Here is a 144179-nt window from a genome sequence, read left to right as displayed (position 1 = left end):
AAGTCAAGATGCAAGCAGAAAACGGGAGCAAGGAAATGAAAGAAAAAAGCAGGATGTTGGAGGAATAGAATCAGATCCACATATTCCTGTTTTTGGCTTATTGAAGCATTACACCCACAGGCAGTAGTTTCCCCAATCACTCATCCTACTGCTGCAGAAAGCTCATGGGGAAGTCAAGTCTTTCCTACTACCGTCTCCACAGACTGTGTGAAGAGAGGCTGTCAGTCAGATGGGATAAAGTCAGTGTTCAAAGCAGGAGAGATTAGGATAAAGCAGTGTGCGTCTGTGCATGTGCTCTTTTATTAGGAGAGGAGAGAATGTCGTTATTCAACAGACTCCAGCTGAGTGTGTAAGCAATATGACGAAGCAAAGCAAAAAGGAAAAAAGGAAACGGAGAGAAAAGATTGTCCCTCGGGCTCTTTTTGCCAGCTGACTCCATATTTTCTTCAGCCAGAGAGGGTCTGTCACAGTGTATTCCACTGAGAACGCCCTGCATGTCTATTCCACAGGGTATCACGCAATGCACCACGCACAAAGACAGTGTGTGCTAAGAAACACGGTAAGACAAGTAGCGTGACCGTTGTTCGTCTATACTGTGATGTAGAGGTCAGGGGAAATTACCTTTTATGCATTAGACATGCTCCTTCTAACTATACCAAGGGAGATTTGGACACACACACACACACATCTCCAGCAGTTTATTCAGTCCATAATTCACCAGTCACTCTTCAGAGATAAATTGTTATGTGACATTTTAATTGGTAAAATGCAATATCAGTATTGGATATAAAGACAGAGAGTTACGTTCTTGCGGGGGAAAAAATGCTACTTGATTATATTCTCGTATTCAACATTTGTCGGACATTATTTCATGTCAAGCTTAATTCCTATCATCACTCATATTATTCATTAAGGTATTAGTTTTCCCATCTTTATTAAACACGAGTTAGTCTGGATTTTCTTGCTGTCTCATTGCATTAAACGTTTTAGCTAAAGTTTAGAAAACTGAACTTCTACGTCAATTTATCAATTTTCATTCCATTGTACATTTGTAACACTACCTGTAAAAACACATGAGCTTTAAGTGGTAATCATCGTTTTTCTAGGTGTTAACTCTAATCAATAACTCTGAACTCTAAGCCACCTGTAAGCAGGGCAGTGAAGTGACAGTCAGCTCAACTTTATTTACAAGTCACTACAACCACCGGGTCATATTGAGAAAAGAGATGATGTTGGATCACTGGATGGATCGATGTCTCCATCTGGTGGTTTGATGTTGTAGTAGCAGGGGTTTTGTCAGTGTGATGTTTCAGCAGCAACGGTTTTACAAGTTCAAAGAATCTAGTCCGATGATTTGTTTGCGCAGGCTGAAGGTTTATCTCGACCAATGTGGAATACGAATCTTATCCACACTAATAGAAGTGGTGACACTAAAACATACAGATACAAAGCTGTGTGTGTTTGATGTTGGCCTATTCAGCATCAATCCGGGGACAAATGGATTGCTTTTACATTTAGATGGTGCCTTAATATAAACATTTAAAAAACATGGATGCCTAACTCCCTGATCTACTTTGAGCTACAGTGCCTGTCCAGATATTTAGTTAACTAAGCTTCTACAATGTCACAACATTTATTTCCGTCCAGAGTTGCATTAAATTTCCACCAAGATCTTGTATTGATGATGGGAGAGATGCACTAGGCATGATGGGTGCATCACTTCATCAGACCACATGACCTTCTTCTTGCTCCAGAGTCCAATCTTTATGCTCCCTAGCCTCACTGATCAGTGGTCTTCTTATGGCTACACAGCTGTTTAGTCCCAATCCCTTGAGTTCCCTTCGCATTGTACGTGTGGAAATATTCATACGTTCACTATTAAACATAGCCGTGAGTTCTACTGTTGATTTCTTACGATATGATTCCATCAAACGTTTAAGTGTTCTCCCATCACGATCGAGTTTTTTCCGACCACGTTTCTTCCTCCAATTATCCAATGGAAGCTCTTACCGATTTGCTTAGTTAAATCCAGGTGGTGACTTTTTTTGGACGGGCAGTGTATTTAAAAAAAAAAAAGGGACAACAAAAAACTAAATCTGAAGACAGAATAAGTACAGAAAATGTTCAGGAGGCAGTGGGTCCACCATCTGTAGCTAGCTGAATCTAGAAATGAACTACAAACTACAAATTAAGTGAAATAATACGTTTGTTAAGATTTATCTGTAAGTGCACAAAACCATTCAGATTTGTCAAAGGTCGGCTAAAGGGTTGGGACTTCATGACCACCAGTGTTTCTATGTGTTCGTTAAGCCCCCAAGGAGCGCAGCAGTGCCCCAGTGAAGACTGCTAGCAAGTAAACATGGCTGTATAGTATCAAAATGTTCAAACAAACAAAAAAGATCAGCTTTGCAAATGCTTTACGAGGAAAGTAAAATACATTCAACACGTTTGTTAGGCCTCATGAATTTTGAAAGCACTTTAAGGGAACAACTGTACCAGCAGAGGGGGACTCTTTCCCTCTTTATAGGCCACATTTCCAAGCCCATCCAGCTCAGTATCAGGAAACACTTCCACTTCATGCCACTCCCCCTCAACACATGCACAGCGTCAGAGATGTTGTCGCCATGAAGAAAGCATTTCATACATCACTTTGGCTGCGTACTGCACAACAAGCTTTTTGAATACTGTTCACAGTGTGTCTGGTCTGCAGCCACGTCCAAACACCGGAGAATCAGGTCTTCGCTCTGACTGTGGGCAGAATAGCTTAGTAAAAACTGTTCTCTTCAATCACACCATCGGCTCAGCTCCCCCTCTCTCATGCTTCCATATATAATACAGCTCTATTATTCAGAATAACCACGCGTCTGCCTGGATCAATTGTGGTTAGTGTGTTGGCTGACAGACAGTCAGTAATGATAGGCTGATGGTTTAATGGTTTAGCCCAGGGTAATAAAAACAAGAACTCCACATGCTTCTGTTTTATGAAACCAGTTTCTGTGTGAGCACTGCTCTGGTACATATCCCATGTGCCATCATGTGTAGGTCCTGAATGTCTCATTTGTGGTAAACATTTAAAAAGTTAAAGTGTGGTGCTCTGCGACGTTTTGAATCCAGAGAAATATCCATGACAGTAAATGTATGTATGCATCAGCTCATTTTGAAGAACAGTGTTTCCTCTGTTTAACGCTTTCATCCTGGCTAAGAATAGAGTTCATTCTGAATTCCTCATTTAAAGAATTAAACATTTACCACTGCCATGTTGGTTTAGTCATGCATAAGACATAAAACAAGGGCAGGATGGCTCCAATGAGGGAACAGATAACCGAGCTGAATAAAGCATTTCACCCTCTCCACGCCTCAGAGATGGGAGAAATCTACAGTGCATCTGAAATGTAGATTATTACTACTACGGTCTGTTTCACTGACCTAGAAATATCCTCCTGACTCAGTGAACTCAGATCCAAAGTGAAGCGTACTCCATATCTGTCGGAAAGGACTTGTGGTTTGGTGTTCATTCTGGGGAATCTGCTCACGCTTTGAAAAGAAAACCTTTCCACAGTCATAGTGAAGATGCTAGTGGAGAGGTCCAGTACATGGGACATGTTCACTCTGTGGCCCACATATGACTGCATGGTGTGAGAACATCTGAGCGGCTCTGTGCTGCTGTCAGAACTCCTTACTCTGTGCACAATGTGCAAAGAGATACGGTGAGAGCGAGGTGTCGCTTTTTCACCTTTGCTCCTAATAAATAAATAAAAAATGATATTTCTCAGGTTTAAATTATTCATCATGAGAAGGAGCAATCTAAATTCTACAAATTCAGCGACGCGTTAATGTCATTTTTGTGAAGTTCTGCATGTCAAAGAAATTCAACCGCTTCGCAAAGTAGAATTTTAATTCAGTTTTCTAGTCATACATCACGCATTAATTAAATAGCATGGCTCAACAAGTCAGCCAATGATCATTTCCCATGGCAGCGCTGCTTGGTAAACATTGACTCACAGCAAGGACTGAGGTTTGATTTCTAGTAGATTGGAAGACTTCAACTAAAGTTAGATGTAAATGGGCGTAGGAGAGAATGTTTACACGAATGCTGCTTATTGATGTATTCTTTAATGTAACAAGTTGAGAGAAAACTAGGAAGTTTTGCAAATCTGGGATCATTGTCTCACTGACTTTTCCCCTGCCAGCTAAAGAAACAGAAATTCTACATTGGTCCCACAGCGGGGACATTTCCAGTGTTGCAGATGAAAGACAAAATAAGTAGGCTAACATATTAAATAAAAGAGGTAAACACACATATAATAAAGTTAAGCTAAGTAGGCTAACACGTGTCATAATATAAAAATAAGTAGAAATAAGTAGCAGCATAATAAAGTAAGTGAACTAGCAGGTTGTAATAACAATAATAAATATAAAGTGAATATTGTACAAGCGCAGGGGGATTTCACAATGGTAGTATTGCAAGTGACTGATAATAGGTTTTCTTTTAGGCAAACATGTTGCCACATCTCCACAGCTCTGTGTGTACTTAATATTAAACTGGAAAGAAATAGATTACTGGTGACTTGAAGTTATTCATTGTGTGAATCTACAACGACTTGTGTTTCGGCGTTAGCTCTGTGATGGACTGACCCATCGAGAATGTTTCCTGCCTTTGTGCCCAATGCATATATGCAAGGCTAGACTGCAGGCTCCAGTGACTGAGAAGAATCACAGGCAGGGAAAATGCTTTTCCTGGGAAACATGTTTCTCCATTTTTTTACAGAATGTGGTGAAGCATTAGATAAGAGGCATGAATAGTTCATTATCCTACAGATAGTGCACGACTCCGTATCTTAGGCGATTGATACAAGAAATTGCAATTATATATAGCCTACTGTAGAGACAGCCGCTATAAAACGCCGGTTGACTAGTGCACTCCTGGTATAATTATATATTTAATATTCCTTGGGCTATTCAGCCATCACTTTTCTTTCCATCATCAGGATCATGACACATATCCCAGCATGCACTGGAAAAAGCCACATAAATACAGGTCACCAGTTCAATGCAGCGCTCAAATAAGTCAGTTAAGTGTAAACATGTTCTAAACATACAGCAGTCAACCAACCTCTTGCCTTATATTTCTTTCATTCACTCTTGGATTGTCGTTGTATTAGCAAAGCCTTTCCACTATAATTTGTAGCTGTGATATGCCAAACAATAGGGGACCCTAGGGGGAGACGTGCTATGGGACTTCAACACAACGTGAAAAGATTCATATGTGGCCTTGTGCTTTATTGAAGTCCACATTGCATTTCACATCCCCCTATGGGCAGCAGTGTTGGCAGCTGTCATAGTCACCAGGAAGTGTGCCAATTTGGACCTGAGCCAACACAACATGTCAGACAGACAGGCCCAACGCAGCAGTTGCTGTCCCTCTCTGCAAACACAAGGTGACCAATTTCTCATGTATGTACATCGGCAAGACATCTGAAATAGAGACTGACTTACCTAGGACTTGATAATTGATTGTTCATGGGTAAATCATTTCTCTATCCGGCTTTATAATACCTTTGCTTTGAGTGAATAATCAAGAATGTCAGGCTTCTCCCAACAGAGCTGGTAATGCTGCAACTGAATTGGGCTTTACTTTAACTTTGTCGTTTAAAACAAAGAAAAAGATAGTGGAGCTCTTTCTTTGGGCACACAAATAAGGTATTTTGTTATTTGACTGCTGCCATGAATGCTTCATGGAGATTGGCAGCAGTACTTATAGTAATAGTAAACGTTGGGCATCTATCCAGCATTTGTTTCATTTCATTATTATAATTGTCAATACTTTTTATTACTGGACAGTGTTCAGCACGGTGAAGCAGTCCTATTCCTTAAACTTTTTCATTTACATAAAAAAATCAAATGCAGATTAGAATCCTGTTTCCTGTCAATTTCCATTAATTTTATGGAAATTGAAATTATTTTTTTAATTTTCATATTCCTCAGGAAATAAAGCCGTTATTTTTGTATAATGCTAAAAAGATGACACACTGTAACAAAATACGTGGTCAGAGGATGCTGCAGACAAACTGCTACCCATCTCTCTGTTAAGATATAACCATTTAGTGCTGGGTCCTACCAGCATTTGGACTGAAATGAATCCATGTCGATGGATTTGCTTGTTTAGGAAAGTGTTGTTGTACAGAGTTAAACTTGTGACTTTTGACAAATGCACACCGTAAACCTTTAGGAAAGGTAAAGAAGTAAATAGTCCAAAATGGAGGAAGCATTCATGTAAAGCTGTGTTGTACCGTATAATTGAATGGATACAATATATTTACATTAATTGTGTAAGCTTGTTGTCCGCTAAACAAACAAGACTTCACACATCTTTAAAAATGATTTATCCCTGCTTTTTGTTGTTTGTTCTTACAATTCTGTCTTGCAGTGCTTCAATCAAAATACGATTGTTGTTGTTTTGACCAACCCGATTAAAAACATAAAACAAGGCGTGTAAGCGTAACGAAATTATGTTAATGCTTATTAGTGATGGATATAAAACACGTCTTACAGGAGTGTGGAGGCTATGTGCTGCCTCGATCACCCATTTGTAATTCCTGCTGCATTTCTCACTGATGCTCATCCAGTGATGAATATTTCTCCCTCTCTGTGTCCTAAGGCAAGATGGCGTAGAAAGCAATGCATGAGGTTTAATGTGTATCACCGCTTGTCAGCTTTAAACTATACTTGTCTGACCATTTTTTCTATGCTCATCAGCCAGCGTTAGAGAACTCTTATCCTAATTTGATTCTGCGCACCAAAGATCTTTGAGGAAGGGCGTAGACAACAAAGCGAGGACTGACAGCAGACTTGAGAAGTACTTAGGGCATGTGAAAAGAGGCGAGAGGGGGGTGATGGATAAAATGGGTGAGATATGACAGTGATGTATTGTTTGGCTGCAGGGCAGAGGTTCTTATCATAGATTTCTGCACGTGTCTTTGCACTTTACCCAGTGTCAAGGCAGTGCTTATGCAGAGGTGTGCACATCTCCGGATGCTGCCGCTGGAACGGCAAGTGAGGATTCTGCTTCGGTTTGAGAGCTGTGACTGAAAGGTCTCAGGTTTTAATGTGACATGATCGCGTCCTTGGGCAACACACTGACCTGTTACCTGCTGTACTCACACACTGAACCAACAGCGTCAGGGAAGTGACTAAAAAATGTGTGTGTGAAATTTGAAAGTTTCTTGATTCGACAAGAGTGTGACTTTTGTTTTTTGTGATGTCTCGTCAACTATGTTAACTGTATTCATGTTTAGGTCAGGCTTTTGTTTAGTTTCATGTTAGTCTGTGGTTGTCATGTGTTCTTTGTGTAGTTAGATTCACTCATGTCTCGTCTCGTTGTGCACTTCTTGTTTTATTTGATACTTTCCTCTTGTTCCTCTTTCCAGATCCCTTTACTTCCTTCCTTGGTGTGATTGTCTGCCCCGCCCCTGATTGTTTCCACCTGTGCCCTCTCACCTCATGTTTAAATAGTAGTAGTAGTACTAGTAGTAGTAGTAGTCGTCGTCGTCTCAGCAACACTGCTGTTGTCCCTAGATTTTAGAAATGAGCTATTGTGGCAGTGATTATTTTTGTTCCACATTTCAAACCACTATTCCAGCTTTAACTAATGTGCTTCTATGGCTTTCTGTTCATCAATAAACCTCTTTTGAAAAGCAGTTTAAAGGGATTTCTGTCTGGAGATGGCATGAGATAATACTAGTGCAAGAACAGCCACCAACACAAAGGGCAGTCTCTTGCTCAAGCGATCAGTTTAGGTATATAGGTCACATGTGTAAAATCGGGATATAGAAACGCACATGCTCTGTTTAGCAGGATTTAACAAATATTAGAGACTATGGCTGAGCCCCAGATTGTTGCATAAGTCAGTGATGACATGGAAGTTGTCAATGTTTCAGTGATAGCACTTCATGTAAGTGGAGGAACTACACATTGATTGTACTCGTATAAGCGGAATAGTCACGTATCAACATTAATTACTATGCCGGTGACCAATATTTTTCTAAAGTGTGCTATGTTAAAAACCTAATGTTGGATCTTTTTTTTCAAGCCAAAGACCACACTAACATATGAGCCACTGTTTTTAGATTGGTTAGTGTTAAATGTTGAACAATACATCGGGATAGGCATTGGTGTATTGCAGCAGGTGTAGCACAGAACACATCAGATCTTAAAACTCCCTGTTCTCCTCGTCATCTGTCTGAGACGTGACAGCTCTGCGGGGTAAAGAAGCAATTAACAAGGAAAATTATCATTCTGATTGAAGCAGAGAGGAAGAGCACGTCAGAGTGGAAGAGATAGCGGGGAGAAAAACTTGTGACAACGACTTTGTGACACACACACACACACACACTAGTGACTGATTTCCCCCAGAGCCTCCGGGACTGGAGCATGGCTGCCTTTAGAGATAAACCACCCTGGTATCTCTTGGGGATTTCACTTTCTTACAAGTTCCACGAAAGCTGCTGCATGTGTTTTTGAAGTCAGCATAAAAGTGAGCTTTACTTTTGCTTGGATGTTTAAATCTATCTTTGTAGTTCACGGAGTTCACTGTTACCTTCTCTGACAACCAGATTGCTGCATTTCGAAAGAGGTTTTTAGCAAAGCTTTCCAATTACCGTGCATGTGTAGGTTTCAAATGTATTGTATGTGGACAAAAGTATGTAGGGAAAACGACTAAATATAGATTGATTGGCCTTCCTCTTTCATTTCTCAGCCTTGTACAGAGCGCTGCTTAGCTGACAGTATCCAACCTGGTGGTGTGACAGCCCATTTATTCTGGTGGCACACAGGTATTTTTCAGATAGTGAAGGTATACTACACATTTTCTACTGCACACCTGGGTAAGGGAACATGTTTCCTAATAGACCGCATCAGCAAGAAAGTGTTTGTGCCGTTTGTGTAATTGTGTGTGTAGTTGTGTGTGTGTGTGTGTGTGTGTGTGTGTGTGTGTGTATAAATGATATTGCAGCCACATTTATCACTCACATACACGGATATTGCTGTGGAATGTGCTGTAACTGGAAATAAAAGTTACGATTGCATTGGTGGACCTTCACAGGTGGTAATGTGGTGACAGTGCTAAACAGAATGATAAAATATGACATTTAACCTGAGTTTAACTTTAATAAAGTCACTTAAATGTAATATTGTAGGCATCAAACCAAGCGTATGAGTGTATTTGTAGGTGTTTTGGGCATTAATAATCCTGTTTTTCTCACCTTGGCAACCAATTGTGTTGCGTATGAATCGTATATGTTGACCATATATTGTTCTAGCTTTTTACTTAAAGTTATTAAGTAATACATTAAGTGTATAATTGTTTAAATGAATACAAGTTGTTTTATTTATTTTAATGTATCATCCACCCAGTGCATTGTTTACAGGATGGTCACCCTATGTTGAAGTGAAACATCACAACACATTTGGTATCATAAAACTTAAAACTGAAAGATGTTCCCCTCTTGGTGATGCTACAATGAATCCTATGTGGACAGCCTCATTTTGGGATGTACATACTGTAAAGTGCAGGTTAGACCTACTTGTCTAGTCACGTCTGGTTCTCTGAAGAGCACACCTCTGTCCTGATTACGTCCAACAGGCCATTTGGCCCCATCTGGTCTGTTTTCTCTCACTTGAGGACATCCACATGGTCCATGACTCCAGCCCTTCTCTGCCATTTGATCCTTGGGGTCCTAATAATAAAGACGAAGGCATTACACAACTCTGCCTTATAATAATATCCACCCCGTCTTGCATTTCAAAGGAACACTCATGTTTCTCCTTACATAGTCAGATGAAACGTGATTTTATTGCTTGTAAAACAGAATTAATTAGAATTGTTATTACATAAAGTGTTATTGGATGAAATGGTACAGAACATAATTTTATGAGCTCCCTATTTCATTGTTATGTTGCTTTTATGGTTGTGTTGTGTATTAAATCTGCAAAGAGATGGACCAGGAATCCCTTGGGTTAAATATCAAGTCATTTATTCAATTCAATTCAAAGGTGCAGCAAAATACAAAGTTACATTCATGAGGACCATTGACTGTCACCAAGGTAGTTAGCTGTGTCACGGTTTCATAGAAGGGCCCCGCATGAGCTTTCACATACAGTATATACACACTAGCAAAATATGAGTGTCCCTTCTTCTTATTGGTCGGTGTAGGCCACCATCCAATGGCCTTTGTTTGCGGTAGGCGTGTCCACACCTCTAGGCACAGTTTCATTGTTGGTGTCCTTATTTGGTATCTGTTTACATTTGATGCTAGACAGTAGATGTCTAGTCAGTGTCTGGTCCTGGCACAGGGTGTTACAATTTTACCACAACATCTTCTCATGCCCTGGGTTACTATCGTTCAGAAAACACCTGCTATGATAGCGGAACGGGCATCTTTTTCTCACGCCTACCTTATCTGGTCACATTCTAAACAAAGCTAACTCCCTGCACCCAGTGAGCCACAGTTTGAAACTCTCTGTGTGTGAGTACTCTTTTCAACATATACATGCATACAGTTCTGATTCAAAAGTATAAGAATACAACATCATACATAATAATGCGTATGGTACATTAATCAAGGTATAAAAGTACAAGAACATACATAGTGATACGTACAGTACATAAATCAAGGTATAAAAGTGCAGTGTAAATCTAAGATTAAGCAAGTGATACTAAGTTTGGTGATAAATTCATGATTTCCACAAATCCCTCCTTACACACCTTTTAAAGTGTGTAACCTTCGAAATCATGCATATGGCCTAGGCTACATTGGAGTGTCACTCCACCACCCCTTCTCTCTTATGGTGTGTAATTATACACACCATAAGTACACCATACACACCATTAATACCTAGTGGAAAATAAGGCACAGTGGCAGTATAACAGTGAACATATGCATAAAAATTAACCATTAACAATATATACAAAAATATAAACAGTAGAGACAATGTACGAATTGATATAGCTATTAATTCCTTTCCCAACTGACTCTGCTTGGAGATTGCAGTCTTCTTGTTTTCTACCTTTATCCTAAATGTCCTTGTGGACCTGCTCCTAAAACCTCAGCTGCTAAAACAAACAGTCCCTGATCTCTGGGATGCGGTGAAATGATGGTGAGGAATAATGGATTACAATCATTTATTCCTTTTGTTCCTTTGAGTAAAGTAATTCTGCTTGTTAAATTTAAATTCATAAAACCTGATGTGTCTTGTACAGTATTGCCTCATCCGTCTTTGGGTGTTGACTTACTCCAGCTTCCACTCCAGGGGGAACTGAGTGTCCTCCTCTCCGTGTAGCAGATGTGCTCATCTGCCAACCTGATCTGTTTTGCATATTGTTAGAGAGGGACAGGTTATTACGTCACAGAAATCAAATTAGAATGTGATTGTGCAGTCTCTGCTGACTGATGTTCTTTGTCTTTAAAGTTCTTCAGGTGTTTCTGATCAGATAAGTGGGAACACCATCGCAACATGATCTAAATATGTTGGCTGGTGCGGGTTGTTCTTAGTCTCTGGTGTAGGGCTATACTCACCCTCCTGTGGTTAGTCTGACCTCCTTTTCACAGTCCCCTTCTAACACTTCGGGTGTGTTGTTTCTTCACTGGGGTTGAGACAAGTGTCCCCTATGGGTAACACCTCCATTTGTAGCCAGACTTCACCACGAAGAGGTCCCGTTTCTGCTTCTATGGAGAGTCAGTATCTTTCACAGGTGTAGGTGGTATATTTACCCTTTTACAGTGTGTCAGGTGTATCCAGATGTTCTCTCTTTAACTCAGGACTGCTGTGAGTGTAGTCAACAGCACTTGAAACGGTCAATATTTATTTCCTTCACATTTATTTAATTCAATAAAATCCATGCAGATGCGCTGAAACGGATATTCTGGAGCATTTGGCCTCTTTGGGGATGAAAGTTCTCCTATGGATTGTTCCTTGAACATATTGTACATGCTAAGCAAATACATATATGTCATTTGTAAAGCCAAATGCTATAAATATACTGTCTATTAATATAATCATTGCTATTGATGGCATTCAGCTTGGATGCAAGAATCTCCCTCGGGCAGTGCATGTAACAGACTTTGAACTATGCACTGTTTGCCGAGCTATGCGAAATGGGTACAGTGGGGCAGATGTGAACGTGTCTAAACAAGCCCCGGAAGAATTCAATAGGGATGGAGGCGCACACGAGCAAGCGAGAGCACAGAGAGACAAGTAAAGACATGATGAATGCTGGAAACCTATAGACCTATAGACCTATATGAGCATCTTGTATAGAACAAGCAGGGTTAAGATGAATATGTCAGCAGGTCAGAACTACATTGACGTTGTGATTCTCGCACAGATGATCTAACCTCCTGTATGATCAGTTAGCCCTAAGGCAGTAAAGACATCCTGAGAACTCTTGAAACTCCAAATAAGCAGGCAATTAAGGTCTTATTTTGCCTTCTAAGATGGCAAACTTTATTTAATAGGGGAAAATTGATAAGATGTACCATGTCTCATTTTTCAAATCTTTCATGGATGTCTTGTGTTCTGCTCAAATTCATTCATTAAAGTGAGACTGTGTAACTTTCATTGAAAGAACAACATTAGCAGGTGAATTTATAAGCAGTTCAACACAGTGTTGAATAAAATGTTTGACAGGACATTTACTAAATAGAGGATGAGATATTAATAATTTATATTCTTTTGGAATTTTGTATGTATTTCTGGAAAAATCATGTTTTTTTTCTTCTGTCTAACTAACTTGCACTAAAAAAGGTGCATAGACTACACTTGAAACAGAGAAGAAATAACTGAATAACCTAAGGCCTGTAAACATTTACCAGCCAGTTTGTTAGTTAGACAGACACAACTATTGTACGTAAGAAGAAACATGATTCTTCCAGAAATACATACAAAACTCCAAAAGAACATATATTGTTAATATCTCATCCTCTATTTAGTAAATGTCCTGTCTCAAACTATATATTATTTTATTTATTCTTATTTATTGCTACAGCTACTTCTGTGGCTATTACATGCAAATGTGCAGGTTACGTGTGCACAGGTTTACAGGTGTAAATGTTTATTAATGAAATAATAACTGCTACAGTGCTAACAAAAGGTTTACATTTGTGCATGCTTGCTAATGTATTTCTACTCCGACATGTGTAAGATCAAAGTGTAACAACGGCTGATCACTAGCACTTCTTGTGAACTTGGAAACCTTATTGAGGCACTTATAAGAGAACTGTGGCTCCTGCCTGATAGTAAACTCTGTAAATGATCCCCTAAGCACCAGCGTCTCAGTGTCATACAAAAAGGCTTTCTATACTAACCAGAATTGAATGTCATCACTTGTCAAACTGAACGATAAAATACGATTCCTTCAGGGATTTCTTTTACCCTTAAATTAAGAATGGCTGACTGTGCACGGTTTCCAGTATATAAAGAAATACTACACTATTTCAAAAAGGAGATAAACATTTCTCATCTTCAGGAAAATCTAAATGTACTCAGAATTCAAATCATTCAGACTGTACAATTTCCCTCTACACCAGGGGTGGGCAATTCATTTTAGCAGAGGGCCTCATGAGAAACTGGGACTGTTGTGGAGGGCCGAACCAACAGGCTGATCTACCTGTATTAATTATGCCACCATAATTATGTAATGAAAATCTGATATATTGACAGCCCCGATATAAATGTTATATATATATATAAAATAACATATTAATTTAAATATATATATTATGTTTAAAAAAAAAATTAATCAAGGCAGCACCCGCTGCTCGTTGAGGACAGTAACTGCAGAACAATAAGTCAGTCTCCAAAACACCAGAAAAGTCTCCAAAAGTCTCCAAAAGACCAGAAAAGTCTCCAATAACACCAGGAAAAGATTTGTCACTAGTAGCTTTTGACAAAAAAAAAGTCGCCAAGAGGCATACCTGTCAACATTGGAGTTTCAAAATAAGGGAAATGTTTTGCCGGACTCCGCCCATATTTTAACAGCTCTCAGCCACCAATGTAAATGTAAACACATAAGGGACGGGTATACATTCAGGAAATACATGTTTATTTAAAGTATGTATTACTACCTACAGACACGTTTATAAGATTTATGTATTTTATTTGATGAGTTATTATCATCAATTTATTTGATGATTGATGAGTTGTGTGGCTTTTGTTTTCCCCGACGAGTCGGGAAACATGTCCAACGACACTGCGACTGAAATCATCGCAGAAGCTGAAGGCTACATTATTTTTGGCACAAAGCATCGACATCTTTCCCTCAGCTCTGGTCACTTGGTCTGCCTCCGAAACAGTTCTTATCACAAATGAAGTCATTGACAGTGGATGTTTTTGTGCTTCTTGGCGTGCTTGTGCTTGGACTTTTTCTTGCTGGCAAACATCACTTATTCGGCCGTGTGCGATGCTAACATCTGAATGGCACACTTTACAAAAAGCACGAGTTTGCCCGACTCTCCATCCATCCATCCATCGTCTACCGCTTATCCGGGATCGGGTCGCGGGGGCAGCAGCTCCAGTAAGGAACCCCAATCTTCCCTTCTCCGGGCTACATCCTCTAGCTCCGACTGGGGGATCCTGAGGCGTTCCCAGGCCAGTGAGGAGATATAATCTCTCCACCGAGTCCTGGGTCTTCCCCGGGGTCTCCTCCCAGCTGGACGTGCCTGGAACACCTCCCTAGGGAGGCGCCCAGGTGGCATCCTTACTAGATGCCCGAACCACCTCAACTGGCTCCTTTCAACGTAAAGGAGCAGCGGCTCTACTCCGAGTCTCTCACGGATGGCTGAGCTTCTCACCCTATCTCTAAGGGAGACGCCAGTAGTCGAACCTCTGATTGAAGAGGAACAATGCGGATTCCGTCCTGGTCGTGGAACAACGGACCAACTCTTCACTCTCGCAAGGATCCTGGAGGGGGCCTGGGAGTACGCCCATCCGGTCTATATGTGTTTTGTGGATCTGGAGAAGGCGTATGACCGGGTCCCCCGGGTGATACTGTGGGAGGTGCTGCGGGAGTATGGGGTGAGGGGGTCACTTTTGAGGGCTATCCAATCCCTGTATGCCCAAAGCGAGAGTTGTGTCCGGATACTTGGCAGTAAGTCGGACTCGTTTCCCGTGAATGTTGGCCTCCGCCAGGGCTGCGCTTTATCACCAATCCTGTTCGTGATTTTCATGGATAGGATATCGAGGCGTAGTCGTGGAGGAGAGGGGTTGCAGTTCGGTGACCTGAGGATCTCATCGCTGCTCTTTGCAGATGATGTGGTCCTTATGGCATCATCGGTCTGTGACCTTCAACAGTCACTGGATCGGTTCGCAGTCGAGTGTGAAGCGGTTGGGATGAGGATCAGCACCTCCAAATCTGAGGCCATGGCTCTCAGCAGGAAACCGGTGGATTGCCTACTCCGGGTAGGGAATGAGCCATTACCCCAAGTGAAGGAGTTCAAGTACCTCGGGGTCTTGTTCGCGAGTGAGGGGACAATGGAGCGAGAGATTGGCCAGAGAATCGGAGCAGCGGGGGCAGTATTACAGTCACTTTACCGCACCGTTGTGACGAAAAGAGAGCTGAGCCAGAAGGCAAAGCTCTCAATCTACCGGTCGATCTTCGTTCCTACCCTCACCTATGGTCATGAAGGCTGGGTCATGACCGAAAGAACGAGATCACGGGTACAAGCGGCCGAAATGGGTTTTCTCAGACGGGTGGCTGGCGTTTGCCCGACTCTGCTTTTAATAAATAAGGGAAGGTCTCCTCTCATTTGGCTAGTTACTTGCATAAAGTTTTAACTTGTTTGGCAGGTACAACCGCGTCTCCATCTATCTCCCGCTCACTGTGACTCATCCATATGTTTCGTCTTCTGTGTTATTGTTCCTGTTTTCTTCTTCTTCTGTGTGTTTACTGGCGCATAACGTTTTTCAGCTAAAGTTAAACATAATACTGCCACCTGCTCTACCGGAGGACACTTTACACTTTTTTTAATACGGATGGAAGTGAAAATACGGGATAATCCCGGGAAAAACGGGAGGGTTGACAGGTATGCCAAGAGGGTTTGGAAAGTCGCTAGATTTAGCGAGAAAGTTGGCAAGTTGGCAACACTGAATGCGTGTGGTGCATGGGATGCTTGGCACGGATTCTATTTAGTTCCCTCCTCTCCTTTCCTCCGCTCTGTCTCGGACTGTAAGTGTATGCGCAGTGTGTGTGTGTGTGTGTGTGTGTGTGTGTGTGTGTGTGTGTGTGTGTGTGTGTGTGTGTGTGTGTCGGGAGCATAGCCTCGTCCTTTGCAAAACATACAATAGTTTTAAAGTATATTGCCTCATATGGAATTCTATGGACACAATTCCATCCCAGAATAGTAACTGAATTCTTCTTCAGTGTATCATTGCTGACGAGCTGATGTGCACCATGTATCGTGTCTGTGTGACTTTTGTGTGGCTCTGTGTAGCTCTGTGTGGCTCTGTGTGACTGTGGGACTTCTGTGTGACTTTTGTGTGGCTCTGTGGGACTTCTGTGGGACTTCTGTGGGACTTCTGTGTGACTTTTGTGTGGCTCTGTGGGACTTCTGTGGGACTTCTGTGTGACTTTTGTGTGGCTCTGTGGGACTTCTGTGGGACTTCTGTGGGACTTCTGTGTGACTTTTGTGTGGCTCTGTGGGACTTCTGTGGGACTTCTGTGTGACTTTTGTGTGGCTCTGTGGGACTTCTGTGGGACTTCTGTGGGACTTCTGTGTGACTTTTGTGTGGCTCTGTGGGACTTCTGTGGGACTTTTGTGTGACTCTGTGTGGCTCTGTGCGGCTATGTGTGACTGAGTGTGACAGGGTGTGACTGAGTTTGACAGAATCTGGCAGAGTGTGACCAGAGTATGGCAGGGTGTGACTGAGTGTGACAGAATCTGGCAGTGTGACAGGGTGTGAATGAGTGTGACAGACTCTGGCAGGGTGTGACAGGGTGTGAATGAGTTTGACAGAGTATGGCAGAGTGTGACAGGGTGTGAATGAGTTTGACAGAGTATGGCAGAGTGTGACAGGGTGTGAATGAGTTTGACAGAGTATGGCAGGGTGTGACTGAGTGTGCCAGAGTATGGCAGAGTGTGACAGGGTGTGACTGAGTGTGACAGAAAAGACGACCAGTTTGCACTTTTATTGTTTACTTCTGATCCTTTGCACTGTTCAATAAAGTCCATCATTGTCTGCAGTCATCAGTTCAGTCATTTCAGTCCACAAGAATTAGCATTAAACACATTTTTGGGATCCGAATAAATGAGTGTAACTTTGAATGCTGTTGTCTCGTCACACAGTTTCTAACTTCTTTTATCTTTTCTATTTGAGTTTGCCAGCAGATAACTTTACCAACTAGTTACTTTGTGATAAGTCACCCCTAATGAATGGTTTATAAGAATAATTTAATATCTTATAAATGCTCATGTGTCTCTTTCTAGTAAGTTCAAAATGTTAGTAAGTTATTAATAAAGGGTCTTGAGTTTTTCCATTTCTAATAAGACATCAGAAAAAGCTTGTCAATTATAAATAAATCATTAATAAAGGATTCTTATAGTAATCCATTGTTACAGTTGTACATTTTTTATTTCTATTAATTCATATATTATGAATCAGAATCAGAAATCCTTTAATTGTCCCACGACTGGGAAATTTACATTGTTACAGCAAAGAGAGTACACAATTAAATAGAATAAAAATACAGTAACAGTAATATAATATAAGTACAGTCGCACATGACAGTGTAATTGCAAAAGTTATAAAAGAGAATATTGCAAAAAAAGTGAATAAAAAAAAGTGAATAAAAAGTGAATATTGCACAGGCATTGATAATTGCACACAGTGTTGGAATAGACTTTTCTTGGTGTGGTGGTCTACCAGGGGCCGTGGTGATTGTACAGTATGTTGGATATCAATAACAAGTGGAGGTTCCCACTAAAAGCTAGTGAAGACAATCCTCTACCAAACGATGCGTTACACCAGGGCTGTTCAGCCAAACAGGAAAATCAATGGCGGTTTGTGGGTCACACAATACGTTGTCAATGATTCACTACAAATGACTCTTACTTACAGTAGTGTTAATAGTTACTAATACATGAAATGAACTAGTCACATGCATCCTTTTTTTTCACTTTAATTGTATCACCATAATTAATTTCAGAAAGCAACCAGTCCATACACAAAAGTAGGAAAGCTATGGTCACAAGGCACAAAAGTGCAAAATGTTGCATCTTTAAAACCAAGGAGACAAGAGTTTTTTTTCTCCAACAGGTCCATGTACACTAATGTAGAAAAAAAGATGAATATAGTAAAACAGTATTCATCACATTAACAGTAAGTAGCCCTGTTATAACATACATACGGTGCTTTGAAAACAAGTCCATATCCATAGAATTAAATACTAAATTCAAATAGAACATAGTAAAACAGTAGCATCAGACTCACAATAACAAACATATCTTGGATACATTTTGGAACGTACAACTCACTTTTCACATTGAACAAGTGCTCTTTTATTAAATGATATTTATCTAGCTTATGTGCACGTTTCAGTGTTTACTGCGTTGCTTTGCGCATTCACATTCTCTCCTCTGCTGTTTCGCGATGGGCAGGGCTACACCCCCGACACACACACACACACACGTGCGCACACACCAACAGTCAGTCAGACACAGAGCGGAGGAAAGGAGAGGAGATAAAAGCAGGGATGCTATCGTGGCTCTCTCTCTCTCTCTCTCTCTCTCTCTCTCTCTCTCTCTCTCTCTCTCTCTCTCTCTCTCTCTCTCTCTCTCTCTCTCTCTCTCTCTCTCTCTCTCTCTCTCTCTCAGTCCATTAGCTCTGGAATTGACGATTTTCAGAATCAACTTTACGTTTCTTTGGCTTGGAGAGAGACATCTTGAAGTGTGTTGTTAGCTTGCCTAGCTAAAGTCAGTGTTGTCAACTCCTCAGTAAGGAAAGTAGCTATTGGCTGTCCTAAAAGTCGCTAAATTACGCCATCGCCTAATTTGCATAATGTTCCATTTGCATCATGTAATTGTAAAGGACGCTGTAGGAGAGAGGCATAGCGTCGTCGGGGAGACAAAAAGACAAAAAGTGACTAAAACACCCTAAATATGTTGAGAACTACAAATTCATTTTTTATATACTTTTAAATGTAAGTATTGGGTTTCAATCAGCTCGAATAGCTAAAGATACAAATGTTATAAAATGAAAGGACCTTAAAACATAACATTTTTGCTAAAATTATAGGTTAAGTTACAGGACGTTAGCGGCGATGCTAGATGCTAGTTAAGCTAGCTGTTTTGAGCTGCTGTACGATACAGCTTGGCTGCCACCATGAAATAAAATATATAAATAAATAATATATATATATAATGATGAATATACTGTGTATTTAATTTACATGAACTATAAATGAAAATGAATGAAAAAGAAGAATTTATTTAGTACATATGATTTATTAATTTAGGGATTAAAAAGGGATTATTTAAATAGAAAATGATCTATCAATGAATGGAAATTAATGCTTGAATTATTATAAACAGAAAAATATTATAAAACAATATAACATTTACAGTATATACAGATAAGGTTTGCTGCTGGACTTGGATGGGCTTCCACAATAAAGCCCCTGGTGTCTCCTGATGCATCATCTGGGGGGGTCTCCAGAATGTGTATGAGATGCCCCTCCACGTCTAAAATACATTATGCGCCGGTGATAAAGCATATCTTCAATCAAGATTGGAAATAAAAAATAAAATATTATCTCTGGGAAGAAATGGTAACCGGTGGTTGAGGACCACTGTGTTAAAGTGTTTGGGGAGCTTTTCCTCGCCCGCTTGAGGAGGGGGCCTTTTAAACATGGTTTTTGTGTGATTTAAATAAATAGTTAAATTAGCTCTGATTTAGGGAACAATTAATCTGAATTGCTGTCGGAGCTCCGTGCTCCGTGCTGTGCTGCAGTGGCGGTTCTAGACCAATATCACTCGGGGGGCCTGGCGCCAAGTGTTTTGTCAGAGGGGCACATTCAACCCGGGACAAAAGAGGAAGCAATGTTCAAGCCTTCAATATTTTTAGTTAAGTATAAATAATAGCGCACAACAAAAACAATACCATGATTGGTATGTTCCTGACTGATTACAGCATCTCTCCAGTGATCAATCATGGCATGCATGTTTTTATTTAGGTTCCCATGGTAACGAGTCAGACCGTTCACACTAGTGATGGGAGTTAATATAGGAAACGTGTGTGTTTGTTGTTTGGTGCTAAGCAGGTAGTGTACAATGGGTTGCCTGACTTTTAACTCTGCTGGATACAGGAACTAGATATCAACAATGACAAAGCGAGATGACATAAGCAAAAATGGAACTTTAAAAGTTATACATTTTTAGATCTAATGAAAAAGTACATTTTGGTCTTATAACGGTTTTGACCAACCATTCAAGTAGACAGGTTTTAAGCAAGTTCCATTTAACCATTCTGAAAATTAAAAGGGTCTTTGTCATCTAGGTCATGGGATATATTGCCACTCATCTTAAAAGGTTTCATTAGCTCTGATGAAAAAAGTAACATCAAGCCTCACAGATGAAGAGAAATTCAATTCCTAACTACACAGCAAATCCAGTTGCTTCGGAATTACTGGATTTTACAGGGGAAGTTGGGGGAAGGGCATTATTAAAAGGGAACTATTAGTGGAAATGAGACATGCCCATCCCTCTCAGCAGCATGTCCAGTATGGCTTTGATGCACATAATCCCCAGCTGAAGCTTTCTCCAAAATTGTGAGTGAAGCTCAGGTAATGAGTGCAGATCGGTAGCGTTATATAACCAATACTGTGCATCTTTTAAGTACTATATGGAAAGCAGAAAAACAAATACTGCACTGGCGCTGCAACGATTAGTTGACTATTCAACTCATCGAGTAGTTGACTATCTAACTACTCGATTAGTCGTTACACAGAAAAATAACTAGAAAAATGGAAGGATGAAATTGCAGTTTTTAGAATCAAATATAGAAATGTATTTTCTCTGTTGTATATCATATTCATATATCATATAAGATTATCTTTGGGTTTTGGATGGACAAAAAAAAAGACATTTAAAGACATCACCTTGAACTTTGAGAAACTGGGATGGACCTTTTTTTTGTTATTTTCTGACACTTTATGGACCAAAAAATGAATAATTTAATTGAGAAAATAATCGGCAGATTTAATAAGATAATAATAATTTTAAAAAATAATACATTTTATTTATAGAGTACTTTTAAAAAGGTACTCAAAGACGCTTTACGTATAAGATTAGAAATGACATTAAGAAAAACAGGACATCAACATTTAAAATACATAGAAGTTTTGATTTGAGATTTGAACATGGTGAGATCGGTACAGTCACGGATGTGTTTGGAGAGTGAGTTCCAGAGGGAGGGGGCAGCGATGGAGAAGGCTCTGTCACCCCAGGTCCGGTGCTTGGTCCTTTGTGGCAGGGACAGGAGGTTGGCGTCGGAGGAACGGAGGGGGCGAGAGGGTACATAATGTCTGTAATGCCTGTGTGCAGTCTACACTACTATCATGGTGTCACAGGAGAGTGTATGTGTGTTGTGTGTTGCTGACAACAGGCATCAATATTGAGGAGTCTCATGATAGTAATCAGTTACACTCAACCAGCCCTGTGCTGTAGCATAACGCCACCTTGGTATTCCATGCACATGAATGCAGCAGACTATGAATGCACAAGGAATAACACATCTCATAACAATCCCAAATAGCCAGCGATGTCACCTGAATACTTTTGGCCATCTGTAAAGCCTGTTGGTGAGAGTGTGTACGTGTGCGTGTCCAGAGCTGACTAATCTTGGCCGGCATTGTAAATGCCCTGCTGGAATCATCCATCACACTTTCTTTGTCCTCCACAAACAGACATAAACACACACACACACACACACACACACACACTAACGCAAACACTCACAACCACCCACACACACCAACGCAAACACACCCACACACAACACACCACGCAAACACACACACACACAAACACACACACACACACACACACACACACACACACACACACACACACACACAAATCCAATTCATCGTCCTGAGTCAAGCTTTCAACTTGCCAAGTGTCCCCTTTGCCCCTCTGTGGTATTTTACTTCTGCAAGCTCACACCTGAGGCTGAGTCCCATCTGCATGCGCACGCACGCAATACATCTATTATACATAAAGGAAGCAAAGTGAGCTGCGATGAAGGGGATTAACTTCCCTTTACTTACACTTCTTCTTGGTTAAAAATGTATACACCGGTGCAAACAGGGAATTATCTGCCAAATGCGTACCTTGCTTAATCTATATGAACCTGCGGGAAACAAACGTGCATGGGATGACAGGACTTCTATTACACAAGTTAAAACATGTGCATACATGAATGATTCATCGATTGCTCTCGACAACCCCTTACCTATGATTGTCAGTGAAAATACTTTTTCACCATAAGATTTATCTTTATATCTTTATATTGTCTATATACCAAACCCAGTTTACCCAGTTTACATTGGCTGGTAAAAAGGGAAAACAGCCTGAGCAATAACTCATCCATCACTGTTCTTACACATATACACTCGCATTCACACGGTGTGCGATATATACACAAGTCTCCACTCGGTCTGACTTGCACGTCTGGGAGGAAACTACAACAAATCCATATGAAGACAAACTCCATGTAAAAACAACTGCAGCTGGGAATTGAACTTGGCACTTATTGGCTGTGAGCAAAACATCACCACCTCAATAAACTGTAATCCCAACACATTCATTTGAAGTGAGTGAAAAAGGGGACAGAGATCTTCATTTCTCATTCTACATTCCTAAAGTTAGGATTTCAGCTGAGGCCTGGACAAATATTTACATTATGTAAGACTGCTTTTCCTACCTACATTAAGACTTGGGTCATTAAATGATCTAAGAGAGGGTATGAAGTGTGTCTAAATGCATTTGTAAAGCAGTAGTGGGCTTACATTCTTTCTGAAAAGCATGAAATCTAATAGAATATTACTAAAAGGCCAAGTAGATAAAGCAATTACTGTCTGGCCAGCCGCCTAAGACCTCAAAATTACATGGAGTCATATTTGTCCTTCGGCGACTGAACGCGTGTCCTCTGCTGGGATTTGCAGCCCATCACCACATTATGTAACTATCTTTGGGGACGGTTCCTTCCAGCACAATTTACAAACACTCTTGTATACTGAGAGTATGAACAGGGAAAGAGGAACATGCCGTTCTATGCTTTGCCCATCTCTTATAGACAAATGAGGAACGCTTTCACTCTTGCAGTCTTGATGATTGCCAGGGTATGATGGTGTCATTACAATCTTCTGAGTGCTTCCTGCCAGTGGAGGTCAGGCTGTTGATAGTTTCTGGAGCCAAAGACAAAGTCATGCAAGACTTTATGTTCAAAGGTAAAACTGGAAAGAAACAGATGGTGAGTGCTGACTTGACACTGTAAAAACGTCCTTTCTGCTTATAGACAGGAGACCTTACATTGTAAAGCAAACACCTGTTAGATGGTGAAATCATTATCCCGCTTTTGCACCAATTTCCCTTGTAAAGATCATCATAACTTGTTTTAAAATGAATCCAACTCTCCAAACTGTTGTGTAATCCTAATTCACATAACTGGTTAATTATTAAGAATGTAAAATATATGCATCTTTGACTTTTGCAGCTCTGCCAAATCAAAAAGGAATAACACTTTTATTAAAAAAGGAAATCTAATTTCATTACCTTTTTCATCTCGGCTGCTGTCCAACACAATTTCCTACACTAAGAAGATGAGATAATTTTAAGTTGTTAAATGTTTAGGAGCTTGGACAGCTTGTTGCCGTTGCAGAACATTAAAACTAAGCTCAAAGCCCTCAAAGCTAAGAGTTTCTTCCTACATTTTTGGAATGGCTCAAATGCAGATGGATTTCTCCACAGGGATTATGTATCACTTAAACTGTATATAACTTAAAGTTAATTGCCTAATTACAATGGATCTAGTGAAGCTTATGAGAAAAATATTGCCTGAATGACGTCATACATGAAATGCATAAATCGCCTTAAGTCGTTAAACTAATCTTAAGAAGTCATACTTACTTATTAGTCGTTCAGTTGCTCTTTTTTCTCTCATTTCAATACTCTATAATGATTCAGGAATCAGGAGTCACACATTCAGTATTTAATCATAATTTGCCCAAGAAGAATCGAGTTATTGGACACTCGCTACAAGACTGTGTCATCGTCAGTGGTACATGCATCATTTGCCTAATGAGGCGGTCATTAGGGATGATGGGTTGCCAGTTTTGTGGCTTTAGGGATGAAACTCCTGGCTCACAACAGATGAGACTTATTTCCTTCCTTTTTCTCTTTTTTCTTCTCCACATATGGACACACTGCCTTTACAGACACTTCTTCATTCTCTCCTCCCACATGTTGATATGGGCCAGATATACAGTTTGAATATGCACACAAAAAAAAAAATGCATGCACTACTAAAATAAATAACCTGAAACAATATTGTTCATACCCTCCCACCTCCTTCCATTCTCCCCTTCCCATTTCCCCAGCACTCCTCATTACAGTGACGATGGTATCTGGCACTGGCAGTCAACCAGTCTCTATGCCTCCACACCTCAATGCAAACATGCTCCATTTTACAATAATCAGTCACATGGCTGAGAATATAGAAACATTTAGTTGCATGTGTTTTGTTTTCCTTTGCATTTTGTAGCCTACAGCCAGCTAAGAATTTGTATACAGAAGTAGAAACGAGAACATGAATGATAGTGAGACTGCCACCGTATAAGACTGTTCAAGACAACAATACATAAACGTACAGAAAGCAGAGCCTTTAAAACATGTATTGCATTGCGTGATGTCTTTACACTCATCGATAGTGGTATAATCAAATGTAATACTACTGCTTAAGGAGCTACACACTGTACACATGCTGTACGTGTCCATGTTCATAACTTTGCCAAAGCTCAGCTGTGTTATGTAATAAGTGGTTAAGCATGTGCATGCATGTTGAAAATAGGTTACAGCTATGCATAGAAACACTGAGGGTTGCTCCGGTTTGCAAAAGCAGCAATATTAATAGCAGTCGTAGTGTAAAATCATAATTATGCAGCCACACAGTCAAATTGCATGTAATGGCTTCAAAAGGTGCCTAACAGCCTGACTGTCAGAATTTGAGGAAATTACATTATTTCCATGTCTTTTGTCTCATAATGTTGTAACGAAAGGCTGTTAGATTTGGGCTTTGATAAAAATCCTTCTCATAATTATCTTCAGCTGAGAGACTGTTAAAGCACTTTGGAAATGTAGTTACTCTGACAGACATGAACCACATTTAAATAACTCCAATCATGCCCTTACTCACACAACCCATATCCGCAAGATATTAAACATGCCGTCTGAGATTTTTTAAAACACAAATCACCAAATGAACTAAAACAAGTCAGTGGAATTTAATAAAGACTGTTGGCACACACTGACCACGGAATTTAAATTTGGTCTGAGGCTGTAATCTGTGTTGAATATATTTGGTATCTGTATGAAAACACATTGCTTTTCTGTTATTGTCTCGATACACAATGATTATAAATCCTATTTTGCTGTAAAATTCAAACTGTAATTGTACAACATGAGAAACAAAATCAATGTTCCAAATTCTCCTCACATAATTTCTTTGAGGGGAATTTGAGAATGATCTGGCAACGAGGAGTGTCCAACATACATTTCACCTGAATATGTTATAATATAAATTAGAATAAAAATAAATAAAACCATTATCACAAAAAAGCTTTTATTCATAAATACATGACATATTCTATTAGGTCTTCCTCAGCTCCCACACATGGAACCATGTATAAAATGTTCTCTGAGAAAAACGGAAAGGCGGAAAAATAAACATTAACTCCAACTGTGCTGCGTTTCTGAAAATAGCATTTCTAATTAGTTAGCAACAGTCACAGAATTTGTATCAGCACACAGCGGTTTACACAGTCATCATGCAAAACCAATCATACGGATAATTCATTGAAATCTAGGTCACTTCGAATCAGCAGTCACACAAACTAAGATTAGATGATTCTAATACCCAATTTACCGATGGTTGAAATAACCAGTCTAACTTGATGGGTGAATAATATAAAGACTACCCGATCAAAAGGCAACCAGATCTCTAACTTAATAAATCAATCAATCAACTTTTTTGGCTTTGACATAGCCAGACTCCCTCTGCCAGCTCCTTAGTTCTCTCTGACAGCTTCCACTCTGCCCGGTAACGTAAATTATCTCTTTCATCGCCTGAATCTACCAGCTCAATCCTCAGGAACATTTCTTTCTCCAAGATCAATGAAGCTATCACAGAGTCCGTAGCTTGTCTGGCTCTTGGCATTCTGGGGGAGGAACGAGAAACCCCGCGACAAGGGGGTGGACCGCATTTAACCCCTCTGCTCCTGACTTCCTCTTCCTCGTGTTTTACCAATATCACTTCTCGTTCATCTGAGGTAGATGTACTTGAAGAGCTCTCATTGGTTGATTCCGAGCTGACGGACGACTGTGTGTCCTCTGATTGGTCAAGGTCCACTTGGTAGGCTACTTTCCTGTTACTTTGTCGGTTGATGGACAGACAAGGAGGCCATCGGAGGGAGAGACAACTTCTCATTGCCAGCCATAATTCCTGAGGCCTGAATAAACCTGACCTCTGAGGTTGATTTGTGTCATAAGCAGCATCCCGTTTCTCCAACAGCATGCATTTTGCTGCCAATTCTGCCTCCACCAGCTCTGTTACTCTGTTAGAGTTCGTTGGCAAAAGTTCTTCTTCTCGGTCTTCAATCTTTGACTGTAGCTGATGATCTTCTCCAAAGCTGAAAGAGCTGCTGAACCTCTGGCTCCTCTTCATCGCTCTTTCTGCCTCCACATCTAAATCTGAAGGTGAATCTTCATCTGATGAGCATCCATGTGGTAACGACGGATCTCTACACTCTGTTGACCGTGGCCGTTGATTCTCTTCGGACTCAGTGAAGCTGCTCGCCCCCTGGCCTTTCCTCATATTTGGGCAAACAAGTCCCTCGTTTTGCCTAATATGCCAGCTGACTTTTGCTGCTCTTCTTTCGGCTAACGAGAGATAGATTGAACGGAATAGAAAAAAATGGAATCAAGGCTATCACAACAACAACAACAACAGCCGCAGCAGCTCTGCTAGCATGGCACTTTCTGACATAATCTCTGCTTCAAGAGGCACAGCTTTGGCTATGGAGATGGGCAGTGATGACGCTGTGGTGTCATGTGCCCACGTGCACACACACACAGACACACAGAAACCCCTGCATGGCTATGTGTTCACGCTCCATTCGACTGAGCGGTGACTTGCCTCAGAGGGAAGTGATGTCAAATTGCATGATGTCATACCTAGCCGCGAACCAGGAGTCTGCAAATGGTCTGTGTTTGTGCGAGAGCCCAGATGGTAAAAAAAGACGCACCACCCACAAAATTGACCTAGATGTGCATAAGGGCAGTCTTAATAGATAAATGTTGTTTCTCCCACTCTAGTTCTTCTTGTAGTCATTATTGCCTTGGTATTCAATTACAAATAATCTTTTTTTAATTGTTATTTTTGTTATTTCTATTTAATCTCTATGTCTTAAAGTATAATAGTGTACCAAGGTAAATATACAGATATCTAAATTGGTAAGATCAAGATGTGAGTATTTAGAAACAGCACTGTTAGTGTACACAGCCAGATAAATATAGACGGTAGTATAGCAGGTAATGTATAAATATAGCGAAATATAGCAACCACTAAATAAGTTATCCACAACAGATGTTTTTCATTGCATCCAAGATAATAATTAATGTATGTATTTAATTATCTACTTTTACATGCAAGGTCCTGTATTTTGGGCTGTGGGACAGAGAGAGGCGAAGTGAGAGAAAGTCACCAGCAGGTAAAACAGCTGTATGTACCTGCTGGTGCTCTATGTGTAGTAGTAGTAGAGTACATGAGTGTACTTGTGTATGGCTGTATGTGTGGGTGTCTGGCTGTATGTGTGGGTGTCTGCCTGCCTGCTCAGTAAGTACGTCCTGTCCCACGTCGACAGTAGGTGATAGGTCACTCGCTTTCTTCCTTGCTTTTCCATTTATGGTTAGTGACGGCTGCTCAGACTGCACGTCCCTCCGTTTGTTCATCGTACACATTCTTGCATCACCTCGGGGCAGAAGGGCACCAGCCACTGCAAACTCATCGCACACAGAAAGACATGATACAGCTGATAGTCCATTTTTGGTGTGTAGGGGGCTGCATATCATTGAGTGTCACTGGAATATTCCCAGATCAGTAGCACGTGGTAGAATACCTTCCTGGACAGTTACATTTCACATATAAATGTTAGTGGTGATCAACAATATCAGTTAATAATAATACATTTCATTTGTATAGAACCTGGCTTTTATATTTATATTTTTATTCAATGCTCATTTTCAAGTACCAGCTAAGCATTATGCTCTCCTTCGTCTCCGACAGCGCGTTGACTCACACTGCTTTTTATCGTTTCATGAAAATAATGATAATAATGATAATAAAGATGGTATTAAATATCGATATTTTTCAGCGTATTGTATCAAAGTTAGAAATTCCAGTATCATGACAACACTTGGTATTGAGGTCAAAGTCAAGTAGCTGGTGCTCATTGGATTGGAAAGACTTGATTAATTAATAACAGCCAGGTCAAAATCAAAACACTGATATTTTGAGAATGTTATGTCCTAAATGAATAAATGCAGGATCATTCAAGATGCAATCAAAGTTACTTAAACTCTCACATAGGTAGCATTTAAGAACCTGACAAATCTGAATAAACACCAACATATTACAGACAACAACAATAGTGCCTGTAAATTACTTCATTTGATTCAAAGTGCAGTCAGTCAGTTGTAAATCAGCATTTAGCAGAATATTTTCTGGACCAGTTGAAAGAAACATCTAAATAAAGAGACACTGCATCCTCTCATTTACACATTTAAATCTCATCTCACACCAAGTAAATTCTTTAATACTGTAACTGAACGAGGAAGTGATTGTCTCTGGGTCCTGTATCTGAATCACTCATGCTACATCAGTAATGCAGTGGTGGGAGAGCAGAGAAATATGGAGAGGCACGCTGCCTCTACCCTAAAATGTCCCCTGGCAGACAAACACAGGGCTTGGCTGAACACTTTACCATTGCCTCCCTAGTGTAAGCATGAGTCAGTGTGTGCCTGCAGTTTTCTGCAGTGTATTCTGGCCTAGTCTGTCTCCCACTGTGGAAATTACAACACTGTTGATGAATAATTTATCATAAAGGAGTTAGTATTGTGGAAGATATGTTGCTGAGTACACATTATTACATTACATGTCATTTAGCAGACGCTCTTATCCAGAGTGACTTACAGTGAACTAACTACAGGGACAGTCCCCTCGGAGCAAGTGCCTTGCTTACGGGCACAATGGTGGCAGCCCTGGTATTGAACTCACAACCTTCCAGTGTTGTATATTTTCTATTTGTAAGCTTAACCACTAGACCGCCACCACCTACTACATTTAGCCCTAATTATGAAATGGCTCTTTATAAATCAGTGAAGTAGTGAGTCACCTAAACAGAAAATAAACAACAAATAAGTAAAATGGGTGAATAAATTATTAAATAAAAGGTCAGAGGTTTAACAAACGTGTAGAGATGCCAAACAACCTTCATCACAATCCTATTATGATTTTATTACTCTTTATATCAGCACTGGAGACAAGGAAGTCACTTTTATATTAGCCCTTTGTTCAACACCTTCATAAAGTCTAACTTCAATTAAAAAAAGTATACACTTTCATTTTAGCAAACATGTCTTCAGTTCAAGGATAAAAAAGTGGGGTTACACAAGCAGGGACACACACAACCGGGACGCCATCATGAAAAATTCTTAAAAGCTTAGGACAGCTCTGCAGACTAGCAAGGCGGGTTATTTTCCCATTCTCACAGCTATTTCTGGACTCCATTCCTATACATTATTCACACAAACCGAGGGGGAAACCCATATACAAGCCATTAAACTCACCCCAAGGTTTGCTGAAGTTCGCTTAAATGTCTAATTCATTAGGGGCAGGTGTGTTGAAAGCCACTTTAGCTTCATGCAACAGGCGAGCCAGACGAGGGCGCAGTGCACTCCTCACACTTTCAGGCAAGCACGGGAGGTGAGCTCGAGCCAGAGCAGCGTGCGGTTGTAACACGACTTCCGATTGGTTTACCTCTTGCAGCGATTATGTCAAACGGACCACCATTGGACAGCAATACGTAGGCGGAGTCGTGCATGGCATTTCATTGATATAGCCTACAGCTGGTGGCTACAGATTCGCCACACGGAGTGGAAGGGCTATGAAAGTGACGAAGGTTTGATGTAGGGTTTTTGTTTTAAGAAGGCTCGAGAAGTGTTTTATTATTTTAAAGAGTGGCATACCAAAGATTTCCACAATACACAGCCAAAATGCTCTGCCACGTTACTCGTCCGGATTCGGTGGTGATGGAAGTGGAAGTTGATGCGAAGGCGAACGGTGAAGACTGTCTGAATAAGGTAGGCTGTGGTGGATTACACATCACGTTTTGTTATGTTGATACCTTTTTTAAAACACCGTGTCATGGTCAGGCAGGGCAGCAGTGCACTGGTTGTCTTTCGAAACTTTATATTTGCCTAAACTTGCGCTCGACCGCTTATTTATGACTCCAATATTCTGGTAAATAAGATTGAGGAATTGAACCCAGTTGCTGCACTACAAGAAATACTTTAACAAGATGTATTCACTGCCTGACATCATATTCACTATGAACTTTAATCTATAAACAACACTAAAGCTACATATGCGTCTTCGTTGCATATAGGGACGTCGGAAACAAAATGTTCTTCTCCGCGCAACGTGCAGAAAACATCTGTATGCAACAATGAAACCTTAAGATGTCGATTCCAAGTCAAAACGCATGACTTGAAATGCATGTAGGAAAGTTTTGACACATTGGGGTAAAACTGCCGTCTTCTACCTGCATGGCTTAGTCAGAGGCAGATGGCTTTGTCAAGGTTACTTGAGTTCATTCTTCTTCTGCCTCTTGTAGGCGCTCACCGCTCTGGCTCCACACAAACTGAAACTTAAATCTGAACTAAGTTTTTTTTTATTTTTTAGCTCTTTTCCCTCAAGTAGATATGAACAGGGTAGCATGCGAAATTGTTTCCTTTAATCAGCCTCAAGTTGTTTTTTCCGCTAATAAAATATAAAGCTACTTCAAATGCATGGCAATTTGCCGTGGGTGAGTTTTTTCTCAGCCTCCGGGCTCTCTGCAGACGTTCACCAGCAGTTATGTAATAACCCCGTGGCCGCCGCCGCCCTCTGGCGTGGGATTGTGGGCTTGATGAGCCCCTTTACCCCGGGAGAGCCTCCACGTTTACTTCCACCCTATCGTGAGCTTTAGAATATTGATGGGTTTTATATGTGTAAGAGTAGCACTGGGGGGGAGCAGACATCCTAATGAACAAAGTGATAAAAGCATCCTTATTTTCTCCTTCGCCTTCTAAATCTTGCAATAGTTTATTGATTACTGTTGGGGAATTCTGTTGATTCTTGCCACACTCCACTGGGAGATCAAAACTAATATGGATAGTCTTGTTCACGGACATTTTGGCCTGCTGACAACTCTCAACATGTTAGGTGACCTGTCTACTTGTGTACTATCCTGCTGAGATGATGTATTTGAACTATGCACTTTCATAGAAACTGTAAAGCTTCCTCTGCCTGATGTCCACAATACTCTACTCATAACAGCTATAGGATCCTTTTTTTTTAAATTATTATTTCTTTGTTCAAAATCCAATTTTATGACTCAATTTCTTTCATCTCTTTCCAGGTTTGCAGAAAGTTGGGCATAATTGAAGTGGACTACTTTGGGCTGCAGTTCACAGGCAGCAAAGGAGAGAACCTGTGGCTGAATCTGAGGAACCGCATCTGCCAGCAGATGGATAATGTGACGCCCTGTCGACTGAGGCTGCGAGTCAAATTCTTTGTGGAGCCCCATCTCATTCTGCAGGAACAGACGAGGTTTGTTTACCAACTCGTGTGCTGTCATAGAATCGTGTGACAATCTGCCACATGAAAGTCACGACATTTGTTTATAGGCATGTGAACAGACTATTGGCCACTTCCTTTTTATGCAACATTCTCCACAAAGCACTTGCAAATCAGCTTTTTTCTGAAAAAGTGCAGTAAAATTAAATCTGGTCTTTCCATTAACGCATACCTTTATGACCGCATATGACATGCAATGGTGAGCACAGAGCACAGAAAAAAACAAAGCCATCGTTAGTGAATTTCCAGAGCATAATCTGATCACTGTGTTTACAGTAGAATGCCCTGTAGTAACCTCTTCGCTGAGCCCTTCTGGGGTTACTAAAGGTCGCTTTTGGTGGAGCTCTGGGCAGGAAATGTGATCCAGCAGCCCTGGGGTTATGTGTTGCTCTGCGTCTGCCTCCAGGGACCCTCTGTGTGACAGCCAGGACCTCTTGTCACTGCCCCCATTAAACTCAAAATAACTTTTGTTGTGCTTTTCTTTTTGTTTCAATTGTTTGTGGCCATTTTGTCTGCACAATAGCACACTCTTCCATTTGGGCTTTTTTGCAGATACTAGTTTGGAAACTCTGATAGGCCAATGTATGGTGTTTCGCTTCATAGGGTTTGTTTTCACAGACATGTGTCATCATGAGTCACTGTTGCATCTGTCTTCATAGGGATATTTGTAATAGTTTTTGAAAGCACCAGGATATACATTGCATGTGCACTTTGGTTTTATATATTAGATATTTTCATTTTACAAAAACAATAGCCAGAAAAAAAACTGCTACAGCAGATAACGCATTAGAGTCTCATCTCTCCTCCCGACTATCAGATTAGTTTAAGGGGGGGGGGGGAAGAACACTAAGAACAAAGTAACAAGCCTCGACAAGTGTAGATCCTGACCCGGTATTCCCCAGCCCAAGTTTCACATGTCTTGCTAGTTCATCCACTGCCTCACTTTCAGCTTTTTCCTCACTCCCTCTTTCTTCCTTTCTCTGTTCTCTAGCAAATATAATGGTATTAACTTGGTTCTCTTGCCATATTGCTGTCAGATATATATATAATGTCACCGCCCACATATCCTTCCTGTCCATCTCACTCCCCCTCCCCCCCTTCTCCTACACTGTGGCCTATATTTGGCTATCTTATTTGAAGAAGAAAAAAGTGAAAGGCACAGGGGGAAAGAGTGAGTGTGGAAGACGGTGGCTGCCTGCTCTCTGAACTCCACTAGATTAGCAGGGGTTATCAACAGATGGCTGGTGTCGGGTGGGGGTCATGGGGTTTGTTAAAAAAAAGTGAGATAAAGATGTTAGATGGCAGGCAAGTGTATGTGGGGTTTCTGCAAATAAATACTCACACATGGCACACACCAACATGCTGTCAAGTTGTGTGTTTAATTTTGGCAGAGTCTTCGTGCCATCCATCTGCTCAGATGTAATATCATTTAAGTGGTGGGGAAGCAAACCCGACACGGGGCAGGATGTTGATGGTACACAGCAGTGGCATTTTGGGGTCCAACACAGGTCTGGGATACGGCTATTACTGAATTTAATGAAGGGTAATCCTGTATGGCAATTATGGGGTGAATTTGTTTTAAACTTTAATTTGTTTTACTTGACTTGTAGGGATTATGTTCATAATTTGAGTAAATTAGCACTTTGAGGACCAGGTAAGGTCAATTCAAGTCCTTTCTTGTGCAGTCACCTTTGACCTACTTTAGGCTACCACTGCCTACACACAACTTGTACTGAGTGCAGGCAAGCAAGCAGGCAGACCTCCTCCATGGCAAACGCACTGCACATTTGTGTTAGTCGCATGCCTATTTAAAATGTGTCCAATTGTTAAGTTCCGTACAGAAATTGTAATGTGCCACACGGCACATTTGCTGCATTTACTTTTAAAAACTCGGTCAAAGACCATCAGTCCGTGAACAAGTTTTAGAAGTTGAAACCAAGCATGAGCATCTCGGCACACCTTGTTTCACAAGTGTATGTGAGCGGGAGTTAATGTTCTCAGCAGTGTACACGCAAAGCATAAGGGACTGTACGGTACCACGACTCTGAACTGTGGGTGTCTTCTTCGACACCCTTCTTATAGGCCTTATTGCATAACCTGTACTGGGTGTGCACAGAGCTGCTAACATAAGCTGCAGTGTATTCTGTTGCCACATAAAGCCTTGCAGGTCACTTGCATGTTCTTGCTCACATGCAGCTGAATATTTGGGTACTTTTGTGTAAAACGTTCCTCTTTTGTTGGGCCCACTTGAGGTGGAAAATGTACTATCCAGAATTAAACCCGCATGTTGTAGTATTTTAAACCAGATTCCTACCATAGGTAATACTTAATATAACCTTAAGTTAGTGGGGTTTTTTTTCCTTCTACTGCACCAAACCAAAGTACAGGCCGTATCTATTTGAGTTGAAAGGCTTAAGTTGAGCTTGATTCTGTGGCAGCCGTATCCCCTGCTTCTAAAACCCTTTTTTCCTAATCTCATTGCTTTAAGATTCTCCACTCACACATCTCTCCCTGGCTTGTTTTCTAAATCTAGTATTTCCCAGCTTTCGTTGCAAATAAGACACTTTTTGTCAATGCATACAATTAGCTTTTAGTGTGGCATTCTCTCCTCTCCCAGCCTTTTTTATATTGTGCAGCTGAAAGCGCCACATTGAACGAAGACTCTACGTCAAACCTTCCAGTGGTTTGATGTAGAGTTGCACTGAAACATGCTTCCAACCTTTTCTTAGCTTAATCGTTTAATTTCACGCCAGTGGAAAACAAAAGCAGTTCTCCAAAATATAGCTCAAAAACACCTAATTTTTCCTTCTGTATTTCCATGACTTATCAACTGAAAGAAATAACACTTCTCATTGGTTAAGGGATACTGGCCCAAGGGCCTCAACAGCACAGCCTGTGCTATCTGCATCATTAACCACCACTTGCTAGGGGGTGTTTGTGGTTAATGTATGTGAATGTTTTCCCTCCATTAGCACTTGTATTTAACATTCTGATCAGGCAAACATTGGATCTCCTGAAAGGGCAAAGCTATTAGTACAGGTTTTATTAGAGGTCTCGATTGTTAACCTGTTTACCGCATCAGGTCTTAAGCTTATGTTTAACTGGAATCCAAACCAGAAGCCAAATTAGTTTCAACCTGTAATCAGTCTTTTATACTAATTACTTCTCAACATATTTGCCTGCAAGTTTATTTGTGTTTCTTCACCATGAAGAGTTTCTTGTGTCGCGAATGAGCAGCTAGCTAGCAAGCTAATACTAGAAAGGCTAAAATACAAGACATTCATATCCTCAAAGGCAAACCTGTCCGATTGTGACTGTGATGCAGCACAGTACCAGAAATAATTCCACATCAAAACTATTTAAATCCAATGTTAAGGACTCTGCTCTATTGATGTCATCCTTCTTACTTCATCCCAGGCAGTTCAAAGACACGCTGGTCAGTGGCACTGGAGGCTCTGCAGAGGTGAATGTGTGTGTTAACCTTGCGACAGACTATCGATCTGTCCAGGGTGTTTCCTTGCCTTTCCCCCAGTGCATGGGGAAATATGTTCCAACCCCATGTAGCATTTGTAGACTGGATCAACCGGGAAATGATTCTACAATTAAAAAGCTTGACTTTTCACGGATGCCAACTTTTACCCATGAAAACTGAGACAAGGCCATTATCTCTACAGTGTCTCTTCAACTGAGCTTTCTTCACAAACTAATTGAGGTAATTTATTCAGGTCACACAAGTTAAAATGGTTAGCTCACTGTTGCAGGCTATGGAGACGATCAAGCCAAAGATCACACAAGATGCCTGTGGTTCTTCAAGCACCCAAAAACAACACTTTTTTTTTTTCTTTTTTTTTATCAACATCCTCCATCGTCTGTAATTGGTAGCTTTTACCAGCCCTAGGAATTCCTTTGCTCCCTCGTTTGTTGTGCACTCGAGTAACCCAGCCCTGATTTATTTTTTTTCTCTCTTTTTTTTTTTTCATCATAACATTAGCTCTTGCCAAAGAACGACAGAATTGTTTCATTTGTTTGGTGCCTAAACTTGGCTTGATGCTGAGCTTTAATCACTGTTTTACCATCCAGCACAGAGCGCCAGCCTGTAACACAAGGCATTTAGCATACAAACAGCTTCTTTGTTTTATTGCTGTATCGCTTTCAGTTCAACTCGACACAAAGCAAAGGCGCATGATATTTATTGCTGGAGAAATTATTGTTTCGCAACTTTTCGGGTTAATTACACGACTAAATCTTCAATAAGCATTTTAGTCTGACTTTTATTCAGCCAACCTTGGGAGAAGATGTTTAGTAGGGTTTACTATAGTTCATTGACCGCTAGTAACCTCACAGCACACAGCTTCTGGCAGTGTGTCATTTGACTCGCTTACAAACCACATTGTTGAGAGCCCAACCGATGAGGTCTGAAACTCTACTGGTGATTGGCTGGATGAGGTGCAGTCTCCAGGCAGAGGTGTTAGGTTTCAGTTTGTGGGGATGTTTTGTTCTTCTGTGAAATGAACAGGCTGACATTCTGCCTATTGGGGGGAATAGACACTGAGTTGAGGCAGAACACATTTAAAATCAGACAAAGGTTTTATAGATGGGCAGAACAGACTAGAGAGCGTTTAGTTGACTTGGTAATGAGTGTCCGGTTTCACTTGAAAAACTACGCCTGTGCCTCTTTTATTTTCTCTAGCACCAGAGTACATATGACAACTTGTAAAGATTTCTCAAATCTATGTATATAAAGTTCCAAATACACCATTTTGAGTTGCTTACAATGCACAAACACTACATTTTAGGATATTTTGGTGTACTACATTTAAATGGTTTAAAGACGGAGCAGAATAAATCAGCTGAAACACTTGAATTATCTCTTCAACATCCTTTTTTAGCACAGCTCTGTAGCCAGTGACCTATTTCTTTTCACAGGGTCCAGGCCTGTATTTGATTGACTTATTCCAGCCAGGCAATCAAGTATTCAAAAACTTCTGCAGCACCCAACACGACCCCTCCTTCTCCCACAACCACCGTTTTAAATAACATGTATTTCTCCTATGCTTTCCGCTTTCACCTGGGGTCTTATGACTGTAAATAAGTAAGCCCTTAAGACTTTGATTATGGGTTATCTTCCATGAAGGACAGTGTAATGCACTAAAAGTAGGAGAGCGCAGACTCCATGGTGTTCAATCTGTCTGGCCAATCTAAAGACGGAAGCAATGCTGCAAGGTTTACGGATGACTGTCATGATGTGTGTGCATGAGTCTAAATAGTAATGCGTGTTAGTCACTGACATGGTGAATCAAACGGGCTGAAGCACACAGAGGAGCGGTCTAACTGCTTCTCGAGTGAGTCTGATGCAGCATGTCCTCTTCACGTCCCAACAAGAGACATATTTAAGGTCCTGTGATTCTGTCAAGCCTAGTTACTATCACGAGTCAGTGGTTTAGATGCCTGTTTGGTTGAGTGGGGTGGTAATTTATCCCTTCTGTTGTCTCTAGTCACCTTGGTTATGGGCCTGTGTTTAACCTAATGGGGTTTGTAAAAGAATAAAATAATTTAAGTGTACTCAGAAAAAACCCAGTCACTTCACACTCATAAATGTTGTGCCCACTCGAGCATTAATCTGTTTTTGATTGTTTCCCCAAGTGTTTTGGGGTTCTGTATCAACCACTTGGCCTCAAACATCATGTTGCGAGACTGTGGATTCATGGACTTTTGTGTCTCCCCCGCCCTGAGTGAGGGACCCTGACCGATGCCGAGTCAGCATTACACCACCTGAGCAGACTGATCATGGCACAGCTGTCCGAGGAGAAGCTATATACTTTTTTATATAGAGGCCACAGAAGATGGGTCGGTAATGTGGACAAAACTGTTGCCCTTGTTATCACAAGAGTTATGCAGGGAGTTATCTTTGCTGCACACAGCTAGTATTAAGAGCAGATACAGTAGCAGTATAGATTCACAGGGGCCTCAGTGGGAAACTGGTTACCTTCTGCTTGTGAAGCATCTGTGTTTTGTAAATTTGTTTTTGTGGTGTTTGGCAGACTAGTGCATATCTGATGGCCTCAGGGAAGTCAGGCACGGCTATTGTTGAACTGTCTTGCCTCTGTTGCAGGGCCTGTTAACCTGTTCTACTATCTGCCTTATAATGGGTTTTCTTCCAAATGTTAATTAGAGTTTGGCTTGAAAAGCATGCACACACCTGTTTACACAACCCAGGAATACTGAGGTCGGATGTCTTGCTCAGCAGCCCAGTGGTCAAATTGTCACTGATGGTTGGTTAAGTGAAACGGCTGAGGTTTAAACTCATCATGTTACAGATTCCGTCTGTTACATCACCAAACTAACATGCCAGGTCTCGTGCGGAAGAAAGCTTTTTATGATATCAAATGCATTGCTCAGCGGCACAGTGACCGACATTAACCTTGTATCAATCCCTGCCTGAACTATAGTAACCTCCGCAGCTTGCCCTATAATAACCCTTTTTCCTCACCCTGTAGTAAACTCCAGGCAGCCCTATTGTTTGCATCAGGCAGGTAGCTAGCTAGCAGCGCTCCATCACATGATGCCTGCTGGGCCTGACACAATAGAGATCGGTGTTTGTGTGTGTGTGCGTTGGAGGGAATGGGATGTTTAACACCATATCAAAGCAATGTTTGTTATGCCTGAGGCTAGTCAGCTATGGTGCTTCGTTGTTATGGTCTGGCTTTATCATGGGTGGTGTAGACTGACTTTGTTTGTGTGCCTCACAGCTGCTTTCGCTACTGCTGTTACTCCTTGGAAGTGCCTTGGATGTGCGTTGGATGAGGTGTGCCTCTGTTATTGCATACTAAAGCCGTTGCAATACACGTGTGTGTGTTTGTCTGCCACTAGTTGTGCACTGCTCCCTCAAGAGGTCTGGTTATTAATCCCAAAAGATGACAGGAAATGTCACCTCCAGCTTGTTCCTCCGGGTTTATATTAACGTAATAAAAGTGCAATGGGCGCTACCTTCCCCCTTTACTTAAAATGTCCCTTTCTTAAATCTCCTCAAGTCACGGTGTGACCTGATTTGCACAAATGCAATACGTCTCTCTTCGCATCATGCTTCAAAGAGAACTGTAGCCCAAGGGATTTTGTTTGTTTGTTGGAAATAACAAGCAGTTTCTGGCGCAGTCTACCACATCAGGATGCGGTGGGCCAAAATGGTCACAACCATTTTACACATTAAAATCTTCTACTGCTGGAAATCTTGTCGGCACAGGCTAGTCATAATGTCTTGCATTGTCAAGTTGGTTCTGTATGAGGTCACTGCATGCATGTAATTGCTGAGAGATAATGACTGATGGCACAGTCAGGAAGTTGTGGGGAAATAACTGAAGTCACCAGCCAGTCAAAACATTGGCCGGGAACAAGTTGTCCGACTTGTTTGTGGCCACAGAAGCAGGTGACTTAAGACACGCTTCTTAAGGTTACTGTGTCGTAGGTAATCTCAAGGATCAGTTTAGGTTACTCTAGTTCAACGCTCTTCATGATGTAAGGATTGAGTCAGTCAGGGTGTTATTTCTTTTGACGTTTTGTCTCCTGCTGCTAGAAGGAAAGAATTCCTCACATCTTCTGGTCAAAACAATGGAAAGGACCTGCCGTGGCTTTATTTTTAAGAATTTAGCTGTTTTCCTTGGCCACATCAGAACTAAGTGTTCTTATTTAATTGTTCAGCCCAAACATTAACAATTGTTGTTTTTGACCACCATTAATCTTTGAACAATTTTTCCAACTGTCACACAAACTCACCTCACACGCCCCCTCGAGTCAGGCAAAACCAGACTATTGGAGGCTTGTCTTTAAAAGGGCATATTACATTAGTGTGGGGTTACATTTTCGACAACAAGCCACAGAGACACAGTAGGCATGCCGGACATTGTACCTCATTGCTATTTATTGTATTCAACATTCAGACTCATCAGTCGCGCATTGACCATGCAGATGTAGTTCAAGCACAGTTGCCTTGAGTCGCCAGGTTAAAAGTCCAAGCACTTCCTCCACTGGAGAAAACCACTCGATCACTTTTAACTGCGTTCCCACTTCCACTTTTAGCGTGAACTCACAGTTAAAGGAAGTTCTAACAGTGTGTTCTCAGGAAGAGATTGGGAAAGTGATTGATTGTGACCATTGAACAAATGTCAGTTTCCTTTCGTGTGTGTGTGGGTGGATGGGTGGGGAACAAAGAAAGTGGTCACTGTTTGTGATGGGCAGAGATGATCATTTGTCCTCTCTCTGGATAAACGTGAAGATATAACTTGTCTTAGTTTGTTAAATGTAATCACTGAAACTACATCACAATGGCAGTTGGAAGGTTTCCCATTTGACCTCCGTTCTGTTTTCTTCCCGTCCACCAGACACGTCTTCTTCACGCACGTGAAGGAGGACCTCCATAACGGTCATCTACGTATGGGCTCAGAACAAGCAGAGGAGCTGAGCTCACTCCTGGCACAGGCCGAGTTTGGTGACTACAACCAAAACACAGCGAAGTACTGGTACTCCGAGCTGTGTGGAGAGGAGCCCAGCACTGCCACTATGAACAGGTACGACACTCTTGCGGGGGGAAAAAAAAAGAAGAATGTTCTTAATTGTGTGAACACGTGGCATGCACTAGAAAGTAGTTGTTGCTTTTGTGACCCAGAATCCTTCTGTTCGCTCCACATCTTACTGTAATACACACCCTGACCTGTAACATCACTAATGATGTCGGGGGTTATAGGGTAGTTTACACAAGACGACTGGAATTTGGACATCATTTGAATAGCCTTATACATACTGTACACGTTAACAAGCTATGGCTAATCATTGAAACCTGTTCTGTTCTCTACTGAAGCTCTGACCCCTCACTATCTTTAAGGCAGATAGTCGATAAAGATATGATAAGCAAATAATGGGTCATGGATGGTATAATGTGGCAGCTGGTGTTCAAGGGTTCAAATAAGGATTTTTATATAAATTGCAGTGTCTTTTCAATGTATCCAAGGTGAAATACTTTAGATAAGAGTACATCCCACACAGTGTGTGTCCGTTGTTCTTTTCTTTTTTTAAAGCTAATACACACACGCACATGGATCAGCCAATCGGCAGCTGACAGGGGATCAAATGGCATGTGTTTGCAGAGTTTCACTGACAGAACCGTGCAATGCCTGTCCCACCTAAAACTGTTGGGAATGTATCCAAGAATTACAGCAGTGTCTCCATGTCCATGGTGCAGTTGCAGCCTTTTGTGCCTACTGGAACCATTTGTTGTCCACATGGCACAGTTCCTCACAAGCAGAGACTCTTAAATGATGCATTATCAAGCCTCATCTCCCAAACTGCTACATTAAACAGTTTATTCATGTGCTGTATTGCACCAGGAGGCACTGCTGTTCACTGCTACACCTCCAGCCTGTAGGTGCATGCATTTCCCAACAATTACCTTCTACAAATTTCATAGAATCATTTCCCTACTGTGGATTATTATGGTATACATATGCCATTAGCAGGGTTGGAAAAAGTATTAGAATAGTGTACTCGAATAAAAGTGCTGTTTTAAAGAAATTTCACATTGAGATAAAAAGAAATGTGAATATATAAATTACTGATATTTATAAATACTTTAAAAGTACCAACAGAAAAACAACCTTTGTTCCAGTAATGACCAGCTGGCCATTAGGCATTTTCTATCGCAGTCTAGAAATCAGCTGGCTTAAAGCGGCTGCCAAAGCATTGATCATTGACAAGTGTAGTTGTCTGAAAAGAACCAGTCTAGCATCAGAGCGTTCTGCCTGAGGCGTCTTCAACTTTGACAGCTCAAACACACTCTGGTGTTGCATTTATCGTGCTCGTGTAATACACCTGTCACAGTGGGTGTACCGAGATGTATAATGTTCTCTGCATGATGACGCTTGTGTCAGAGACTGTCATTTATAATCCAAGCTAAATAAACTTAAATGGTTTTCTTTCTTCCCTTCTCTCCCCCAACCATATCCCATCTGCAGCATTGTATCTAGACACAAGGCTCTGGAAGGTTTGATCCCCGGCTCAGTGGAGTATCAGGCCCTGCAGCTGGTCTCCTCTCTGGAGCATTACGGCGTGGAGTGGCACTGGGCGCGTGACGCAAATGGCCAACGGCTTGCCATCGGGGTCGGTCCCGAGGGTATCGCCATTTGCAGGGAGGACTTCAGCTTAGTCAACAGGTATGCTGCGCGTAGACATCCGCAAATAGCGCTGTGTATTCTTATAGTGATGGGTCTGATTGTACTCATTTAAGAATATTCAACATGTAACGGTTTCTTCTCTACTTGCCTCACCTTTTTAGAGTGAGCTATCCAATCATCCAGATTGCCACCCAGTCGGGGAAGAGTGTGTACTTGACAGTAACCAAGGACACAAATGACAGTGTGGTGCTTTTGTTCAAGCTGATCAGTAACCGGGCAGCCAGTGGTCTGTACCGGGCCATTACGGAGACCCACGCCTTCTACAGGTGAGAGCGCACACATGCACACATGCACACATGCACACATGCACACTGAGGTTATAGAGCTGTGCAGTCTGCATTTAATAGATCCACTGTTCCAGCACTGTTCCACAAAGTCAACACTGCCTTACTTAATTAGAGGCATGGTAGAGAAGTCGACTGTAGACATGCGGTGAGCCAAGGTTAGGTTTTGTATTTCTGCACGTCTAACAGCTGTAGCAAAGACTGAGTCACAAATCTGACCTGCATTCAAACAATCCTCCAACTCGCTGTAGCATGTTTTGATGATGTGGAGCAGTTAATTGTTGACTATCCTTCTAGTAAATTATAAAAGAGGTGGGGAGAAACCTGACCTGAGAGGTGCTGCGTAAACATTTGTACTGAGTATTGCTTCCTGAGTATTCATTCTCACATATTTGTAAACATTGACCAATTGTGCTCCTGTTAAAACGTTTTTTTTTTTTTAATGGTAACAATGCAAAGCGGGACATATATAAAACGTGTGATAACCCCAAATAGTTTGGATGGAAGTGCATATAGTGCAGGATGATCTTCAGTGGGTAGAGTCGGTCAGATTTTGTGTGTCTGAATTTTTGCAGGGACAATTCAAATGGCTGAGCTATGAAATTGTGAGTCACAAAGGTACACAACACAGCCCTGTCCTTTTGTTTCAGGGATGGGTTATTAGCTCAGAGTCTGCAGATTATTATTTTTGGCAGCCATGTCTTCGTCCTGCTTGCTCAGAAACAAGTGTGCAGTGTTTATCTCACAGTAGTGATGGGGCATCGGAACAGGATGAACATTAGGTTTTGCCTAAATAAACAGTGCAGAGGGGGGGGGATTGGAAAAACAAACATACCCTCCACAACAGTGAGGTGACGAATAGCTTTGAAGGCGTACTGAGTCGTACTGCAGATAATTTTGGGATTTTGCTGACTGTTGTAATCACGTTTTATCTTCTTTCCTTTCTAGGTGTGACACAGTTACTAATGCGGTGATGATGCAGTACAGCAGAGACTTTAAGGGCCACCTAGCGTCACTTTTTCTCAACGAAAACATCAACCTGGGCAAGAAGTACGTTTTCGACATCCGACGCACCTCCAAGGAAGTGTACGACCACGCCCGCCGCGCCCTCTACAACTCAGGCGTCGTGGACCTGGTGTCCGGCAGTGGCGAGAGCTCCTCTCCTTCACGCTCCCCGAGCAGAGACGACCAGCAGGACGAGGGGCTGGACTGCGGCAGCTGCCAGCAGAGCCGAGCCTTGCAGGAGCGGCTGCAGAAGCTCAGAGAGGCTCTGTTGTGCGTGATTTGCTGCGAGGAAGAGATCGATGCTGCGTTCTGCCCCTGCGGCCATATGGTGTGCTGCCAGACCTGCGCAAATCAGCTGCAGGTGAGACTCTTCTTCACCCACAAAATGTGTGTAGACATTTCTATGGAACACTGATTAGTTTATCATCACTGATCAGCCACATTGGGGGGGCTTTTCATTAGCGTGGTTAGCATCTCCTTGAGTCGTATACACTGAGGAATGACTACTGCTGGCTTTTGCTATACTGCAAAAGTAGATGTCAACACTACCTTAGAAGCAATACTTTATAAAAGTGAATTGGACAACAAGGAAAGAGCTGGAAAACCTTTTTTTTTCTGTTCCTTGACTCAATGTACCTCAGCCTACTTTGAGTTTCCCACAAGCTCTCTAATTATACTTAATTTCTAAATTCTCATCCCTTTTTTTTTTTTATGGTCCTTAAAGCAACATCTAAAGCTTTGCTTGCTCTCTGCTGACCTGAATTGCCCCCCCCCCCCCCCCCCCCCACTAAATCAGCTAAACGTCGCCCCTCTTTGTGGAAGCAGATGGTGTGTGTGTGTGTGTGTGCGTGTGCGTGTGTGTGTGAGTCTTATGCAGGGATTATAGCAGCCAGGCAAATCTTACTTCCATTAACTCGACTAAGAAACGTGACCCAGCTAATGAGTCAGTAGAAACGGTGAAGTTCCACTGCTTGGAAACCATTTTCATAGCAATCATTACACTTTTTCGCCCGTCACTGAACGATATTTGTCACAGTGTCCTTCAGTCATCATTAACATTGGTTTGATGGCATGGAGTGGTGACTCATTAGTTGCCTTGATGGCAGTCGACAGTACTAGTAGAGAGCAGGTTTCCGTGACACTGACTATGGTTACATGTGCTCTTCGACACCTCCTTGCGTAGTCACGTGTCTGCCGGGAATACGTGTGTTTTACCCCATTTTGCCTGGAAAAGACAGATTTGTTAACTTGTGTTTCCTCAGTTTGTTTTTCTATAAAGAAAATGAGATGTGGCATTGAAATGGGTGTGTGATGAGGTCTTGCTTTATAAGTTTCCCACCCAGGATCTCCTGGATAAGCAATGCCAAAATACACAACTTCACAACTTTGAATGTATTAGTTGAACCACTTGAGAGTTGGCTCAAAGCACAAGTGACCTCAATATTGAAAAACAAACAAATACTTTGTCTTTCCTTTCCCTCAGTTGTGTCCTGTGTGTCGGTCGGAAGTGGAGCACGTGCAGCACATCTACCTGCCCACCTGCACGAGCCTGCTGAACCTGACGCTGACCGACAACCACCAGCACCGCAGCAGCAGCGTGCCCGCGCCCATCCACAGAGAGCTGGCGTCTCCTCACAGCTGCTCCACAACAGAGTACGACCACAAGATGTACCATGCATAAAGACAACTCCACCAAACTCCATTATGAACACTTTTGACACAAAACCAGACTAAGATTAAGGTTTCATTAGGAATGAACATTTCTCGACAGGTCTGCGTTTCCTGCCTGGACTCCAAGAACTACCAAACGTATATAAGCTCCTGAACATATTCAAATCTCTACACACTGAAACCACTCCCTCAACTAGTGTGTATCTGGTGTGTTTTTATTATTTACCTTGGACTGTCAGTTTGTCTGGTTGGTTCTTAGTATTGTTGCTATTTGTTTGCGTGTCATTCTGTCCAAATCTTGTTTTGTTTTAAACATCCCCTGCCACAAGATGATTTTAGATTAGGCTCTTATTGTCCTTTTTTAATTATTGCATCAGTTGACCTGATGCGGAATAGAAACGTGTTTTTGTTTTTTAATTTGTGTGTCTGTCTGTTTTTTGTAGCTCCATATCAGACTCCTAGCCCCAGAACCCGAACTATATTATGAACGTATGTGTTTGAGAATAGCTAATAGCTAAACACTTTTAATTTTAATGCTTTGACATTTTAAAATTATATATTTTTTTGATTTGAGAAGGGAATTTTATGGAGAGTGAAATGCATTTTTTATTCTTTTTTTATTCTCTTCTTCCATGTTTTCCATGCCAATTAGGGGGAATTTGGAGGCTAAGCAGATCTGCTTCGGGTATATTATCGCATACTAATCAGGCGCTAAGGCCAGCCATGGGCCAGTTCTTTTGCTCTCTGGGTTAAATGGGGTTCTTTTTAGCCAACCAGAACTGTGACCTTGGCTGTGAAATGCAGTATCTTACTGCCACGACCTCCTCCACCTTGAAACGGGACTTGTTGATTTACTGCCACTTGTCCAAAACAACAAGCCCGGTTTCATAGACTGCACCTTTCTGTTTTTTTTTCTCTCCATGCCAACAGAAAGTTAGAAATTAGAAGCACCAAATGCTCTTCTACTAGACGCAGTACCACAAGGTTGTATACAAAGAAAAATGCGAATTTTGTCGAGCAGCAGTTGCTTCCTCTAAAAACCTTGGCTAGAAATGGCTTTCTTTCTCTGGGGTGTACTACTGAGTTCCTTTTTTTTTAATTTTTTTTTTTTAAGGGTACTAGGAGATCTGTCTGTGCAATACTTGTTTGCTTTTTGAAAAGCTTTTTCATTTTCAAGTTTTTTTTAAATTTAATTTCAAAGACTATTTAAAAGCAAAACAAAAAACATTGTCACTTTACCAAGGAAGCGTTCCACATGTCTGTAGGGGGTTTGGCCTTAATGTAGCAGCAACATCGTGTTTTTATTATACACTTTTCAGAGACCTTTTTTCTGGTTAAAAAAGGAAATCTTTTATTTCTTTGATGCTGACTCGATTAAGCTCAGTCACTACAGGGGAAGGACTTTTATTTTTCACATTGTACAAGTAGCAATTTGTTTCTGTTTTCTGAAGCAAAAGCCACAATTCTCTGTAAAATAACTCAGAATTAAATCCTTTTTTTATATATATATATATTCTGTTTTTAACAAAAGAAAGTATTAAACATTTTTAAGAACACTTTGTGGGACATGTGTTATATTTGTGTATGTCATCTGTAAGCACTTGTAAACCTGAACCTCACTGTGTAGAAGGGAACTGGAACTAGTTGTCTTACTTTCTTTAAATATGTTCCTTCTCTTGTAACATACTGCACATGTTCATCCCTTTTTGAATTTACTAAAAACCTTCAAATGGAACGTATCAGAAAAGAAAACGTAACTTTTTGTTTGGTTGCACTACTCACAAATAATGTCCACCAAGGCCATGACCTTTTGAGGAACATAATGTTGAACTACACTAACTAACACTCTGCTGACTAGTCATTTCCCTAATGGCACTTATTCATGTCAGGCCTCTGTTCCAATAAGCAGATTTACTAACGGATAGTAAAATTCCCTTAAAGCCAACGGTTGACTTCATTCTGTGCGTGGTGTTACCCTACAAAGTATCAAGATTAATCAGTAACCCTGCTGTCTTGAAACAATCCGGCCCTAGACGTTTCAGATGACGCTTGGTGAGAAGAGAAAGGGCACAAAGTATTTTCTTGTGACCTGTTGGGCTGTGTGGAGCGGATACCTGCCGTCACTTTAACCTTCACTTCTCCAGCACCCCCAGGGTAACTGTTCTCTGGAAGGTAAACGCCTCATTTGTCATTGTCAGACTAGGAAGAGGGAGTTGACGGTACACTAAGGAACTCTGTATGTTGATGAGAAATGACAAACTCCACTGAACTGTGATTAGAACATCTGCAAATAAGAGTTCAGTACAGCAGCTATTGATTAGTCAGACTTCACCCTTCCCTGAACCCCCGTCTATCTGTTCTTGATCCTGTGAATGAGAGTGCGTCTCTCTTTCTCTCCCCTTATCTCTTTTCTATATTTGCTCTCGTGGACTGCCATTAAACACACTCCGAGGACACTGACGACAGCAGGGAGGGAGAGACTTATGAGGAAGCGCTGCAGAACTTCAGTATCATTGCAGGTTATAGCATCAGATAGAATATAACTTGGCTTTAAAATTCAACTTTAACCTAAAATTACAAGCGAACACAATGAAACTTCTGAAAATGGGAGAGGCTGCAGAACAGCGACACGGACTGATCAATCCATAACTGACACAGATTGACATGCATGCACATGTAGCCACGAACTGGTCAGGTCATGGTCTCTGGCTGCAATGATGCTTTCCCCTGACCCAGTGACATGTAGTTCAAGCACAAACGGGAACATTACTAGTCATGTCAGGATACAGGTGGATAAGCTTATGGTATTATTTCTAAAGAATGCACGGGGGGGAACACTGCAGAGATGTGAAAACCGTTTTCAGTTGTCACACTAATCTGAAATGTATCCATAATACCACACAAAACTGCATTAATCTCTTGTTGAAAAAATGCCCAACCAAATATGGATTTTGCAGTGGGTGGTGACATGTAGCGCCAATGTCAGAGAAAAAGAAAACGGCTTAGTGGTTTCATTGAAGATTTTGGATTTTCCTAATCTGATTTTCCTAATCCCTGATATGTGGGACATTTACAGCCATTTTAAGATTTGAAACAATTAAATATCACCTTCGACATATCTTTAAATGTTCTGCGAAAAACATTTTCACAAACAATTATTCCTACTGTGTAAGGTATTAGTGGCTTTCTTTTGCAAATGTCCCTTTTCTAGTGTGCATGTAGCCCACAGCAATAATCAATCAAATGTGATAGATGTGGTTTGTGACCTGCTTTTATGTCTGACTAATACTATTGGGAGCTACTGTACATTTTGTTAATGCTGGATGAAAAGCTGCAGCAGGTTTAAAACTAACACTACTAGTAAGGCTGTGCTCTGTGTGGATATAAAAGATGCACACTGCATAAAGAAACTGCATAATTGAAAGCACAGACTGGAAAAACACAGGAAGGGGTTTCAGGTGATGATTTGTAGCTGGAAGGGGAATGTAGCGATGACGCAGGTACTTTCAGCCATTTCCTTTCCCTGTTGTTAATGTGTTAATTTATGAAATCCCAACCTATTCTTAATGTATATATCATATCTAACCATTTGCACTGCTGGCTCCCTGTGTGTTTATAAGTCTGAACCGAACGCTGCTGCCATTAGTGTGTGGATTTACTTCACAGATGCACGCTGAGGACCGAATGTCACTCGGTGTTCTCCTCTCACAGAAACATCTGCCAAATGTATGACAGATTAATGGGTGTTTACTCCACATAACCCAATAGCACGAATTGTAGCTTAATTTGGGAGTGCATCCTCAAAACCCCATTTTCCTTTCTACTAATTCAGATAGAACTGGCGGTATGTGGTGATGGACCTCAGGCTTGTGCCTTGACCCTCACTGACAGCATGGTGGTTAAGGTTAGAAGCTTGTTTATGACTTAAGAAAAATACTTTAGAATGAGAGACTCCAGTTATATAACAAGATGTAACTGTTATACTTATGAGGCACAAAGGAGAGGAGAGTATGTAGAAAGGGGTTACTTCATTTCTCTGCATATCAAACCGTGGCTCTGAAGATTTGCCATGTTTTCTTGTTAACACTTAATGTAGTTTGACCTACTTCTCTGCAGCTGGAGCTTTTTGTTCTTCTTCTTCTTATTATTATTATTATTATTATTATTATTATTATTATTATTATACACGCATTCCTTATTAAGTAGTGCAAGCAGAAGCCAGGGCCTACTGAGAAAGAGGAAGTGCTGCACATTTAGTTTTTTCCCCTGCATTCAAATTGTAGTTCATCACTTCAAACCTCACAACAACACACAGAGCATATTCCCTGATGGAGAAGATCCGTCTTCATCCTCCTTACCTGAGCCACTCAGGTAGTAAACAAATAGAATTTTTAAGTGCTTATCACTTCAACTCATGCCAGGAAAAAGAACATCAAGGATTCTCAACAACTTTACCCACCCACTACCATGTGGTTCTCACATCTGCTCGGCCCAATGACACACTGCCAAGGGAAACGCAGCTCCTCTGAATGTGTGTGAGACACATTTCCTCTGGGCAAACAGAGCCCACCTCTTGATGGCAGCGTCATCTGGTAACCGAGTACCGGGTATAGTCTCTGTGTGTGAGCATGTGCGTGCATGCTGTGAATTCCTCTCAGAGGTTTTAGACGGTTGTAAACAGCCAGCCAGTGCCAGGCTACACAATGTTCTCCATGCAGAGAATTTATGTGTAGTCATTAGCACATCCACTTTAGCATGCGATAGTGTAGTGCTCATATCGACTGCAAAAGGCCTTATGTTCTCTGTTTACCTTAACAATTCAAACATTCTGAAATGTAAAATCAAGAGACAATGTTGTTTTAATGACTTGTTTTAAGGATAGCACAAGGTAACGTGTTTCTTTATCAAAATAACAAACAATTTAGTCTCAAGTCTGTAGAAAACAAGCACAAATATTCATTTTAAATATTAGTTTTTGGCATTTTTCACATTCAAGCGTGCACCGAGCAAATAAAAAACAGCAAAAAAACATCTGCAATTCTAGATAGCATTTTTTTGTGTGTGATTCTGCCCAGTATCTATAAACCTGCATAATGGAGGAGTAGTGAACATGGTGAGGATTAGGATTCATCATCTGGGAACCAGAAATGTCTACGCAAAATTTGATTGCAATCCACCCTACAGTTGTTGAGATATTTCAGTGTAGTCTAAAAGAGTGGATGACTCACCGTCATCGCCATCCTAAGGGCCACTCTGATAGCACGAGTATACCTACTGAATGTCATATGATGACAAAAGTAACAACAAATGCTTTAATAACACAAGTTGTGGGACCCTGACTTGTATGTGGGGCAGTATCTAGACATCAGGTTAAATATCACAGGTATTGTATATTAGTTCAAACGGTGAGACTGACCCATGCCATACAAGCAGTAAAACCTGCACGTATGTACAGAGATAGCCGCACTTTCACCTACTTCCCAACTCTGCCTGCACTTCAGACGAACATCTGGGACTCCACTGCCACAAGCTGACCCAGGATGCATAGAGAGCACAGGGATGAGGACAGAATGTGACTTTCTTATCAATTTTATTGCCTCAACAGGTTTTAAAAGGGCGATCTTCTTATCAATGCAGTTCAGTATGTGGCGCACAAGGGCAGTGGGTTGTTAGATGGATTGTTGTGATATTATCAGATATATCATGAGGCATGAGATTAGACATCTGTAGATCCAGTGCCCATCCCGATTACAGTATTATAAAACAATCAAAATAAAAAGTTCTTTGTTTTTACAGTATGTTATAGGTAGTGCTGGCGAAGCTCCTTTGAAAGCAAAGTTTTGCAAGCTACCAATTATAAGTTCAACGGCAGCAAAGATACTTTAACATTAAGAGCAGTGAATCTACTTCCACTGAAGACATTATTTCACTTCAGTCAATTTGTTTCCAATTCAATTACAAATTACTTTTACTTCGCTTAATTATTTTATTCATATGGAAATGCAGACTTTACACTGAAAAATCCCCATTCACTTGAAGTCTTTGTTGCAGGCTTGCAGTTCTGGAAATGAGAGCATGTTTCGTGGAAAAAGTTCATTTTCACAATTGTCATGCTTTCAGGAATAACAGCTCCCTGCATGGACTGAATGCACAGAAACCCCAGTTAGAAATAATATCACATGTCTGTAAAGGCAGGGACAAAGACACACATACATATGACAAAGGCACGTGCTGTTGCTAGGACACACTTTGACAAGAGTTGTTTCCCTGCCTCTCACTTTGCTCTTTATTTTGCAGATGTTTTCTTCATCTCTACTGACATCTACTGGTCTCACTTTGTACTTACAGTTACAAAGGCAATCCATGCACATGCGCAGTACTATGGGGGAGTTCATTTAATCTGCTGCTATGAAAAAGATCAAATAAGATGGACCTACTTATATTATTGTTTAGTGATTTGGTCCAATACAGCTGAAAGTAATCTGCACAGGTTACAGTTGGTTCAGAACAGAGCAGCTTGCATTGCTCTGCACGGCCCACAGCAAACAGTACAATGAATATTCCTTTGGCTTGGTTAGGTGTAAAAATAAATCAAATCAAATGTATTTATATAGCCCAATATCACAAATTATACATTTGTCTGCATTTGCAGTTTGCATTTTTCTCTAGTCTGCTTTATTAAAACAATAATCATAACTCAAACCCCAGAAATACTTTATAGTAACGCATCACTTTTTTTCAAATGAGAACCACAGGAAGAGTAGCTACTGTTGCAATACAGCAGCCAACTGGGACGCAAATAAACAGATGGTACGTTCTAAACAAGACTGATCTCAGTTCATCACATGGTTAACTTCAATGCACCAACATATTTCAGACGTTATACAAAAACTGAACACAAGACGGATCAACCGCTGCATAAACAATTTCAAAGAGACATGCTTGATCAAGGAAAATACATCAACAACAAAGCATTATGTTCCCTATTGCACACTAGCCACCATGACTATTAAATGATCCATTTTTCTTCCTCTGTGTCATCACATCTCTTCCTCTCCCTTTTTTCACTGTCATCCTCCCTCTGTCTGTCTGTCTCCCCCTCCCTCTCTGTGCTGTCTGCCATTAGCTAAAGGAGCAATGCCCCAACTGGACAGCAGGTGTGCCCTTTAGCACTGCAGCACACAACCCACTGCAGTGCTACCATGTCTGTGTGTGTAAGAGTGTGTGTATGCGTCAGGCGCGCCTTCCACTGCTGCTCCTGCCACTCTGCTGAAGGAGAGAGGGGAGAGAGAGAGAGGACAGCTGGAGGAGTGGAGGGAGAAAGAGGGTGACAGAGAGACAGAGAGAGGAAGAGAGTGAGAGAGAGAAAGTCCAGGCCCAAATAAAGCCATGGGGGCCGGGGCTGGGCTGGGCACCCCTTTGCTATAAATACGCTGGCCGCCTGGAGGTTCGGGTTTGGTGGTTGGGGCTTAGGACTAGCGACCACCTCTGTTGCTGCAGTCTTCCTCAGGAGAGTCTCCTCCTTATACTCATCATCCTCATCAACCTCACTCTTGTCATCGTTCTTCTGGCCAGCCAAGATGCCTCGTGTGGACTCAGACCTCAAGCTGGACTTTAAGGATGTCCTCTTCAGACCCAAGAGGAGCAGCCTGAAGAGTCGCTCAGAGGTCGGTGCTGTTAATAATCTTTACTCTGATAATGTAATCCAAATATTAAAGCTACAATTAATTCATCAGACTTCATTTCTCAGGAGCAGTGTTGTCTGTATACTGCTGCGTTCAGGAAGTACACTTATGTCTGTATGGTGGGTGACGCAATAGCAATATGTTAACTATTTAAACATGGGGGAGGATGGGAGGGGGGCAGCATTTAGGGCCTTCTAACCCTGTTTGCTGCTCTCATGTAATCATTATTGAAGGGGAAAATGTATTTACAGAGCAGAAGCAATTACGTTAATTGTCTGAAGCTGAAAAGTGCACGCTCTCTGTAATTCTATACGTGTGTGCGCCTCTTTGTTGTCTTGCCTTGTGTGAGCCAGTAGGTGTACACACAGCTACCCTGAATGAGCATGTAACATGTAACGTAATTGACCTTCTTAAAGGTGACAGGAAACAAGACTAGCCCGCGCCAGACAGAGGCTATGAACAATAACTGTCTACAAGCAGAGAAGAACAACAGAAGAAAAAAGAGAAGAGTCCGAGATAATACTTTTTTTTTTTTTGATTAGAATGGATTTTTATCATAAGTCTTATAATAACTTTTTACGCCAGTATAGCAGGCCAAGATCACGATACCGGTGTAGTGGCACTTGATCTTGGGGTGGAAGGGGTAGGAGTTGGCATCTGAGGGATGGCAAACAACATGAGATACACTTCTCAGAAAACATGTTTAAAAATAGTACTGTGTGTTACAGTCAACCAGAGCACACTATATATGCCACAGAGGTATCCAGATAACATTATATATATATACACATACATACTGATGCAGATAACAGCACAGAGAATACAAAGCACTTGAGTGCGCACTGATATGTACAGTGTAAAAGACACTTTCTTACCTCATTCTTGATATTTTATCAAATCCTCTTTCCCTACAGTAACTAAATATAAAAAAGAAACCCCCCCCTAAGATGATTTCAGATGTCAAAAGTCTACACAAGAAGACATCCTTGGAGCATGTCAATACACTGCAGCCAAGTCTAATGGCCCATTGCACTCAGAAAGTATCCATCTGATTGTTCTCTTGTTTGAATTATTGCTGCATTTAGCAGGAGCAGAACTCCACCTGTCAAAGCTAAGCTGTTGTTTGGAGGACGGGAGGGTATATGGAAGATCATCATGGAAGATATGCGGCATCAATAACAAGAGACTACATGGTAACATGGTTGGTCATCGAGCACTGATGCACCACTATTGAGCAGAAACGTGTCCCTTAAATCTGTAATTAATCCAGTTTTATGCAGATGTCCATTTTCACTGCATCATTGGAGTTAATGAAAACACTGCGACACGGCAATACAAATAAGATGAGAGTTAATGTACTGTCATTAAGTCCTACAAATTGTAGGGCAGATATAGTTGTATTATTACCTTAGCAAGATGGGAAATTCTAACCCCCCAAACCTCTCTCTATAAAACATGATTCATTCGTGTGTTTCAATTTATTTTCATCGAGGGGGGTGTAGTGATCTAATGCAACATTTGCAAAGATTATACAGATTATATCTACAGTAGAAGACACTACTCTCTCTCTCTATTGAGATCTCTCTCGGAGAGAGAAAGCTGGCGAAAGAGAGAGGTCGCTCGAGAGAGAGACTCGAAAAAGCAGAGAGACCGAGACTCGTAGGAAATAGAGACTATCTCTCTCTCCCACAATCCTCTATTCTGATCTCTCTATCTACCGTCTCCTCTCCCTCTCCCTCACTCTCTCTCTGTCTCATCTCTCTCTCTCTCTATCTCTTCTCGTCTCTCTCTCTCTCTCTCTCTCTCTCTCTCTCTCTCTCTCTCTCTCCCTCACCATTATGAGTTCTAGCCTCACTTTTGCTGTGGCTCTGAGAATGATTCCACCGTGAAGGTTATGGCACACTTTGTACTGTTAGCTTATTTCCACAGCTGAAGTAGTTTTGCATAATAAATGTCTCGGCACTACTTAACAAAAACTTATAGCACTGTGAAACTGTTGGGTTTAAGTACATGGAAACAGTTTTGAAGGCTCATCGGTTTTAAATATATAACAAGCTTCACTCTTTATATAAAGTTATATAATCTTCCCTGAAGCGAATATGTGTTATACTGATTTTAAATATTGAGTTCCAAGCTTGTTAATACGATATTCTCTCTCTTAATGACTTCTACAACAAGTAGTGGACACTGTGGCTACGGGGGACATTTACAATATACTGGGAACTGTTGAAACGTAGTGTAACAGTAGCACAAGTAGATAAGAGAAAGTTTGAAAGTTTGCTAACATTAGCATTAGCATAAGTTAGTGGTCCTACTAGTCCAAGTAGCAGCAAAACCCCTGAACATATTAACGTGAGCGTATAAATTCAAATGTTCATTTGTAAGAAGAGAAATGTGTTACTTCTTCTTTGTGACTCACTTTGAAAAGAACATAGGTGTGAACTCCACTCGTGGTTCCCTCTCCGGAATAAGATTTCTTTATAGCAGATGTTTTTGAAAGGAAAGCTCTGCCTTGCATCATCAGTACAGATATACTTTCCTGTTCAGGCAGCAGCTAGTGTGACACAATGGGCCCTGCTTGTTTCATGTAGCTTATCACATTACAGCAGAGCTAACCATTGGATCTAAATGATTCAGTGCATCTTCATGAGGAACCGGAACATGAGCTACATTAGCTGCTCCTATTATCAAGAAATTCTGCAATGTAGAGAAAGAAAATGATTAAACTGTCACATTACAACACTTCCCTAGTAGGCTGAGATTAATGTTTATGAAACAAGTCTCCAGAATGACTCTTATCTCTTCCCCCACAGGTGGACCTTCAGAGGACCTTCACATTCCGCAACTCCAAACAGACCTACACCGGCATCCCCATCATCGCTGCCAACATGGATACCACAGGGACGTTTGAGATGGCACAGGTCCTCAGCAAAGTGAGTTTACACAACTGAATGAATGAAAAATAGATAATAGCATCACTGAGTTTGTCTTTGCGTGGGCCTGCCAAGATCCCTATGCGTTATTCCACCGAGATGTGTTTGTGTTTGACATAGAATAAGGAAACAAAAAAACAGGTTGTTGTGCGGAGCCACGGGAAAATATATGAATGAGCAACATTGTCCTAAAAACAGTTCGAGCTCTGCTTGTGATGAGTTCTCGCACAAATGAAGAGACAACAATGGGAATGGGATTTTTGAAGTTTGTTAAATCATTTCTGTTTTACCTCTCTCTTTCTTTCTTTCTCTTTTTTAGCACACCCTCTTCACAGCCGTTCATAAACACTACTCTGTAGAGGAGTGGAAAAATTTTGCTGCTACTCATCCAGAATGTGTTGAGGTAATATCACCAATGTTTTCCCTTTTGATTTTAAAGTAAGTTGTTCCTCATTAGCAAAAGGAAAATAATTACACACCATATTTATTCGTAATGATCTCCTTTTCTGCACAGCATGTTGCCGCCAGCTCAGGCAGTGGCGTTGCAGATCTGGAGAAGCTGTGTGCCATCTTGGAAGCCGTCCCCGCCCTCAAGTACATCTGTCTGGATGTGGCCAACGGCTACTCTGAGTACTTTGTGGAGTTTGTCAAGACGGTCAGAGAACGGTTCCCCAAGCACACCATCATGGTAAGAGAGATGGTTCACCACTTTGGCCGGCAGTTATGAGATGTAATGTAGTCGTATTGTGTGTTGGAGGCTAACGCTGTCTTGCTTTGCAGGCTGGTAACGTGGTTACGGGGGAGATGGTGGAGGAGCTCATCCTCTCCGGTGCTGACATCATCAAAGTGGGCATCGGACCAGGTGGGTGAGCGCAGCTGTCTGAGTGTGTCTGCATATAGTCTGTCTCTAAATCAACACAAAACTATACGGGACTCACATACAAACACACTTGACTTGTAGTGAGTTGTAAACAATCCAGTAGATCATCTGGTACTGTTTTCTGTATCCAGCCTGAAGAATAGCCGCCTGAACTGACAGCAACAGTGCAGAAAGACAACAGGTTCCTGTAGCTACAGCAGCAGCAGCCATTAAGCATAGACGGGATAGTTACAGATGGACTACTCTAATGTTTGCTTGTTAACTGTGTGTTGCAGGGTCCGTGTGCACGACTAGGATCAAGACAGGAGTGGGATACCCACAGCTCAGTGCTGTAATAGAGTGTGCAGACTCAGCCCACGGACTCAAAGGACACATCATCTCTGTAAGTCCAATTAAGAATCAAACAAATAACAGGGGGACAACCTGAGTTACTGACGTTTACAGCATAATTGGCAAAGCTACCTTCCTCTCTGTGGAGAGGAAGCAACACAGGGTTTGGTGGGACACACAAAAAAATGACAGTAGTTTGCATTTGATTATTTTGTGCTTCAAAGAGAACTTTTTTATTTCTTTATGTAGCTTTTGAATTTTCTGTCCAGCCTATCAACGTAGAGGATAGGGTCCAGAATCCAGAGTGTAGATCAACATGATTGACTGAGTAATAATAATAATAATAATAATAATAATAATAATAATAATAATAATAATAATAATAATAATAATAATTGCCGTTATTAGTGACTCAAAGAGGGTTTATTTGCTGAAGCACAATGACAAAAGTGGTTGCACTGAGTCCACAATATGCTGTTGCATAAAGGTTATAATAGTTTCTAATGTTGATGATGATACTGGGTTGCAGCCACTAGAGGGCAGCCTCAGTCTTCCAAGGCTGCTAGAATATTAAGAAACGTTTTGCCGTGTGATTCAGTGAAAGACATATGACTGAATGTTTTCTCTGTTCAGGACGGTGGCTGCAGTTGCCCAGGAGATGTAGCAAAAGCCTTTGGTAAGTATTCAACGCACAACCGTTGGTTCTTTTCACACATGACACACAGCACAGTCCAATAACAGTGAAAAGACTGTTCTGCAAATCTAACCCCATGACTTCTCTGCCTTTGCTCCCCAGGTGCAGGGGCTGACTTTGTGATGATGGGAGGAATGCTCGCAGGCCACGACCAGTGCACCGGAGAGGTCATTGAGAAGAACGGCAAGAAATACAAACTCTTCTACGGCATGAGCTCCGACACAGCCATGAAGAAATATGTGGGTGGAGTTGCTGAGTATAGGTGAGAGACTGAGATTCTCCTTTAAATTACTTTTCATACGTGTTCAGCTTATTAACTCAGATGTCCGTGATTTAAAAAGAATAATAATTCTGATTGAACTACAATTGTCCTCTCTCTGCTCTGCTCTCAGGGCGTCTGAGGGGAGGACAGTGGAGGTTCCCTACAGAGGAGATGTGGACAACACCATCCGTGACGTGTTGGGGGGCCTCCGCTCCACCTGCACCTATGTGGGCGCCGCCAAGCTCAAAGAGCTGAGCAGGAGAACCACCTTCATTCGTGTCACACAACAGTCCAGCCAAATGTTCATTTTGTAAGGCACACGTATACACAGGTTGCATAATAAGCAATGTATGCAGAGTTTAAATGTGCAATAGTAGAACAGTGGTGTAACACATCCAGGAGAACGCCGCAAACACACACCCACACTTCTACATTAACACCCCAACCTGTTTCTCTCAGGATATCTGCTCTCAGAAAGCTGTTAGTTTCCTGCAGGTTGTGATTAAAATGAACTCAATTAATTCTCAGAGAAGAAACACAGCACTCGAATCAACTTAATCCTACAGCCAGTGCGGTTACATGCTTAGAGAAACCATAGCATGCTATTGAATGTAACAGATTACATTTTTTTCAATCGGTCGCAAGAGAGCAGGACGACTGAAGCATGTGTACTTCAGTTCTGATGTTTCATATAAGCTCTTCTAACGTGTGTGTATGCAGTAGTCGAGATATTTCTTGATTAACAACAGCTCGGGAATGAACAAGAATGTGAGCTCTGTGAAACACATCACATGTCAACACACTGTGCAGGAGGAGGCTGATACTACGTGCTAAGATCATTTGAAGAAACTATTCTGCTCAACTGAACATTGAAATGAACGTGCAAATCAATATGCAAGACTCAAGAGACGTCACCCTTTAACTGTCACTGGAGAAATCATGCCGCAATAAAGTGCATGAAGAGTCCTGCAATTTACTCAGTGGTGTTCATTGTTTTTTTTAATCATATTCCCCGATGACCGACAACATAATTGTGTATCTCTCCCGAGGGTCTGTGTGCATGTATTTTGGGTGTGTCAGGAATATTGAGCCAGCCGAACACGATGACCTCTGGATTTATGCATCCCAAACATTTGACATACTTGATTTACGCTGCTGTGCATATAAAACAGTCACGTTTAAGTCCTCTTCCTTGGTTCCACTGTGCCTGACATTTTAAATCAAGGGCATCTTGTGGCTTCTACTACATTTGGAGGTTGTGCACTTTATGTAAGAAACTTCAGGGAAAGGTCATTGTAAGGAGAGCAAACAATTACACACGATTGAACGAAATTCAATGTTATTGCAGAGAAGATAGAAAAGTGTGGAAATAAACCCTCAGATCAGTGAGTCATCAGTTTTATTTTTGGACAAAGAAAATGCATATTTGCTTGGTTCAGAGGTTTTCTATTAAAAAAGGATTTTGAGACAATACAAGACACATTTTCTATCTGAGATAAGAACATAACTTTCCACACATGTTCGTGTTACCCAGCATTGATAACTGGGACTTCCTTTCAGTGAGAGGTGATGATTAGTATTTTTGAAAAAACATAATATAGGCATATTGAGAATGGATCAAACATTAAACACACTTGAGGGATGGATGGATGGGCAGGGATGGAAAGAGCACTAGAATATTATACTCAAGTGAAATACCTATTACTCTGAATACATTTCAACTTAAGTAAAAGTGTAAAAATGTACTTTGATAAAAGTAAAACGTAGACAGTTAAAATGTACTCTGAGTTAAAGGGGTATCAAAGTATATAGCCCTGACATCAAACCAACTATAACTTCCGTTTCTATAGACACAATTGCAGCCGATGCGTAGAAAACCATCCCCTGAAGTCTTACTGGAATTAACAACAAAACTTTACCAAAAAATGACCGAAAATAAATAAAAAGTCTGTTTCACGGCGGCAGCAACAAGCAATGTTAAGCCACATAAATTAAATATCCGGACACTTCTTATAGAATCAACAGCAGAACACATCACCGAGGCAGACGACACAGAGATGTGTAAATATACAGTGGTAGCAGACACACACACACACACACACACCGCGACATGCTGCGTTACTAGGCAACGCAGTTGGATGCTGAAGTTCTCATCTCGACGGTGGGTTCAGGGAGTTTGTTGTTGTACTCACCTGTCTGAACAGCTTCCTGTGAGTGTTGTGCAGCGCAAAGTCCTCCGCCATCTGCTCAAGTTTCAACTTCTCTGCTCGTTAAAAGCTTAATATAACCAGTCCACTCAGACTCTCTGTGTGCTCCTCAAAGTGTTCAAGAAGTTGGGGATTGTTGCCAAAATGAGCAGAAACGACACTTCACTGAAGATAGAAGTTACTCAGTGAACACAGAAGGATCCACCATGTGCATGTTAGCATTTTAGCATGTTAGCCAGGCCCAGCATGCACCTGTTTTGTGGGTATGTTTTTGTATTAGGGAATTCAGCGTGCATTAACTATTATGTTGTAACCTAACACGTCATTCTTTATTTATTGGATTGTTGTTGTGCATTGTTGTACTGTTTACGAGCACTACCATCTTACGTTCAGCCTGTGAACGTACACATTAACAACATACCTGGAGCTCTGCCCTCCACCACATACTGTACACCAGACACACCAGCAGCCTCTTCTCTACTGCAGCTGCTGATTCAGCACACAATACTTACAATAGAGTACACACAACAATGACCTTGTTACAGTAACAAGCGTAAATGTAATTCATTACTTCCACCCATACAAATAATGCTACTTAAGTAATGCATGACTCATGATTTAATAATAAATGAATTATTGCAGGATGTATCTTTAATTCCTGTTGCTCAACATTAACAAATAATGAAGTCATTATGATTTTTTTGTGATTACTTCACACTTAATATACCATCAATTAAGGAATGTTAATTCAGTTACTTCATACATTAATTGATATGCGACCAAATGAACAATATTGCGCTTACATAGATTTGCCTTGTAGTCGATCACAGACTGCGATGCCTTTTTATTCCTTCCTTTCTTTTCTTTTTTTATCAAACTATTCATTACATACACACATTGTTGCTGCATGAGCCATAGGTCATTTTGTTGTTATAAAAATGATATTTCCATTGTTGTTGAAAGAAGTGGAGAAGAGAAAGATGCATTAAAACCAAAATCATTTAGCAGGTGTCATTTGACAAATTAGTTTAAGCTCAACAGAAGCCTAACCAATACAAACGAAGTGTTCATTATTACTTCACTACTTAGTCATCAACAAGTCAAGGAGATGTATTTGTTTAACAAACATCTATTCTTCTGTATAATTCATTCTTAATCCCAAATTTGATTTTCTTTTGCGATTTAAGATTCCTTATTTGAAATATCCGAACGTCTTCATAATTGTACTACTCTGTTCTTTACAATAACAAAGGCTTTGGTAAAGTTAAGAGTATCCTCTGATTTTTCTGTTTTTTTTCATTTGCAACAGTAAAGCAAAACTGTCAAAGACAACCCGAACAGGAAACAGTCATGTGAGCTAACTGACCAGTGTCTTAATCATTGCAGGTAGTGGGGATGTCATGCAGCCCATTCTACACTAGAGGGGGTTATTTTCAGCACAATTCCAGGCAAACCAATGGAGGAAAAATATCATAGCTTATAAGATAAGGTTTTAAATACAGTGCTTGTATTGTGTAAGGGTTTACAGGGTGTGTTTATTAATGTTGGTATTCAAATAAAGACACAGGAAGCCCATTTATTCCAGATATGTCAAGGTTTCTTTTTCTTTTTCAAAGAGGTGCATTTGTACAGATGTCAAATACATACACCGACAGGGTTTCTCCATTGCTATAGAGGAAAGGGGTGGTGAGACACAGGGGCTTAGTGAGTACGATATAGTACAAACAAGTTGGCTGGGAACTGCCCCCCCTCCCCCCCCTCTGCAGGCCAAACTGTCCGAGCAGGTCTGTGCCGATGTCCAGTTCTCTGCTACCGTTTTATGGGCTAAAAAGTTTCAGTTCAGTACTTGGTGTCGCTGGTTAGCAGAGGAACATCTAGACAGACTGGTTGCTAGCCTCAGGGCTGAGTGTTCAGAACAGGGGGGAGGAATCAACTGAGCCACAGCTGACATATAAGCTCCACCCCCGCTCCGTGGCAGTGGGCAGGGTCAGAGGTCACAAACCGTACAGCCTGTCCCCTGCTGAAGTGTTTGTCGACTTGCACAGAGAGGCAGAACAAAGACGTTCAGTACACTGAAGAGTAATCCAAACCATCTCCAGCATAATACACATAATATCATAATAATAATTCATAGTTAACTGTCAATAACGACATTTGTTAATCATATCAAATTATATGTAATACATTTACATATCTTATAACCCATATGAACCAGCCCACTATGTAAATTGATTGGGGTCAAACTAAACTGTTAAGTGGGCCTCTACAAGTTTTTTTTTTTCTTTCTGCCTGAGTTGGTTATCCAGCGCTATGGACATTGACGAGACGTCATACAAAAAAAAGAAAAGAGAAAAAAAAAAGGAATCCTGATCGAATTCTGTTCACTTTTAAAACACAACAAAGTGCCAAAAACACATCCTTTTTGCAAAATGAAAGTACAAACATCAAGAAACAAAGAGCACACATGCCTTTTTTTCTGATCGAAAAGTCAAAGCTCACACACCAACATTCATTTTATTTGTAAAATTGTGCAAGAAGCCAATTAAAAAAAAAAGACATTAGCAGTGTTCCTCCAGTGAGGAAGCTTGTCATAAAACTCAACAATGACACATTCTCTACATAGTTTTAAGTCCCCTGACATTATATTGAGTGCTACAAGGAGACCAAAAACACAGAAAAAGCTCCTGCACCAAAGATAATGCAAACAATGCAAAGGTTTGTCTGCACCGTTTTCACACCGCACGACCAAACCGAGCTGCGCCCAACTCCTTACAAACGCCTCGGCTAAATTTGATCTGAAAATGTGAACAAAACCACATTTCATGACGAAGCCTGGTCGGCGTAGGGTGGAAAAGATTTCAAACAAACCCGAACACAACAAAAGCAGGGATGCATTCCATGTGAAAAAGGTTTTCCTAGTAGAAAAGAAAGGAACCACCTAACACCTCGGCCCGTTGGACCCAAGAACGCGCCGGGCGCCAAGCGAGATGGTGCACAGACAGATAAACACAAGGTTACGGCAAGGTGATGTGCAAAAACTTAAACTGAGCCATCTCTCTTTTTCATCCTTATTCACCCCCCCCCCCTCCTTTTTTTTTAGCATTCTCATTCTCTCTGTCTGTTTTGAATGAATGTTACCCCTAGGGGAGGTATCGGTCTGAGACAGAGGGGTTAGACCGAGCCCATCCTAGGATTAGAAAGTGCTGAAACATTATCAAGTCTTTTACATCTACTTACATGTGCATCTCTGTTGGTTGGTTGTTTTTATTTTTATTTTCCTTTTTCTTTCTTTTTTTTTTTACAAAAAGTGGTCCCCACTAAGCAATGAGGTTTCTTTTTTTTCCTGCGGTTCTCACCGTGAACCGCGAAGGGTCAGGGTTTATGATCTCACAGACAGTTAGAGGAGAAAACACTCCGTTACACACACACACACACATGTGTCACACACTCTAACGCGCTCATAACACATTTGAACACCAGGTGAACGTAAGCACACATACTACACACATGACACATGGTGCAGACACACACACACACACACACACACACACACACACACTCGCACACACACACACACAGGAGACATGACAGTTTCTCACACGTTCAAATTTAGAAAGGCCGCAAGGACAAAAGGGTTAGAGAGGTATGGACAAACTCTCCATTGGGTTTGTATCTCTTCACAAACATCCTGACTCTTGTTTTACAGATGTGACGCACACATCAACAGACAGTAAAATACACAAGCCATTAACAAGGATGATACACTGGAGTAGGACTATGCTACATACACTTGGCACAGCAAAGGGGGGGGGGGGGGGGGGGGACAAAATGTAAGTATTGCACATTGTGGTACATTTCAGGGGGATAAAAACTTGGGGTTATCTTAACAATGAAAACTACACCGAACCCTCAGAAATGGTTGAAACCTTGCTGTGATGTGCCGTTCCCTCTCCTGCATTCAGACTGTGTCTACATTTCAGATTGCTTTGTTTTATAGTCTATTATTAAGCATGCATTTTCACTGTAGTACAAACACAATGACTTTTATAAGCTAGTAGTGAAAAGGAGCGCGGATATCAAAAGATGACGTTAGGAGGGGAACAGGCAGCCCAGGCCAGCCCTGCTATGTCCCAGGCCACACTGAAAGGTAGCTAACGGTTGTTGAGGGTTAATCCATTGCTTTGCCTCAGGAGGAGGTGTGAGGCTGGCTGGCTATGATTGGGTACCTGAAACAAAGTTAACGAGGTCACTACGGGAGTCGTGGCAACGAGGCAGACCTTGGCGGGGTCAAAACGTCCGCTGGTTACTTCAGGTGCATGTTGAGTTTATGACTCTGACCAGCTGGGACATCAGAGGTTTTGGGGGTCAGTTACTGCATATATGAGACGCTTCCCTGAAAAAACTAGCAACTGTTGTTGCAACTGCAATTCCTTAAGATTTAAATGTACTTTATGATAAGGGGAATAGTGCTAACTGAAGCGTGTGGTGTTCAGGTTCAGGCTTCTAAAAGCTTTTTCCAGTATATGGCAAGATTGTATTGAGTTTTGGTTGCAATGCAAGACGATTATTATTACATGTTTATTGCAGAGAATTTGAGCGGAATAACTGTGTGTGTGTGTGTGTGTGTGTGTGTGTGTGTGTGTGTGTGTGTGTGTGTGTGTGTGTTTCACTCTTACACAAGTGAATATTTTCATACTATTGCTTTCTAAAGTAATCACACATCAGCATCACTTGGCTTTGGCTAAAGATGTTTTAACCTGACTGACAGTAAAGGTTGTGTTGGTCTAAGCTGACATGTTTGTTTATATGTTGTGGTTCTGCTTTTTCATTTGTTGGGAAGGGGGTTGGACAAAAAAAAAAGATGTATGTGTGTCTGACATGTACATACATTTACAAAAACACACAGACACACACAGATTGCAAAACATGCACGCGCACGCGCACGCACACGCACACACACACACACACACACACACCACACACGCACACAAAATACTATTTCTTCTCGTAATGATCATGATGATAGGAAAAGGAAGAAATTAAAATGTCCTACTGTGGTGGGGTTGATCTGAGAAACCCTGTTTTATTATAAAAAATAAAGCATTTTCAAATCTCACAAGGAGTCTACTCATTCACTCACCATCACCATCCATCTACCCATTTTCTCAACCATTCGTCATCCATCTGATCACACATCCATCCCGCCATCACCCTGGTAAACTCCCACCACCTGAAGTGTTGCCCCACACACTTACACTTACATTATCAGTGGGATTAAAATACGACTGATTTTTAGTTGGCAGACATTAGTTGCCAACTTTCCTCTGCCGTACAACACCTGAATACAGAGGCTGAGTAGAAAGCTCGACAGATATGCCTGCAGGACTCCACATGTTCTCCACCTCCCTAACAACACTATAGTGCATAATCTAACTACTGTCAATAATCATACTGTAGTGTTACATGCAGCATGAGAAACGTTTATTTTTAAAGGCACCTATCTGAATATATTAAATCCAAGACCTCGCTGATAGATTTAAAAACTGCCAATTCCATTTTGTTTTGATTATATTTCAAAATGGAAATATAAAGCACGCTGCATGTCAGTTACACTGATGTTAGGCATTTTTTAAAGACTAAACCCAGTTGCTTACAAAGCTCCAAATGGTCAACCGAGCAGGCATATCTGTTGAGGTCACTGCTGCATCTTCTGCTGAAAAATGGGGTTTCAGCTGGCCGTGTTCAAAACCCTAGTCCCCACACCCTGGTTTCAACAGCAGGAAAAGTGGACAACAAAAAGTCTAAATGTTCCTTCAAATACACTACAAATGGCATATCTTTAACTAGTCAGTAAATTCAGTAGGCAGGCACGTGTCAAAATTCGGTTTTACAGCTACGGTTATGTCAAATGTAATTTGACCTTAACTGCGTTATGCATATAATCTCTATAATGTGACATGTGCCTGTTGAGGAACAAAAACCCTGGGTCTCCTCCAGTGTGTCACGTGGTCTAGGGCTTGTTTCAGGACAGGTCGGTTCAAAATCTCCACCCTCCTCCCTCCTCCCTCCTCCTGATGTGCAAATTGCAAGATTCTATTAAGTACAACTCCAAGTAGAAACACTGGACACTTAGCATTGTATATATATCAAATAAGTATCACCTTTTCCAATAGACAGAATACATACTCATACACAAACTCACACACCTACACAAACACACCATAGAGCACTCTCTACAACTGTACTGTTAGCAGTGTGCACTAGTGTCTTTGTAGGGACCACAAAGCGTCTGCATTCATCTAAACACAGCACATAGGTATATAGGTCATTGATTTCCAGGGATGGTTTGTACTGTTTTGTGTTTGTGTAAGTGTGTGTAAGGACATACACAGACCAGCATCATCATGCACACTCTAGCACACACATTACAAATATATGACAACCTTAAAATTCTGTGGCATGAGCTTCTAATCGATGCTCTCAGTCTCAGAACATCATGGGGATATTTCAAAAGACTCTTCCTTGTTAATCCTCATGCCAGATCCCAAACTTTCAAAACACATTCAAATACTTCCCCCTAACTTTTGTATGGCTGGCTGGCTGTACAAGTGCACATGCTGAAAACCATCATATTTATAATTCCTTTTGTCACCATATTTCTTTTCTCTAACCGTCTACTTACTGGAATTGTTCTCCAATACCTGTTACAATCATCTCCTCTTTGTGATCACACAAATCAAATTGTGGCACATCCGCTCATACATCAACATAACACCCCTTCACTTTTCCAAAAGCTTCAACTTTCCAAAAGTGCTGTTGCTACTTTCTACCCTTGTCTAAATAATAAAAATAAATCTAAGTCTAAAAACATACAGTACTGCGTTAAATAAAAGAGACAACACATATTTGCCGGCTGTATGGTGAGTGTGACAGGTGTGTTAAGTGTTTTTGAAACATCCTGACCCTCTCAGAGCTGACATGCAGATTCTCTAGGCTCCTCACACAATCTTTCTCCATAAAAAACATAAAGTAATTAATCCAAAAATGAGGAAGATTGTATCCAGTCTTCCTCTTAACATTTTCTTGAAGTGAAGTTTGCCAACCCAGTGTGTATGCACTTCTATGTATTAGGTTAGGCTATCTCACATTTAAACATTAACCCACCTAGGTTCAAAATCTAGGACTAAATGACCCCTGATTAAGGTTTTTGACAATCATTGAAAACATCTGGTGAGATAGAGGACGAGGGGCTTTATGAAAGAAATAAAATAAAATGCTCAAGATGAAAGTAAAGAGTCCACTGTCGTTACACTGAACAGAGTAAGTGTTGTTCCCTCTCTTATGTGTGGCACACTGGCACCACCTGATTACATGACTGGTCAGGTCTGGCACACTCTGATGACACTGTGGATAACACATCGTTTTCTTATACCAGACAGGGAGAATTAGGTTTTTCCAACTCCCACTCAGATTTAGAAAATGTAAAAAATAAAATCATGATTTACCCACAAATCCTTCATGCTCAGGATCAGCTGACATTATGTGGTCCGGTGTAAAACCACAGAGGCGGTGAAGTGTTTTCGTCCAGCCAGACTCACTAGCAGTGCACAGAGAGTGAAATCACTGTCAAGAGACAAACTGTGAGCTAATTCGATTTTTAATTTACATAATGTGTTATGTGTAGCCAGCCAAGAAGAGCCATCAAGCATGGCAACCTGTGTGCCACACATCCACCGATAAACATTTAGCACGCCTCACAAACCCCTCACCATAAATCATCTTATGAAAACCACCAAAACGGCAACGATTGCTTGTGTGATATCAATTACATCTATAAATGTCTTATAGATGTAAATGTGTTATTAACTACATGGACCTATTGTAAGATGATACCATGTAGAGTAAATTTACCTCTACAGTACAGTATTCAAGATAGAAAATAAAAATGGAAAACAAAACTTTAAAACCAAGACAAATGAAACATTAATGTGGGCATTCATGTTTTTTTTTTATAGAATCCTTTTATGTTTTTTTTTTCCAAATCCCAATGGTTATTGAACAGTCCTGCAAGCCTTCACTTGCCAATATTTGACCTTCCCTCGATGCTGACTTTCACCTCATGAGTGATGAAGGAAGGTTTGGGCAGGGTCAAGGGCGGCTCCTCCTCTGATTTTTCTACTTTCCGACCTTCAGGGGCAGACCATCTCCGCTTCCTGCCTCCTGATGGCTTACTGGCGACAGCTCCTGCGTTGCTAGCAACCTGACCTTTAGAAACTGACCCTCTTTCCCCAAACATGACATCCCCGTTTTCCACATTCCCACTTCCACCCCTCCCTCGCTGGCTGATGCCATTTTCCCGCTCGCTGTGCCTGAAGCCTCCTCCAATGAAGCTCTGGGGAGCGTCTGAGACAGCTCTGGAGGGTTTGAGGTGCCCGTGGCTGGAGGCTGGGACAAACGCATGGGTGGCCAGCTCCAGGGGCTGAGTCTTCTTCAGGGATCCGTTCCTCAGGTTCTTGAGGGTGAGTGAAATACAAACGTCACCCACAGAGAGCTTGGTGCAAGGCAGCTCCAGAAGCTGGGTGGTCCGGTCTGGGCAGCATGAAGACCAGCCTTGGCCGAAGACAAAGAAGGGGTACTCCACCAAAACTTCCACACTAACCTGGAGGAGAGGAAATCAAGACAAATACACTTCAATACCAAAACCTTGTCTGTGCTTTAAAGCCTCTACAAACTTAGGAAACAATCAGATTTAAAATGAAGAAAACATTCAAAAACCTTCATCAGGATTCTGTGGATGTGATTCGATCAGATTTGGCTGTCAGCAACAATCCACCAACTATCATACCTTTTTTTATTTTTCAAGCAAGGATAGAGACATGGCTGCTTGTCAAAAACTACAAGGACTTTAGTTTTGTCTAAATTTAGCTGAATGAAAGAACTACAGGGACATGCTGTCCTTAAAATCAGCAAGATGATTATGTAATAACTGATTGGTTGGTTAGAGGCACAGCTGGATACTGTTGGCATGGTAGTAGAAAATAAATACAAACATTGAAGAAATGTCTTATTGACAAAAGGGGCAACATATTTCAAGAGTAAATGACCAATCAGAAAAATAAGCCTTTTGGTCCATTACACAAAATCAATGAAGAATATTGAACATATCTTTGTTTAAGAGATTAAAATTCTTCCGACAGAGTTCTGGTTTAAATTCTGAACCTTGGGGTCTGATTGGGGTCTGCATTATCATTTGTGTGTATGACAGAATGAATAAATGACAGATGGAGGTAGAGGAGGCTTTGAGACATGATGGGTAGAGCGAGGGAGAAAATAAACCCGAGGAGAAAGTAGATGGAGTGAAGATGATCTGAAATATAGTAGAGAGAATGAGCAGGTGGGAGTGGAGGAAGCTACTGAGATGGAGATGAAAAGGCGAGTTTACAGAGGGAGGGCGGGGTTGAACAAGAAGCGGAGTGAGGAAGTGAGTGTGAAAGAGAACAATGTCAAGAACGATACAAGTGTAAGATGTATCAAACAGCCTCTCAAAGCAAACGTCAGGCAATATGTTCCCTATCGTATTATATAATTTTAAAGTTTGGACTCAAAGCTGCTACCATCTCTCAGAAAAAAAAGTAAGGAGAGCCACTGATGGAGTACAAGAGAGAAAAATAAGTCTTTGAAAGATTGTCAGCTTTTGTGGGGTACAGTATCAAAGAGCAGCCGGGGGCGGGAGAGATGGTTAGAGATGTGCTGTGTGGGTGGACGAGTCATAGTGTGGACAGATGAAATAGATTAACTGGCTTTAACGCACACCCTCAAAGACAGTGAGAAGGGTGCATGTGTGTGTTTGAAGGAGTTGGGGGGAACCCGAGACAGAAAATATAAAGATAAATTGATGCTTAGTATTAGATGTTAAGAGATTACTGAAAGATTGTACTTATATAAGAGTTCTTTGTGACCTCTCAGAGTATTACATGTAGCAGTAAAAATACATTCATGTTCCTGGCTTTCCTGAATACTTCATGAGTAGACTTCTCTAAAGCTCATAATCACAACATGTTTGTTACATGACTGCCATCCTAGTACATTGAACTTAATTACAAAGGAAAGGAGTCCTGTGAGATTCACCGATGATAGACTCATTAACAAGGAAGCAGCTCACCGCTTGTCATTCAACATTAATAACAACAGCTAAGAGTATACATAAAAGCCATCTTAGAGATCTTGTTGAAAGATCCCTGACACAGAGACGACTATCGAGCTTAGCATAACAACAACAGTAAGGAGTTGTTTCACTGAGCATTTAACTTGACTTTCAGGTTTCAGCACAAGTCATAATGATGTCCTAAACCGTTATCATTTAAAATCACATAATGAACACGCATTAAAGGAATAGTTTCACTTTTTTTGCGTAGAATTAGACGAGAAGATTGATATCAATCTCATGTCTGTGCTTTAGCAATGGAGACAGCGCTGATATCTGATTAGCTTAGCTTAGCATAGAAGAAGCAGGGGGAAATAGCAAGGCTCCAAAGTTATGAAATATACTACTACTATCACCTCTAAAGCTTAATAATTAATACTTTGTACTAATATGTGCAAAAACAAAATGTAGTTCTTCAAGAATTTAATTTGTGTGGGCATTAAACAAACAAGATTTAACGTTGGTAATTAGTGAGCTTTAGAGGTGCAAATAGCTGTATTTCTCTCTCTAGAGGTAGAGCTAGTAGCTCTGCTGTTTATGCAAAGCTAAGCGACGCCTGGCTCTATCGCCATAGTTAATGCACAGATATGAGGGTGATATTAATTTGAACTCTCATATGAGAGTGGAAAACTGAATTTCCAAAAATGTCAAACTAATCCTTAAATAAAGGTTGTTCCCTGGCTCTCACCTGTGCACGGTGCTCACCAACAGAGAACTGAACCACAGCAAAGTTGGATGCGGAGATGCTCCCTTCAATTCGCTCCACTGTGGACGAGTCGATCTTCAGATCGCTGCTGATCTCAGCACTCTGGATGAAGTCCTCTGTCTTCAGGTCCTCCACACGTTTCAGCTCCCCATCGGCCAGCTGGATTATGGAGCCCTTGATAAAATAAGGGGGGAGCGAGGTGGGCACCACCGTACTGGATGAGGATGGAGGAGCAGAAGGAGCGACCAGCCCCGGCGGAGCGGGAACAATGGGGAGATGAAGCTGGGCTTGGACCACTGCACCTGACACAGCTTGGTGATACGAGCCGATAGGGGGGTCTAGAGTTTCTCCTTTGGGCGCATTGGCAGCAATGTATGTGTGTGGGAGTGTTGTAGGAAACGGTGCGGCTTGGGTACATGATGTCACATGGGAGGTTACAGGTTCCAATGTCGTGACCCCACTTCCACTCACAGGGATAATAACCGGTTGGGCGCCAGGAATGAGTAAGTGCTGTTGTAGGCTGGTGTGGTAGCTGATCGGGGTATGCTGGCTCCCACTGCCCCCTGCAATGTAACCAATGATCGGTGGCTGATGGTAGATACTGGTGGAGGGAAGCCCCATTGACAGGGACTCTGTGGCGCTGTGGGTGGTCTGGATGACGGTCTGGGGCGACAGTGTGCTGACAGCAGCTTTCAGGCTGTCGACACTTAATGGAGCTGGAAACGTGAAAGAAGAGGTGGCGTTGGAGGAGGAGGATATGCGATTAACAGGCTTGCCCAGGATGATGCCACCTTTCTCCAGGTGTGCGGGGGCAGAGGTTATCAGCTTCTCATTGCTGGCTCTGGGTGGTACCAGCTGATGGTCCCCATGGCTGTTGGGCATTAGCATGTAAGATGTTCTCAGCCCTGAGGGATCATGAGTAGCGTAGTCTGAATGCAGGACCAGCTGGCGGGCCTCGTAGGAGGTCAAAGACGAAGCGGCATCCCGTGATTTGCTCCCTGACTTAGAGAGGTTGGACTCGGGAGACGCTCCAAATCGCCGACCCCTCTCCAGCTCTCCATTGTGGTGCTCTCTGGATCTGGAGCCACCATCCTCTTTCCTTGTGGGTCCATCCGTATACTGCACCACAAGCTGGGACATCCCATGTCCCAAACTATGGTGGTGGTGCAGTGACTGGAGAGGAAGGTGAACGCCTCCTTGGTAATGAGGTGACGGCACAGTCCGTGTTGACGTTGACATTTGAACATAGTGAGGGGCGAGGTCTGTAGAAGGCGGAGGCATGGAGGTACGCGCCAAGGATGCTCTCTGCTGGTCATGTTTGGAGACGTGCGAAGGAGCAGACACTGTCTCTGTGTATGAGTGTCTCTGCGCAGCCAAAGACGAGGAGGTGAGGGGGGGAGGTGGAGGAGGAGGTGGAAGCAGTTGAGGGGAGATGTAGCCTGCGTATGGGGCAGCGTAGGGTGAGGCTATAAACTTGCAATTTGGGAGGCAGTTGGGCGTAATGGACAGTTCCTCCAACTGTGGACTGTGACAGGGGGGACGTATACACTGTAGGCAGAGATGAGACTAGCCTCAGTGAGGACGAGGTTGATGAGGAGTCTGATGTGGAGAAGAGGGATTTATACTGGAGGCCGTCAGACTGACTGGAGCTACGGTGTCCACCCACACCACTCTCATTCCCACCAGGCACACTGGCAAGCCAGGCCATGTTCTCTGTGCGCTGGTTGTCACTGACAGGTGGGATGATAGGTGAGCGATTGTCAGATAGTAATGTGCTTGAGGGGATCTCCCTCTTCTTTGGGGGCAGACATTCATTACTGCGTTCCTGGTTGGACTTCATGCTGACTTCGTCTTATGTCTCTCAACTGTACTTGCGTTATCGTTCCTTAACTTTTGGCCTTCGATACCTTTTTCTTTTCTTTTTCTCTCTGACTTTATATTTCACGTTCCTGTCTTTTTCTCACATTTGATGATCCGTCCCTTTTCTCGTTTTAATTAGCTGTGAATTAACTTTCCAAATCTGATCTCTCTTTCCTTCTCTATCCAGTTCACCCAAGGCCGATAATAATCAGGTCTTTTCTTGATAATAAAGAAAATCCAGGCCCTAACAAGCAGGTGAGGAGGGATTAAAGATGGAGATGAAGATATGAAGGGGTGGAGGGGAGGGGAGGGGTTGGGCGGTCTGTTTGGTCCAGAGGTCTTTAGCGGCTGAAGGGTGAGCTCAGTGTGGTAGGGGAGAGAGTCACGACGTCACACCTGCTGCTGCCGCCGAGGACGACGGGGGGCCGAGTGCGTCGCACTTCATGCGGAATCATTTCCTTGCAAAAGCAAGCCTGCCCACACCCAGCACAATCCTGTGAAAGAGAGAGATAAGAAGACCGTTAGAAAAAGGTGTCGATCTCAAAAAGATGAATAGGTATATACATACAAATTTGAAGACAGGCCAATCCTCCAAATTCCTACCGTCCAACACTGCACAAGTGCATCCGCTAATTGCTTTTCAATGAAAATGAAATGAGCTGGCACAGGGAAATGCACTGCATCATAAAGTAAGTATTCTCGGTCTTGGGTATGCCATAAAGGAGCTCTGCTGATACAGTCTCTGAAGCAAAGCAAACTAATTGAAAAAGTATGATTGCTTGAGGTTTATTCTTATTTAAGTCTCCAGTGTAAAAGTAAATCTATACGTTTGACTATTGGTTAAAGCCTGTTTCCTAATCACAATAAAGCAACTACACTAGATCATGTTTTGCAACCAGGTAAGTAAGGCTCTAAGAAGAAATCAACTAATGAAAATGGCACAGCAGTAGGCGAACAATAATAATAATGCAATCAGTTCTTAAGGGTTTCCAGAAGCTTCCACCGTTAATAATAATAATCGAAACAATTCCAAGAAGTTTGCAGCACCTGCTGTACTTGGATATCTGAAAACGAGCCTGTGCTGTACTCAATAAAGTATGTGTGTACCACATGTGTGCCTGTGTGTGCTATCTGTTAGCGAAGAACCCCTGCTGCAAAAGACGGAAAGCTTGGTGTGAATCTCATGAATAATGTAGAAGCATTTCTAACACACACACACACACACACACACACACACACACACACACACACACACACACACTCACACACACACACACACACCATCTTGCTTACTCACTGGCACCTGGGCATATTCAATTATGCTGACACATATTCTTTTCATGACACATGACACAGCTCAAGTTCACACACAGACACACTCTTTCACGCATAAAAGCCCATGTCAAACTTAAAGACCCATAACATTTGCGCATGCGATAGCAGGTCAGAGTATCAGTTGACTAACACATGACAAATTTGAACTAAAAGTGCACAGCTAGCATAGCTGTTGTTACGGCAACAACATCGATACAAGGTGTGTGTCAGTTAAGAGTTTGCAAAGTCAGTGAGTTTACATCGTCAGGGGATGAGTGTGTTTAATGCAAATAAACGTACAAAAATAAATAAGTATTCCCACAATAAGCCAATAAATAGAATGATTGTCTGAACCAAAAGGAAAGTGTGATTGTGTTGCATTACAGTAAGTGAATAGAGGAATAAAGGTCCACAACTTTCACTCTCAAATAAATAATCATATAATAATAATAATAAACACTTGGAAATGTCACATACAACATGTGAAATCTATCCTGTAGTTTAAATTGTAATTTACAGGCATTTCTAAGCATCATCCAAATACCACGAAGAAAAATGAATGACAGAAAAAAATAAAAAGATCTCTGTCCTGATACTTTATATGAGAATATTAGTTTTCTTATAAATGCAACTGTGCTTCCAAACTTATCTTCATACTGCATTTGAGTTATCTTGACATAACAGTGGATTGAAGCATTTATTATTGTGCATTTGGAAACACTGAGAATCTGCAGACAGTCATTTATGTAGCCGACATCGCAGAATATAAGACTACGATTGTTGTTAACTGTACTCACGTTAGACCACATAACACAGCCCTATCAGATCTCTGCAGCTGCCAAGCCACAAAAAGATTGAATCTATCAACCACAATGAATGGGTGAACACCTTCGAGGCTTCCTATGGCTTATTTGCTAGCTCCTGCAGAGTGATACCAATTGCACCTACTGTGAATGTGTGTGTGTGTGTGTGTGTGTGTGCGTGTGTAAGTGTGTATTCTGTAGGACGAAGGGAAATCTTGCATCTCAAGCAGATTCCTGTGATTTAAGAAGTATCGCATTGCTACTATAACCAAACTGCAAAGACGTGAGAGTAAGCACACATGCACATTTACATGATGCACATTTACATGATGCACATACAGTACAAGAAGACGCGCACATACGACTTTGTTTTATGGTAGTGATCACACACACACACACTTTCTCAAGCACGCACCATCTGTTCAATGAAGCAGACATGACTCAGACTGTGTTGAGAGTTGCTGTTGATCGGTGAGCTTTTAGCACAGAGATGCACTCTTCACTGCCTTCACTCTACCTCCTTTCAACTCCTCTTCTGCCTCAGCCTGCCCACCTCTTCTTCTACATCACTCCATTCTCAATTACCATTCTTCCATCTAATGCTTTTATGTTCTTAATCGTCTCTCAATGCCTTCGCTTCTTCTCTCTCGACATCCTTTCACATTAATCTTCCACTTGTCTCTCAACTGTACCGCACCTCATTGAATGTTGTGTCATAAAATTCAGTCTGTATAGAAAGTTTCAAAAAAACCAAAAGAGCCAGAGCTTGTATTCAACAAGTTGTTGCTCAAATTAAAACTTTGTGGTACGAGGAATATTATGTGTCTGAGAGCTCTGAGATCAGAGACATTTCGTAGCAGCCGTCACATCACTGACAGTGTCTGCACACACACAGCCGCAGATCTGCTCATCTGCTCCTGCTGCCATCTATGGTTGCTTTTATCTTCAGAGCGAGGCTCGTTGTTTCTGACAGTTCACCCTGGCATTAGAAAAAGGTTTGTGAGAATTCCAGGAGAAATATTATATGCATTGTGTAATGGAATATACTGTGCTGCTGTTACATACAGTGTGTGTAATAAGCATGGGGTTGCTAACAACAAGATTGTTATTGCAACAGAAGGGGTGTAAGCGACTGAACTACAAGAAAAGGGGTTTTACAAAAGGTACACAATGGGAACTTTAAATGATTCAATACAGGAAAATAGCAACTTAAACCTGCTTTAACCTATTTTTTGCCATGTGGGGGCAGCAAAAACCATATGAAGTTAATATGTCAAACTTGTTAGCAAACTATTTACACATCCAGCGGACATGGAGCATGGTCTCCACCGATTGCTGAGGGAAATATCCGGCTCTTTATCAGATAACTGCTCCAGCATGTTCACCACTAACTGAGTCTGTCTGCTGTTTGGCATTGGACAGGGAGCCACAGTGGGATTTTAGAACTTCTTTGCTGAAAACAGCTGCCTGCTGTGAACGGACATAACACAGAAAAGAGGCTTAAAAAGACAACGAGGTGAAAGATGCTAAAATGCTCTGTAGAGCAGAAGAGTTGGGTTCGTCTCTGTCATTTGATTCATTGGTGGTGTGAAAATATCGATTGGAGCAGTTTGAACTAAATCACTGCTGGAGCAGAGGGTCAAATGCAGACACACAAATACAGACACGATAATCCTGCTGGAAAACCTGAACTTTCAAGCTCTCCTGCCGTTTTAGTGAGAGAGTAAAAGAGAGAGAGAGAGAATAGAAGGAGGCTGTGCTGCGAGTGAGGGAGAAGAAGGAGTGAAAGTAGAGAGAAAGACTCATCCCTCCGTAATATTAACCCTTCCAGCATGCAGGGTGGGAAACAATTTAAACTACAGCAACAATTAATGAAGGAAGAGTCTGAGGAGGATTGACAAAGGGATTTAAGGGGGGGATGAAGTAGTGGGGAAAGGCTTGGGACGCATGGGAGACATGGAGAGAGAAAGAGAAGCAAGCTCAACTGACCTACATTGCAAAAAGAGAGAGTATTGCTTCACTGAAACTGATACTCAAACACACATTCACTGAAAAGCTATGTCACCTGAATCTTGCTGAGTTTGCAGCTGTGTGTGTGTGTGTGTGTGTGTGTGTGTGTGTGTGTGTGTGTGTGTGTGAGTGTGTGAGCGACTAAAGCACATGGAGGACAGACGGCTTGGGTTACAGGTCATCAACACACATTCACTCTCTCTCTCTCTCTCTCTCTCTCTCACACACACACACACACACACACACACACACACACACACACACACACCACACACACACACACACACACACACACACACACACACACACACACACACACGATGATCCACCTTGCCAACGTCTGAGTGTGCATGCGTGAGTTAGTAACCTAAATCGTTCACTCATGCACTATACTATTGTCCTTTTACGGTCAAAACAGTGGAGGTTCTCAAGTTTCTTTCCTTCACACTCAAACACACACACACGCACACACACACACCCTAAGTGTAAAGTACTCACACTGTCTGATGTTTGTGATTTGTACAAACTGTACAGAAAAGAAAGATCTAACTCATCCTTCATGTATCAGTTGTGACATTTTCAAAGTTATATGTTACAGAAACACGCATTAACTTATATGACAATCTATAATTTATAAAACCTTCATAGTTTGTAATGGGCTGCTTTTCGGTTATGGCGCCATGTGCTGCAACAGTATGGGCAACAATACTGTAACTATGGTCATTTACAACAATTACGAAATGTTTAGAGCAGCAACAGACATCTAAAGACAGGGTTTCACATTTCTACAGGATATACGATACATTTGGGGTTCAATATAAGAAGTTTCTCTGCACTAATTGTGTGCAATGACATAAGTACAGTACATACATTTAAAGAATGTATTCTATCTGCCCCAGAGGCCTCTTAGGAGCATATGCAATATTATTATATTACACTTTTAGTTCTGATTGAATCGCAAACAAACTATTACACTTTCAGTCAAGGGCTTTTGGGGTTTGCCAACTAAGTTGATTGCCATTGACACAATCCTAGAAGGTTTATTCTTAGATATAGATATAGTGTAGTAACAATAATACACTAGTTCTAAAATCTTCTGACTGCCACTAAGGCCACTAAGTTTCCTAAAACAGTTGCAGGGAGGGGACCTGTGAAATGCTTTTGTTAGTTGTTTTAGCTTTGTTGTTAGGAGGTCCACACCCACAACTGCAGGCTGAGCAAGAGTGAAACATCACAACATGCAAACCACTAAAGACATTAGGTTACAGAAGGTGTCGACACACTCACACACAGTGTCACACACTGACCATAAACACACAATGAATGTTCCCTTATTGAGGATTTAATTTCAGAATATAATAATTAGATAATTATAATTATACAAAAGTCTTACATTTGTTTTGCCATCAACTAAACAACACATCACTATTTTGTCTGCAAACACATTTAGATGAACGCTACAGTAATCTAAAATCTGGAGTGCATGGGCTACATATGTCTGCTGCATTTGAGTTTGTGTGTGTGCACGTGATTGCCCAGTCATAATCATAATCATGATCAAAAGGATAAGTCCAACGTGATGCGTTATCTCACTGCTAAATATACTTCAACTGGAAAGTACAGTGTTGCTGCAGGCTTACACTTCTATGCCTCTCTCTACTTCTCTATTTTTTCCTCTATGTCGTTCTCTAGCTTTTTGCCAATGTGGGTTTTCATTAGTGTGGGTGTGTGCTTGTGTGTGTGGGTGCATGTACATGCACAGTACAGGGACCCTTGCCAGACTGGAAACTCTGACAAGCTGCCACTTTTTTCCCAGTTACTTTGCACTAGTGATTACACACAAAAAACAACAACACACACACACACACACACACACACACACACACACACACACACACACACAAGTGTGGTCAGATAGTGAGAGAGTAATGGAGGATCTGCCATGACAGATGGAGACAGAGAGTTAGAGAAGCAGGGGAAGAGGCGAGGGAGGGGTGACGGAGTGAGGGAGAGGGTGGTTATGAGTTACACAAACAAAGAGAGACAGAGATGGAGAGAAACAAATGACTGTGAGAGTCTCTTTAGGAAAAACAAACACTTAGGCAGCGTTACATGACTTGCACTTTCTCACCCCTCAATAACCCTGAGGGTGGGCGGGTGGTTGGAGGGGTGGTGGGGGTGTAGACAGACCGAGCGAGAGCCTGAGAAAGAAAGCTAATGGAAAGAAAGGAATGAGAGAAATGTGAGAAGAGAAGAGAAGGGAAGAGAAGAGAAGAGAGGTAGGGAGGGGAAACACTTCAGAACGACGGGCGAATGGAAGAAACGAGCGACGACGATTGTAGGAAAAACTAGGGCAGACGCAATACGCACTTACAAATGACATACTGTGATACAACAAGACACGCTAACTCTCTCCCGCTCCCACACACACACTTCATTCAGAGCGAGCACAAAACTGTGTGAAGTGTACTTACCAGGGTAGCAGGAGTAGCCCACTTCTGCAGCATGCTCTCATTTCCCCTCTCATTCCTTTCCTCCCTTAACTCCTCTCTTCTTCTTCTCTGCCGTGTCCCTTGTAAAGCACCCTGAGTCTCTCTCCCTGAGTCCCTCTCTCTCTCCCTCAAGCGGAAAATCCAGAGCAGATTCAGTGTACTTGTGCTACAAACTGCTCTCGGCCTTTTCTCACCCCCCCCCAAACACACACACCGCTGACACACACACAGCCAACAGCCCTCTCCTAAATCTTGACAGCGAGGCAGGAAGCTCCCTCACTACCACCGATACACAGCACTCAGGTGATCACACATACACACACAAAATTGGTAGCACACACTTGCACACGCCCACAGGGAGGGAGTCCCGCATGCAGAGCTCCAACGTGTATTATGCAAGAGGCTGAATGCGAGCCAGAGCTCTCACACACACACACACACACACACACACACACACACACACACACACACACACACACACACACACACACACACTCACACACACACACACGGCCCCTCCCACGGTTCGCCCGGCCAACCTCATCAGGTATTCATTCAAAAAACACACACACGCCAGCTGGCTGCACGCCCAGAGACCGCTTACAAGCAGCAAAAGAGAACGAGAGAGGGGGAGAGGGAGAGGGTGGGAGGTTGTTACAGTGAGAAGGGCAGAGAGGGGGAGTGTGGGAGAAATAAAGAGGGAGGGAGAGAGTAAGCAGTAGAGATTAGAGAGAGAGAGAGAGAGAGAGAGAGAGAGAGAGAGAGAGAGAGAGAGAGAGAGAGAGAGACAGAGAGAGAGTGACACATGGACAACTTGTGTACACACACAGACATGCATGTATGTATCTGGGGCTAAAAGTTTAATGAATCTCTTGGTGTTTTTTCTCAATTAATTAATTAATTAATTAATTAATCATGACATATAAAATGTCAGACAATAGCGGAAAATGTCAATCACAATTAGAACACAAGGCGGTTTCTTTGTATGCAACCAACAGATCTTCAATTTATAGCTGAATATAATAGAGGAAAACAGCATATCCTCACATTTATGAAGCTGGAATCAGAATATTTGGCATTTTTTGTTGATAAATATTAACCAATTATTAAGTCAACTAACAATTTGGATCGTTTTAGGATTGCATGTATCATCGATACAGATATAGAGAAACTGACATACAGGTAAATCCACTGTCATGTATGCAAACACACTCCTATGTGTTTATACGCTCAAACACACATGCTTACAAAGAACACAGTGAGATCAAGGATAGAAACACGAGCAACTTCAGAACCACTATCCATTTCCCCCTTTTGCAGACACAGTAGGTGTTAAACTCAGATTTAACGAGGCTGCACTTCCTACTTTCGACCACTAGATGTCATGACTGATTGCCTCACTGACAGCGAACAGCAGTCTATTTCCGTTAGTTAACTGACCTAGTTAAAAGACCATTTGGAAGTAAATATAGATGAAATGTGCTCCTCAATGCTAAGAGTTGTAGCACGCACAGGGAATAAGTGAGCACTCGATCATAAGAAGTTAACACACACACATGCAGAATAGTAATGATTCCCACTGGACTTAAATGGATCTAAACATGCACTAAAAACACATCCTGTTTGTGTTGGGCGGTCTTCCTGTCAGCTTGATATCAATCCGGGTGTTTAACATTGAACATTCATGGAGCACGAGACATTTCAAAGTGTGCTTTTAATGTGGTGAAGAGAACTACAAGAACTAACAAAGTGTACCCCGAGAGGCTCGGCTGGATAAGTGGATTGTAAAGTGGTAATCTGAGAGCTCTTTGTGGTCTTTTTTTCTTGTATTATGGAAGGCATTTTTGGTGATGATAAGCACTCAGAGCGATGTTTTCCTTTCATTTTTCACATTGTTTGTTTGTTTGTTTCTCTTCTTGGACTTTGTGTTGGGGAAGTTTGACTTTCTGCAGATACTGTTCAATTGTTTGTTAGTTGTTGTTGCTCATATTGAAGATAAAGTTCTTGATTTGCAACACCATGAATCACAAAACGTCCTTCCTGTTTTGAAACTAAACCATGTCCTTTGTTTAAAAACATTTTTTTTTTACGAAATATGGGGGTTTTAGGTGCACTTCTGGAAGTAGGTGTGAATATTTTAACCAGTTTGTGTTGTATATTGCAGCAAAACCATGACACAATAGTATATAATATCACTTATTTTATCTAAGTTATAGCCTAAAAGTAGAGACAAGGATGTACAGAGAAAGTAAAGAAAAAGATATAGATAGAGACTCAATAAACACATAAGAAGAAGACACAGACAGAAAGCCAAATCGGAAGAGACAGAGAGAAAACTAGACGAGACTGTGCATTTGTTTTACAGTCGTTTCCGTTGCCTTGGCAGCTAATTGGAGCCTCTCTGCATTTAATCATAATTCATTGTGTGGGTTTGTTTACAATCTGCCGTCAAGTGAAAGCAGTTTGAGCGAGAGAAAGTGCAAGCGTGGGTAGACAACAGGCACAAAGAGATGAGGTGAGAGAGAATCAGTTATAAGAGAACTTTTTGAATGGTGATGTTCTGTAATGTCTTTGTTCAGCTGGTCTGTGTCTACATCTAAAACTCTCTCGGTCCAGTGAGGAGGCCACGTGCAACGCCCTTCTAGCATTTCTGAAAACCTCTGACCTCCAAACACAAACTCTAGAGCCACATAAATATCCAGTTTCTTCACATTTCCCTTCACTGTCTAACCATTTCCACCAGGGAACCTGTTTTGGTTTGGATGTTATTACCTGCACACCATCAGTAAATGTCGAGAATATCACCACTTGATCATAACTTGGTAATATCGAGTGTCACACCTTCTGCAAAATCCAGGTTTTATTGTCCCTGAGCTTAAACATCTCTTTATAAACCTGTCACCTCCTTATAATTTACATTTCTGCTTCACGACTGATGGATTTTATTTGTATTGCATGAAATTACTAAGGTCTCTTTTATACAGCTGGATCTTTAAAGCATCATGGGAAAATAGTTTTTAAATACAGATATCCCAACTTTGTTTTTCATAAGGAGATATTGAAATGATGTACTTGTGCTAAACATAAGACATTATGCTGATAGCCATAACTGAGGAAAATATGTTGTCATTTGTGAAGTGAGCTGCCTATTGGAGTTGGTGAGACTTGTGCTAAAGTGAAAGTTTAAATCAATCACAGATTGTTCATAACAACAAAACTCATTCAGTAATCACCTCATAATGGGAATCAATGTAATATTAGGTGCAGTAAAATCTTCCTCGACTCTCTCCTTCTGTCACAGTCACAGTCTCAGCCAGAGGCGGTCACTAAGGAAACGGATGAAAAGCTTCTATATATACACTCACACCTACATATCACGGACTGCTCTCTCTCCTTCTCACACACACACACATACTCGAACGCACTCTCAGTCGCCCCCGCAAAGTTCACACACGCTGTGGTTATGCCAACGGAACCCCCCGTCCCCCGCCCGACACACACACTACCCATCACCCCCTTTCTCTGTCAGCGAAAGTCTCAGCTCTCTTGTTTATCCAAGTCTTTCCATCTGTCTCTATGTGAGTGTGTGAGACAGCAGGTGCAGAACCAACTAATGGTCACATACCAAACACACACACACACACACACACACACACACACACACACACACACACAATGGTTTTATGATGGCACACCCTTATTACAACCTTACCCATGCTCTCCTTATCATCTCATGGGAAAGGAGAAAGGGAAAACCATGCATAACCTTTTGTCATCATTACATAATCAAGTTAACAGTCCCCTCTAAGTCACGGCCATTTACACACAAACATATTTCCCTTCACTGCGGACCCCTTCACCTCTCTGTCTCTCTCACAAACTCTCTGCCAGCCTGTGTGTTAACTTGCTGGCAGTGTAGTGTGCTACTTCAGCCCAAGCCACATCCCATTCACAAACCTACTAATCTACACACACTATTAGATCCCTGCTTGTCACACACACATACACACACATACTATGCATGTGTGTGTGTGTGTGTGTGTGTGTGTGTGTGTGTGTGTGTGTGTGTGTGTGTGTGTGTGTGTGTGTGCAGGATTAGGGAGGGACTGGAATGGATGGGCAAATCACTGCTAAGCTCCTCTATTGCTGTATAATCCTACTGAGTACACACACACGCAGAAGCACCAATGCGTAAATATGCATTCAGACAGGCACATGCGCACACGCAAACATGAACTCTCTCACTCTTTCATTTTCACACACGTACAAAGCTTTTATTCGCAAACACCCACGCACACAAACAATAGCAGTCATCACAGACATTCAGACACACAAATGTGTAGGCAAAAGTCCAACACACTCATTCAAGGGCGCACGCAGACATAGACACACAAATATTATTTCAAAGACAATACTGTACATAATCCTGTTCAGAGAATGTGTGTACCGGCACAAAAGAGAGAAAGAGAGAAATGTAGGAGGGTTGGCAGTTGTGGGGAGAAAAAGAGAAAAGTAAAAGACAGAAAAGAGGAGCGAGAGAAAAGGGACAGATAAATGTAATCCAGACTCCATTCAGCATTACACCACCCATTCATTCACCGTATCCACACAGTGATCCCTCCTTTGTATGTTCTTTCAACACAGGACCCTCACATGTATTAAAAGAGAATGTCACTCATTTCAAAAAATTGGAATATGGAGAATTTGCACGCATATTTTTAGTAGGAGCTACGTCAGCTCAAACGGCAATTAAGAATGCTGAAAGATTTTCCAGGCCAAGACTATGACGTGTAATGTGATAGGAGTTTGCAGAATGTGGCTCCTCAACTAGCTAGACTACTTTATCGACTTGATCTGGCTCTTCATTGGTCATTTTAAGTATAGGTGGATAGAATAATCTGTAAAAAGACTGAAAAAGCACTTTGTCTTGTGTTCTCCTGATGGTGCCTGCATGTGTCCACTTCTAGGACAGAAAACCATACTGTTGTGTGTACTGAAGGTGAACTGCCCTGCTGTAATGTGGGCATAGGCAGGCAGACTGGCACTAATTGCCATGAATGGGCATGGCAGCGGGCATTGTGTGGATGAAGGAGAGGTGGGCGGATGCTCAGCATGCGTCCTTGTCTGTGAATAATGTGTTCCACCTTTACAAAAGGCACAAGGACAAGAATGTCAAGACAGGCAGCAGCACTAGTCGAGCATGCAGACTCGCACAAATCATCAAAGGGCCTCTGCTCGAACACACATCCAGCTTCCCCTGAGACACAACAGGACACACATGCAACATACGCCGGAGCCATACAGAACTCAGTCATTATCAAGACAAACAAATTCCATAGTGAGGCACACACACACACACACACACACACAGAACACAATCACCACACACTCCACAGGTGTGTGACTGCTCCTGACGCCCAGAGCTGCGAGTGAACGCAACAATAGACTCTGATAAAATGCACAAACACACATTTGTGTCCGCTCACTTTGTAGTATATAATCATGTTGAATAGCCATTCTGATTGCTGTCAGACTCCCGGAAGGGAAAATCACTCCACCAATTTTCTACAGAATGAAGCATGTTATGTGTGTGCTGTTAGCAGAGGGAAGCTTTATGTTGCAACAGAAAATGAAGACTTCAAATGGCCTTGTTCATATTTTTGCTTTATGAATAACTCTAATATGGATGTTCACCATTCACTATGGGGGCAAACTGTGTACTTCACAAGGCTCCTGCAGAGACAAAGAAACTTGAAAAACTAATATTATGCAATTAAGACCCCACAGGTTAATGTATACATGTGGGTTTGAAATGAATGCACAGAGCACATACGAATCTCTTCTTTGATAATAATTATGTTATTCTATGATTCATCATTGATACTGTACTCTGTGGGAGTTATTATATATCAATATTATCAGTATGTTACCCTTTAGGGCTTGACAGATACGGAGTGTGTGAGGTTAATACTTGAGAATAATAAAGCTCTGTTAACAATATTTTGGTTGATATACAGTAATATCTTTTATAAAAACATAATATTATCAAGCACTTTGTGATGAAGATTTGTGTGAGTAAATATACAGCTGTAACCATATTTTCCATTATCTGTATCGTAGTTTATGTTTGTGCCTAACTATCCACCACCCGGCGTCTCCTGACTTAACAAACCAGTTTGCATACGAAGAATACTGTTAAAGTATTAAAGTGTTCACTCGCACTGCACAACTCAGTGTGTGCTTGCAGAGACAGACGAGAAGAGAGCAGATAGACAGACTGACTTCACACGCTTCTCATTGTGTGTCTCACGTTTTAACACACACACACACACACACACACACACACACACACACACACACACACACACATACACACACACACACAAAAGGAAATTCCATCTTGGCGACATTCTCTGGGTGGACTTTTCAAACTAAGGAATGACCAATGTGTGTGTGTGTGTGTGTGTGTGTGTGTGTGTATGTCTTTACCAAAAAGAAAAAGAAAAAGAAAAAGAAAAAGAAAAAGAAAAAGAAAAAGAAAAAGAAAAAGAAAAAGAAAAAGAAAAAGCATTTGTGGGCAAAATTCTTCTGCACGCATTTAGCTGTCTCATGGCCTGAGAATAACATGTTTTAGAAGCTGTGGCAGACACACACACACACACACACACACACACACACACACACACACACACACACACACACACACACACGCACGCACACACTTGAGGGTGGTGTTATAAAACACAAAACCCGTTGACCCTGACCCAATTTCAACACAAAACCCAATTTTTGCCTTGGTTCGAGGTAACATTTGATAGGAAAAAAGTGTGAGGAACAAAGGAGAGAGGGACAGATCAAAAGAGGGGAGGAGAAGGAGAGCAGGTTAAAATAGCAAGAAAATGACAGAGGAGCAGGAAAAAGATGGACAGTGATGTCACCTTGTTGTGGCACTGCAGTGAGAGGGAAAGAGAGAGAGAGAGAGAGAGAGAGAGAGAGAGAGAGAGAGAGAGAGAGAGAGAGAGAGAGAGAGAGAGAGAGAGAAGAGTGACACAGAGAGTCAAAGGGACATGGAGAAAGAGCCTTAAGAGATCTATTAGCTGATAGAAGTCATGCAGACAAACTCCCACTCCTTAGGCAATTGATTCAAGTGTGTGTGTGTGTGTGTGTGTGTGTGTGTGTGTGTGTGTGTGTGTGTGTGTGTGTGTGTGTTTGTGTGTGTGTGTGTGTGTGTGTGTGTGTGTGTGCCTCTGAGTGACAGTGAAACTCTATCTTTGGGCCTCGGGGCATAATGTAGTACTACTAGAAATCTCTCTTTTGAGACTGCACTTACTCTTTCTCCTGCTTGTGTGTGTGTGCGTGTAAGCATGCATACAGAGAGAGAATGAAAAATCCCCAACAAGAACTCTGCAGTTTGTAACTAAAGGAGCATGTAAATTTGAGCTTTAGGCACTTTGGTGTGTCTGTGTGTGTGTGTTCTTCTATTACTCACGTTGTGGGTCCTGTCCACTCAAAGTAAACCATTAAACTTTAGGGTAAAGTCTTTGCTTCTTGCTTAATGTCAGGGTTTGGTTTAGCATGTAGCATTTATGGTTAAGTCTCCAGAGGATAATATAAGTCAATGCAATGTCCTCCTAAGTGACAAAAACAAGTTTGTGTATCTGTCTCTGTGTGTGAGAGTTTCAAGAGGACAGCATAAAGGAATGCCTCGGTTCATTCTTGCCAAGAGCACTTTTCCCATACGCCAGGGAGCCAAGACTTCCCTAATCAGCCAAGAATTGCACCAACTCTCTCTCTCTCTCTCACCCACACACACTCAAGCACTCACACGTTTTACTCTCTGGATTCACCGGGAAAGAGGGTGATAGTGTGAAGGAGGGAAGTACAGCCTTACACACTTCAATCGGCACAGTGAAGAAAGACAGAGGCACTATTTCCTCAATAATTATACTTCCATTGTTAACCTTGTACACCGTGGTTTGGCAGTAATGCACATACAGTTATCTCACTTTCAGGTCAAATGTATGCTTCACTCAATTGAACTGAAATGACCCCAAAGGCAGATAGGTCGAGCGAAATAGAGAAAACAAGTGAGACGGGAAGACAGACAGAGATTCCAGCAGGGAAACTGCAGCACTCTCCAAACTCTCTGCTCCCTGTGGAGCAAACGAGAGTGCTCTGTCTGTGATTGTGTGCGTGTGCATGTGCATGTGTTTGTTTGTTTGTGTTCACTTAAACAAGCATGTCTGTTTAAGACAAGGACCAGAGTGCTCGCATTGCAAGGCACCAAATGTTGAGGCGACAGAAGAACAACAGGCAGCAACATGGTTTCCTCTATAAAAGCATTCACACTGGGCTCAAAGAACACTTATACACTTAATTTTTTCTCTTATAAACTGGTTAATAGCAGTGTTTAAGTACGAATGACTAATCTCTTCAGAAATCGGCCTTTTCAATGAAGCATTGCAAATATCTGACTTCAACCAACAAATAATCCTAAATATTTGTGACTAGCTGGTGTGATGAAGTGGAACACAGTAAGAAAAGTTACTACTGAGCCAACTCATCATTCATGCTAAGAAATGATTAAGCGATCTTTAGCAGTCACTTCTGGATCTACAGCCGAGGGTGTTGCTCAGAAGATTCAACCAGTATTACTCTTTAATGTCCGCACTGTTGATGCCTGTACTGTGGAGTAATGAAATGTTTTTAATTAGTTTGTGATGCATATTATTAGCCCGTAGCTGGACAGATCAGTGCCGCCTTGAGACTTAACCTGCCAATTAGTATCCTGACACTCTAGTAAAGTCAAATATTAATCTCCCACTGAGCGGGCAGACTCCTGGTGGAGGTCGGTTAGTGTTTGTTATTAAAGTCACCCATGTCCATTGTTTATTGCTCACAACAGCAGTAAACAGACACACGGAGTATCCCTCGGGGGAAAGAGGCGAGTGGAAAATAACACTCATCTCTAAACAAGCAAGGCAATCTCGGGGGGGAAAGAACTTGAAAAACTTTGCTTAAATGTTTGTTCACATTGATTTTCTTTCTCTCGCTGGAAGAATGCCTTATAGCGAGTAGAGAGAGAGACTATCCGTCAACCACAAGGCCTGAGTTCAAATCCTCAAACTCGAGGATTTCCTCTGCAGAAATGTCTGCAAGCAAGATAGTCGCCAGCGGCTCTAAGGGTGCTATTCTGCAGCTGACCCTGCGATCTTACTTCCCTGTGGAATATTACCCAAAAGAGAGAGACCACAATTGTGCTACGAGTGATTCAGAGAAAAAGCTTGTGGTTCGCTAGTGATCTAAAAAAAAATACCAGATTTGTTTATATAGAAATAAATCAATGAACAAACATAGATATTAGCTAATCAAACACACACATAATTAATGAATATAAACAAAGTGATAAAATACAATACAGCCCCCTCTCCTCGTGCCTGACAGAGACATTATTTGCAGGGTGTTTTTCGCTCTCTCGGCGCTGCCAATAAGGCTTCCATTCTCGCAGAAAGACCCTTCACTAACTGCTTCCTGAAGGTGTTATGCATGAAAATATATTGCCGCTTCAACACAGAGCTCAGATGCAGTCTCATTGACACACTCACAGTCACGAGGCAGACTAGCTTTCCCTTATCCTAAAATTGTCTCTCCTCCAATAGCTGGTTTTATTTCAGTAACTGAAAGATAAGAGAAGAAAGACTTCCTGTTGTTGACTTGCAATGAAATGTATTAGTAAAGCAATGTTTTGGTCCCTGGACCTACATCAGGTGAAACGGCAGTGTGCGGGAGCCTTTGGACTTTTCCTCCCTACTCACTGGTCGACAATAAATTGAGGGTGTGCATCAGCCTTCATATTATAAACTCATTATATTTCATGACAGAGAATGAGGATTAGGAGAGACATTAACTTAAACCGAGCCATAAATGTACAATGTGCTGAGGGTTAAAGCGACAGAGTAGAAAAAAACCTCGCTTCGTTCCCTTCGAGCTGTCCATGTGATCAGCTGCCACTTCACTCACATTAAAAATAAAATGCTCTTTGTTTAACATGCACGCATGCAATATTAACATGTGACGGGGGGTGACACGTTTTTTCATTGCTATGAGGAAAACACAGGGCTGACAAGTCCTTGATGTCAGAACAAATAACATCAAATTAAACATGGCAGTCCGACTAGCAGCTTTTAGTTTGTAATAGCAACATGGTGGCAGTTTGTCAGTAATGATTCAGCAGTAAGCAGTGAACCACTGTCCTCGAGCTTATGAAGCACAACCTCAACTCAAGCTCAACTAAAAACAAGATATATATATCTACTCTTAAAACCAACAGAGCAAAATATAACTGACTTTATTTAGGTAGGGACATGTTACCAGAGGGGACACTCTTACCTCATTCAACTCCTCCAGACCCCCCTGGTTTGTCAGCAGGTGGTACAGCCCATGGAGAGGGTTCCAGACTTTCCCAGAATGCAGTGTGTTGACTCAGGGACTCAGCACTCCCTGGTGGATGAAACAACAACAACAAAAGTTGACACTAAAGTAGGAGAAGGTACACACCGTGTTGCATGCATCAGCAGGAACTACACATGCATCACAAAGTCTATTTAACAAAGCCACACATGTAACTGAGCGCTACTGAACAATATGGGATCGCCACATCTCGCTTCAACAACAGATAACTGTACGTAAACACAGACAATAAAGTCAAATGATTTTTTTATTCAAAATAGGGCTGTGGCCAAAAGAATTGACGATAACAACATTATCCTTATATCTATTGAGAATCAGTCAAATTCTTTGTTTATTGTGCATTTTGTCTCTTTTTTGGCAAATGAATTGCACTCACTTGTGAGTGGGGCGACTGGGGAGGGAGACAAAGCGAGAACGGAGAGAAACAGAAATGATTTAAGAGGCGCCAGATTATGAACACAATATTATAATATGTGTATAATTAACATTATATCAATGTTTAAAATGTTTAAATACCACGGTTATCAAAAAGTGGAGAATATCACATACCACTTGCATCACTATTAATCTCGCATGTCAAAAAGAAAATGAAACGGGTCACGGTTTAAGCATACAAGTATGTTTTTCAGACATTTAGTGAAAGACCAATGAAATCCCACAGTATATATATTCTTAACAGGCTGTTAAGCCTACCTGCCCATTCTCCCTGTTAAATGTTCTCGCCTGAGCCCTTTAAACCTCACTCTTGTTTGACATTTTCACCGTGCATTTTTTCATTCTGTAGCTTTCATTTACTGCCGTCTGCATAATGTTGTATTCTTTTAAAAACGTCAATGTAGATACAGGTCATCATTATATGCAGGACCTATCATTTTCATGGGGGGAAAAAACCCTTCAGTGCATCTTTAAAGACTTCAAATGTGCAACAAGCTGACTTAAGCAGACACCCACACACCGGCAGAAGAGACAGACTGGCTGATCCTCGACAGCGTGCACACACTCTGTGGGACTAATTAGGCAGGTTGTGGTGGAATGATGGGGATGTTACGGGGATACGAGAGACATGTTGCCTGCTGTTAGTCAGCTACAGTTTGTGTGTGTGTGTGTGTGTGAGAGAGAGTTTTTGTGGGGTGTGTTTGAGGGACATAAAACATCCTACTGACCCACATCTTACATGTCTGAAGACAAGGAAGAAAGCTAGGCAGGAGTGTGTTTGTGGAAAAGTATTTATTGCAGCTTAAATTAGACAGGGAAAGGAATTACATGTGGCTGGTATTGTGTGTGTGTTACATTAGTGATGATAAAATATATCAATCCACACATTTATATGCTAATGCATGATGACTCTATTCTACAGGGGATTGAGAGCTACGGTGGTAATACGATATGATAATGGGACAGTGAGGCAGATGCATAATGAAAGAAAGAAACAGAGAAATGTCTGGTATGGCAGACGTGGTAAAACTATTATCCACAACGGGCTATAGTATAGTGTCAGGCTTAAGTTAAGCATGTAGGCACGCACACACTATAAGATTAAGGCACACAGTTTGCCCTAAAGATGTTTGTACTGTGTGTATGTAAGGCAGAATAGATGTGTACTGAGGCCATGGATAAACAGACACCAACTGGCAAAGGAGTCCATCATACGGTGTTAAAAAAACAAAAGTTAAAAGAAGAAGAGAAGAAAAAGTAGGAGAGATCCAGAGGTAATAGGAAGGAAGACAGTTGGAGAGAATAGAAAGAGGCAAGAGAGAGAGAGAGACAGATGGTGGTGGAGAAGAGGCAGATCAAAACTCACTGGGAGGACAACACTGGCACAGCCGGCGACGCACAGCGGGGAGTGTGGAAAGCGGAAAAATGTCAGTGGAAAAGGGAGGAGGAGGATAGTGAGAGGGAGGGCAGAGAGTGAGGGTTTCATTCCAAAACTCTGCCAACCTTTAGGAAAACTACTATGATACCCGAGTCTTTAAAGATGTCACGTCCGCCGTTAGGTATTAACTGAAAGAAAGGAATTGCATTTAGCAGGGAATACTTGTGTTTAACAAATGTAACAAACATTTTGATTCTAACAAATGAGACTGTGAGGGTAAACATTCTGCCAGTGCATCTAAAATTATACTAAATTAAATATACAGAAAATTAAAAACGCCCACATTTCACAAGGGGGTGCCAGGGTCTAACCACGAGAAGGCCTTAAGACCAAATGAAAATGGTTGGAAGTAAAGAGACTTCATTGTTACTCTGGCAGGCATTTTAAAACATGTTTTGTGGAGCAATTTGATTATTAATGAAAAACAAAAATCCTTAAATGCTTATTGCTGATATACTTTACATTCAATATAAATACTGTTGAAACTGCAACACACACACACACACGCACACACACACACACACACACACACACACACACACAGCACACACACACACACACACACACACACACACACACACACACACACACACACACACACTGTCTCAATCCATCATGTCTAATGGTTCAGTTTAAAACACATTGGTTGAATTGCAAAGCACAGTGGAGCAGCCAGCACATGCACACTGTGTGTGTAGGTGTGTGTGTGTGTGTGTGTGTGTGTGTGTGTGTGTGTGTGTGTGTGTGTGTGTAGGTGTGTGTGTGTAGGTGTGTGTGTGTGTGTAGGTGTGTGTGTGTGTGTGTGTGTAGGTGTGTGTGTAGGTGTGTGTGTAGGTGTGTGTGTGTGTGTAGGTGTGTGTGTGTGTGTGTGTGTGTGTGTGTGTGTAGGTGTGTGTGTAGGTGTGTGTGTAGGTGTGTGTGTAGGTGTGTGTGTAGGTGTGTGTGTAGGTGTGTGTGTAGGTGTGTGTGTAGGTGTGTGTGTGTGTGTAGGTGTGTGTGTGTGTGTGTAGGTGTGTGTGTGTGTAGGTGTGTGTGTAGGTGTGTGTGTGTGTGTGTGTGTGTGTGTGTGTGTGTGTGTGTAGGTGAGTGTGTGTGTGTAGGTGTGTGTGTGTGGTGTAGGTGTGTGTGTAGGTGTGTGTGTAGGTATGTGAGTGTAGGTGTGTGTGCGTGTGTAGGAGTGTGTGTGTAGGTGTGTGTAGGTGGTTGTGTAGGTGGTTGTGTGTGTTGTGTAGGTGTTTGTTTGTGTTGTGTAGGTGGTTGTGTGTGTAGGTGTGTGTGTGTGTGTAGGTGTGTGTGTAGGTGTGTGTGTATGTGTGTGTAGGTGTGTGTGTGTATGTGTGTGTAGGTGAGTGTGTGTGCGTAGTTGTGTGTGTATGTAGGTGTGTGTGTATGTAGGTGTGTGTGTGTGTAGGTGTGTGTGTGTGTGTGTTTAGGTGTGTGTGTGTGTAGTGTGTGTGTGTGTGTGCGTGTGTGTGTGTGTGTGTGTGTAGGTGTGTGTGTGTGTGTGTGTGTGTGTGTAGGTGTGTGTGTGTGTGTGTGTGCGTGCGTGTGTGTGGCCTTTTTATTTCAGGCATGTGTGCTTTCAGCTTTTCCTCTGTATTATATCTGCATTACATTCAATTAGCAGATGCTTTCATCCAAAGAGACTTACAATAAGTGCATTCAGCCTCCAATCAAACAGCAAAGAGCATACATGACTAAAGCCTATCTACAGTATTCACTCAGTGGTTAAATAGATGTTTTATACATGTCTAGACATCTACCTGAACCTATTATCAAGAGAAACTTATAATGAGTTAATAGGTGAACGTTTGCCAGTACAGCTGAATGTTAGAGCGACACAGTACTCAAGTGACTCAATGAGTGGTTTATACTCTTGAAAAGGGATAAAAGTGTCTTTTATGTGCATGTCCGGCTGTTATATTCTTCAACAGCAGGTGAATGGGTTCACAATTTTCTGTAATTTATTTGTGTGTACTAGGCGTAATCAAAAGGCGATGATATTCAACATTCCTAACAAGTGTTCTCTGTGTGAGTGTTTTTTCTGTACTTGACTACATGCAGGCGTGATTACACCATGAATACTTTTGTCCACTCAACCATCACTTCATCTGTCTAAGTGCTCGCATTCTTTCCATTCTCTCTTTGCCCTGTGTGGTCAAAAAAATGTTTGTCTACCCACAATTACTATGGATGTGGCCAAATCCTTTGCTTACCGTACAAGTTTTGCCAAAGAGTGCTTATGGCTCTAGTCTGTGGAACCACACGTACGGGGTTCAAAGGCTAACATCAGCCAAAAAATGCCTCTGAAAGTTGCATTCCCAAAATATAAAAGTTGAATGCAAAACTCTTGCTGGATTATTGCTTTCTCTAAATGTACCTCTTCAGACCGATGTGTGGGTACATCTCAAAGTGTTTGGCAATCAATTTGTCTTTCTCTACTTGCTTAGACAAATGACACGTCCTCAAGTACACAGTTCACCATTCATCATAAATATGACAGACAATCACACTCGTAGGAACACACACACACACGCATAAACCGAATACTTTGGGAGCTGACGTCGTGTCTGACAGCTGTTTGGTTGGCTGAGGCAGAAGAATGCAGCAAGTCTTTTTGTGTGTGTAGACTGAGTGACCGACCATCACTGTAATGTAAGGGAAATGCCTTCCTCAACCACAACCCCATTTTCCTAGACTCCCAACATATCTGCCATACCACAAGGGAGGAATCAACCCTCTGAAGGTTCAAGGTGCTCAAAGCAGGGAGCAATGTTATCTCGGGTGCACACATGTCTGGAAAAGACCAGTGTCCTTTACTTACCGCCATCCTTTATCTACCATTCCACACTCTTTTGCTAGTGTCAGTGGAAGTGTGTGCGTGGCAGCTGTGGGAGGTTCAGTGTCATAGCGTGCTGACCTGAACTATTTTTAAAATTCACTTCTATGATATACTGCTGGAAGGAAGGAAAGAAGAAAGAAAGATTGCAAGCCAAATACAAATCATTCAGCAAAGACAAACATAAAGGAAAGGTCAGCATTTCCAGGTTCGCTCTCTTTCTCCCTCCACCTCCAAACTCTTTCCAATCAGACACCATTTATAGCCATTCTCGGCTTAGTAACCCTCCACTCTAAAGCTCATGCGAGTGACAATCAGGGATACTTGCAATCAAAGCACACTACCAAGGAAGGTTGCTACTACAAGCTGAGAGTGATCTTCAGCCCACTGCTACACTCCATAACATTTCACTGATGGAGTTCATACTTCTCTCCCACTCTCTTTAATGAGACTGTACCTGGTTTAAAACATTGAGAGTGAGAAGATTTAAACCACAGACATGAACTGTTTCAATGTGTAATGTGACCTTTTCTATGCGTTTGTTTTCGCTTAGTGTTTGTCTGCTTTTTATGTTGTTATTTCTTATGTTTGTTGAGTCGAAGAACAATGTCCACCCTGGTGGGCAATAAAGATATATTCTATTCTATTCAAATGACTCGTGCTTTTACCGTTCGGTTTTGCATCCCGACTCTCCATCACTCATTATCAACAAAAAGACAAACAAGGAAAACAACTCATTGACAAAATATGTACTCGTTGGCCGAGACACTAATGTCTGATCAGTTGACTAATCGGCTCAAGGAAGCAGCTGTTGCTTTTAAGTTTCTTTCACTTGTGCTACACACATTCACAGACACCGTCGCTACCTTATCTCATCATTACAATGTCTCCTGTGGTATAATAAAGTAAGCGGGGTAGAGTGTCCTTTCGTTAGCTTCCCTTTGTGTGACTATACAACTTTACCTGTGGGTGGAGCACACACACACACACACACACACACACACACACACACACACACACACACACACACACACACACACACACACACACACACACACACACACACACACACACACACACACACGGTTCGCCCGGCCAACCTCATCAGGTGTGCATGCGCAGACACAAACATATAGAAGGACCAGCATTAATCTGTCCTAAATAAAGACAATGGGGTGAGACAAATCCAAGGCTCTACGTGTGTGTGTGTGTGTGTGTGTGTGTGTGTGTGTGTGTGTGTGTGTGTGTGAGTGTGTAAGCTAAGAGGGCATTCTGAGAGAATAGGAAGCATGCTTTCTGTGCCAACCCTCTCCTTGGCAGTCAAACAAGGACACTCACACACTCTCACACACACACACACACACACACACACACACACACACACACACACACACAGTGCTGAGCGTTTTTAATTGGCCACTGATTTGCCAGTTAGTGTTCTTGCCACTCTCTTCACCTCACTGTGCTGGCCCCCTGCCCTACAGCCTGGCAGAGACACAGCTGGACCCGGAGAATGCGTGCATGAATATGTGGTAGTGTGAATCTCATCTTGAAGCAATTTGTTTCACAAGCGAGTGTGTCTCGTGCATGTGTGTAGGTATAGGAAGGTGTCATTTCGTACGGATACACACACGTTTGCAATTGAAGGACGTTCAGTTTCATGGTCAGACTCGACACTTGAAGTGTCCCTTCATTCAATTTATTGGAAAATCTTCATGTCTTTAGATAGATTGAGGACTCAAAGTTCTACATTTTAGAAAAGCATTTTGTTCACCGCTGTTGTGTGGCTGATACCGAATTCTTTTTGAGTGATTTTACACCAAGGTTAAAACTATTTTCAAATCAGTAAGAGGAGTACTGTGCATTGTGTAAGCAGCAACACACGTACGGAGTTTTCAGCACACGGCATAGTCTCCGGGTCATGGAGAGTCTGCGTGACAAAACATGCGCTGTAAATGACTCTTGTTCAGTGCTAAATGCCACAATACTCTTGAGGCTCTTAAAGCTCACACATACACACGACGCGCATCACCAACACATAGTGGAGCTCCGTGATCGATGTGTTGTAGGAGCATTTGACAAAAAAGTTAAAAGAGTTAAATTATGGTTAAAAACGCTTGTAATGCATTGTCTGAGGAACATCTAGTCTGTGCAAAAAGGTGCGTGTATGCGTGTATGTGTGTGTGTGTGTGTGTGTGTGTGTGTGTGTGTGTAATACGCATGGCGCGTGTGAGATTTATGTAGCCCATATCATCAAAGCAGATTGCATCCTCTCAAGCAATATTTTTCCAGGCAATGACAATGACCACTCATTCCTCTTACACTGTTAATACACACACACACACACACACACACACACACACACACACACCAATGAGCAACCCAAGGTCAAAACAAAGAGGATGAGATAAGCGTGTGGTGTGTGTGGTCTGTGTGTGTATGCATGTGTGCGTAATGACATCATTACTAAAGCAGAGCACTCTATAGGTGATTGATGGAGAGAGGGGTTGTTATCGTCGACTGCTGTGAGCTCATTGCCCAGCAACCAGACTATTGGACCTTGCCAATGTGTGCGTGTGTGTGCGTGTGTGTGTGTGTGTGTGTGTGTTCTCAGTCCTCAGCCTGTCGCACACACAAAACCCAACACACAGTAACTTGTCGGCTGCACACACGTGTACATGTACTGTACATTTAGATCTCCCAGTACTGTATTGATTTACAGATAATCAACAGACACACAGATTGCTTTTCACACACTCACACACACACACACACACACACACACACACACACACACACACACACACACACACACACACACACCCACACACACACACCAGTAGCTAGACAGTCTGGCTCTCATCTTGACTACCAAGTAGCTGTAGTGTGATTACTGCTTCGAATGCTTCAAAAAGTTGCCACGTCTTATACATTTGACATTAGAACAGTGATTATCTACAGTATGTGATGATCACACAATGTGTGTGTTGTGTGAAGTAATACAAAGAAAGGATTCATACATCATATTTCTTTAAACACTTTTCCTGTTTTGCCCACTAGTTTTTCTCTCTCTCTCTCTCTCTCTCTCTCTCTCTCCTCGAATGTGTTTTATTTGCACAGATGCTCTTTAACACATTGTCAAAACATGAATTATTGTAATGATTAATAATAAGCAACAGCAATAGGTCAAATGGAAAATATCCAGATTTCCACGTAAGCATATATGCAGCACGTAGTAATTGACATCCAGTGATTACTGATGTATATACATTGAATGCATCCAGCTGCAAATACACTGTGGATTGCATTTACAGCTGTGTAGCAGCTGTTGTCTGTCTGAGCTGATGGCAGGTGAGGATGTGATCTGTGACTGTGAGAGCAGTTCATTCTCTGGGTTCGGTTGTTCCATATAAAAACTTTGTATTAGCAGGTGTCTGGCTCACTCCAGAATTTCACAGCTCTCTTTTCTATTAGCAAGGCAATCGGTAATCTTCCTAGTTCCTGTCTGGAGAAATGTCTTGGGGCATTTTTGAGGACTTCTTTTGGTGAAATGGAAGCAGGTTTTTTCTGGCACAGCCACTTTGACTGACTCGTAAGGAGATAGTCTGTTCAACCTCTCACACATGCCCTATCAGTTTACTAATCTCACACATGCACACGGACACGCTTCTCAGATGTCCACTCATTGAGAAGCGAGCGGAGGAGACACAATACTGACATCGCGTCACAAAAAATAATCACGGATCTGGCCGCTCGGATGTCACCTGAGAAGCCGAAACTTATCAGACTCTTCAGCCGACTTCAAACACAATGAGAAGTCTGCAAGGCTTACTGGAAGTGACAATGACTAAGGAGCTAAAAGGTGTTCAAACACAACTACTTTCTTTATAAAAAAAAACCCCAAATGTGTCAGTGAGTTTCAATTATGCAACTTTCTATTGTATCTCAACTGCAAACATCTGTTCCATCATCATTTCTTCATGGCTAGAGTCAGGAGGAAACATGCATTATGTTAGCCTCTAGAGGATGGATTTTAAACCCAGATATAAAATGACCAAGAGTTAGGAAGCACTCGCCACAGCTGGAGGCCCTCTCATATGGCAGCTCTATTAACAACACTGCACACACACACACACACACACACACACACACACACACACACACACACACACACACACGCACACGCACACGCACACACACTTATTTTGGTAACTTTCCAAGCAGATTAACATAACAAAATGCTGTTCTCCGTCTTATTTGTGTCTTTGAGGAACAGGGAAACAAGAAAGATGCTTTGATGATTATAAGAATGATTTGACGGCTAGTTATACGTGGCTGAAATAAAAAAAGGTGTAATTGTGTACCTCTGCTGAGAAGATGATAGATACATCTAAATAAGTATGCCTCAGGTAGTCGCTGTATAGCTCAATGAATAAAACATTTCACTACCAAGGTAAGGGCTTTTTATTTCCACTGAGATCACATATTACAAAATGAAAAATCTAACAGGTAATGATATGAAATCTCTTGCTGATTGTGGTCCAATTTGTAAATGGGGCAGCAGTGTAGCTCATTGTTGGACTGACCATCTCAGAAGGGAAGGTCACAGGTTAATGCAAGAGTCCTCTTAAGGTAAGTCTTTTTCTTTTTCTTTTACATAAGTGTCAGCTACAATGTACATGCAGCTTGTTAATTGTGTGGTCGGTCACATCTTATCAATGAGTATTTAATATTCCAGATGGTAGCCCAACTTGGTTTCTATCTGCACAGAAAGTGAGAATATCAAAAGCAGTTAAACCCAGACTCAAACACGTTGCACCACTGCAGAATGAAAACAGAAGTATCTTTGAACCCAAGATAGATTTAGGTAAAAAAGACAGAAAGGAAAAAAATGCAGTGGCAGATGAGAATGTGGTGATAACAGAGAGAATGAATAAAAGAAAGAGACCAAACACAAAAGAAGAAACAGAGTTGAGGCCGAGTGTGATAAAAGAAACAGGAAGTCGTCTGAGTGTCTCTCTTTCTCTCTCTCTTTTTCACTGTAAGATCTTCAAAGGCTAATGTTGCACTCCTGAGACGCTCACACACACACTCACACACACACACACACACGCACACACGCACACACGCACACACTAGTACACCCTGCTGGGAGACAAGCTCTGTGCTACCCTCCTCTGAACCAAAGTAATGATACACTAGAAACTCTGACAGACAGACGAAGGGAGAGGCGGAGGCTGAGTATGATGGAGAAAAAAATAAATAAACAGATGACAAAAAAGGAAAGCGGAAGAGATTAAACCGTATCAGAGGCATGTGTTGGGAGAACAGCTTCAGGCTAAAAATATGTTTGCAAAACCAGAACACAATACATCATGTGCATTTAGCAAAAAAATAAAAGCAGATAAAAGCCCCAAACTGAAACTATGATGTAATCTAACGCTCTAATTTACATTGTCCTTTTCTTATCAATGATCGCAACCATGAGCTCATGCCGATGACATCTTTACTTACTATCTTTCTGTTATTCTTCAATTAAACATAAAGGAATAAAGGCAAAGCAGTGAAGAAACCTTGCTTCTCCAGACAGCTGACACAGGTTGCTTTATCTCTGCACCTTTAGCCACAACTTCACCTAACATCCCTGTATTTCTTCTGACTGCTTAGAAGATGTGTCGGCAGCGTGAAGATGTGCGCTGCACATGGCTTTGTCACCAATCTGCACGGCTGATAAAGTTGGACTCATTATTTGCTGGGGCTGCTTGTATGCCTTGTTAATTCTGATTCTCTTCAGTTCTTCACCCACCCACATTTTCTCTTTGTCTCAGTTTGTCTCTTCACAAACCTGCCTAATTCTCTCGTCTTCTTCGCTGCCTTTTCATTGACGCTTTTTCAAACTCTGTCACTCTGTCTCTTACTGTGGCTGTACAGATCTTGCTCTTCCTCATTTGACCTTCCCGCTTCCCTCTATCCTTCACTCCCCACACTCGCAGGTTCTACAATGCTGTGACCCTCCGACTCAGTTTACTCATGTGTGGCCTATTGCACACTGAATACACTTGTCAAATGAGCACTTGAAGGATGTTGTACACGCAGCTTAATTCCACACTCAATTGGTTAACTGACAGAGCGTTCGCGACTGTGCACACTTTGCTTTTTGGTGAAAACTAGTATGTTGATGCAGCACATCCTCAAAGTTACTGCACACATGCAATAACCTCAGGCAGCAAGGATGCTTCATGTTTCTGCTGCCAGCACAGCTGTTTCTAACTTCATTTTTACAAGACTTCTGGATCGAATTTTATACAACGTGTGTGTTAGTGTATAAAAGAGTATGCAAACAAAAATAGTACATTGAGAAGTGGGAATGGAAACCTGTCTGCTAAGGTTTCTTAAATCAGGTAAAAGGTCAACTCAAAAGAGAACAACGGGGAGATAAAGCAAGAAAGAAAGAGAAGGAGGGATGGTATGAGAACAAGCCGGCATACGCAAATAGGCGGTCGGTTTTTTACTTACTTTTAAACTCCACTTGAAATCTACCGCACAATAATGGGCGTCATATTCCTTTAAGAGCGCGGGTTCTTTTCAGCAGTCACACACTGAGCCACATCTATTTATAACCCCGCTGTCTTTGAGGACTCTGCTACATTTACAGGGGAACGACACACACACACACACACACACACACACACACACACACACACACACACACACACACACACACACACACACACACACACACACGGGGGCACTCCCACTGATTGATAGTGAACATGCTTTTCCTGCTGTATGTTGTTGGGTGTGTGTGGTTTGACATCACTCTGACAGTAAATGTGCGCTGCATGTTCAGTCACATCGCTCAAAAGTGTGTGGACACCTTTCTCAATATAAAATATGGACTAAAACCTCTATTCTCAGAACCCAAACTGTCATGAACATAACAATATATATATATATATATATATATATATATATATATATATATATATATATATATATATATATATATATATATATGTGTATATATATATATATATATATATATACACATATATATATATATATATATATATATATATATATATATATATATATGTGTATATATATATATATATATATATATATATATATATATTATACCTGGCTAAAGCATTGTAGGGACAACCTATATACAGCAGCTTAGAATGAAATCACCTATCCATACAGATATACTGTTTCTAGTAATACCACAGCTGATGCTAGCATATTTATATTTTTCCATCATTATTATACTACAAAATCTTAATTAGTTGCATCTTAATGGTAGCTTGCTTAGACATGTCAACCAACATCTCTTAAATCTGTATGTGAGTATGTGAAGCTACAAAAGGTCTTTTTATATGTCACAGTAGGAAATCATAAAATCAATGTTGGCTCAATTCCATTTAGCTGCTTCCCTTTCAGGCTCCTGGTATTGTGAGTGTTGGCTCACCGTCACACTGTGACATTATTAATGTTAATAGTAAGACCTGTGACAAATCAATCTGTCTGCTGTGAAAAGGACATAATTAAATGTGTGTGCGTGCGTAATTCTATGCAAATGTATACATCACAACTATTTGAACCCGCATTCCCCGTGCGACTTCAATACAATCACAATAAAAGACCTCATAAAACCTTTCAGTGAAGATGCTCTCACAATGTTAATTCCCTGTTTATCAAATGATACTGCACGGCTGTGTTGAAGGTCTGGTGAGTGGAGTGAAAAGACTGAATATGTGTAATGTATTAGTTTCTGAGTATGTGTGTGTGTGTGTGTGTGTGTGTGTGTGTGTGTGTGTGTGTGTGTGTGTGTGTGTGTGTGCGTGCGTGCGTGTGTGTGTGAGAGAGAGAGAGAGAGAGAGAGAGAGAGAGAGAGAGAGAGAGAGAGAGAGAGAGAGAGGATGACATCATTACTATGACTGGACTGATGGAAGGTCGTTATGGCTCGCTGCCATGAGCTCTTAGTTTGTGGGCATGTGTGAGTGCAGACAACAGTGTGTGTGTGTGTGTGTGTGTGTGTGTGTGTGTGTGTGTGTGTGTGTGTGTGTGTGTGTGTGTACATTCTGTCCTTTTCATTGGCATAGTGTATTTTATTGAGTACATAAACATAATGCACACCCACGCAGTATCCCTCTCTCTCTGCATCAAAGTCAACATGACATTAAGACCTTTTTATATCCCTCTTTCTATTTTCTCTCTTTTATTCTCTTTCTCCGACCTTCCCCCTTTTTCTTTCATGCTCTTCCAATTGCAACCTACATCAAATGACATTCATCCCTCTCTCAATGTGTCCTACTATTTTGCACCATATACTCTCAATGTCATACTGCATACTTAAATAATAAATTAAAGACCATATTAACTTATTTAATCTTCACTGACAAGATTATGCAATCGTTTTACCTAAAGCATATCTAATATTAAAGATTGCCACAGATGTTGAGAGAGTACTTGGTAATTTTCTCATCTCGTCTTCTGAGCTCTACTCTAAATGTTTCTTTTAATTTCTCCCTCTCAGCATAAATATCTCCTTTCCTCTCCCTCCCGTCTCCCCCTCTGTCCAATCACTGCCTTTCCACGCCATGCTTCTCCTTCTTCATACTTTCATTCCTCTCTCCCTTCCCCAATCTGTGTCTTCCCACCCTCATTGTCCTTCACCTGCCTGTATCCTTCTGTCCCCCCACAACTTCCTTCACTGTCTGTCATTCAGTAGGTAGGTGAGGTAATCCCGGCTATAGTCATAAAGTCTCCCTACAAGCACATAGACGCACTCTTTGAGCATAAAACAGTGATTGTAAAGCTGACACTGCTGTCGTGCAGACTTATAGTGCTGGGGAAAAACACACCCAGAGATAAAGTACAGGGTAAATGTGAGCGTTACCAATGAGCACGCGCGCGTGTGTGTGCGTGTGTGCGTGTGTGCGTGTGTGTGTGTTTTGGGGATTCCGCAGTTCGCTCCGCTCTCTGTCTCATTACCATTATTATCATCACATGGGGCTCTGGGCTTGCTTGCTCGCACACACAAACACAGACACACACTGTACAACCACAAGCTGGTGTATGCACACACATATAATGTGTGTTAACTGTAGCTGTGTGCGTGTGTGTGTGCGTACGTGTCAGTGTGGATATACTGTAATGAAGTCATATGATTGCATGGGCACACCACTTGACTCTCATAATAAAATAATATGTTTTTCATATGACTCTGTTAATGCTCGTAAACAGAGGGAACAAGGAAGGAGAAAGAAAGATGGAAATGAAAAAAGAAGTAAGATAAAGTAAGCTTGAGGAGAGAGAGTGAGATAGAGAGGATGAAGGTGACGTAACCATTATACATCCACTAGACACACAGTGGCAAAGGTGAAGAAGACCCTTTTTAGTGGCTATGGAAAGAAAAAAGAAAGAAAAAGACATGAGAGACACAGACACACAGAAAGTAAACAAGGTGGAGCTGAGATTAAACAGAGAAGCCAGTGAGCAAAGGTGAATGAAAAACAAACGTTCATCCCGTGTTTCTTAAAGGTTTTTGTGTGCTGCTGCCGGATGAACTGACGGACCCACACATTGTTTAACTGCATACATACATAAATAAGTTTAGGTTTATTTGTTTTAGTACATTTTTGTACATTACTGTACATCTGTCCAGCTGTTTGCCTGGCTGACTGGAAGTTTGCTGACTGACTACATGAATGATTTAATACCAGGGGGACTTGCCTACTGACGGAATACTTAGATCATTGAAGTGCCCGATGACTAACAGGCTGTTTGGCCCAGTGGCTAATATACTGTACAGCATGCATACTGTCTCCATCTTCACTGCCTGGATGTTTGTGTGTGTTTTCTTCTTCATGCACAGGGAGGGGGCCTGTTGCTCTCTGCTGTTATACAATACATATTGTATAACAACTGGCTGTGTGTGGGCGGCTCCCGCCATCTGGAGAGATGCAACCCCTGCCATGCCTGCCACTACACACAATGCGTGTGTGTGTGTGTGTGTGTGTGTGTGTGTGTGTGTGTGTGTGTGTGTGTGTGTGTGTGTGTGTGTGTGTGTGTGTGTGTGTCCGTGCATCCGCTTGTGTGTAGCTGCAAATAGATACAGCGTCATCTACAGTAGTGAGGTGCCTGGGTTCATGAACATGACAAATGAATGGGTAGTAATTGAGTGTGACCCCTTTGTACTGTGCATATGCTGTACATATTTGCTGTGTACCGGTATATTAATAATGATTCTATTTTGGTCATCCCGATAAATGCTATAAATTGTTTACACATACAGGGATTCTTCTTCATGTGCCCTATGGGGGTTTGACAGTTGACAAAAGAAAGTGAAGACTTTGTTATCTGGTTTAGCAGAAGCCAATGTTTCACTGCTAGTTCTGGGTCTCCGAAAGAGACACACTCAAAAGGAAGACATATACAGTGCACGAACACACACACACACACACACACACACACACACACACACACACACACACACACACACACACACACACACACACACACACTGCTGAGAGAATCCACTCCATCAACTCCAAGCTAACGCTCAACAGTGAACTGTTGCTATGGAGAGGAAAAGCATGACATTCCAGTCTATTTTAAGGTTACCCGTATTACTTATTTCTTTCACTGCATACATCAGAGTGAGGAAAAAAAAACTGTGATAGCAAGCATTATCACTACACTGTGAGATGCTTTATATTTTTTATTTCCCAGACTTCATTATTTGCCATCCCTGCTGCTACTGATCTGTAACTAATCAGACTACTAACATCGAAAAGGAAGATATCTCACTGCAAACAAGGCTGCAACATGTCCAAATTAGATCGGACCAAGTATAAAGTGCTCCCTGGTCACTGTATATATATATATATATATATATATGTATATATATATATATATATATATATGTATATATATATATATATATATATATATATATAAACATGTGTGTGCATGTGTGACGATGAAAAGAGATTTCTAAATCCTCCGTTTCCTTTTTCCATTAATTAGGACCACAATAAGGCAACAATTATGTTACATTAGAACGAACAATCCTAGTTAATACTGCATTCATGTTGTATTCATGTAAGACTTTCTATTCTGGTACAGGTTAGGGAACACTGTACCACCTCCTTTTTAAATATAAGTAATATTACTGTTTGTCTGGTATTCCTCTACTCAAAACATGACACTACAGCGCACTATTGCTTTACTTTTTGTTCACTTTTGTTGACACGAAGGGACGGGGATGGTATGCGCAAAGTGCGTAGAGGAGTGTGTTTCTTGTTTGAAGGTGGATGTGTAAGAGCCACACAGTAAGCGAGGTGCTACATTGTCTGTGTTCTGAGCAGATGACTTCACACCTCAAGACGAAGTCACTGGAGCTCACATCGTGCCCGCTGTTACCGTGAATCCCAGCTTTTTTATTGCCATCATCACCTAACTCATGATGATAATTATTTCCCGAATATAAAACTTTGTATGACACTCTTAAGTTGCGGGTGATCCTGGGCTTGATATGAATATATGATTGATTTGTTTTTCTTCTATGTTGAGTAATGTCATTATTTCAGTTTTCCTCTCCTTCTGTTATCTACAAGATATCTTCAAAGATATTGTACAATAGCTATTTTGCTACATATTTTAGTAGCATAACAAAGATCCAAACACACATGAATGTTTAACTCAACGGTTCAGGTGTCAGAGATGTTATTCCTCCTGCTCGTCAGGGAGGAACCACCCAGGGTGTTGAAAAGCAGGAAACGTTTGAATTATGTGAACCTCAATAAATAAATGATAAAAAACTGCTTTGTGTAATGTACCTCACTACCTTTTTCATGCCTCACACACTCACACACACAGACACACACACACACACACACTCACACACACACACACACACACACACACACACACACACACACACACTCTTAAACTAGCAAAGGATCTAAACACGGTTATCAAACTCTTATGTGGTCATATAGGGTAATGTGAAATCTTTGACAAATCCAAACCAACAACATACTTTCATACTATGTAAAACCTGGTGAATAGAAACACGTTTATCTACAGCCCTTTCTCATTAAATAAAATATGCCAAACTTCACAATACATACGTTTGATGTTTAACAAAAGCAGCTGTTGAAGAGCTCTGCCCAAATAAAAAATGCAGACAAAAATGTGTATCAAATATCCCATCAAATGATAAATAAGCAAGACTGAGCTTCTAATAAAAACACTTTTTTGTAAACTCTTAAGATTTGGCAGGTCTCCACCATGGTCACATTTCGATTGGTGCACTAAAAGTACTGCACTTTGACATTCAGTCATACTGCAGTAGTCACATGACCACTGCAGTTACAATTTTTAGAAATGTGTGTTGAAAGTGTTTGCAAGAGTTATTTTTGCGAAACAGGCTTTCAGATTACTGAATTCACTGAGCTTGTGGCAGCTGCACACATGGTCAGATAATGAGCATGGAAAACTACAACCACTAACACCCCAGCCTTGGTACAGCACACAGGAAGACCAACACTGTTGTTACGTCATATTTCATCCTCACTATTTCCCCTTTTCTCCCTAGCCCTAAACAGGAAATAGTTCCTACACAAGTCCCTGGGGCCTGTGTAATGAGGTCTGTACTGTACATGTGTGTACATGTGTACATGTGTACACTGTGTGTGTGTGTGTGTGTGTGTGTGTGTGTGTGTGTGTGTGTGTGTGTGTGTGTGTGTGTGTGTGTGTGTGTGTGTGTGTGTACGAGGCTTGCGTGCCTTTCGATCTGCCTTTAATTTAAGACTTCTGTGCAGAAACACAAACAGACATACACACACAGGTCTGAAGAGGTTATGGGAAAGAGTCTTTGGCTTCAATTCTAGGAGGGAGGGAGGGAAAGGAGGGGAAAAAAAACAAGAGAAAGCTGGAAATAGAAAGCAAACAGGCTGTAGCACACACACACACGTGTACATAAGCTGAACACATACCATTCATTGTTTTATATCTGTTGAACATTCTGTTTTTGTCACACAATTGAACATCAGGCTCCTCTGGATTAGATTTGACTAGAGAAGAATTTTACTGTAGAGACCGAGCCAATGGAAAAATACCAGGGAGGGGCCTCATAAATAACTGGACCAATGACAGCTCATATCAATATTGAAGAGCAAAGAGGACACAGGAAGCCGTGTCACAGGAGCAGACATAGGGTGGAGAGAAATGGAGTGGGATAAGAAAAAAAAACACACACACAGACACACACACACACACACACACACTCACACACACTCTCACACACACACACACACTCACACACTCAAGATTCCTGCTGAAGGTCTTGATTTTGTTTTTTGGCCGTTTTTAATGAATATTTACACGACCTCAAAGGTAGATATTTAGTGTTATAATATATATAACATATTACAATATGTAAAAGAAGGACTGCATTTATATTATTTCCATTTTAAAAAGGAACCTGCATTACTTGTTGATAAATCTGATTCATTGTTTTGGTCTATTGAGTGTCAGAAGTCACACATTTCCAAAGCAGAGTTGATGTTACCTAATCAACAAAGATGTTAAGTTTCCTTTCATATAAGATCATATTTAAGAAGCTGGAGCCAATTTTGACTAGAAAAAAAAAGAACACACTCTTCAAAACTAAATCCAAAACTCATCTGAGTTCAAACCTTCATCAAATATTTGCAAAAAGACACAACTGTTGCTATTTGACATGCTCAACATAGCATGCATTCCCTAAAGAGTGGTTATTAGTGCTCCAGTCATCAACTCCTGCCAACATTGAGCCACAATATACTTCTACCCTACTCAAATATTCATTTCAATTGGCACCAGATACATGACACAAATCTATACGAAACAAAAAGCACAACTGCCGGCCAGCCCACCATTTCACAGCTATCCTATATCTGGGAAGTTCACCCGGAGGTCTGTGTGACAGGCAGGGAGAGGTAGAGGGGCACAGCCGCTGTCAGCGATAAGCCCTGGGTGATAAACGATGGGGGTGAGGCAAGAATATGTGTAAAAGTATTTTCCCACTGGTTCCTACATGTCTGTGACTGCTGATCCGTCATTAGTGGGTGGTATACGGTGTAGTAATCTGACCTCTGTTGAGCCGGTCTGGAAAGATGGTGGGCCGTAGACTGCATGTTAAGTATGTGTGTTTTACGGTCAGTATACTGTATTTAATCATGCCTTCCGTCTTAAATGATCACCTCTCTCTTTCTCAGTATTGATGAAGGTATAGGCACATCTCAAACCCCACAGTTTTAGGAATTCTTTGAATAAAGAGACAGTGTTGTAGATTGTTTTTACGCATTTAACTCATTGGGGGAAGTGCCTACAGGCAATGGGAATAACAACAAAGAAAGTTTTTTTGTTTTTTACAACAGGCTGGGATTATTCTCTAATGTGTTCCTAACTTTGTCAAACAAATTGTAACAAATAAAAACAGATAAAAATGTAATGAATTGTTATTTATTGTTTAAAATAATGAATTGTTAACCAGCAACTGGGTAAAACAAACTTACAGCAACACATTGGTCAACTTTCTAATTGAGTTTTAGCTGACGCCTGACGTAGTACACACACATAGACTAAAGATTGAAGAGATCGGCCACATTATCACTGACACCTGATCTACTTATTTGAATCAGTATCGTCCCGATATCAGTATTGGATCGGTGCATCAATACTTAATAAGATTTGCTGTATTAAAGGTGCTCTTTCCTCTTTAACTAATGATGATAGCATACATAGTTTTGCAGTGATGGAGTGGGTAATTAGCCAGTTTACTGTAACTAAAAATAAAAGCACTTTTTCATTCTGTTTCCTTCTTTATTTGCTTTACAGAGCAGCGTAGAGCCATGTGAAAAAAATGCTAGTGAGGGAGTTGGGACAACGCACAGCAGTAAATAATGACTGTCTCAATGCACAGGAGAGTTTAGACACAGTAATAGCAGGATGTAATATGGGCCAAATCTTTCCCCAAGGACAAACACTGGATTAACCAACATCACTCAAATCACACAAATGCACACGCACACTGAACTACTGGTTCACAAATCAATCTGACCGCTTATCTAATAGAGGAGAATAAAAGAGGGAAACGAAGGAAGGAAGGGGGAGATAAGAGTGTGTGAGAGAGAGGAATGGAGAGAAAAATGAGATCTAAAGAGGGAGAGAGAGATGGAGAGAGAGAGAGAGAGAGAGAGAGAGAGAGAGAGAGCAGAGAGAGAGAGAGAGAGAGAGAGAGAGCAGAGAGAGAGAGAGAGATAGAGCAGAGAAAGAGGACAGGCTTTTCAATAATTCACAAATTTAATTTAGAATAGAATCAGTGCCCAAACTGGACCCCGAGTGTCCTCTACACATGGCACGTCATCCTCACTCATAAACTCTATATGCGGTTTGTGTGTGTGTGTGTGTGTGTGTGTGTGTGTGTGTGTAAGAGCTTGCAGAACGATGTAAAGATATAACGTGAGTGTGTGTGCATGGGTGTCTTAGTGTAGCTTTAGCGCAGACATGGATTTCTATTAAAGGCGTAATGTAGATTCATTAGTACGGCTGGTGCAGTGAGAGGAGAGGGGAAAGGGATGAGACCCAGACTGCATTACATCTATATACTGTATAATGTCTCAAGTTTACAGGGTCCGGTTCAGTACCCGAGTGGGACACACAAAAAACAGACGCAGCCACAACTCTACTAAAAAAGACCTAAAAATACACAAAGCTAGCAACTCCATGGCTCCTGGGTATTTGCGTGCATGTTCGCATGTATGTGTGTGGCATGTGTGAACATAATAACACACAGATGGATCCCTGTGTGTGTACATGGACTGCTTATGTTCCTTTGCATCTGTGTTTGTTTGTCTTCCTGTTGCAATTCTTTCATGCCTACTCATGTGATGGGATGATTTGCATGTACTGCCCCATGCGTAACACTTTCCAGGAATTGTGCAGTTTCCCTCTGAACTGGAACAAAGATACTAAAGCAACAGGGAGACAAACATTTTTCCCTGAAAGCAATTACTTGAATTGTCAAGCAGCTGAGGATAACGAGCTGAAAAATCTTACTATTTTGTGGGGAAAGGTTTCATCATATATATATAAATATATATTTATATATCTAAATATATATATCCAAATATATTTAGATATATATATATAAGCTGCCTGATTAGCTGAATTTATTTTATATATATAAAAATATATTTATATATATATATAAAATATATTTATATATATATAAATATATATATATAAATATATATATATATAAATATATATATATTTATATATATATATATAAATATATATATATATAAATATATATATATTTATATATATATATAAATTCAGCTAATCAGGCAGCTCAACTACTAACTAGATACTCCAGATGGAAAGACGAGAGAGCGAAAGAGCAAGAACATTAAAGTGCGCGTGCATGTGCGTGTGCATGTGCGTCAGTGCGTACGTGCACCTACGACACATGTTTGCGTTTGTAATGATTTACATGCGTGTGTGTCTTCTGCTGTTATTCACGGTGACCTGCAGCAGCAGGCGTCTCTGTTATGTAATCCTTGCTGTCAAACTGATTCACACACACACCTCCGCACAAGAACACACACACACACAAACACACACATAGTGTACACACACAAAATTGCTAGCGCCTTCAAACTGCTCAGAGGTTATTTTCTAGTCGTGGTGAGAAAACCCTGCGTGGTATCTCAGCACAATCAAGACAGGAGCGTACATCCCTCCCGCAAGCATGTATATAACTAACTAATGTAGGTCTGAGGTCTGCTATGCTCTCGTCATTGTTTATACTAATACTTCAATTTATTTAGGGATGACGGCCTTTTAAAATCCATTCAGGTCTTCTCAGAGGAATGTGCAGAACAGACACATAATAGTGTTTTTCCTGTTTTACTTTGCACAGTAACAGTAACAGCCCAACTTCATATTCACGGCAATCTGATGGTCGCTAAACTCTTCTTCAACACATATTTATGAATGTGACATTATGGCAGATCGTTCCTCCCTCGCTGCTTATGTTTATGTAACCCCTCTCGCACCAGTCAACACAGCCTACAGTTATGTACAGTGGCAGGCTCATGGCATTGTGCAGCTCTGTGGTGCGTATGTTCCCTTTCTAGGGCTATCACAATACTGTATGAAGTCCCAGCAGAGCATCACGGCACTAAATTATTACTGAGAGGGGCCGTGTTGTACAGATGCATTCATGAAAGGTCTCAGGGTTTCAGTCCAACAAAGACATTTTATTTAAAGGAGAGATGTTGAAAATATGGAAAGGATTGGGAAGATGTATTTGTGTAATTCAGCTGCTGATGCTACATGTGGAGTTTCTTCAGAGGCCAGAACATTTGTTAGAGAAAGAGTTAGATACTGTGTCATTTTTTATTTGGACAGAAACAAAAAGGTCTAGAGCTAAAACGATTAGTTTATCAATTAATTAGTCAAGCGTTAAAATAATTATTTGTTTTTGGTTACTGGTTATGCTTTTGTTGGATGTTGGATGACACAAAATGTCAGGAAACTGTGATCAGCAATATTTTACTATTTTCAGCAGAGTGGTAGTGGTTGATTTATTTATATATATTTTAAACAAATACTGTCAGTTTGAAGATCTCTCAGGTAGCTGTATTGAATAATGTCTGCTGCTATCACCCTGGATGATTCCATTAAAATCCTTCAACCGAAGCCCATTTGCTATTGTTATACCATTGAGGAAGCCACAGGGTGCTACATTAGCCCCAAGTTCACTCCGTTCCCCCAAGTGAAGAGAAACTAGTCTGTCTCAATGGGCTATTAGCCCACACCTCTCCACGCATAAAAGGATGGGGTACAAGAGCATAAGTGGAGAGTATATAGGGATACTCGTAAGTGACCATCCATCAGCGCTGCCGAACAGACGTCTCCTACAATCTTGTGGGAAGGCTTGCTACATACAGAGCGCTGTGCAGTGCAAGAATAATGGTGTGATATGTTGAGACCACAATCCCATAGCAAAACTTTTGTTTCACAGATAAGAGCTAATTAGGCTCTTGCTAAAAAATAATTACACTAATCTGCTGTAGATCTGAATATATCCAAAGAATAATATATAGTATTAACATTATTAATAGTACCACAGACACACATATATAGGTTTGTGTGTGTTACACTGTAAGACAGGGTATATACATCACGAACTGGCCCAAATACTGTCTTAACAGACCTCCTGACAAGTGAACTTGACTAGTTTTCTCAAGGTAATTATCACTGAGGGTGGGAGGCAAGTGATGGGAGCTAACTGCTGACGTATTATATCATCATGAGCGTAAACGTGCAGGCCCGTTCGCCAATTAGAAACACCACTCAGTGTCTGCTCAGCCATGACAACCGCCTAAGAAAATGAATTGTACATAACATTAAAAAAGCAGTGGCTGTGAATGACTTTTAAAGAGATGGGGGGGGGGGGGGGGGGGAGAAAGAGAGGAGAGGGTATGGAAAGCGAGACGAGAGGAGAGTGTGGCAAAGAGTTAGAGAGGGCCATGCAGAGAAAAGCAGAAGTAAAAGACACACAACAAAATGAAAGGGGGAAAAAATGAAGCAAAAGTTGACAAAGACGTGAAAAAGATAAGAGAGGCAACAGCACAGAGCCGGAGTAACACTCAGAGAGACAATGAGATATGGAGAGCAAACGGTCAGTAGGAAGGAGTGGGTGGTCCGAAAGATGGCACTTTATCAAACAGCCTAGTAGTAAAAGCAATAAGCTTTCTATAGGTCTCAGCAGAAGGACTTCCCAGGCGCCACAAAGGCCATCCTCATTCATCTCACTAAAAGCTGAAGTTGCTGAACTGAGCTCACCTGCTCTTGGAGGAAAAGTGTTTGTCATCATGAACTGACTATTTTCAGAACATCTAGGCGTACAATCCATTAAAAATATCTGAGAACATGTACCACTTTTCTTTGTTGCTTACGAGCTGAGGTTTGCTTTTTTTTTTTTTCATCACTTTACATGTAAAAGAAATGTGGCCTTCTGGATACAATGAATATGTAGGCCAAACATGTAATTATCATCCTCTGATGTGATCACTCCCGCCAGTTGCCACCCACCAGTCCCCTTCAGATCTCCTCTCTCTCTCTCTCTCTCGCTCTCTCTCTCTCTCTCTGTGCACTTATGCTGGAGGTGTGATTGCATTAAGCTGCTAAGAGCGAGGGCATCCCCGGGGCCGTGCTAATGTACAGAACATAATGTACAGAGTAGTGACTGAAGGATAGCAAGAGAATGGTTGGAGTGGGGGGCATCCATTACCTTAATCATTTTACCTCACTTGGAAAGGTGGCTCTGAAAGGAAGAAGACACAGAGAGAGAGAGAGAGAGAGAGAGAGAGAGAGAGAGAGAGAGAGAGAGAGAGAGAGAGAGAGAGGGATAGAGATAGAGAGAAAAAGAGAGATAGAGAGAGATAGAGAGAAAAAGAGAGATAGAGAGAGATAGAGAGAAAAAGAGAGATAGAGAGAGAGAGAGAGAGAGAGAAAGAGAGAGAGAGAGAGAGAGAGAGAGAGAGAAAAGAGAGAGAGAGAGAGACAGATAGAGAGATGAGTGGAGGAAAAAGCCTCTCATGGCTGTTAGTAAATCTAAACCTTTTTCAACCTTTATTGCTTTCTCACATGAGCACCTCAGAGCATCCACACAATAACCAAAAGACATTTCAGTAGTATATTAGTGTCCCCATAGCGCGTTTGTAATATCCTTGAGGTTTCCTGAGACGTGCATTTTAGATGATAGCAATTATTAAGACCAGTCAAGGCTCGACAACAATTTCAGCTTTTAACATTAGTTACTTTTCAGGTTCAAACGCACAAACCATAAATCAAAAGTTGCAAATTTTACAACCTGCTTACAACCAACCGGTGAAATCCTAATATGAATACAGTAAAACCAAAAAGCAAATGCCACACAAAAGCAATAAGTTCCTCCATGAAAACAATGAGGGATATATTTCAAAGCGGGGGCGGAGGATAGGGAATACCCTGAAGGAATAACATCTAATGCAATCAGATCGCTCTGGCCAATTAGTCTGCGCTAGCCAAGCCAGAGATGATGTCAGTCATCATTACTCATTGCTTAATGCTATAAAGCAGAAGGGAATCAAGAGCGAACAAAGAAAAGAGCAACAAAAGTGGGTCGGAGTTAGGAAGGATGGTGGATTAAACACCCCGAAAGCAGACAAACACGCTTATGTGAATAATGGCACCCGCACAGAGCGGAATTACACACAAACACACACTTCTTAAGGTCCTAAAACACACACTTTAGGCAGCTTTTAAATACACATTTAAAAGTAAATGCTTGGATACAATAACTCACTTTCTGAGAGTGAGTTATTGAGTTAGCGCACAAAACACGCGTCCAACCCCCATTCTCACACACACACACACACACACACACACACACACACACACACACACACACACACACACACACACACACACACACACACACACACACACACGGCTCATTAGTGGTGACCTACAGCAACATGTTTTTTCAATGCTGCTGGATGAATTCCAGTCGATACCACACAGCTCCACATGACATTTCACATTTCCCTTAAATCTGCTTTCAGCATGTTGTGGCGCACATACTAGTGAAGGCTGCGTCTCGTACATACACACATACATACGCCCACGCGCTCTACTGTATGCACACACGCGGATGCAGACACGTATAGATAAAGGTGTACGCTGTATTAACACAACAAACATGCTGACAGGCATACACAGAATCACAAACTCGCAGAAAGGCACGGTACACACGGGGATGTTTATCAGAGTAATGGAACACAGTGGTTGAGCCAAGCCGACACGCACACGCTGATTAGCTCCTATGGGGGAAGCCATTAGACCCCCTGTATTATTATTAAGCCTGACTTCCACATCCCTCCTTTGTAAACACACGGCGGCTGTACGGAACATAAAGTAGCTGCTGCTGTTTATTGTAAACTTAAATACATTTTTATTTTGTGGTTCTCAGAACAGAAAGAGCATTTGTGATTCCCTTTTATGATTGTATCAAGCGTGCAAATAGAAAGTTGTTTTTATCAATACTGTGACATAACTGCTTTGACGGGTGGGAGAGAAAGACAAAAGATGTATTGTGCTGCCGTGCTGCGGAGCACTACATACTTGCAGAACGGTTTATGCTACAGTTTTCGGTCCGCACATAAGAGGGTCGATTGATATGGAAACTGGATCATGAGGGATTTCAAGGGTTAGATAGACTTTCAATGAGACCCAAATACATATGAGGGAAAACATGGCTGCTGCTTCCATAATTATAAAAATGGAAACGTGCTGTATGTATGCGCATGGCAAGAAGTCTAAAGCAGGGGTCTATAGAAGGACCCCTGTCTATATATATATTGTATAAAATTGTGTTTTATATTAAACTGGGTCTAGTGCCGTGTATAAACATAGCTACCCTGTTATTGTGCACTCAATACTAAGCTATTCAATTAATACTGAGTGTGTGTATTTAAAGACATTTCAATTGGTGGAGAAGAAAAAGAAAAAAAAAAGAAAATTGTCTAATAAACTAAATAAGTTGTCAGACCCCTCCCCCCCCTGTTGAAGACTTCTGGTCTAAAGGTAAGTATCGTGTTAGTTTTGCAACCTAAATCCAAGGTATTTAATATATTATAGTTCCTTTGTGCTCTCTTAAAGCGTTTTTGAAGACTTTCCAGTCCAAGTATAGTCTCTTCATCTACAAGCAGTGTTTCTTACTTTTGTAACATTTATACACCTTTGTGAATTATCTTTACAAAAGGAGGCATGAAACCTAACAAAATGGCCTTGGTTGAAACATTCAAATCAATTTAGTTCCAAAGTACTTCAGTGAATTTCTTTACTTCTCTCTTGTGAAGAGTTTCTAGTACATGCACATTAGGCGGTCTCAGGTCCGCAGGTCTTCCATTATATCTTTTCTTTTATTATTTCTCTTCTTCTCTCTTCTCCTCTTAGTAAATGCCGGAAAGGAAAAAAAACAGCAGTCTGGATGAACTCGGCGACACCGGGCAAGGTAATTAACTAATTGCTTAGTGTGTAGAGACAGCCAAAGTACGTGTGTGTCGGAGAGCGTGTTTGTGGAGAGGGGCGGCATGACGAGTAAAGACGGCGAGACAAAAGAGAGACTGAGTGAGAGACTCGGGAGGGGGGGCGGCGACAGTGGACAGAAGATGGGGTTATTCAATGAGAAAAAGTGTCCCGAATGAATGAATTGCTTCTCCCTCTCTGTGGCCAGTGCAAGATTAGGAGAGAACACTTTCGTTTTAAGATGCAAGTTACCTCTCTTTTACTCATCTCTCTTCACTCCATTACTCTCGTGTTAAGCTGTCTCTTCTCTTACCTTCACGTATCTTAATTATTTTCTCCCCCTCCTTCCCTCTCTCTATTTCTCCCTCCTTCGTTCTGGAGCAGCTGCCGTAGCAAGTTGGCAGTCTCAGGTGTGTGTGTGTGTGTCTGTGTCTGTGTCTGTGTGTGTGTGTGTGTGTGTGTGTGTGTGTGTGTGTGTGTGTTTCCCTTACTCTCCAAACCCAATTCAATCCTACTATGAGAGCGGAGCCCAGATCAAATAAAGCAGAGCGCAGCTATTACAAGAAAACAGAGAAGGGGAAATCCACGCTCTCACACACGCAGAGAGAGAGAGAGAGAGAGAGAGAGGAGAGGAGAGAGAGAGAGAGAGAGAGAGAGAGAGAGAGACAGAGACAGAGACAGAGAGAGACAGAGAGAGACAGAGAGAGACAGAGAGAGACAGAGAGAGAGAGAGAGAGAGAGTTGCTTAACCCTCTATCAAAAAGATTGAAAACGAAAACCCACACTCAGCGTCTCACTTACACACAAACTCCCAGCATGCACTGCAGAGAGAGAGAGAGAGAGAGAGAGAGAGAGAGAGAGAGAGAGAGAGAGAGAGAGAGAGAGAGAGCAGAGAGAGAGAGAGAGAGAGAGAGAGAGAGAGAGAGAGAGAGAGAGAGAGAGAGAGAGAGAGAGAGAGAGAGAGAGAAAGAGACAGAGACAGAGACAGAGAGAGAGAGTTGCTTAACCCTCTGAAGGCCGCAATGTGCACAGAATGTAACAGGTTTCTTACTACATGTGAAGTTTTAATGATTTTCTTGTATGCTTGACATTTAACTGGTATTTATTCTAAGCTTATTGCTGGATCCACATAAACTTGTCTGGTGTTTGCCAGCGTCCAAATTACTGCAGTCTAACGTCAAAACAACAGGCACAGGCTCAGTTTACTTTGTATTGAGCATTTGTTCAAGGACTGATACCCTCTGGTGTTGTAGAACATCTAAAGGCTCCTGAAGCTTTATTATAGAGAGCATTGCTGGGTTAATTGGTAATTTGACATCTTTGAGATTACTGTGAGCCGTTGCTGCAGGCTGCATTGAGTCTAACCATGAGAGAGTGGGTGGGAGTGATTTCAGTTTGGAATGAGAAAAAAAACAAATCAATCTCTGGAAATTGATTGAATCCATATAAAGCTGTCAGATTTCCCCTGCAAGACTTAAATAAGTTCACTGTTTCTCATGGCATCTAAAATATCACAGCCTAGTTCTGCATTTACAAAAAAAAAACAAAGCCACGCATTATTTGCAAACAAGCCCCGGGAATCATCTGAATTTAAAGTCAGCGAGTAATGGAAGAGACTCAATGAGCGGATCCATGTGAAAGGAAAAGCAGCTGATTGTGTTGCTTATTTCTAGGAATCCTGAATACTACAGTAGAGTTGACAGGACACCTTACTCAATGGAGCAATGAAAACAAAGTAGTAAAAACAAAAGTAACATGTCATTTAAGTGTAATATCACTCTGCTCTAAACACACATTAAAATGGTATTTTTTTTAAAAAACAGACAAATTCATAATTAAATTACCATGTTTTGTTTACCATAGTGGATTCAACATGGACTTATGTAAGACTGGTGGATCTTTATGCACACACAAGCGAAACAGGAACACTATATTAACTCACATTCATAAGAAGTGTATTATTTATGAACTTGCAATTAGCTCGGCCTCTGGAAACATAAGTCGAACTCACTGGAAGACATGAGGACGCAACAAAAGGCACACGCCAAACATCCTAACACTATTGTAAAATCTTAGGTAAATGTATTGTGACTCTACACCCCCAGCAGGCAGCTAGACAAACATGGATCCATCAACCATATGGATGACTGACAGGTTGTATATGGTTCCCCTATTAACAGCCATATTCTGACATGTGTTGATCGTCATGACTCGTCGTTGTTTGAGCTTCGAGACTGTCAGCCCTCCATCTGCTCGTTTCTGAGGCTTTCTGCTCAGAGAAAGGAAACTGTCAACGGCCAAGTTACAAAAAGTGAGGGGAAGCAGAAAGAAGCAGGGAGTGTAAATGTGTAATTTCCATTCTGCAAGAGTGATGGGTGAATAACGGAGGAGACGGGGAGGAGAGAGGGAGGGAAAGGAGGGCAAGGAGAGGTTGAATCTCTGTGAGTGAGAAAGAAACAGAACAGAACAAACTCATAGGACTACTTTATATTCAGCATGTTTTATTTAATCATCTCCTTGTCTTGCATTTGTTTCATCTAAATGTTACCTTTCCTTTATACTTTCTCTCAGAAGCTCTCCTCATTCGACGCCTCCTCCTCGCTACTCCTCTCTGAATTGGTACAAAATTAATTTAATAAACTAATTGGTCTGTACTTCAAAACATATTTGTATAGTTATGAAGAGAAGTCCCCAGGCACAATCCCAGCACAATATCATGCTGCTGTTGGTGAGCCAAGTGTAAGCGTAATATCGCTGAAGGGGATAAACAGAAAACTGTTAAAAGCAGGTGTGCGGCAACTTGGATGACACTCAGAAGACACTCTTTGGGCTCAGCGATTTTTTTTTAAACTAATTAAACTTCTGAATATCTGTAGTTTCATTAAAATTGGTTTAAAAAAAAATATTCAGGCTGTTCTTTGGTTGCGTTTGTGTGTAATCTCTTTCCCTCACTCTCTGTCTTGAAATACATCTTCCATCAAAATCTGAGACCCTCTCTAGGCACAGTGAGCGGCAGGAAGCAGAGGAGACAGGATCGGTCGCAGCTTAGGACAGAGGAGAGGAGAGGACACGACAGGAGACGTGTTCAACGAGACGAAAGGCAGGGATTGGCTTTCTCACTGTCCTCAGTAAGCCCTTTCTATTCATTCTACTCTCCCCCGTAGGAGAGCATGGAGCTTCAGCACACAGCTGGTGAGACGGAGATAAAGGACCGACGGAGGAGCTCCGACAGTGGCGGGTGAGGATACAGAAAGGAGGAGAAGAGGAGGGAGGAAGAAGATTGAGCGTGGATAGAGACTAAAAGAGATGGAGTGAGTTTAGAGGGAGAGAAGACATCAGTGGGTCACGAAGGCAAAATATTCAATCAGACGATCACATGAATGTGAGAAGAGACGGGAGGGAGCTCAGACAGGCACAGAGAAGTTTATCTTCCAGGCCACAGATAAACATAAACACACATAAATCAGTTATTCTGACATGCTCGATCACAACTCTAACACTCAACAACACTACACAGAAAACATTAAGAGTGTACCATTAAGCCACATCTGGGCTGCTGCTAACAACTTTCTGTGGTCACTGCGTTTCACTGGATTTTTAGGCAAAACTGCTGAAATACGACAACGTTTGAACTCCTTTTGGCGTAATATGTACATTACATCTCTTATGCGGGCTCACACGATCAATTCTTCATCAGTTCACGATCAGCAGATGGGTTTAGTCGTAGTTTAGCTTTTGATTTCATGCTAAAATTACAAATCTGCGGTGACAAAACTCAGAGGTTGCTCCGCTTTGGTGCAGTTTGTTTGTGATGTGATAGCGGAGTTTGATTGACAGCTTTCAGCCTCAACAAACCTAACCAAACAGGCAAACGCAGAGTTTATGCGAACTGAACCAAGCACGTTATAGTATACCAGACTTTCGTCCTACCTGAGCCGAGGAGGCAGAGCTGCTTGGGCGGAGTAGGTGGAGCCTGCTGCTCAGTGGAGAGCTGACAACCGACTGGAGCTGCAGTTCCTGGTGTGAAGTCTGAATCTCTCCACCAGCGGGAGGGAAGCGTTCCGGGGTGCCTGCGCCGTCTGTCCACGTCTGTGTGTCTGCAGGTGCTGTCACTATTCCCTACAGGGAAACACGGAGACAGAGAGAGCGTTAACTCCATTTTCAAAGTGTTCCTTACTGTATTCTATCATTTGTCCTGATATGAGTCTTGCTTGTTCTAGCTCAATTATCACTGCATACTAAGCAAATCCCCCGCTATGCAATTACAATCATCAGCTTAACCTTCAAATGTTATTTTCCACAATTACAGTGACAGTTGTGCAGAACAGCGGCTTGAAACTCGACTTGAAATAGTGACTATTCTGAGAGACAACTTGCTCATATATTAATCTTTCTAGTTAGCTCTCCAAAGTCAGCAAGACTTTTATCTTTCAGCCCTGACTTTGATCAAATATTTTTAAATATCCTTACATAAAAGATAAAAACAACATCAATGGGTGTGTCCTTTGCTACTATAACAACACACCAACACACTCCTCTTCACTGGTGATGATAGATGTGTGTAAATATTAATAGAGGCAAACTGTTGACTTTGGATTTGTATTGATTGCCACCACAGTCTTAACTTGACAGAGTGTCCCATCTCTCTCTTTGTCTCTCTCTCTCAGGAGTATTTAGAACAAACACCCGTGTTATACACTGGCGCCCTATCGGCATGGCAACCACGCTTTGTTTACCCGCATGAGACACTGGTTTGAGGCGTGTGTCCTCCTTTAAAAAAAAAGTTATTTGGAGGCGTTTAGGTCTTTCATGAACTTGGCTCGCTGTCTGGTGAGGACAATGTTTCACTTTGACCAAATGTCCTCAGAACACTGAGAGCTATTATGATGAAATGGAAAGCAAACTATTATTTCTCTGGAAACATATTTGAGTTTGTTAGTTGGTTTTCCCATTGTTTGGGTCATAGCCACAAATGGTTAGTGATTCTTCCCCAAAGCACAACATATGTGACTAAATACACACTGATTCAATTCAGTTTCATAACCCTCCCTGATAGAAACGGGTAGTTTAACACCCTAATAAACACTTTAGTACAACGTATTTGTAATACTAGAAGTAGCATATTCATCCTTTTCTACTTTGCAAAAGGATACTCTAAGGAAAGAATTCCCATAGGTCAAACATTTACATTTCAAGCAGTACAATGCACTTTGAGCAGAAGATGTATCATGTATCACCTAGGTGTGATTCTAACTTTATGACCGTGTTGCAGCGTGTTAATCTTCTCTGGGTAAATAAATGTAGTAAAGTGCCTCATGTGACACACAAGCACAGAGAAATAACTGCTCGGTGCAACCATCCAACGCACACTCATCATTTAAAGTAACCTCTGAGGCTGTTACCATAGCGACAAAGCCATGTCCCAAGGTCACGAGGCGGATCGGAGCATCGAGTTGAACCTTGAAATAAGGCATTGCCTTCGCAACACAAAATCAGGTCATGTGACAACGAGGCCCTGGGGACAGGCCCTGATACTATAGCACACTTGTTCTTGTTTGAGTTGACACACACACACACACACACACACACACACACACACACACACACACACACACACACAAACCTGGTATATAAATACATACGGTATTAAGTGTCACGTACACACACACTCACAAACCCACATTGGAAACACTTGAACACACAAGATGAAAACCTTGCTCACACAGCTTTAGTAGAGATGGTCTACTTATTGTCTGACATTTTGTTATTGAAGAGTCTATGTACAATAAGCTGGCTGTCTTTGAGGGAGTGCATTGTCTGTCTGTCACAGCCTGGTTGAGAAACAAAAGATCAGCACATCCTCTGCTTCATACTCCCTAACTTGTGACTGTCATGCTGTACAGTGTGTTACCTGAATTAAATTGTTAACCCTTTGAGTAGATGTAGCTCTAAACGTGAAGTTAAAGATTCAAAAAAATAAAATAAATGAGGAACTATCTGAAGAAAAGTCGGCTACACAATATTATATTATATTATATTATATAATATATTACATTTACATTAAAAAACAGTTTTCTGTACTTTTCCATTTCTATTTACACTAAGGCTTAAAAAGCTTTTTCCTTTAGTGACTGCCTGTACTATTAGTGTAGATTAACAACTTAATTAGCATAGTAAACATACCCGACTCTTATCTAACAGCACTGTGAAAACTGTAGTTTGCAACATGGATCATGAAAATGCAGCTTGGTGAGCTTGTAACAGTACGATCTGTTCATCAATCTCTGATACATAACTCTGAGAGCTGATGTGGAAGCCCTGGTAGCCGAGCCACAAGGCTAACGCAAGATCAATACATAGAAATGTGTTACAGAGCTAGGTGTTTTCACAACAGATATAGTGTGCGCTCAGTAGAGTAGCAAATCTCCACCAGCTGTCTCCCTCTCCCTCGGAAAAAAGATTTGAATCTCACTCAAATCGTCCCTCACGCTTCCCTTACAGTCAAGATGGCGGCAAAAGATAACAAAAATAGGATTCATTCATTACGTATCGTGCCTAACTTCCGTGGATCATAACATATTGGTTATGTAATTAATCTGCAGATACTCCAGTTCAAAATGAGACCAAACTTTTCTATGGAAGGCAATTTTTGAGCCGTGACAAAGGCCAAAAGCCAAAGCTTGTTTTTAGCTTAGCCGGAAATGTGTTTTGCTACTGAAGCAGTTGTTGATCACCGTGACCAATCACCACAACCACAAGAGGTCCTGGAGCATACAGTCATTAATAAACACAAAAAGAGTATGACGCTGATGGGTCCAGTAATATGCGAGACTAGCAGACAGATACGTGCAGACGCATGTGATAGTGGCGAGATAGTTAGGCACATTGAGTACATGCTTCTTGGAAAAGAGTAATTCAGGAAGTCATTTACCTGCTTAACAGAAATTACAACCACCAATAAAATCATTACTTCTCTACCCTCTTTCCACAATATATTTCAGTTCAGTCTATGAAACTGCCTCTTCCCATAAATGAATATCTATCTTTATATTTATCAACTTAGAAATCAATACGGGGAAAGAGCTTTTAACTGGCTTCCCTTTGTCCATCTGTTTCATGGAAAAGAGTGGTCTGAATGTGTGCACACATCCACATATAGGTGTGTAAACACACACACACGTACACACACAAAAGAAATGCAATTTTTTTTTGTCCAACTCAGCAGCCAAGGCTTCAGTTCCCTGTCTGTCACACAACACACTCAATAATACTGGCAGCCTGAGTGTGTGTGTGTGTGTGTGTGTGTGTGTGTGTGTGTGTGTGTGTGTGTGTGTGTGTGTGTGTGTGTGTGTGTGTGTGTGTGTGTGTGTGTGTGTCACCATGTGCACCCATGCCCTTCCACTTTCAGTCTGCTTTTCTATTGGTCCCCTGCTTGCTGCCTCTCTGTTGCACACACACATTCCACCCACATCTACAGAGACCCAGCAAGCACAGTTGTCAACAGAGCCACAAGTTGTGTGTGTGTGTGTGTGTGTGTGTGTGTGTGTGTGTGTGTGTGTGTGTGTGTGTGTGTGTGTGTGCTACTAGACAGAGAGGAATACAACTTGACTATCTGTATTTAGAGCTTGTTAAATTATGTTTTTCATTACTGTATTTTAGATTCAAATGTTCATGTCACATCAGCTTATGTTTTCGCACATTATTAGCTTTTTGCTTCTATTTATGAGATTCAATTAATTAAAAGCATTCTCCGGAGGCTCAGAGGGCACTCCATGCTCCCTTGTGGGGCTTGTTTGGCTCCATAAGCATGTCCTTCCTTATGCTGCCTTTGTTCTTTGTTTGTATCTTTGTATGTAGATGAAACATTTTTTTTTATAAACCCTCAAATAAAAAGGACCAAAGGCACCAGAAGGTAACCGTCCTCAGAAGGGAATTCCACAGAAACTGACTTTTACTTGGCTATTCCACAAAAGATACACTGCAACAAACAAGCTGTTTTTCTGGTTTGAAATGCGTCATAAGTGTTGGCTTCCAAGGACTGAGGAAAGTGCAGCGTTGCAAAGTTCTTGGATTGCACTGCAGGCTCTGGGTTCACTGGCTGCACACAACAAGACCAGCAACAAACTGGCCAACAATAGCCTGGTTAGTCCAACACAACCCCCGTCTGCAGCAGCCTGCAGCTTACAGCTACATCAGAGACCAACACAAGTCATGCAGGAGTCGTTGAAGCAACTCTTTCAGAGAACCACACAGTTTGTACACATCGCTGATTCATGCCTGTAAGACTCTCCATAAAGCACAAAGTAAATTAGTCAGAGTTAATTCGATAACATGGGAACAATTTAGTGTAAAGATGTGAAACAGAATCTGCTCAATCTGACACATGTTCAAGCATAAACTAGGCCTTATTATTAGTATTATTATCTAACTTAATTACATGCAATTGTTTGGCGATACTGTTTGTGAACTATTATGAATCAATACATTGAAATTGAGAAAAGCAGTGTGAGGGAGTGAGACAAAACCCTCACCAACCCGCTGCACTATGACTGCAGGTCAAACTTCAGTTCTCTTTAAATGCACAAATGTGCTTCTGTGTACCTGATGACGATCACGCTTTTCCCTGCTGATAAACACAGACACGTCTACACTACCATTCATACAGCATGCTTCCATACACAACCTAGATAGCAAAGATAGTAGTGCAGCTTAAATAGACAATGACAGTATGTACACAACTTAGATAAGGCGGACTGGTGTACAGGGATAGATAAAGATTCAAATGCACACAGTATTGAGACATCATCGGGGAAACTGCTGTCTGTGCAGAGGTTTAGCTCGCACACACTCGCTCACTCTCGGACTCCCCTCCGGGACTTTAATTGAGCATCTCTTGATGTCATTAAACTTCTTATGAAATAAGAACAGCTGTTTAATGCCATGACGCAATCACGTTTCTTCACTCAGGAATTTACAATGTCGACTTGATAACAATCTATCAAGGTTGTGTTTTCAATGTTACAAAGTGCTTTCAGGATTAGATTTCCTTATCGAGACAAACCGTAAGTGCATTTCTTTCACCAGCGTTGGTGTTTTCAGTTGCTGCACCCTTAAACCGGAGGATTTGAATGTAGACCAAGCAAGATTTAAATTCAAATCCAACATCCTTCTCATAGATCTCATAGTCTTCCCTTCTTTCCTTTCCCCGTCTCTCCTCTCTAACACTAGTATTCTCCAGGGCAACACATCCTAACATCACAACATCACAACACCACCATGACACGTGACAGAGATGTGAGTGAAGGGGAACATCATACAGAGCAGATGCTGCATAGAAGAAAAGTGTGTGCGGTAAAAAAAATAATGAGTGAAAGAGAAGAAACTGAGTGCGCGACAGAGAAAGAAATTCCTCCATTACTCTCCTGTTTGTGCACATGTATGTATAGTGTTTACCTCTGAACACACACGTGTGTGAGGAGCTAACATGTGTTAGTGAGACTGACAGAGTGCACCAAACGCTGAACATCAGAGCACTCAGCTGCCACCTGAGGGAATTACTCAGCATTCCTCAGTCGAGCCACGTCAGCCCGGAGATACGGGAGTCGCAGGCTGCACCCGGCTTTGATCGCCCTTCTAAGATCCCAACACCGGGATAAGGGGAATATACTGGGAGGGGGGCCTGCAGGGAACACACTCACACACACACACATAATCACATCTTCAAAGTGGTACACACGTGTGCACACAAATTGGGTTCTTTGACTATTTTTCCCAAACATTCAGAAGACATATATGCGGCCCACGCATGCATAGTAATTACTGCTTTTGATCATTTTTCTCTCGTCTTTTTTTCTCACACACACACACACACACACACACACACACACACACACACACACACACACACACACACACACACACACACACACATATATGTAAAGCTCAGTCTCAATGTCATCTTTACACAAACTAAATCATCTCTCCTTTATTTAAACACACAATACTTTCCAGCCCAACGTCATGTGCATCAAACTCCCGCCACAAAGAAGACACCAAATACAATTAACCAACCGTACAATTAAAAAGTAGATAGTGAAATGTTTTATATATAAGTTACACAAGGATAGTAGACAGTTGTTATGCGACAGGTCCTACTCTCCAGTAGTAATCCTACAGTGAAGGAGACGGCAGGTATAATAGGCCGGATTACTGATGTTCCGCCGCCACATTAGCGCGAGGGGATAGAAGCTGCTGCTGTAAGAGCAGGTGTCATGAGACCCCATTTAACTGCTTGACACACCTGCACTCTTTTTCTTGTCAGACATGCTTTTAACTGTGGCGAGAGAGCAGTTTATTTCTGATGGCTTGATTGCTTGTATAAATCACTGTTAAAGTTCATTGTTTAAGGACAAGAAGTACTAAAACCAAAGTGAATATGTGTATAGGGTTGGGCGATCGTTGGATGGATCACAGAGCAAACCTTTGGACAGTATGGCGCAGATTTTACAGATTATTTTAGAAAAATAATACTAAATAAGTTCAAATTGCCTTAATACCGGTGTAAGAACAATCGTCGATCATCCCTTCAATCGTATAATATATGTTCCGAATGCCATAAAGTGCAAGCCTAACCAAAACTAAATAAAATGCTTTTTTGTTTAAAGGCAAATCTAATTTGTTAGTTTAGAGAAGATCAAATGGTTTCAAGTTCAACAATACGTCTGAAACTACATGTCGAATGAACATGAAATGCACGACAGGACACTGAAGACAAATTAACAACACTAATTACACTTTATTTACATGTTGTGATTGATATAAAGTGGAAATTAACCCTTAAATTAAAAGGAAATGAAATATAAGAACAAAAATACTGTATTTGTATTTGTATCTATCGTGTATGTGCAATGCACCAAATACTTTAATATCCTTCTGTGGACACTAAGGCGAGTTGACTTTAAGAATATAATAGTTATTATAGGGTTCGCAGCACGACCTTAGAAAGTCACCAGCCTACGTCATCAAGCGACACGACTGTGGCAGGTTCCTGCTGGCAGCACAGGTGCTCACATGCGCACACTTAACACACACTAAACATACACAAACTGATACACACACACACACACACACACACACACACACACACACACACACACACACTTGGCCAGAACACAGCAGGTACCCCCTCCCAACCCCACTGATGTACATAAAGAGGCACACACACACACAGAGTGCAGGTGCTCACACTGCCCCACCAGCTGTCCCTAGAGATCCTGCCACAAAGTCTAATGACCAAGACAGAGAGGACAAAGGAACAGAGAGAGTACAAGAAAGAGGACTTAGCAGACGCCACCACTGACAGGTGTGTGTACTACGTGTGTGTGTGTCAGGTCATGGCTCACGTCCAACATGCTGCACTGCCCTTAGCCCAAATAAAGTCTGCTTATCTTTGTTTAACCTTGAGTGCTAGTGCTGTGTGTACACACGTGCATATGTGTACGTTTGTATTCTATGCTCTTGGTGGATTTGGACAAAGTATGGGTGCAACATGCTCATTCGAATCTGCAAAATCATCAGAAAGTGACACATGACACATCATAAAACGCTTTTCTCTGTCACTCCTACAAAACACTGCCAATTGGTTATGTAACCAAGGTCGCCGGGTCAGAGCAGCGAACACAGCGGGGCCACACCCTGTCTGCGTGTTAGCATTCCATAGTGAGCTACACTGTCAATAGTTGTCAGGCTGGAGATGTTCAGCACTGCTGTCCTGGCTCCAGGGGCAAGGCTCAGACATGTCAAGTGTGACCTCTCCTCTCTGTGCACTTACACACAAAAGAGCCACGAGAAAATGCAAATACCCCGGGCAGAAAGATAACAAATACTTATACACGTGTTAGTATCAGGTTGATCACATTTCAGCAGTGTTGTTCTTACCGTTCATTCTCATGATATGATATGTCACGCAAAAGGAAAGAAATAGTAAGATGGAGATCCCCCGCCCCCGAGACAAAACCACACATCGTTTTTTATTAAGTGCACCGCGTAGCCACAAACAAACTGCATCTTGTAAGGCGCTCCCATTGTCCTTATCTCCCCTTCCAGTGTGCCTACAGCTCTAGTGAGGGAATCCATGGCCTAAATATTTCCAGGGTGTTCGGACTAAATACAGCTCTATTTTTAGAGATGAACGCTACCTTGAGGCGACAATGGTTATCACAGAGACATAATATAATCTAAAATAAAAAGATGTCTGATTCAAAATATGCAATGCACTTACCATACCTCTCTATTTATCACAACATACAACATAGTTCTCCACACGAAGAGGGGAGGCGGGCTGAAGCTGCTACATATTTCATTGTGTTCTTTTCAAGTACAATAGCGCCTTGTGGCAGCATGTTGAAATTGGTGTTAGTCACAGGGATGGGCGTCATGGGGCTACAAACTGCTACAAGGTCATACTGAGATTCCATTGTTGGAGGGTCCAACAAATAAAATGTGCGCTGACACAAACACACACAGACACCGTGTCACATATAGATTGTAGTTAGTTGTTGATGACCACCACTACATTTATTTGACGTCTAAATGTCCAACTCTAAGTGTTGTTGAGAGTAGTTAGGAATGTTACATTTTAGGACCATCCATCCATCTCAAAGCAGAAGTTCTAATGATTTACATATTCCTAACATTCACATAAGACTTGTGAATATCATATTTAGGGTCTTGTATTGCATCAAAATGTCAGAGAAGATATCTCAGCTTATTATTAAGCAAACAAAGTTCAATCCAATGAATCTCTGACAACAAAGCCAGTTGCGGCCCGAAGGTTTAAATCAGGACAGCGTTAGTGTAGTGACCGACTGCGTCTCTATGTTCAAGACTTATGCATTAGAGAGAGAAAACACACACAAACTCTCAGTTCAGGGAGTTCTAAGTGCAACCTCTTCTGACACATACTGTACCAAAACCCTCTCTCACGCTCACGGATTAATACACATATGTGCGCGCGTGCACACACACATACACAGGAGTGCCCCGAGTGTCTATACATGATTAAAAGACTGAAAGTGGGGCAGGCGCACAGTTCTAGCTCTGTGAAATTACTGCAGTTCCTTTCAGCCCACCTCGAACACACACACGCACACACACACACACGCACACACGCGCACACACACACACACACACACACACACGTGTGGGATGGGAATGGGATCTGTGAAATGTTTGCATATGATACATCAGTCTTTAATTGTAAGTGGTTAGCTGTGAATGTAATCTGGTTTCACTGTATATTATTGCACATTTCAAAAGTAGCTTATACTATACAAAGCTTTTCAGCTGAGTGCAAATTAAAAGGATCAATTTAAAAGGATTTTAAAAATATCGCGGGGAATTGAAAGGCCTCATTAAAGTCAAATGAAGGGTCACGATGCTCGTCTCGCTGTTGATGCACAATTGCAAAATTACTGCTTACTGAGATATTATTTGCAAATAGCATGCTCTTGCATCACTATGATGTTCTATAACTTTGTATCTCCACTGTTGAGGGATCGTCTGGACAGTGTGTGACCTTTTCACAATAAATCAATCTGCACACTTTGTTGGTGCCAAAAAATAGCTCTCGCAGAATTCAGATGACAGTTTGTATCCGCAGTACTGCGCAAACACATGATCTGGTCAGGTAAAAAAATGAATCTCTACTGAGACATTCACTTCTACTTCTATAGCACAACGTTAATAGGAGTTGCTTTTAAGTGTTGTGTCACACATTGTTTTATGACAGAAACTGATCTATTTCAAATATCACTAATTACAAAGACATATTTTGGAACAAAGCACCCTAACCTCTTTAGCATTTTTCTCTGTTCCCAAAACAAACCTTCACAACCCTCTTTAAAGATGCTCAGACATATTAAAAGCCAGGTCCAGCTCACACTGAGTCATAACACAAATGTTGAGACTCAGCCTGGAAATCTTCCATGACTCACAGCAGCTCGGTCTGGGAGACATGGCTGAAACTACTTCTGTTATATTCAGTTACATGGATTTACAAGAAGAGGTGCCAAAGATATACTGCAGTACTTGCAATGGACTAAAATTTCCATTTGCATGATTTCCCAAATGCTAAAATCCATATGAAACTTATCAGAAATCAAAAAATGTAGATTCGTATATGCTTTTCTCTTTCATGGAGAACATTTATTTACCAACATGAGTTGTACTTTGTAGTGGAGATGAAATGGTGACACTGGTGCAAGTTACAAATCCTTCACTGTGCGCAGCCGAAGGTAATTCTCTAAGAAAACCAGACAGCCTGAGCTGAGCCACATCTGGTCAAAACCCTTTTTTTTTCTTTTGTGGAGCTTACAAGCAGAAAAGCGTATAAATGAGCACAGGACACAAGCTTACTACTTTTACGAGGCATTATGAAACTGTGCCTCAGTTTTAAAAGATTATAAGTAAACAACAACAACATAATTCCTACAAATCTCCTCTCCAAAGCTGGACTAGAGGGGACTGAGCAGTATTACTATTGGTGGACACTAATCATGTTTTGCTCTTGGCAAACACTCTTAGGACTGAGGAAAACCTTTGCAAAAAGTTCAAACTGAAACCTGCAAATCCAGCAGCTTCTTAGCAGCCTTGTGCAAGGTTTCTGAGAATCGGACCATAGGGTGTTGAAGGGAGAGGGGGCTTGCGTTTCTTTTTTGTGATTTGGGGATTGAACGAGCACTTTTGCAATGTGAATCTTTGAACTTTTGGATGAGTCTAGTTTTCGATTGATTATTCAGCTGGAAATGGACGTTTCTGTTTCAACATCACCACCAGATATTCAGACTGCAACTCCACAAATGATCACTTCCAAAGAGAAGCTTTGACCTCTGTGGGTCATGCTGATAAAGTCTAGACTTGTTGCCGGTCAGCAGGTAGGAAGAGAAGCATGCTCACACTAAAACGCACATTCAAGCACACATACACACATTTTAATATGATTGTTAATGCTATATATGTAACCCTAAATAAGAGCACAGACTGCAGTGCCCTCTCTGAAAAGGGGAACGGACGCAGTATTTTTCTGAGGAGTCCCTGACATCTGTACTTCCCTCATTATCAATACATCTCACTACCAAGGCAACCAAATATAAACATGAGCAGTCAGCACTAATATTTAAGCCGAAAGATAGTGGCTCATACTAACCTCATTGAGCAACACCTCCTCAAAACTCAAATGTGCAGCCAACCTCCAAAACAAACATGTGCCTCGTGCTCATGCACAGTTACAACGTCTGCATTTAGCCGTGAGCTTTGAAAACAGTTTATCGTGCAAAGTTACACACATTCTGTCATGCCTTGCTGTATAAAGCAGTATATATATATATCTATATATATATATATATCTATATATATATATATATCTATATATATATATATATATATATATATATATATATATATCTATATATATATCTATATATATTTATATATATAGATATATATACTGGAAAATGTGTGATGCAATTAAAGGGGAGTGAACCTATTAGGAAACACTGCTGGAGTCATGGGGAGGATTTGTAACTTGTCTTTAGCTCTCAATATCACGTCCTCATTGACAGCATAGTTCTTGAACGTTGCATTAGAAACAGACTGATAAGCAGCAGTAAGTTCAAACTGTTAATCAACTGGCAAGGTATTAGCAGATGTTAGCTGATGTTCTGTGTCACAGTGAATCCTAGCGGCCCTCACATGGTTCAGGGTCAATGTAGTTCTAGGAAAAAGGTCATGGAGTTCAGGTCAGTCTGACCAAACCTCAAATCCAGCAGTGTGTGTGTGTGTGTGTGTGTGTGTGTGTGTGTGTGTGTGTGTGTGTGTGTGTGTGTCACTGGGTATTTGTCAAAGGCTCAGAAAACCCAGGCTTGCGCTCTCCTACAGAGACACCTCGCTTTGTCTCATGTCCAGGAACAAAGTGACACATTATGTACGCTCCCTCCTGTTTGGAAGTTTTTCCTTGTGCGATGCGAGGGTCTAAGGACAGAGGATGTTGTAACCTGTACAGTCTGTAAAGCACACTGAGACAAATGTATAATTTGTGATATTGGGCTATACAAATAAATTTGATTTGATTTGATTTGATTTGTTTGGTACGTTAGGTACGATCTTAAGTGGTGAGTGTTTTAAGCCAAATATCTTTTTTTTATTTACCTCACTTAGAATTTATCAAGGTGAATGGACATCAGTGGATCTTACTAATAAACAGCTTTTACTTTCATCAACAGTGTTAGTATCAGGAACACTCAATCACGTCCCGCCAAGACCTGAACACAGAAATGTTGAAGAAGTTACATTTTAGTCGCAGAAAAGGTACACTGCATGCATTGTGAGAACCATGCACATAAATACACTTTAAGTTAATAGTAAATTCAGAACTTTTATCTGATCGAGCATTGGTAGCAGTCGTTCGTATTGTTTCATCTCTGGCAGAAAAGAACACATTTACAGTCTTTCACCTTCAAATCAGATCATTCAAGAAAGGAGTCAGCGGATACTGAGGAGTCAAGCGACAGTACAATCGCACAATTAGCTGATAGGGTCCTTTGTGTGGTATCTGAACGTTGTAGTTTGCCTGTTAGTTCAGTACATTCTAAAAGCAGATATACTCTTTTGAAATGTATATACAGTAAATCTACGTTTGCTAAATTAGCGATAGCAGTTTTGAAAGCTGTATTTTGTTCATATTTAATGTCCCGAAACAACATGAATTTTGCATGCTCTTACTCATAATGTCCCCACATGCACACACACATACTTCCCTCTCCCCACACATCAGTCCTTCTTGCTTTAAGTAAGTGTAAATGGTATCCATGAAGTGCCTCCTAAAAGGGTAGGAGGTAGCGTGTCCTGTCAGGTTGCAAATGCACTCAGCTATCCATCTCAGGCAGCCGCGCGAGAGGTAGTGTGGGGGCAACTCGCTAGCAGAGCTAATGGCACGTTATGTAGCATTAAACCAAGCTGACTGGGCACTCTCCTCAAAAAACCAAAGCACTGGGGTGAAAGAAGAAGGGGGAGAAAAGCATCATTTCTCTCACAAATATTGTCTGCTGTTGGGTTTTGAGGCTAATTGGCGGTGAGAGGTTTGATAGGAGGCGTGGAGGGTTTTTTTTATTTACGTTAGTGGTTAACACTACACATCTGACAGGCAGGCGTAATAGGAGCCCATTCTGAATCTGTCTTGATGCAGGATGCTATCAAGTGCTGTGGGAAATATTCAGAACACATTACTAATCAAACAACGTAGTAAATGCGGCATGGGAAATCACTTTTCTCTTCTCTTTTTTTGAGTTGCACTGCTGTGACATTTATGGAGCATGCTATCGGAGGGAAATAGTAGCGAGCAAAGAAGAAACATTAACAACTGACAATAAAAGTTAAGTCCAGTCAAATGATCTGTAGGGCCCTTAATGACTATTATGGTCTTCACAATTCTTGCAATGGTAACCAAATGTGAACACCACATACACACATACACATCAACAGTAGCTTGGTTAGTCAAGCAGACTGTCAAACAGCAGAAACACTGCACACGGTACATATGTGTTTATTACATTCAGTACAGTACAAGGAAACATGTGTTTGTGAAATTACTAGTTAGTCTTTCTTTATGTGTGAGCAAATTAAAAACTCCGGTTTCTCTTGAGGTGAGATGTGGGTTTAAAAGATACCTATTTGTTCTGATGATTTTAAAACCACCTTATACTCCAACTGTGGCTTATTAAAATCTGACATCTGGGAAGTTTGGAAGTTCCCGTAACAGCCATTAAGGTTATGGAATGCATAAAGATGAAAAAACAGGGTTATTTTTGGTCTGAAGAGGATGCCTAGTAATTTCCCTTTAGGTCAACCTTCTTGTTCTACCGCAGGTATTTTCCCTGGGCAAGCCCCTACAATGAGTGTGTGCACTAGCATACACACAGCTGCACCAAGTCTGTGGTTTAAGTGTTGTATGTCCATGCAAATATCTTCTTTGAATGTCTGTATATTGTGTAAGTTGTGTATGAGCCTTGTCGTCTTGTTTTTGTCTATGCATCATGACTTTGTGACTGCGTGTACAAATGTAGCTCCTTACTCTATTCTCTGCACATTGTACACATCCAGGGCTGGTATGACACTGAGCTATTTTGCAGCCAAGTTACCTCCCCCACTGTGGCATTTGATAGTAGATGACCGTGTCAGAGACGCAGTCCTGGCCAGGCCATAGTGAAACCTCACATTAACCTCATTTATCTGTGTCGTAGCTTATCATCTGACCCCATGCTACACACTCTCTGATGAACACACTCTCTGGCAAAAACACAAGCCTGCGCTGTGGCGGACACAAACACATTCACATGCACACACACAAATGTCTAACCTAATGCCACATACACACAGCAACATAATACTAAATGAATATCCCTTTGACAATATATCTGAATACACAGCGCCGCACACACACCTGTGTGAATATATTGGCAAACGTTGGTTGTTGGCATATAGTTAGACCAGTTTGCCAGGCCATCCTAAAGCAATGCAATCCAACCAATAACAGTTGAAACTGGACCCAAAGTACGAGAGCGATAAATATATAAAACATAGGGAACTAACAGTAATACGAGGGGAATTAATGGTGACATTTCTCTTTAAGAAATCCCTGTAATTGTTTTTTTTACTTAAAAGAGTAAGAGCAGGAAGATATTGAATTTTCTTTATTTTATCGGTGCACAACACGATACAGACATGAATTCCATGAGGTTTGTACTTGCATATTTGTCTTGCTTCTGTAACTACACTCAAAGCAGAAGTGACACCAGCATCATAAAACATGTAGCAATGTGCACAATCCTGTTACTTTCAAGGGACACATGCTGCTCACAACGCAGTATGCATCTGGAGAAACTTTGTGAAAATATAATATCATCAAAGATTCTAATGTAGGAAGGTGAAAGAAGAAAATACAAAAAGAGTCACTTTCTAAAGAGGTCCTGATACTGTAATTGGGCTCATGGGCAGGCAGGGAACATCCTGGCTCACTAGGTCTTATCTCTGTCAGCAGTGTTTTAGCACACCTCCCTGACTGGCATAGCCAAATGACACTGTTCCAATGTCAAGAGCTTAGTGCATCGCTAAAGGAAGGGCCAGAAATAATAGCCAGTTTGTCAGCAGCCACATGTCCAGCCAGATGAGGCTGATCCACCAGCCATCCAGCCAGCCGGCCATCCATCCAGTAAAGAATATGAACTGGCTGAGACACAACTACCGGCCAGCCAGACAGCCAGCCGGACAGACAGACAGACAGACAGACAGACAGACATTCAGAGAAAGCCAGCAATCCAGCAACTTGCTCTATTCAAACTGCACCAAAGCTCTGTCGGAGAGGAAATACTTTCAGCCTTACAGACACTGTTTTAAAAATGGCCTGTGGTTTAGTTGCACAGGCTTGTCTCAACCTGTCCAGTGCCAACTCATGCATGCCCATCACCATATGGTGAATCCAATCCAATCCTGAACCAGTGCATTGTCAGAAATGGGGGCACAGTGATAACAACTGGACCGACTGGAATTCAGGACTTCATTGCACATGGGATTCATCAATAATTTGATATGTTTGCGAATGCATTGTACTGCCATGAGCTGTATCTTGACATCAGCATCCCAAGGAGTAAACAATAGTGATGGAACGCAGGCTTGTGCCAAGAACAACATTGGTGAAGGGAGGGTTTTGGTATTCCAGGGATTGTTTCTATCACTGGCCATTTTCCTGTTATTGAATTCCTCTCTCCCAATGCATATCCTCCTGGCTCACACTTAAGTCATTGTTGATACCCACACACCCACCTGGCAGCTGAGGGTCTGGGGGCTTCAGTTCCAACAATTGAAGTACTGGTAAAAAATAGCAGTACATAAACAATAGTGTTTTAACTGGAATATTTTGAGCCACATAAAGCTAAAGTTAATTGTACTTTAAGCTGCTAGTTTGTATCTATTGACCCTGAGGGTAAAGAATACTGAAATAGTTCACCAAATGTAATCCATCGTAGATTACGATTATCCACATCAGCAGTCAAATACAACCAATAGGTATTTTGATTATTTACAGTACCCCCCCCCCCCCCTAAATTAATGAATTATGCTGATTCCACGTTTCGAATCAACATAAAAAACAATTAGTCACTCTAAAACATTCTATTGTAATCTTCACACAGGGAATACCTGCAAATGGGATGCTAATGTTCGGGTAATGGAAATCATTACATTTGTGCTCCAATATATGTGCATGACCCCAATTCCTAGCATTCTTCTTTCATCTCTCTTCCTCATCACTATCTATCTGGCTGTGTCCCAGGTTGTCAGCTTATCCTTGTCCCAGTCCTGGAGCTCTATGGGGAAGAGAAGAGTCTGCAGGAACTGTCTGACTGCCAGTCAGTGTCAACTCCCCACTGTAATCCTCTACTGCCTCTGATAAGGATAAGGCAGAGAAGACTAGACTAGCAGAGGAGAAGAGAAGAGAAGAAAAGAGACTGGAAGAAAGCTCAGTTGCAATAAGGCATTGAGACACGGAAGAAGAAGAAGAAGAAGAAGAAGAAGAAGAAGAAGAAGAAGAAGAAGAAGAAGAAGAAGAAGAAGAAGAAGAAGAAGAAGAAGAAGAAGAAGAAAAGGCAAAAATGTACATGAGACAACAAAACGTGGGGAGAATAATAGATTAAGCAACAAAACAAGATTCCACCCCCCCCCCCCCCCAAAAAAGTGTTGTGGCTTTGTCGTTTAGTGAGTCACAGTTGAAAGAGCTCAGAGCCATTGCTCTATTATGCACTATATAATATGATTAAACAGCTGTTATCAGTTAGGTTCTCCCTCATTTAACTTGGCCCTCAAAAGGCCAATGCTTAAAAACCTTTCCTCTCAGCCAGGCGGTGGTTGGAATGTAATCAAATATGAATCAAGGCAGCGAGATCACAGGAGCAGCATACTGAATTAACTAATGCATGATGGCTTACATCAGGTATCACATTTGATGTATAGCTCAGGCGGACACAGAAGTTATCTTTCTAGAGCTTTGAGGATTTTAACCGATTTGATGAGTTGCTTAGATTCAAATTGATGCAGGACAAAATTCATTTTTCCCACAAATCATCATAATTTAGACAGTGTGCACTTTGGAATTTAGTCCAGTTTAGCCTTTTACAGCAACCTTCCTGGCATATAGACAACTGTATATCATGTCAGCTACACTAGCAGCCACTACAGAGCCAAAGCCAACACACGGCTGAACTAAGTCCCAAAGCCAGCTTTCCTTTTTCACATGGTTATTGAGCCATGCAGCGGCTTATCGACCCGACAATGTAACACAAGTTTGTAGGATGGCTTTAGTCCTCTCCCTCTCTCTCTGTCTCTATCTCTTTCTCATTCAGACACTGGGACTACTCTGGTTATTCAGAAGATTGCTATTGATTATACTGCCACTTCAAAATAAACAGGGTAAGCATGGAAACAGGGTCACAAAGACAGCACATGTATACATTCCCTCTCCCACTTGATATAGATCAAAATGTACTGTGAAGTGATGTGAATAGAAGTTATGCCCTCTGAATGTTGTAATTCGATTGAATTATACAATTAAAAAAATGACTAATGGGACCTCAACAAGTGCATTAGTGTAGTTCAGTGATTCTCATTGACCCTTATATCACCAATGACATGTTTTCACTCTTCACAGATTAATTGCCGATTCAAGTGCCCGCCGCGGCATCGCAATTGAATTGCTATTGCTGTTCTGTACAGACAGCAGTCTAAGAAACACAAGGGGGTGCCACACGGGGAATGTTCTTTCACACAAAATACAAAAAACTCTCATTGATCCCCTTTAAAAGCAGTACTCTGTGTGTGAGGGTGTCCTTTCTCTTGTGTGCATGCATGTGTACTCAGTGCACTCATGAATAGAGGAGGATGAAAGGAAAAGCTGAAAAGGTCTGAGCGCACTGCATGGTTCAACCAGACAGCTCAATCTCTTGATCTGCCCCCCACCACCACTACCACCACCACCACATTCACCCCTCTTTACTATTTCAAAATCATTTTTCTCACACCTACACCTGCCTACATTGCTGTTCTTCCTTTCAGCTTGTGCAAAAGCACACAGACAACCAGGGATTCTCCTGTGACTGCAGGCTGGTGTGAATACGGCAAATAGGAGCTTACATCACTTTCATTATCAACAAACAAAGTTTTTGTGTGTAAAAGTGGTACAAAACATGGGTCGGTGAGAGAGATATGAAGCACCAGAGAACAATATCTAATCGATATGTTGACCATTGTGGCTTGCTGAAAAACATATTTTGTAGATCTATAATGTGTGTAACTTGCCTGTGTGCATTGCTTTGTCTTCTTTCAGTGTTATCTTTGAAGACAGAGTTGGATCAACTGAATATTTGTCTATGTTACCTTTATTATTACAAGTGTCTATGTTGTATCAGGGATGTTGTAGTAGTTTGGCTGCAAATGAGCGCTGATAGCGTTTGCATACTTCAGTGCACAGCAGGTTTTTTTATATTGTTTTACCTGTGCTCACATGAAGACACTTGATCTGGCAGAGGTTCAATGCAAGACAAAATGTGCATGGGCAGAGTGAGAATCCTATTTGTGTTCACCCTTCGCTCCATCTCTGCCTGCAGTGTGTGACATGTAACAAGTTATTCTCTGAACAAATGATGAGAGTAAATACTGTCTAATGAATCGATCTACAAATATACACAGACACACACACACACAAACACCTGTTGCAGCCATTGGTTAATCCATTTGCACCACCTACCCATCATTCATTCTGCCTGTACCTGTCATTCCCTGGAAATCTCTCTGTCTCTCTCAACCACACACACAAAGACAAAACGTTCCTCTTTTTCCCTTACAGAGGCAACAAATTCCAGAAACAAAGAAAAGACGTGAACATGATCTAGCAGATGTGTGTATTTGCGTGTGTTTCTAAGTGCACATATGGCTCTGACAAATGAGCCAAGCTCAGTTAAATGGCTTGTGATTAGGACACGTCGGTTTGTAATTGCCTCTCATTACCATTTGAAAGTGAGTGGCGGCTGAAATCAAAGGCTACGGTGGCAGTGGTAAAGTGCATGCGTGTGTGTGTGTGTGGCAGGTGAGTGGGTGGAACGACACGCCTGATTCACAGTGGCATGACCACACGATAGAGCACTATAATTTGATTTTTTCCTATCACAAAGCCTTGACGTTCACCATCAGAACTGAGGCAAAGCACCGGCTTTAAGAAACCAGAAATTCTTGAACCTGCTTTTCTTATAAACCAAATCAAAACAATTTCAACTCCAGTCTGAAACTCCTTGAACTGAGAATCAACTACTATTACTCCCTCTACTGTTCCCTAAATATACAGTCCCCCCCCCCTCTCTCTCTCTCTCCTTGGTAAACCTAAAAATGACTACACATTTTAGCATTATGACTATAAACTCAGCACCTGGTTAATCCTCATCACCGTACATAAATCCCTACTGGACCATCTGTTTAGCTACTTTGTGCAATAGAAGCCTGTCTGTCTTCACTCTTTAACATCTCTGGCCATGAACATGTCAGTTGTCATCAATCCATACTCAAGCAGAATAGTTCTCAAGAATATTAATTAAAAAAGACCTCCTCATGGTACTCCCCAGGGATTAATACCGGGCCAGTCTTCGCTTTATGATCTACCTCCTCTCTATAATTAGTAGAGTGTGTATTGGCATGATACAGGGGTTACGATGCCATATATATATCTAGACATATTGGAATATTGTAAGGAAGGCGATATATTGTAATTATTGTTGTATGTGATTTTAGGAACAGTCTGAATATAAAGAACACACCGCTATATGCATAATATCTGAGTGGGAAAAGTGTACTTTTTAATCATAGCCTTACTTTTTGTGCAATCTGAGTCATTGTCTTCCACAAATATTTGCATGTTAATTTTAATAAAGAAATTATAAGAATGAACACAATATTACAAAACATAATATTACGAAACCCAAGTGTATCTATATTTTCTCACACCACTAATCATTAGACATCAAGGACTCCCGTTACAGAATTGTCGCTCAGCTATACACTTACATGTACCCACCTCTGTCCCTTCTCCGCCCTGCTTCCTCTACAACACAGAACCAAAATCGCAAAAACTACTTACTGACATTTTGCTTAATAGGCAAATATGATTACTAATTGCCAATGAAGAAGTTGTTTTTTAAGCAATATAACATGTGTTTGGGGTGTACGGTGCATATAGGCAGTAACTGAGACAGAGAAATATACTGCACAATACATTAGATAAAGTTTTTGAAGTGTTTGAAGTACCTAAAAACAGTTTCAGGTAAAAGTCTGATAAGGTCCAAGGAGCGGATGCAGGTTTTATTTTTATTTAGTTGAAATCTTCTTTCAAAATGTTCATTTAACTCATTCCCAAATGAATGAAACATTCCCAAATGGATTGTTTGTTTGTACCAAATAGCGAGTTAACAATCTTAATATGTTAAAGGGTGAGTATAGCTTTTGATGAGATATTTGTATGTAATTACTCTAGGATGACTGGTTCATGCATTGCTTAAGGGAAGGCAACTTATAGGACATGCTTCACACATGAGAGGAGACATAATCAACAAGTAATGCTGGACGACTTTTTTTTGTTCAAATAGCAAATTATTACACAGACATAATCAGAAAACACTTATACGTGTAATGCAGCTGATGGGAAGAACTGCACCTTTTTTTTTTTTTGCTTAAGCCGCAACATTTGTTACTTGGTCTCATTTGGATTGCATATAAAATTCATAATGTGAGTGAAAACATAGGCTACCACTTGGGAAGCATAGCCTATCATGAGTGCAACTCCGAGGTGTAAACAGAGTAAAAATAGCCTGCTATCACAGGCTTCCCTACAGTCCCGTTATATAATGGTCCAAGCTAGGATGAATGACATCACGGGTAGTCCAGCAATCACAAACCCTATGTCCTTTACAACCAGCTGGCAATGTGAAACACTGTGTAGTAGGACGATATTACACACGCAAAAATACATTTAATAAGCGGTCCGAACGTGCAAAATAGATGTAACTACGTTTTCGCAAACACTGGACAAATGATGTGGACTGTGGTTAGTTGTTCTTCGTCTCTTTTCGTGTAGAGAAAACACTTCCGCGATGGTGAAACGTAGATAAAAATGTAATGTTTTGCCTTTGACAGTCCTTGTCAGTAAGAAAAGAGTTCAAAAGAAGACACATACGGCTTGAAGCAACGTGATTTAGCAAGTGTATATCAATGTTAAGCGCTAAAAAAATAAAAATAAACAGTCTGCAAAGAGCAAATGTTTGAGCCGAGGTCGAGTGGCGCAGTTACTGAAAGTACAGCGGTACACCAGCTCGCCCGGCGGACGCGCTCCTCGCTCGGTCAGAATCCAGCCAAACCTCCGCTCTCTTTCCCTCCACTTAAACACTACTTTGCATTTACGTTCCGAAATGACAAGTTCATACACACAAACCCCGCATGCCCCCGTACTGTTTAGTCACTTAAAAATAGGTCAGAGGGCGAAAGTAAACATTTCCCGAGGTTTTGAAGTAAAGCAGAGCGTCAGCGCCACCCTGCCCATTTCTTCCAGCCATTTTCTCTTCACAGCCCAAAAAACAGAAAAGTGGCATGGCGAAAGCAATGACAGGTTGCTGAAACGAGTACTGAATGAACATATTTGTGTGACTTACTGTAGGGTGTAACGGGCTGCTGAGTTTGTCTCTCCTTGTTGCCAGGGCTCCCCTGCTCTGCTCCGGCGCTGACGGTGGAAAGCGTCTCCCTTCCTAATGATGTTTGCAGGGCACAGCTAATAGCTCTCTGCCCCCACCTTCAGAGAGAGAGAGAGAGAGAGAGAGAGAGAGAGAGAGAGAGAGAGAGAGAGAGAGAGAGAGAGAGAGAGAGAGAGAGAGAGAGAGAGATCAGTTTGTAAGCTACTCATGCAAAAATATGAGAGGGCTCGGAGCAGAGCAAACAGACTGAATTACAAGTTCACTGACAGTACTAGGGCGTGAGAATGCACAGTAGGCTACATATGCCATTTTTAATACAAGTCTGTTTGGATATATTCATAGCATAGGCTGCATTTATTATAGCAACTTCCAGAGGCTTGTGTGAATGTTTTTTTTAAATATCTAAATATAGTATACAACATGATAAAGTTGGAGCTTTTTTAACTCAACCTCACTCATAAAAGTGAGTAGCAATAGTTATAAAGAACATTTCAGCTGAACACACACCATAAGATAAGTACTGATACTTAAGATGGATACAATTTTGAGGTAGCCTTCTTGTACTTTCATTGAGTATTTCCATTTTGTTACATTATTGTAACTTTAATTAACTCCACTACGAATGACGGCTGGTAGTTGCTCCTTTGCAGATGAAGATATTACATAATGAAACATATGATTAGTTTATAAAATGTTTATAAAAGTAGTAGAATTATCTCATTCTCCACCAGCTAAAACCTTAAATCTCTGAGATCTTTTGTATCCAAAGAGCACCTCAAACAAACACATTTTGAGTCCAGGAAGCCCGAGACCCATACATTTCTGATTAAATACATAATAATGCATTACTAATGATCATCCAATAATGTAATACATAATAATATAACACTGACAGGTCAATCTGCCGCACAATGAATGCTTTTGATTAAGTACAGTTTTCATTATAATACTTTTGCAGTTTTTATCAATCTTAACTAAGTATTTTTCCAGTATTGCTACTTTTCCCTAATTAATAGATCTTAATCCTTCTTCCAGCTCAGTCCTATGTTTGATATTGCATGCAGGAGATACCGTACCATCTTTACTTTTGATTTCTTAGAGAGCTGTCAACAGGACAGAAGGTCACGGCAGGCATTTGAGTTAGAGAGCTGGAGATCTTAGAAAGAATCAGTTCAGCTGAGAGCAAAAACTGACAGTCAGCTGACAGTGATAAGGCAGAAAATCTCAGCTGCTGATAGCAACTGC

General features: G+C 41.4%; 3 protein-coding genes across 4 annotated transcripts; 2 read left to right on the top strand and 1 right to left on the bottom strand.

Moving 5' to 3' along the window:
* The first annotated feature begins 30269 nt into the window (after nucleotides 1–30269).
* On the top strand, nucleotides 30270–46956 carry mylipa (myosin regulatory light chain interacting protein a). The gene is made up of 7 exons (XM_029443780.1): nucleotides 30270–30683; nucleotides 32003–32193; nucleotides 40596–40781; nucleotides 42222–42419; nucleotides 42542–42706; nucleotides 43673–44090; nucleotides 45213–46956. The coding sequence occupies exons 1-7, from the start codon at nucleotides 30597–30599 to the stop codon at nucleotides 45408–45410; spliced, it is 1443 nt and encodes a 480-aa protein (XP_029299640.1). The 5' UTR covers nucleotides 30270–30596; the 3' UTR covers nucleotides 45411–46956.
* A 5715-nt stretch (nucleotides 46957–52671) lies between these two features.
* On the top strand, nucleotides 52672–59488 carry gmpr (guanosine monophosphate reductase). 2 transcript variants are annotated; one of them, XM_029443949.1, is made up of 9 exons: nucleotides 52672–53067; nucleotides 55899–56018; nucleotides 56338–56421; nucleotides 56533–56706; nucleotides 56799–56880; nucleotides 57174–57280; nucleotides 57862–57904; nucleotides 58025–58184; nucleotides 58315–59485. In XM_029443949.1, exons 1-9 carry the CDS (start codon nucleotides 52981–52983, stop codon nucleotides 58496–58498), a joined length of 1041 nt encoding a protein of 346 aa, XP_029299809.1. In that variant the 5' UTR covers nucleotides 52672–52980; the 3' UTR covers nucleotides 58499–59485. The 2 variants fall into 2 exon arrangements, with proteins under 2 accessions (XP_029299809.1, XP_029299810.1); XM_029443950.1 differs by lacking the exon at nucleotides 52672–53067 and adding an exon at nucleotides 54187–54278 and having other exon boundaries at nucleotides 58315–59488.
* Nucleotides 59489–59566: 78 nt separating this feature from the next.
* Nucleotides 59567–143016, bottom strand: atxn1a (ataxin 1a). The gene is given in 6 exon segments (XM_029443908.1): nucleotides 59567–69050; nucleotides 71284–72786; nucleotides 72788–73655; nucleotides 90170–90280; nucleotides 121033–121221; nucleotides 142896–143016. Coding segments are annotated over 3 exon segments (2442 nt in total). The 5' UTR covers nucleotides 73142–73655; nucleotides 90170–90280; nucleotides 121033–121221; nucleotides 142896–143016; the 3' UTR covers nucleotides 59567–68465.
* Nucleotides 143017–144179: the final 1163 nt, after the last annotated feature.

The sequence above is a fragment of the Cottoperca gobio genome, chromosome 11 (assembly GCF_900634415.1).
Source record: "Cottoperca gobio chromosome 11, fCotGob3.1, whole genome shotgun sequence".
NCBI lineage: Eukaryota > Metazoa > Chordata > Actinopteri > Perciformes > Bovichtidae > Cottoperca > Cottoperca gobio.
This window is presented reverse-complemented; position numbering and strand designations above follow the sequence as displayed.

Coding starts and splice junctions, on each gene's coding strand:
- mylipa (XM_029443780.1), top strand. CDS start 30,597: ATGCTCTGCCACGTTACTCGTCCGGATTCGGTGGTGATGGAAGTGGAA. Junction 42,420..42,541: donor GACTTCAGCTTAGTCAACAG/GTATGCTGCGCG, acceptor TCACCTTTTTAG/AGTGAGCTATCCAATCATCC. Junction 42,707..43,672: donor GAGACCCACGCCTTCTACAG/GTGAGAGCGCAC, acceptor TTTCCTTTCTAG/GTGTGACACAGTTACTAATG.
- gmpr (XM_029443949.1), top strand. CDS start 52,981: ATGCCTCGTGTGGACTCAGACCTCAAGCTGGACTTTAAGGATGTCCTC. Junction 56,881..57,173: donor CAAAGTGGGCATCGGACCAG/GTGGGTGAGCGC, acceptor TGTGTGTTGCAG/GGTCCGTGTGCACGACTAGG. Junction 58,185..58,314: donor GGTGGAGTTGCTGAGTATAG/GTGAGAGACTGA, acceptor CTCTGCTCTCAG/GGCGTCTGAGGGGAGGACAG.